Source organism: Phyllostomus hastatus, unplaced genomic scaffold (genome assembly GCF_019186645.2).
Source record: "Phyllostomus hastatus isolate PE091 unplaced genomic scaffold, TTU_PhHast_1.1 phas_scaffold_345, whole genome shotgun sequence".
Taxonomy (NCBI): Eukaryota; Metazoa; Chordata; class Mammalia; order Chiroptera; family Phyllostomidae; genus Phyllostomus; species Phyllostomus hastatus.
This window is the reverse complement of record NW_025334024.1, coordinates 1240668-1380219: the sequence shown is the minus strand read 5'-3', so window position 1 is coordinate 1380219 and position 139552 is coordinate 1240668. Positions and strand designations below refer to the sequence as shown.

The window sequence follows — 139552 nt, the reverse complement described above, 5'->3', positions numbered from 1 at the left end:
CACCGGCTCCGGTTCAAAGGGACATGGGTTCGGACCCCGTGTCACCTGGCTACTCCTGCCCCCGCGTCCCCGGCCTGACTCCTACCCATGCCCTCGGTAGGGTCGGTAGGGTGTTCTGGCGGGGCCGAACGGACCGTCCGGCCTCGCTGCGCCGCGGCCCCGGCCCGGCTCCCGGACCTCGTTTGTCCGGCCCCGGGACGTGCAGTGCCACGAACGCCAAGACGCCAGGGGATCGGCGGGGTCGCGCGGGCTGGCCGGCCTTAACCCTGCCCAGTGCCATTTGCAGAGCTCGACCAGGTCCGAGGGGCACTTTGCAAAGTGCAGCCCGGATGCCCGATGCTGCGTGCCCGCCGAGGCCACCGAGCGGGAACGCCAGGGAGCAGGGTCCACCCAGCCGTACTGCGGGGATCGGGGAGGCAGGGTTGGGGATTCCGGGGGGTGCGCAGCCGTGGACTGACTCATTCATTGAGGAGTAGAGCAGTGGGTCTCTCAAGCCGGACCGCTGCCTCCTCCGGGCCGCCCCCGGGCATGCTGGCTGGCCCGCAGCACTCGGGCGGTGGCGGTGGCGGAGGCAGCGCACGGGGCGGGGTGGGGTCTTTCGGGCCCGCCCGGAGACTCCACGCCGCTGAGCCCCTGCAGGGAAGGCCACGCGGCGCCCCCACCCGGCCCGTGCCCCTGGCCGGCTCCCGCGTCCAGGGAGTCGGCTGGAAGGACCCGTGGGGACGCGGCGCCGCGCGGCGGCGGCCGGAAGGGAAGGCCGGCGGGGCTCGCAGGGACTTCCCGCGGCCACCCAGATCCTGACGCTGCACCTTCGGCCTGGGCAGCAAAGTGTGTGGGGCGAGGGGACAGGCTAGTGGGCACTGGGGAGGCGGTGGGGGCGCTTTGAGGCGAGTGGCCTCCTGCGCTCTGCTGGTGGCTGCACGGTTGACTGCTTATACTCGGTACAATGTAGGGACTGTGCCACGTGGTGCTGCGTTTAATCTTCAGATCATGAGCTAGGTGGTACCCATATTCCAGGTGAAGAAGCCCAGCGTCAGAGAGGTTAGGTAAGTGGGCCAGCGCTGCACAGCTGGTGAGCAGCGACAGCTGGTGTTCTCTGTCAGACAGACTCCAGTCCACATCTGCCTATTGGCTGAAAAATGTGTCTTGAACCTTCTCTATGTCCCACGCAGGCCCCACAAAGACCCCTGCCTTCCTGATAACAAACAAGATAAACAGGTAAAATGCCAGGATAGTATCAGACTGGGAGCTGGTGGGAAGCTAGGCAGTTACCACTTTGGGAAGCACAGCCCTGCCAGCCCCTAGGAGGGCTTGCCCTTCTGTGCCATGTGCCAGGCCTGGCCGGACCTGGAACCTCAGGGAAGAGTTTGCCAAGAGCTCACCTGTGAGTGGGAAGAGGGAGGGATGGGAAGGCTGGGTGTCTTGAGGGGAAACCGTGGCTCCTACAGTGTCTCACCCTGGGAAGAGTAAGTGGAGAGCACATGGCCTCCTCGCTGTGCCTGGACCTCAGGCCGGCTTCAGCCTCCGCAGTGAGGAAACCAGTCCCAGAATTTCAGGGTCAAAGAGAACTTAGAGGCCATGAACTTCAGCCCCTTCATCATGGCTTCAGTCTCCACCATACCCTGCCCAGGTTACTGATTCTGTTTGCATACCCCCAGCGATGGGGAATTCACTCCCCCTCACAGCAGACCATTCCATGATCCCACCCCTGGAACAAGCCAAAGGTTATGAGAAAGCTCTCTTCTGGTTGAGCAAAGAGCCTCCTACCTGTATTTTTGGTGAACCCTGGTTCTGTCATCATGGGCAGCACACAAGATGTCAGGTTAACTCACGCAGGGTTGCCTTGGGGGAATGTTAACAGAGCAATTAGGTCCCTTTAGGCCTAATCTTTTCAGGTCTTGCGCCTTTTCTGACTTGACCTTCCAAGTCAGGCACCGTCCTGCCTTCCTCCCTTGGAGAAGGCCGGTGGGTGTCTGGCCGTCTTCACGTTTGCTGAACACCAGGGTGGCCTGGAAGCAGAGACCTGCCCTCACCTCCTTCCCTCTAAAACCTTGCCACCACGGATGGTGCCAAAGACACTTGCGCTTCTTGACATTAGTTCACACCGTGGATTCCTCTGGAGCCCCGAGACTTCCAAGCCAAGCTCCACCCCCACTCCCTTCTGGTTTTGACTCTGAGAATTCAGTTACTGGTCTGCTTCCTCATCCAAAATGAAGGGCTGAGAGTGAGGGGAAGGTGAGGTACTCATTAGGAGTGCAGGCTTCAGAGTCAGCTGCTCAGGGGCTGTGTGCAAGGCACCAGCATCTCTGACCTCGATTCCCCAGTGAGGAGACTGAGGAGAACTCACAAGGATTGTGGGAAGGGCTGAGGGGCAGAGGGCTCCCAGCGCAGGCCTAGCACACTGTGAGCATGCAGCAAATGCTAGCTACTGTGGTTACTACCCACGGGCCTGGACAGATTCCCAGGGTCTGCAGAAAGTGTTTTCAAGATGCAATAAACTTAGGAGGGTACCGGCTACCAGCTAAAAGTCCAGGATTGAGTCATGCAGACGAGGCAGGTTGCAGCCCAGGTCCTGCTGGCCACTCCTTCTCCGGTCTTCCCCAGAGAGCTAGCAGCCCACCTTTCCTTTGGTTCATTCTAAAAGTGCATGATGGGGAAGAGACTTGGGAAAGAGTGTGACCATCCTGCTCTCCTGCCCACTGAAGGCAGAGCTAGAACTGGAGCCCTGCGTTCGAGGCTGGCCATGGTCCAACCCCGTTTTCTTTTCCCAAGACAGCTCTCATGGTCCATTCTCAGAACACTGGCTCCCCCACCCCCACCTCCAGCCCTGGACAACCAGTGTCCTGTCTTCCATCTCCACCAGCCGGCCTCCTCCTCGCCATGCCACGTGGTCCCACCCTTCCCATCAGAACGCCCCTTCCTCTGCTCTGCCCTCAGACCTTCCAGACCCCACCTTGGTGGTCTGTGTGTGTTCCTGATAGACTGTCCCCGCTGACAACACCCTGTCCAGAGCCTCATCCTGCTCGGCCAGGCACAACAGGCAGTCAGCACACACTGGCTGGAGGACACTCAGGATTCTGTCCCCAGCCTCGTTCTCTGGTGGAATTGGCGGATAACCCAGTGGGGGCCCAACTGAGCATGACGGAAGGTGGAGGGTAGGGGCAAGCTTCGTGGGATGGCCTTGCAGGTGCCTGGGGCCTGTTTCTTTAGTCTCTCCTTGCTGGTGTATCCTCACCATTCATTCACGTGGTGGCCACGGCTGGGGTGGCCGGGGGTGGCCGAGGCTGCCCTTGGGGACTGACTACAATCCTGTAATTCAGTCCCTCCATGAACTCAGCTAAGGACTGACCATTTCCCTGAGTGGAAGGAAAGATGGGCCTGTGTAGCTGGGCAGGTCACTCACTGCACTAGACTCCCCAGCCCCCACTCCGCCATCCAGGCCTTGGCCTGCTGGGGCTGCGAACACCCCGTGCTCCACACCCGAAGGCGCCGGAGCACGAGCGATGGCACCGCTTTAGACATGTGTGCTATGCATGGGCCACTGCCCTCGCTCCTGAGGACTTCACACGCAACCCTGTCACGTGTGCGCCCTGGAAGCTGCCCCGCCAGAGGCCCTGAATGCCAAAGCATCTGTCATTTCGGACTTGGGATTCCCTCCTCCCTCATCAGGTGCTGTCAAGCATCCAGGCCCCTCAGCATTTTCCTGGGTCCACGTCATTCCTGCAGATTCCCCCTTGGCCCGGGTGTGCCGAGACGACTGTGGAGAGGGGTGGGAAGCAGGGCAGCGGGCAGGCAGGGACCCACCCCAGCGGTGCCGGGGGACTCGGGGCCTGGCTGTGGTTAGCACTGCCAGTTCCTGCCTCCAGATGTTCTTCAAAGCCCTCGGGCTCCGCCCCCTCACACAGCCGCCTGCGGTTGCTGGTCCTGACTCCCAGCAACCAGAACGTGAGATCACCACTTCGTTGGCAGGAGTTTGGGGGCTATGACCCCGGCATCAAACTATAGGTTCCCTGCTCATTACTCATCCCCGCTCTTGTTGGGATTGAAGTGGTCTCTGAGAATTACATCCTTGTTTAAATAGAGCTGGCTTTGGGGAGGACAGTTCCAAATATAAGCTCCCTTTATGACCGTGGGGGGGAAGAGCCTGCAGACGAAGGTTAGAAGATGGGGCTTGTCTGGGGGCCTTTGGGGCTTACCATGTACCCCCTGACCGAGTTGTCCCAGGCCGCCTCCTCGCCCTGTCTTTCCTCTCACCCAGCACTTAAAGCAAGAGGGGGTCCACCACCGTCCGCTGAGGAGCTGGCAGAACAGCTTTCCTCTCCTCCCCCAGGGAGGATCCACACGCCCACGGCACTCCACCCTCCCTTGAGTGAAAAACACATGGGCTCAGGGCCTCCAAGTAGAGGCCATGTGGCCAGAACCAGGCAGTGACCAGCACCTCCCATCCACACACACACCTGGAGGCCTGGTTTCTTTACAGAGGGGGCCAGGTAGGCCTGCCTTTAAGATGCAGTGCCTAGCTACCTGTCCTGGGTCACCTCCCCTGGATCCCAGAGGAAGGAGGAAGGGAGGCTGTGTGCCCATGAACAAGTGAGCGAGTGAGTGAGTGGGCAGGTGAGCGCACCGGGTGAGTGCACCCACACACGGGAATGAAGTGGGGAGCCCGTGCATGGACCAGGCCCAGAGTAGCCTGCCCTTCCATGCTCGGGCCCTCCTTGTGGGCAGGCAGGCACTGGCAGGACAGGGGACATTCTGTCCCCTGGCTGCCTGCTAACAGCCTCTGTCCTGACTCTGGGCTGCTCGCAGGGCCAGCGCCCCAGCCAGCAGCCAAACAGAATCCACATTCATGAGCAGCCATTGAGTCTTTCCAACGGCCTGGGCACGGCCTCTGCCTGCAGAATGTGACCATTGCATTTTCTGAATTCCTGCAGGCTGCCGGGCCAAGGTGGCCATGTGTAAACAGGGCCTGCTCCTCTGAGCCCTCCTATGGCCAGCAGGGCACTGCCCTCTAGGGATGCTGCAGAATGAGGCTTCTCTGGGCTCCTTGCAAGGGACATGGGAGGTGGCTGATGTGACAGGGCCAGCGAGTGGTCAGTGTGGATTTACCAAGGCCATTGCCGGACGGGGTGGAGGAGCTAGGTACTGGTGCTGGGGATGGAAGCTGCGGTACTGGGTGCTGGGGGGCATCTGCGTCCTATATCAGCCCTACACAACAGGAACCTTTGGTTTACTTTTTAATAGAGTTCACACAGCACACAATTCACCCTTGAAAGTGTACAGTTCAGCGGTTTAGTGTATTCACATGGTTGTGCAACCATCGCCATCATCTAGTTCTAGAACATTCTCATTGACCCAAAAAGAAAGCCCGTGCCTATCAGCAGTCACTCTCAATCCCCCTCCCCCAGCCCCTGGCAACCACTAAGTTACTTTCTGTCTCTGTGGATTTGTCTTTTTAGGACATTTCATATGAATGAAATCACACAATATTTTTCTTTCTGTGACTGCCTTTCTTAATTTGTCGTAATGATTTCAAGTTTCATCCGTGTGGTAGCCTGTACTGGGGCTTCGTTCCTGCTTGAGGCCGAGTGATATTCCAGGATGTGGATGGACCCCGTTTTGCTTGTCTGTTCACGTGCCGATGGACATTTGAGTGACGCGGCTGTGAATGTTCGTGTGCAGGTTTTTGCGTGGAAGTGTGTTTTCATTTCTCTTGGGTAGACACCTGGAAATGGGGGTGCGGATCACGTGATCAGGCTAACCTTTGGAGGAGGTGCCAGAGTGTCTCCTATGGCAGCCATACCACTTCTTCTCATTCCCACCAGCATGTGGGGGGTGGGGGGCCTCTTCACCCCCTTTCCACAGACAGGAAACCAGCGCAGGGAGGCAGCGGTGCTGGCTTGGGGCTGCACAGCAAAGGTGGGGCCCAGGATTCAACCTCTGCCCAGGTGCCCCAAGCTCTGAGCATGCAGATGGGGAAATTGAGGCAAAAAGGGTGGCAGCCGTGGCTCCGAGGCCGTGTCTTTACAGTACAGTCCCATCCTGCAGGGGCTCCTGAAAGCATGGTGCCTGCCTTGGGCCCTCTCCGTGTCCCCTCCCTGCTGTCTTCCCTTGAGTGAAGAGGCAGGACCCTGCTACGTGGACACAAATTTATACTGCTCACCTTTTTCCCAGCCTCCCCACAAACCTGTCCTGTGGTTACTTCCTCAGTCTTAGAATGCACAGTCAGAGTACACTCCAGGCTGAGGAATAACAGAACCCAGAGAGGTTAAGACACTTGCCCAGAGTCGGCACAGATGGAAGAAGTCAGAGGAGTCAGTTTGTCTGACCCAACGTGGGGCCCACAAGCACCACACACCTTCTCCAACTCCAACAGGCAGGTGCGCACTCCCTGGGCTCTCCTGCACTGGCCCCTGCTGAGCAGTGTCTCTCTTGGACACAACCATACAGGAGAGAGGTGCTGGGGGTCCAGTGTCCCCCTGCACAGGTTGACTTCCTAAACCTTAGGCTCACTCAGAGTCAGAAGAGATGCTGTCGTCTCCAGGAAGGCCATGGCGCTGACATTGCCAGGTGGTGGGCACCCTCTGGCTTCATGCCTGCATCACAGAATCACTTACAGAGAGCAACCCGGGGGCCAGGCTCTGCTCCAGGCATCAGGGCCATTGCTAACTGGCCAACTGCTCTTCCATTGCAGAAGCTCGCAGTCTGGCTGGGGGCAGCCAGGGAGCAGGGTGGGGAAGCAGCAGCTTCCTATGTAGCAACTGTAAGAAAGAAGAAAAGGCTCACTCAGGTGCCAAAGGAAGGGCATCTGGGCAGGATCAGGGGAGGCTAGCCAGATGAGGCCACAGGGGACACAGAAGGTGTTCCTGGTGGGGATGGCTTATCCCCAGCGCTGATCCTAGAAAGGACAAGGAGGAGGCTAGGAGGTAGCCCAGGCCCAGTCAGCCCCTTCTCTGGGGAGAAAGGTTGAGGGGGAACAGCTGCCCCCATCACACAGCTATGAGCGTCAGAGTCAGGGCTTGAACTCTCGCTGGTTCTTACTGCAGACCCTTTTGTCCCGGGACCCCAAAGAAGAGCAGCTGAGGGGGAGACGGTGTCCTCGTGGGATTTGTGGCCAGGGTCTGCCATAGGCCGTAGGGTCACCACCCCCCACTCAACCTCCGAGGGCCGGTCTTCAGGGAAGGCACGCGGTGGGCAGGCGGCAGCGCGACCGCGAGTGCGGTGTCTCGCTCCCCCAGGAAGTGGGGCTGCTGTGGTCATTTTACAGATGAGGAAACTGAGACCCAGAGGTGGGGAGGAACTGCCATCAAGAGTCCAAGGCCCTGGGCATGGCCAAGAGGCAGGTCAGGCAATGAGTGGATGCTCACCAGGCCCACCTCCCAGCCCCAAGAACCCCTTTAAGGAACCGGAGGGCTGCAGGTGCCTATGCTGAGGGACCACCTTCCAGATCCAGAAGGCCAGAAACCAGAGCCTTCTCTTATCCCAGCATTTGGCAGAGTGCAGCCTTCAGAGCAGGGATGTGTGTGAGTGTGTGAGAATGTGCCTGTGTGAATGTGTGTGCACATGTATGTACATGTCTATAAATGTGTGTGCTCATGTCTGTGCTTGTGTGTGCATAGTGGGGAGTGGGGTACACCCACATGAGTGTGCCTGTGTGCCTGTGTGTGCACGACAGTGGTCGCACATGTGTGCTGTGTATGTGTGCACGCATGTGTGAGTGTGTGCGTGTATGTGGGTGTGTATGTCATTGTGGCTATGAGTATGTGCATTAATATAATATAATATAATATAGTATAATATAAAATGCAAGCCACAATTGCAAGGTATAGAGGTAATTTTAAATGTTCTAGTAACTACATTTTAAAACATTTAAAAAATGAAATTAATTTTATTTACTACAACATATCCAAAATATCATCATTCCAATGCGCAATCAATATAAAATCGGTGAGATAGTTTAGGTTCCTGAGGTCCCACGGGTGTTTTACACTTGGCACCAGTCTCAGCTCTGACCAGCCACGTGCACCTTCAACTGTGGAAACCTTGATACCTGCCCCTGGCATAGTCCCCCTCCTGTCCAAGCCCTCCTCGCCCTTTCACTGCTTCCTCCAGGAAGCCTCCCCAGACTGCTCTTCCTCCTCTAAGCCTTGGTTTCCAAAACTGGGCTGAATCAGAACTACTGGGGAAGGGCCTGGGATCTGCATCTTAACCAGCTCCCCTGCCAGAGTTGCCCACATTGAAGTTACAGACCCTGTTAAGCCCTCACCTTTGTATCACTAGATGCCACGGTCTAGGCATCCTGGACAGGAGCGGTCCCAAAGTGCGCCACTTCCTTGATGCCACTGATACCACACCATTGCACGTGGTATTTTTCTTTTGGGGGGATATTTGGAAAACTCCTATCCATCCTTCAAAACCCACCTCCAGCTTTGCCCTGCCTTTCCTCTGAGAAGGCTTCCTTCCCAAGGCAGCGTGAGTCCCCTCCCCCGCCTTGCTCCTTCCTATATCTGCCCCGGGCTCAATGGTCCCTGGAGTGCGGCACCTGATGGAGGCTGAGACTGCCCTCTGCTCTCTGAACTCCCAGAGCCCAGTGAGGCCTCAGCCCTGAGCGGCCTCCGAGCGTGGTTGTGGAATGAATCCGGGCCTGCGTGGGTGGGTCAGTCTCTCTGCAATCTCAGTAAACATCTGGCCACAGGGCCTGGCAGGAAGCTGACCTCGAGGGTACCGCTCGCCTGGCAGCCGTGCCCTGTCTATAAATACATTCTAAACACCGACCAGCCCACAAGCATTCCTGCTCCCCGCCTGCCCGAATGCCCTCCCAGCGGAAGAAAGGCAGCCGGCGGCCCTCGAGCCCGGCCGTGGCCGTCCCTCCCGGTGAGTGGGAGCGTGCCCACTCCAGGGTCAGCTCAGGGCCTGCCGAATCCGATTGTTATCTGAGCGTGCTTGCCGGCATGCCTAGCGCCCAAGCTGCATTTAGCTCTGGGAAAGGCTCCCCGTACCGGCAGCTTGCTTTTCTTGGATGTCTAGGCTGTGTTTATGCCGGGCCGGTGCCTGGGGAATAATTAAAGTCTTAGAGGCCCCGGAGGAGCCTGCCCGCTGCTGGGCGGTGGGTGCCTGGGTCTGCGAGCTCAGGCCTGAGGCCCCCTGGGACCACATTGCCCAGAGCCTGTTGAGTTAAAGATCAAAGCTGGACTCTTACCAAGGCGTGTGCGAGCTGAGCCCCGCCAGGACGGGAGACTCTGTCACGTCGGGCATGAGGAGGACTCAGGAGAGGGTCAGCCAGGCAGCTGTGGGGCTTTGTTATGGTATCTCACCTCCTCGAGCCTCAGTCTCCCCGCCTCACCCCACCTTTGTATCACTAGATGCCACGTATCACTATGCTTTGTATCACTAGATGCATCTAGTAACTAGATAGTTACTAGATGTAACTATCTAGTGAAGTTATCACTAGATAACTTCAATGTGGGCAACTCTGGCAGGGGAGCTGGTTAAGATGCAGATCCCAGGCCCTTCCCCAGTAGTTCTGATTCAGCCCAGTTTTGGAAACCAAGGCTTAGAGGAGGAAGAGCAGTCTGGGGAGGCTTCCTGGAGGAAGCAGTGAAAGGGCGAGGAGGGCTTGGACAGGAGGGGGACTATGCCAGGGGCAGGTATCAAGGTTTCCACAGTTGAAGGTGCACGTGGCTGGTCAGAGCTGAGACTGGTGCCAAGTGTAAAACACCCGTGGGACCTCAGGAACCTAAACTATCTCACCGATTTTATATTGATTGCGCATTGGAATGATGATATTTTGGATATGTTGTATTAAATAAAATTAATTTCATTTTTTAAATGTGCGCAAGCATCGTAAGTCCTGCCTCCTAGAATGGATCTGAAGACCTGTGTGCTCGGTAGTCAGCCTGAAAGAGCCCTGTCAGCCACGGGCCAGGCCTGGAGTCTGGCGGCTGGTATTCCAACAGGAGTGGACACCACTGCACCAGCCTTCTGGCAACCAGATCGCTCAGGCATAGGCCTTCCAGAAAGATCGTCAGGGCCGTGAAGTGTAGACCCGCAGTGGGGCTTCACAGAGAAAAGGCTCACTGTCCACACCAGTGCCATCCGGAGAGGTGGGGTGCAGGCCACAGGGGCGGTTTCAGACTTTCCAATGGCTGCATGGGGAAAGGAAGCAGGTGATACAAACTTTCATGATATATTTATTAACCCGGCATAGCCAAAACACTTTCATCTCAACGTGTGGTCTGCAGAAATTATCAGCAAGCCATTTCACATTCCTCAGGCACTCGGGGTGCAGGATGGGGCCGCACTGCAGCCCGGCTCCTGGGCATCGCTCTCTCAGCTCACGCTGCCGTCTCTGACTCCTCCACTGGCCCATGAGCTCCCCAAACCCCAAAGGCCAGGAGATATGCGGATGCTCCGTGAGTGAGGGACGGAGAGAGGCAGCTCCTGTAGGGACAGGAGCTCATGGACTCCAAACACTGTGGTCCTCACGTGCTCTCTGTCGGCAGGGTACTCTGTGGGTACCCATGCCTACCCCAGGGCACCTGCACCTTTCCACCTAACCAGCACCCCATCTCACCCATTTCCTCCCTGCTCCCCTAGTCAATACCTGAGCCCTAGCAGCCTCAGGTTTGCTTAGTGGCCCACCCCCCATGAGTGAATCAGCCCCTGGACCCCCTTACCTGGGGGCAAGCTCTGTAAGCAGGACCTCGGGAAGTTGTGGTAAGGAGGAGGTTTCTCTTATGACCATGGATAGCCAGTTAGGGAGCTCTGGAGACAGGAGACTATACAGGGATGAAATACTTACATACATGTTATTATATACATATATAGTGTGTTATATAATGCATACTTGTCATACGTAATTGCGCAGACTTTATATATAAAGTACATATTTGGCTTATTGGGTGCCATTCCTGGGTACTATGGACCAGGCGCTGTGCTAGGCCTTAGTCCAGTCTGTTTGGTTCCGACCCCACAGTGCCCCACTATCACATCGTACTTACCACTGAGGGCCTGAGGTTGTACCCCCATCAGGAAGAAGGGGCTGGACCTAGGTGTGCAAATCTGAGGCCTGTTTCCTTCACTTTTGGCCGCCCCAGAGCCCAGTGGCAGCCGTAGTCCACGTACAGTGCCCCCAGTGCCAGGAGACTGTCACGTGTTGGTCCCACTCTGTGGCCCCAGTGAGTGAAGAGCAGTCACTGCATTCAGACTGTGTCCCTCTAGACACCCGTCCAGGAGGCCACCACCTTGAGCTATCCCAGGTAAACCGCAGAGGTTCCACCCAATCTAGTCATCTCAGCACAGGCCAAGATCCCTCCACCCATGTGCTCACTCCGACAGGAGGCATATGGCCGGGTTGGGGCCCAAACAAGACAGAGCTATCCACAGGGCTACCCACCGTCCATTCACGCATTTTCCAGTTCTCACACCTCAACTCTGGGCCCTTTTTCCTTGTGATCCCACTTCTAGCTTGACCACTGAGCTGTATTTTATGTCTTCTTGGCCTGTGGACCTCTTGAATGCAAGTGGCGATAACCGAACTCCTATAACACAGAAGGGTACTTACTGGCCTGTGGGACTGAAAAGCCCATGGCCTGGCAGGCCTTGGGTGGAGGTGGGTCCTCAGAAGTGGGCCTCTTTCCATCTCTTGACATTGCCTTCTGCAGTCTTGACTTCTCTCTCAGGAGACCCTCCTGAAGCAGGCAAAGAGGGCCCCCTGGCTCAGGCCTTTGTCCCCACAAGAGCCCAGCAAACGTTCCTAGGGGAGCTCTTGATAGACCCCCGTCTTGCCAGTCCACCCCATCCGCATGGCCGGCACACATGGCTGGGCAGGTCTGGGTCACCTGGGGGTGAGACGAGCCCCACCAAGGTCCCACAGCCTGGTCATGCCCTTCTTTCCCTCGCTCCCGTTCTCTGGGGGCCCTTCCCAGCCACCAAGGAAGGTAAGAAGGAGGAGGGGGGAGACTGGGCTGGCAAATTTCAGGGATCCCAGAGGGTCAGGAGGACAAGGTTGTGTGTCTTCCCATGTTAGTAATGTTTGCTCCAACATATAAGTATGAATCCAAGTATTTGTACTTGGCATTACGTACATAGGTATTATGTATGTATGTGTGTGTGCAAGAGACAGGGAGAGGATAGAAAAAGATGGTAGGTAGACAGGTAAGTAGGTAGGATGATAGATAGATGATTGATAGATAGATAGATAGATAGATAGATAGATAGATAGATAGATAGATAGATAGAGTCCCCCTATAAGATTTCTTCTGGACATCTGAATCAAGGTGTTAGTGGCTATGCATGTTGGAACACCCTAGCCTAAGATGACCAGAGACCCCTTTCATCCCAGGCATGATGGCGTCTGGAAGGCTGAGAGTGACAGTCAGGCTAGGAGCTCGGTCCTAGCTCCTTAGCCCCCCATTGGGGCACAGTCCCCTGGTGTTAGGGCATCCAGACCCTTGGGCACAGTTCAGAGGCACCTCTGTCCCTACCCAGTCTCAAGGGAGATGGCATCGCTCCAGTCAGGCTGGCAAGGCAAGGCCTCAGTCAGCCCACTGGACAACACCGGGTCAGAGGAAATAAAACAAAAGCCTCAGAAAGCACTTACTATCAGCAAATGAAGAAAATGCTGGAGGAAGTGATAGCTCTCCTTCCTGGACAGAACCTTTGACCCCTGACCCCCCACCCGGCTGTGCAGCTAGAGGGGCCCCTGAAGTCTGGCTCCTCAGTGGCTGGTGTGGGGGCTGGGTCCCCCCTCACCTCCGGTCTGTCTGCTCAGGATGCGAATGCAAAAGCACAGTGATTCCTGGAAGAAGTCAGGTGGCCAGCATGAAGAGAGGCATGCGCTTTGAGGATGAATGTGGATTTGGATCATTTGCAGCAGCCAGAGCATCTGGGATGGGATTTGTGACCAGATGGTCAGATGGGATCCAAGTTTCTTCCCCGCAGAAAAACAGTTGTTCTCATAGGTCCAGGAACAGATGAAGATGAAATTACGATAGCAGTCATTTGTCAGCCCTACTGTGCTGAGAGCTGGACCTGCACCGTCTTGTTTAACCCTCCCACGTCCCTGGGTGCCAGCGGGGGAGTGTTCTATTTATCCCCACTTGACAGATAAGGAAACTAAAGCCAAGAGACACTGACTACTACAGCCTTCCACGGCTGTGTGCCAAACAGCCCTGACCAGGGGATTCAGCCAACCACGTTTATCGTTCTCGTGGTTCCACAGGTGGGCAGCGTTGCCTCCGCTCTCCCAGCAGGGCGCCCAGGAGGTGAGGGCCACACTCCAGGCTTCCCGTCGGCCTCAGGGTGGAACAAGCACACGGAGCCCCTGGCCGTGTGACACTGGGCAAGTCTCCACACCTTTCTGGACCTCAGCTTCTCAGTGAGGAGATGGGGATTTCATTTCTGTGCCAACCTCACAAATTAGCGTGCGAGTCAGCCTGGGTGGTGGAGGAATGCGTTGGGGTGAAGGGAAGCGGAAGTTGAGCTGCTCGTCCTCTGCACCTGCCTGCATGGCCACCGCTGGGGAGCACGGGGCCAGTGGCCTTCATGGTGGAAGGGGACTGGGGTGCCAGTGGAAGAGCCTGACATCTAGGGTCGGTGCACCCAAGTCCCATTTCTGCCCAACCTTTGAACTTCAGCATACGCATAACCCCGCCCAGCAAGTGAGCTGAGCAGATCTGCCTCAGAAACTGAGGCCAGCACCCCAGTTTCCTCCCGAGTCTGGCAGCTCAAAGACTCTGCTACAAATTCAGCCAGCAAGGATGGCAGCACCATATTCCAGGTGGGGAAACTGAGGCCCACCTGCTGGCAGGCCGGCCCAGGCTCAGGCCTTTCAGGATGGCTTCTGCTGCCCCCAGGAGCATTTCCACCTGGCCTGGCGAGGCAAGAAGGAGCTCAGTTGCACCGCTGCTGGGGCTCCTGGAAGTGCTTTGCTTATGCCTGCTTTCCAGGACCTCCCAGTCCGGCAGCCTCCCGAGGTCCAGGACCAGCCTCTCCAGACACGTCCTCCTCTCAGCTGTGAAAACAGCAGCAGCAAAGGGAGAGCTCGGGGCTGGCTTGGTTGTGGGTCAGCTGGTGGCCGCAGCATCAGGGCCCCGGTCAGAGACTGAGTGAGCTGGGACACGCCCCAGCTTCACCTGTGCTTCTTGGCACCTCAGTGGCCAGGCAGAGTTGACCCTGCTCATGGGGCAGTGTGGGTTTCTTTAAGGACCCCAGCGCGGTAACTGCTGAGGCCAGAGCTGGGCCGACCCAGAGAAGGGAACCAAGACGGCAAGCCAGTGTCTTCCCCTGGGCGTGTAGACACACCCACCCAGTGGGGAGGATGGTCGCAGCCTGGGCCACAGCCCACGTCGCTGCTGGCTCTCCCAGCCCAGCCCCCCACCAGCTCTTTAGCCCATGAGGCCTTGGGACCCTCCACAGGCTCAAGGCAGAATGCGGACCCAGACCTCAGATGGCTGCATAACGTCCCTGCCTGCATATTACCCCAGAGCTAACCAGGAGCGAGCCCAGGGGAGCTTTGGGGCTTATCCCCTCTCTCAGCCTTGGGACAGAGCTGTGGCGCTCAGGCCACCCAGATGCAATCATGTCAGATCCACTGGCAGGGCAGGGGGTGAGGAGGTAGGAAATGGTCAGATGGTGAGGCAGTTGCTTACTCCAAGGTATCGAGCAGCGGTGAGCTTGGGCCTAGAGTATAGCACTCAGGGCCCCAGGACCCAATTCTAGTCCGAGGGACAAGTGGATGGATGGATGAATGGATGGATGGATGGATGGATGGTGGATGGAGGTGAATGGAGTAGATGGACGGATGGTAAATGATGAGTGGATGAATGACTGCATTTGCCAGGCATTGTGTGAAGCAGTAAACACAAGGGTGAATCTGCCAAACAATGGCCTGTCCTCCAGGAGCTTCCCAACCAACACAGACGGCAATTAACCCAGGTGAATGGGTGGCTCAAAGCCCCCCAGTGCCAGGGGAGGACACTGCACTACAGCAGGGTTATCATCTCACAGGAGCATGATTGGCGGGTTTGGGGGGGGGGCGCAGTTGTCAAGGAGAAGGCAGTCTGGGATGCTGGAGTGAGAAGAGGATGCTGTGTGGCATGTCACATCCCAGTGGAGCCCTGGTTCCCCCTCTCTGAACAGGAACGTGCCCTAGCCCCTCGCTGCAGCTCTGACGCCCCCACAGTCAGCCTGGGCTCACACCTGGGCCCCAGACCCTCCCCTCCATTATTGCTTTCCCTGAGCCTTCATGGGATGGGCTTTCTCCGCAGGGAGCTGGGGGCACAGAGAGGGGGTGGGTCCCTCCTGCTGCCTCCAGGCATCATTCTCCTGTCCCTGGGCCTTTGTCCAAGGGCGGAGGATCACCTCCCATTCATTCATCTCCCCCTGCATTTTCCTGGTGGGAAACAAGCTGGACAGGACTGTGGAGGGCTGACCTGGGGCACATGGCCAGTTAAGCTGGCCCAGGTCTGCCAATTCCCTCATGCGACCCACCCTGAGGGAACGGAAAGGCCACATAAAAAGGTCAGCTCTCCCTAGGAAGAGAAAACCATAAATGCAACACCAGTTGCACATACCAGAGTTCAAATATGTGGGAAATACATATAGACCAGTATGCGCTTGACTTTTACAAGGTCCAGACCCCGAGGAGCAGGGCGGGGGAATGGATGGAATGAGGAGCCTGCGAGCCGACCCCTGAGGCAGAGTCACAGGGAGGGTGGGCTGGGGCGGGGTGTGGCCAGCACCACCCCCACCCCCACCCCCAGAGCAGCCTTCCCTCCCAGTCTCCTTTGGTGTCAACCTCTACCGGCTTTTTTTATCTCCTCGGTCAGGATTCCTTTCTATTTTGCAATTTTTATACACTTATAACTTAAATTACCTTACTCTCAGAATGGTCCAGTTTGGACAGCAGGCACATTCTGTGATCTGCCTAGAGGCCAAGAAGAGGCCCCCCACTAGCCACACCTCTTGGGGCAACACTGAGGGACTCCCTAGACATCCCTCCCCCCAGAACTGACCGTGCAGATGGGGCCTGAGTGCTGTCCACAGCCCCAGGGTTCCTCTGCAGTCCTGGGGTCCTGAGCAACAGTTGGAATTTGTGTGGTGGTCGTTGTTTTAGAGGGTCACTGTCCTTGTGTTTTTATGGTGGGGTTTTTCACACATGCACAGAAGTAGTGAGAAGGGCACCCAAACTCATGCCTGTCACCCAGCTGCAAGGGTTACGAACACCAGGTAATCTGCCTCCGTCTGTCCCTGCCCCCATGCTTATTCTTCCTGTGATCTTTAAAGCAAACCCCCGATGCCATGTCATGTAGCCTGTAAAGACGTCAAGGAAAGCAGCCGGCCCTTCAAAGGCACGACAAACTGGCAATCAGCAGGGTGTTTTGAGTAGTGTATTAACAAGTTGCCAGTGTGAATGAGTTGTTTGCCTTTTTAATAGAAACTAGAACCAATTCAGGCCCTCTTGGCAGGGCAAGGAAGGGGCGAGGCCCAGGAAGCTGTGGGTCTCCTGGGGTGTGGACATGGTCCGTGCCAGGTCTCTTGGGAAGAGCCGGAGGCTCTTCCTGCTTAGAGTTGTTTAGAAATCTCTGCTTTAGGATAGGTGCTTTGAGGCCCAGGACAGGCACACAGTGCATGCTAGTACACAAACAGGTATGTCCTTGGGGGCCTCATCCCATCTGAGCTGGCAGAGAAGAGGGGGGGAGCTTCAGGAAGGATGCACAGACCACTGAGAAAGGCAAGTTCAGGTGGCTATGCAAGGAGAAGGGTAATGAACGGGTCATGGGGCACATTGGGCCCCTCAGGACAGCCAGAGGCCAAGACAAGGAGAAGCCAACACCCAAGGGGTCCCCTGCGAGCCCCATGTGAGGCTGTATTTGACCAGGATGCTTTCTAGCCACATCAGAACAGAACTCAACTCAAAATAGGATAAGCAAAAACGAGACTCTATTGGCTCCTATAACTGGGATATGCAGGGAAGGCTTCAGGCACAGCTGGATCCAGATACTCAAACAGTGGCATCTGAACCTAGCCTAATAGAATAGGGAGGGTCCATTCTGCCAGACCACACGGACAGAGGAGAGGGGAGGGTTGTTCCCCAGAGGAAACTCAAGGTGCTATTGCCAGAAATAGGAGAATGGGTGCTGGGCAAGCAAGGAACAGATTTCACACAGAGGGAACATTTGCAGATGCAAAGGAGGACCAGGGAATAGAACAAGAAGATTCAAGCCCTGAACCCTGGGGAGCAGCCACATGCAGGATAGGGACTGCAACTGGGATCATATCCACCTGGCAAGTGTGACTGGTCGGCCATGGCTGTTTTTAAAATCATAGAAGTCCACAAGGGTATCTAAGCTACGGTTAGAAATCCAAAAGAAGCAACCACAGTGGGCCAAGACGCCACCAGGAAGTGGGTGGGACCAAGTAGCTGCTACCTCCTCGGATGGGGTGTGAATCTCCCATTGGACTCAGTCCCCACCACCTTCTATTGCCCATCCCCAGCTCCCTTGTCTCACTGTGTTGTTACCCAGCCCCTTGGGGCATTTGCCTCTGGACCTTGGGGCCTGGGAGGTACTGTGGCTGGGAGAGGCTGAAAAGGGGGCCACCGATCCCCAGTGAGGTGACACAAACAAGGCTTTGCTAAACTTAGCTGTGGTGGAGCAGATGGCACAGTGGGACCTGCAGCCCCCATAGGTGCTCAGAGGCCTCAGGAAATGCAAGCAAGGTTTGGAGTCTCCAGGGAGTCAAGGCTGCCCTTCCCAGCTGCCACAGTGAGGCCACAATGTCCCTCGTGGTCGCAGTCCACCCAGCCAAGCCCCGTGCCGCCTGCCTGGCAGCTGGGGCCAAAAGTGCTCCCCAGCCCTTGGGCCCAGAAGCAGAAAAGCCCCTGCAATTTAGTAACCCAGGATGGTTTCTGCATTTTCCCACCTGCCCACTCCCCCAAAAAGACCCACGCACATTGAAGTGAGGCTGACCTGTTTTGGGGACAACTTTGAAGGAAATGAATTAAGACCAGAGGAGATGCTAAAAGCTGGAAGTTGGCAAGAGCCAGGGACAACTTGCTAAGGACTCAGGAGCAACCGGAGCCCACAAGATGGGACCAGCACAGAGACTGCGCGTCCATGGGGCCCCGAGCTGACTCTGGGAACAGGGCAGGAGGGTGTGATGCAGGCACTGTGGAGGTGGGGGCCGGTAACCTGGGGGCTCCGTGGGTCACCAGCTCTGGCCCCAGAGGGGCCCTTGCCCTTCCTGATCTCAGTTTACCTAGCAATGAGAGGGCGCCCTGCAGGGCCCCCCAGTGGGCCATCCCTGCCTGCCCTCCCCCAGAGGGATCCTGCAGGCGGGGGCGGCAGCACCTGGCGCTCAGCAGGGGAGAGCAAGGTCCTGCAGGAGATCCTGTTCTTTGACCGTTGTCTTTATAAAAGCAACTCCTGCTCTGTGTCAGGAACTCAGACAGGGATGTTAAAAAGTAAGAAGGCCAGCTTCCCCCGTTCCAGGCCCCCTTCGGAAATCTCCAGGGTCCTCTCCATCTGTGCACAGATGGCTCTGCTCGCTTTCTGCAGAGCCGATCCCACCACCATCGCGCACGCTCTGTTTTAAGGTGATACAGGGGGCCTCAGGCCGGGGGCTGTCCCATGCTGAGCAAACAAATGCTATCGACGGGATTTCAGGTTGCCAAGTTACTTTGCTTTTATTTCCTACAATCTTTTTCTTAATTAAAAATTAGTATCAACATTATTTTTTTACTTTTTAAAAATTATATTTTATTGATTATGCTATTATAATTGTACTGATTTCCCCCCTCTGCCCCATCCCCCCCTCCACCCAGCATCCTCCCACTCCCTCAGGCAACGCCCCCACCATTGTTCGTGTCCACGGGTCATGCGTGTAAATTCTTTGGCTTCTCCATTTCCTATGCTGTACTTTACATCCCCATGGCTATTCTGTAACTACCTATCTGTACTTCTTAATCCCCTCACCTCTTCACCCATTCCCCCACACCCCCCTCCCATCTGACAACCTTCAAAATGCTCTCTGTATCCATGATTCTGTCTTGTTTTGCCTGGTTTGTTTTCTAGATTTGATTGTTGATAGATATGTATTTTTTTGCTATTTTATTGTTCATAGTTTTGATCTTTCTCTTAAAGAAGTCCCTTTAACATTTCATATAATAATGGTTTGGTGATGATGAACTGCTTTAGTTTTTTCTTGTCTGAGAAGCTCTTTATCTGCCCTTCTATTCTAAATGATAGCTTTTCTGGGTAGAGCAATCTTGGCTGTAGGTCCCTGCATTTCATGACTTTGAATATTTCTTGCCAATCCCTTCTAGCCTGCAAAGTTTCTTTTGAGAAATCAGCTGACAGTCTTATGGGAACTCCCCTGTGTGTAACTACCTGCTTTTCTCTTGCTGCTATTAAGATTCTACCTTTATCTTTAACTTTTGGCATTTTAATTATGATGTGTCTTGGAGTGGACCTCTTTACACCCATCTTATTTGGGACTCTCTGTGCTTCCTGGACTTGTATGTCTATTTCCATCACCAAATTAGGGAAGTTTTCTTTCATTATTTTTTCAAATAGATTTTCAATTTCTTGCTTTCTCTTCTGGCATCCTTATGATGTGAATGTTGGACCTCTTGGAGTTGTCCCAGAGGCTGCTTACACTATCCTCATTTTTTTGGATTCTTTTCTCTTCTTGTTCTAATTGGTATTTTGTTTTGTTTTATTTTGTTTTGCTTCCTTTTGTTCCAAATCATTGATATGATTCTCAGCTTCATCTACTCTACTGCTATTTCCTTATACATTGTTCCTTGTTTCAGTTAGTGCATCCTTCATTTCTGACTGGGTCTTTTTTATGCTTTTGAGGTCCTCACTAAGTTCCTTGGGCATCCTTAAGTGTTTTGACCTCTGCATCTGATAGATTGCTTATCTCCATTTCATTTAGGTCTTTTTCTGGAGTTTTGATCTGTTCTTTCATTTGGGCCACGTTTCTTTGCCTTTTTGTTTTGGCAGCCTCCCTGTAAACACATTATTTTAGAAACCGAGAGACGAGCGGGATGTGCCTGCAGCGTTGTGGAATCTGTTGGTTAGCCCCCTCCGCACCCCAGACTAGCCCAGGGGACAGCACTTTGTGTTTGCTCCCCAGACTCCACTGGGACCACGGCCGAGCCAGGGAGCCCAAGCTCAAGTGGCCTTCCCTGAGCAGGGCCAGCAACTTGGAGCTCGAAGGGGCTTGGGTGGGCCAGGCAGAAGCATCTGGCACAGAGCTATCTTGGGCCTTGTTGTAGCTCTGTCTCCACTCCCACCTGATCTATCAAGATGCGGGAACCACATCTTGAGGAGGTGCAGGCTGTGGCATCCCGTAGACTCAGCTCTGGAGTAGAGGTCAGCACAAGGTCATGGTCCCCCAGCTCAGGGTCACTCAGGTTATAGTCATCCCAGATCAGGGTTACCCCCATGTTGGGGTCATCCCATGTCAGAATCAACCTAGGTCAGCGTTACCCCCAAAGTCACCTGTCTGCAGAAAAAGGTGCGCCACCACATTCCTCCCTAGCTGACTCAAGAGCTTCCCCAAACTAGGTTTCTAGTGATTCCCCCTAGCAGGATGAGAAGCCACCAGAAGTCTGGGATGGCAGGACCACATATTGTCAGTGTCCATGCCCGTGGCCTCCAGGGCCACCCCACTTGGTTTGGGGAAGGGTCTGGGCCAAGTGAGTCAAAGCCACATCACCCTTCCCAGGCTCCTGGCGGCTCAGAGAGCTTGGCTTGGCATGAGGTCAGACACAGGCAGCAGCGTGGGCCAGGGCTCCCTGCCCTAAGATGGGCAAATGGAAGATGAGCCCTGGCCTCCTCTCAGCACCCACCTCCTACACTCACTTGTTACATGATGACCTTCAAGTCGTGTACTTTACTGAGTCTCTGGTTCCTCACCTCAAGCACAAATGGTAGGGATTCACAGCAATCGTGCATTTACCATGTACCAGGCATGCAACACCTGCATCTCTTTTCATCTCACCACTATGCTGTGAGGTAGGGATTGGTTAGAAGAATCCCAGAAAAACTATGTGACCCATGTGTGTGTCACTGTGGTCAGATAATGGGAGAGATGAATTTGCTATGCATTGTTCCCTTTTTGCTTTGGTAGCCAGGAAGCTCAAAGCTCTATTTGGAACTCTTGCGAGGTTTTTGGCTTTTAGTATCTCTCTTAACCATCTTGTGGCATAGACGTCATTTTCTCTAAGCCACATTTAGCCCTTTTTTAGAGCAGAAGGCAGATACTTTGTAAAGAAACAAAGTTAGGAGGAGGGGAATTAAAGATGGAGGAATGACAAGGAGGGGCTGTCACCGTGAGGCCAAGGCGAGGAGACAGCTCTCATAAGAAGTTAGGGTCAAAGACTCCATGGGATTCAGAATGGCTTTTCCAGCCCCCTTATAAATCCAGCCAACAAGTACTTATTGAACATCAGCTGTAGGCACAGCACTGAATTGTTATATCTTTGACCTTCTGGAATCTTCTCTCTCCTCTCTCTCTCTTTCAGGCTCACTTCTGGCTCCAAGTGGTTGGCTCACACAGGCTTCGCACCCTCACCCCCATCCCCAGCCCTGTGTCCTGCAGACCGTTGTTGACGCGAGGCTGGCTCCTCTCTCTTTACCTCTGCCTCAAAGGCCAGAGGGAGGGGACTCCCTGTACCCAGCACCCCACATGCCATCAAAGATAAACATGATCACAATGCCTTTTTCAGTCTCTGGCAAAGTATCCCTCTTTTCTTTTCTTCCTATTTTTTCTCCAACTGATGAAAGAAAAACACCCGGAGGGCCAGGGAGGGAGTGGTTTTCTCCAGGGTCTCAGCCAAAGCTGCTCTCTGAAGCCAGCCGAGCCAGGGCTTGTCCAGGATGAGTATCGGCGTTATTCAGGCTCTACCCCATAGGGACCAGGCAGCCCCTGCTCCCAGGCAACCCGTCCCTGCAGCGGGCCCCTCTGCGGGCAGACAGGGAACTAAGCTGGGCCTTCGAGGACCACAGTGTGGCTCATGTGGCCAGAGACCCCCAGAGGGTGGCTGGAGTTGAGGGCTCCTGCCCATGCAGGTTCTCCTCCAGGGTACCCTGGACTCAGGTCACCGCTCTGGGAAAGGAAATCCCAGAATTTGCCATGACTCGGTTTCCTCACCTGCAAAGCAGGGACGATGTCAGGGCCTCAGGGGACACCATGGAGCCAGCCATGAAGTGGCAGGATGCAGCTCTATGCCTCCTCCCATGATGCTGGCAAACAAGGGCGGTGATAAAAATGCAGGGGGTGCAGGTGCTAGAGGAAGTCGATTCTGGATGTGCTTGAAGGTAGAGCCAAGGGGAATGCTGATGGATTGGACTGGATGGGGGGCAGAGGAGAGGAGCAGGCGTGACTCCATGCCTTGTGGTCGGAACAAGTTGGAGAAGAGTGGACCGTTCAAGGAGGAGTAGACCAGAGGTCAAAGCCATGCTCCCTCTGGAGGCTCTAGAGTAGGAGCCTTTCTGCCTCTTCTGGCTCCTGGGGGCCCCAGACACCCCTGGGCTTATAGCGGCATCACTCCATCTCTGCCTCTGTCGTCATGTAGCTTCTCCCAGAGTCTGTATCTTATAAGGACACTCTAATTGGATGAAGGCCACACTAACCTAGCCTGACCTCATCTTGACTGGATTACATCGGCAACGACCCTGTTTCCAAACAAGGTCACATCCACAGGTTCTAGGGGTTAGGACTTGAACATATCTTTTGGGGGGACACAGTTTGACCCACAGCACCCTCATCCCCTGTCCTCCGCACTGCCTCAGCAAAGACACATTCGGGGGGAGGAGGAGTCACAGACAAGGAAACAGAAACTTGAGGGTGAATCACCGCTGTTAAGACTTCAAGGAGGCAACGTCCGAGCTAAGGCGTACAGACGAGAAGTAGCCAAACTCGGGAAGGTCTAGGAAGAACATTGCAGGCGGAGGGGAAAGCGAGTGACAAGGCCCTGAGGCGTGCGTGAGCCTGACCCTAGGAAGCACCCGGGAGGCAGGCCCCGGCGGTGCAGTGGCTCGTAGGCCGGGGTAGGACTCGATCCCAGTACCACAGAGGCCTTTACGTAGGAAACACAGTCTCGTTTGTGTTTGGACGCCAGAAAGCTGCTGCTACAGGGAGGACAAGGTACAGGGAGCCACCAGGGAAGCCAAGACAGGGCACTGCAGTAGTCTGGGCAGGAGACGCTGGTGGCTCAGCCTGGCCAGAGAGGGGCCCCAGCGGTGCAGCAGGACGTAGGCTCCCAGAACCTGCAGCCTGTGGGCTGTGTGTTCATAGGCAGGTGTCTCGTCCTCTCCGAGCTCCTTTCCCTCATTAGCAGAGTATGGGTGAGCCTGCCCCCAACCTGAAGTCCCCCTTTTTGTCACACAGCTGGACAGGGCCATAATGTCATTCAGGGTCTGGGACCCCCTCTGTCTTCTAGCATTCTGGGGACATACCAAGGCCCTGCCACCACCCATCCCTCTCCCAGGAAGGGCTCCACCCCTACCAGGAGGGCCACTGGGCAGCGGGTTGGGAAAGAGCGAGGTCTGCATGCTTGTAGTGGGGAGCTGGGGTAACAGAACCACCACCAGCCTCGGCCACCAGGAAGAAAGCCCAGACGCTTCGGGAAGGCATGGGGAGATGTCACCCCTGTGTCAGGCACACCTGTGGCTCCTACCTCCCTTACAGCTCTGCTCCTGCCTCGCTAGAACCCAGTTCAGCCTCAGGCCAGAGAAAGGCCCAGGTGGGGGACCTGGCACAGCCCACCCTCCACAGGAACCCCTGATGGGGGACCCAGCACACCCCGCCCTCCACAGAAGCCGGCCAGGCTGTCTGTGCCAGGCCCGCACCACTCACCTCACCCTCCCACCTGCACGGCCCCCACGAGGCCCCAGGCTTAGCTGTAGCCTCCCCAGAGCTCGCCCTGTCGTTGTCCCTCTGCAGCCCACTGTGTGACCTAAGCACACAGCCTCACCTCTCTGAGCCCCGCTGCATAGGGAGCCCAGAAGGTCCTTTGCCAGTGAGGGATTTTCCCACTCACCGGGGTTCTGGAAATCCCGAGAACGTTCCAGGACACAGGGTCAACAGGTATGTGTTTGCATCCTGACTGCCCTGAACAGGCCCCTGGGTGTCAGCCCGGTGAAGTGCGGGCTGCCTTCGCCCACCCACAGTCCTGTCCCGGCATCTGGCAGGGAGCCCGGCCCGCCAGAGGCACTTGGTGGAAATTTGCCGAATGACTGGCTGAATGAATGGATGAGTGAGTGACAGGAGGGCCGCGGTGCGGCAGACGCCTAGGATGTGCACAGGCCCCAGAAAGTTCGCACGAGAACAACCTCGGGCTCAGTCTGGCCCCAGCGTCTTCACTTCACGCCGTAGTTATTTTATGTGGATTTTTTTTTTTGCACAATTCTTAAAAATAAGGAGATTTCACTTTAACACCTGGATTTCTGGCTTTTCCTGAAAACTCAGAGAGCCTGTCTCTGTGTTGGATTTCCTGGTGGCTGCAGTCAGCGGGGCTTACAGCAGCTGCCTGTCCGGCGGTGGGCCGGGGCCACAGTGAGCCTGTCAGAGGGACAGACGGGTCGCCAGGCTGACAGCAGTAGTGTGGCCCCCTGCTCCCCGCCTGAAAGAACCACACAGGGATCCAGCCCCACTGAGGCTCAGCCCCTGGCACAGGGGACACGGAGGCACGTAAAACTAACGGGGCCCTGGCCGGGTGGGTCAGCTGGTTGGAGCGCCATCCTCTACACCAAAAGGTTGCAGTTCGATTCCTGGTCAGGGCACGCACCTAGTAGGTCTGGAGTTCGCTCCCCAGTCAGGGCACGTACAGGAGACAACTGATAACTGATTGGTGTTTCTCACATCAATGTTTTCTCTCTCTCTCTCTCTCTCTCTCTCTCTCCCCTCCTTTCTCTTTCCCTAAAATCAGTGGGGTGAGGAGGGGGGAGGGAAACGAATTGGTCAAATAAATAGTCAAATATGGCATGTTTGAGAAGGCAGGGCCCAGAGATTGAGTCCAGCCAGGAAGAGCACAGGGCACGAGAGGCCTGGGAGGACAGGTGACAGGAGGCACTCATGAAGATGGAGGAGGGTGAGGCGGGAGACGGGGTCCTGTGTCTCCACACCACAGACCCACCCAGTGTCCCCTAAACTCGCCCTTTCTTTCCTCCACCACCTGCCCCCCAAAACCACCTGTGGCTTTGGCACTGGAGCCCCCACCCCCACCCACCAAAGGCCAGCAGGAGGGCCGCTCCTCACACGACACACCGGCAGCCCAGCCAGCGGAGCTGAGGGAGTAACTAGCAGGGAGATTGAAGGCCCAGACAGCAGTGGCTTTCAGGAAGGGCTGTCACCAGCCGCGAGTCCTGGCAGCCCTTTTGTTTCCCAGCGCGGACGTGTTTGCTGACTTCTTGTGAAAAGACAGCTCACCCGGAGGTGCAGGGCCTCCACTCTATCCCGAGACAAGTCAGTGCCCATCCTGTCCTCCTGCGGCCCCACTCCACCACACAGTGACTGCATGTCCAACCCACCCGGCCTCAGTTTCCTCTTCTGCACAGAGCTGATGTGTGCTGTGATGACAGGGGACGGGGGCAGGGGGCTCACTGCCTGGGCCCAGAGGCCAGGTCAAGGAGCAAGTCCTGCAGAGGGGCAACAGCTTTATGCAGGTGAGTGCTCCGTGCTGGGCTGCCTCCGATTCTGGTCCTGCCTCTTGGTGCTGTGGCCTTGGCCTTGATGTCCCCATCTGTAAAAGGGGTGATGGTGGCCTGAGGTTGGTAAAACCCACCTGCAGGCTGTGGGTGGAGCCATCCCAGGGTCCCTCAGTGCCAGAGATGGGGGCTCCCTGAGGGAAGGGCAGAACTGCAGCCCCCGGGTTGGCCCCCTGTAGTTGGTAACACCCCTACCCCTTAGGGCCCAGGTCCTTCAAGTCCCCCGGAATGTTGAAGAGTCTTGTCCCCAGGACCAGAATCCCCAACCTGTGTCTGGGCTGCTCTACCTGGCCTTCTGCCCCCAGCCCACGGGGCCTCTCAAGTCTGACGCCCTCACGGCTCCCGCTACCCACAGGCTACACCCAAGCAATGGGGACTGCCCCCTCCCCACAGGAGCACCTACTGTGTGTGCACCAGGAACTAGGGACGGATGTGGGCAAGGGAGGACACGGCCTGGCCCAGCGGACAGCCCGTCAGGAGACTGCACTCATTTCTTCCGCACGGAAGAGCCCGGAGTGCGCAGAACCCCTCCCCGTCCCAGCTACCGGCCAACCAGCACATCGCTAATCCTCTCATCCTTAAGAAGTGAAATTACAATCAGTTTTAATTGAAAAATGAGGCTGATAGGATTCTGAACCTGACGAGAGAATAATTAACTCGGGCCTCCAAGGAAGCTCATTAATCTTGTCACTCAGGAGAGACAGTGCATCCAGCCCCACCTTCCCCACTCGGCACCAGAAGGAAGCCTCGGGCGACCTCTAATCCGCCCCGTTTCTCCTGCTGAGGCCTTGCCTGGGGCGAGATGGGCTCTGTTTCCAAAAGCCAGAGCAGGCAGCCTCCTTCTCTGGAGGTCTCAGTGGTCTGGAGTTTGTCCTGCAGACACCACCCAGTTCGTCTACCAGCTCATAGCCTCAGTTTCCTCACCTGTAAAATGGGTCTGATGCGGCCACCACCATCCCCCATGGCTGGAAGGTGAGAAGACTGGCCTAAGGCAACTTGTCCTGAGGCCTGGGGTGGCCAGAGCCACACCCAGCCCAGCCGCCTGGCCCCAGAGAGGCCCGCAGAGCACGCTGGGAGGCCCGTCTGTCTCTGGGTCCCGCGGCTCCACTCCAAGGTCTCCCTGCCTCGCCCTCCTCTTGCCTGGATCCAATGGGTTCAATCTCTGCACAGACCAGTGCTTCTCACCCTCATTCATCAGGCGCACAGGTGGTGGGGTGACAGTGAGCAGGGTTCCGAGGCATGCTCAGGGCCCCAGCCCAGGGTTTCAGAACCAAGGGGTCTGAGTGGACCCCAGACTCTGCCTCCAGGGGCTGGTCCATGGCCTGCCCCGAGACCACTGACTCGTCTGCCGGTGGTGGGAGCAGACGGGACCCCAAGGTCATGACAAGGCACTTAGGACTTCATGTTGAAGAGTTAAAGTAGTGGAAAAGAACTTTGATTTTTATAATGAGCCCTTGCGTGTCAATGGTTGTCTCGGGGGAAAGACGGTGACAATCTTCCCCACAAAATCCAAATCACATGAAGCTTTGACCACCATTCGCCCTCCAGGGGCTTTCCCGGGGTGACCCAGAGCCCAGGGAGACCAGGCCCTCTGGGCAGGGGTGGGGGCTCACTGCAGAGAACTGAGGGCCCAGGCTTCCAGATGGACCATCTGCTCTGGCAGAGCCCAAAGCGGCCTCTAGTCTGCAGCCTTATTGAGCCAGGGGCGGTCCTGGGGCTTGAGGGCACCAGACCAAGGGCACCCCCGACCCTCCTGGCTTTCTCTTCCTGGTCCCTATGAGTCTCTCTCCCTCACCCGCTGTGTCCTTGGTGACAAGCGTGGGGGGCTCATCCAGCTGGCAGCCCCCGAGCAAGGGCAGGCCTGGGTGTTGCCAGTCCTCCTCCAGAACTGCTCCTCGCCATCAAGGGTGGTGTCTCCGTTCCCTCCGCTGGGAGGCCAGGAGCTGGACCCCCACCCAGCCCTCCACCCAGCCCTCCAGCTGCTGCTGGAGGCTGCTTCAGACACCACTGCGGTGCTGCCCTTGCCAGGACCTCGGAGCCAGAGGCACCGAGGGCCCCAGCTGGCCTTTAGGCAAGCCAGCACCCTCGTGGGGCCACTGCTGTCCCTCTGTGAAGTGAGCATGCCACTTGTTCGAATTCCAAGGCAGAGTTGCTCACCAGGTGAATCTAAAGAAAATGCCCTGCTCGCTCTGATTTCCAGAGTAGGTTCCCTGGAGCCCCAGAATGCTGCTAGAGCGGTCACCACTGTGTGTCGCAGCACCCGCTCTGCCTTCCGCAGCCTGCCTGGTCCATCCCGGACCATCAGCACTCCCTCGCCCCAGGCTGGGGCAGGAGCCTCCTCGGGCCACTGCATCCCAGCAGGATCCCTGTAAGCCAGACCTGGCAGGAGGCCCCTAATGGTCCCTTGTCCCTCTCAGCAGGGGAAAAGGACTCTCCCGAGAACAGGTCAGGGGGCAGCGGGAGTGTGCCGGGCTGAGCTTGGCAGAGTGTTGACATTTAGGGCATGAGACATGTTCCCAACACCGAGTGTCAGCCTTGCCATCGGATATTTCTGGACTCAGGTGCAACAGCAGAGAGATGGAAAGGCTGAGGGTACTGCCCCCAAACCCCCATGCCCACCTCCTCCAGGCAGCCCCTCCTGCCTGCTGGCCCGTGCACATGGAGCATCAAGAGAAGTTCTTTTGGAAACTGAGTCCAGAGGCAGAGTGTGAGGCTCCTCCACAGCCTCGGTGAAGGCGTGTGCATGTGTACGTGCTGTGTGTGCACTCATATGTGCTGAGAGGGGAACCCAGAGCTGCCCTGCACACCAGCTCTGTTGGCCCCCAAGATCTCCTCCGTTGGTCCCTCAGACCAGGAGCCCCAGGTCCAAGGGGAAGACCCCGGGGAGCCCCAGGAATGACAGTTCCGGGCAGCCTGCCTCTGTGAGGCTGGGCCCCAGGTTCCCCAATGCTCGTCTCATCCTGCTCTGTGATGTTGTGCACAGGTGGGTAGGGGTGCGCCACTTCACAGATGGGCACTGAGGACTGCAGGGCCTTCCTGAGGCCCCCGGGGAAGCTCGCAGCAAGACCAGCCAGACCTGGGCCCCCTGCAGCCTGTGTCGGCCCCCGGGCAGGAAGGGGCGGAGAGTGGGGCCTGAGCCCGTGTGGCCAGGTGCTGCCTGGGTGGGGAGGGGAGAATGCAGCAGTAAGCCGATAGCACCAGTGCAGGGACAGGACATTCCATGAGAGACTGACAAGCAAGCCTTGGAGGGACAGAAAGTGATCTTGAGCGGTTTCTAGGCTAGCTCTGTGGTCAGGGAGGGCCTCCTGGAGGAGGTGGCATTGACACTAGACCAGAAGAGGAGAGAAGGAGGCACATCCTGGGAGGGGAACAATGGGTGCAAGGACCTAAGGCAGGAGCATTCCTGGAGTGCAGCAACGCGGAGGGTGACAGAGGTTGAGTAGGTGCTGGGGAGGGTAGTGGGGAGGGCAGAGGGTGGCCGGGCAGGAGGATCCAGGCAGCACAGCATGCAGGCCCCTCAGGCATCTGGGTGCCTGAACCAGGAGCCTGGGGGCGAAGGCACAGGGCTCCTCGAAGCGCCTCTCTGCAATGCGCACACACAGCACTGAGGGCTGTGGTCGGGGTCCCTGGCGCCTTGACTTCCCCTCTTCCTTTCGAGTCTCCGATCTCGCTGCTTGGCCCTTCCCTGCTCAGCCTGTGCGGAACTGTGAGTTCATTCCTGTCTTGCAGGTGAGGGCACCAAGGACCCCTGGAGAGCCAGGTCCCTCCCCCCCTAGATAGCTGGTGCCCGGGAGGGTTCTAGACAGTGCCAGTCACTGCAGGCATCAGGACAGCCGCTGGCTGGGCTGGTGAGCAGACCGGGAATCCTGCCCTGCATTTCTAGCAGCCCTCATGCGGGGCCAGGCAGCACTTTTCAGATCCACATGGGCCATCGGGATGCCCCAGCCGAGGCCCCTGCTGTCCAGGAACAGAGGCTCAGGGAGAGGCTTCTGGGGCAGAGCAGGATGCGGGCAGCTGGCTCCACCTCCTCCCGCATCCACCCTGCCCCAGAACTGTTCCGCACTCCCAGCCGGCACCATTCTGTAAAACATCAGTCGGACCCTGCTGGGCCCTCCTGGAAGGGCCAGGGCTCCCACCACCACACTCAGAGCAAGGTCCTGCTCTTCAGCCGCGGCTGGAATGAAGGCATGCGGTGCCCTGGCAGGGCGGGCTTCGGGCTCCCTCTGGAAGGAGCTTGGGCAAGGCCCTGGCCAGCCCTCGGGCTCCGAAGGAGGAACTGGCCACCTCCTGAAGAGCTGGCACCTCCAGTCTGGGAAATGAAGAGCTGCCATCAGCAGCATTGTCCTGCGCCCCAAAGTCTGTCCTTGGGACACAGAAGGACGGAGAGAGTGGCCGGTGCCGTGCCAGCCTGCGGGGGCACCAGGCCCTGCCTTCAAGCACACATCCCGCCACCATCACCCCCTCCCGGCGCCTCCCTGTCATTTTCGAAGACATCATTTTCTCCCCACGTGCTCCTCTTATCTCCCTTCTGTTAAAGGATCTCAAATATGCACCCGATAAGGCGGGACAAGCGCCCGCTTCCCGGCCCCTTCCAACAGAGCCTCCACTTTCCCCCAAAGTAATTAAGATAAATGCAGCTGATAATTTGCACCGTATTCTTAAACATACCCTCAGGCCATATCTCAGATATAATTTTACCTGCAGAGGTTTATCTGCGTGCTTGGGTAACAGATAGTTTTTAAGCAAAGCGGCCGCGTTTGAAGGAAAAGGAAAGGAGGGTATTTGTGAAATAAATGTCAGAAGGAGCCACACGACAGCTCCTTTGAGCAAGGACAGCTGACTGGGAGCCCCAGGGGCTGTTCTGGGTCACTCCACTATGCGTGGCTGCCCCAGGTCGCAGAGCGTGTCTGGGTGCTTAGCCGGCTGAGAAAGAGCCTGGCATGGGTGGGGGGCACCACAAGAGCGGCACCCGCTGGGCAAGACGTTGTCACAGGGGAATGGGCACAGCTGTGCTCCTCTCACTTCTCCCAGTCATGTTTGTCGCGGATGATCTGGGAACAGAGGCCTCTACCCAACACAGCTAGCACGCAAGGGACATGGCTTCGCCCACCACACCCCATGGGAGCAGCCTGGCCACAAAAGGGGCCAGAGCAAGCCTCAGGCCAGCCTTGCACAGGCTCAGGGAGGCCAGGTGGGAAGTGCAGCAGGGATCAATAATAAGAGAGGCTGGGCGAGACCCAGGCTGGCCAGGGGCCTCCTGGAGGCCTGGGGGTAACCTGCTGGGGCGGCAGGGTCTACTCGCCACGTGCCCTTGGACAGGCCGGTGTCAGCTATGAGCCTGCCTCAGTGTTCCCAGCTGTACCCAGGCCAGGCTAGAGCCCCCCCGCCCTTCCTAGCCAACTCCGCCCCAATGGCACGTATGCCTTGCCTCCTGTTTGGTATCTAGGAAAGGGAGCAGGGCCTTGGGGTTGAGTGTGGACATGAGCCCACGCATGTCCACAGCATCCCTCTGTGGCCTCCCTTTACCTGCAGATAAAGCCCACACTGGCCCATCCCCTCTCCAGCACTGCATGCCCCCACCCAGCCTCCCAGGCAGGAGTCCCCACCCCCACGCACTCTGTGCTTGAGAGCCCCTTAACCAAGGCCCAGCCACCAACCGCTGAGGGCCCCATCCTCACAGAGGCCCTGAGCTCACCACCCTCCCCCAGAGCCCACTCCCTGTCTTCGCCCCATTTTCAATGCATAGCTGCTTTTTCTGCTCACACCCAAGCCATGCCTGCACCGGGCGCAGCTGCACCCCCCTTGGGGTGCATGACCTGGCAAGACATGCCCTCCTCCTCATGCCTTAGTCTCTCATCTGTGAATCTAGAGAGCGGTGCTGGCCTTGTGAGGTAGCCATGGAGACCAAGTAAGACATGAACACAGAGAGCATGACAAGTGTGTGGGTATTGTTGCCGTCATTGTCCTTAGCACACGCTGGCTCCCGGCGCTGACAGTTCTGTGGGCAGGGTGGACAATGAAGACAGAAAAGCAAATAGAGCCTGAACCTGCAGCCTGTTACCACCTCCCGTGCCTACCTGACCCCACCAGCTTCCCTCTGTGCTTGTCCTAGGCCCAGCGCTGAGCCCGCTGCTGGCCAATGAAGGCCACTGTGGGTGCTGAGGGGTGGTGTGGTCCTTGTCCAGGCCCCTCCTCTAAGGGGCTACCCCAGAGAAGTAGGCCACCTCACAGCCTCCTCTAACCCTAAGCACCTCAAAAAGCCGCACCTCCAAATAGACGGGGAGTTGGGGCTTCAACGCACAGATTTGGGGACACAGGTGTTCAGCCGTGACAGCCAGGATAGGGGACGAAAGAGCAGACACGGCTTCCTCCGCCATGATTGGGGGGGGCGGACAACACCTAGCTCTCTGGCAGAGTGGGACTCGGGAAGGCCCCGTGTCTGCCCTTTAAGAAGGTACAGTCCAGCCTTGACGAGAGAAGCAGGAGATTTAAACTCACTCCACATCCCGGCAGGTGGGCGGCGTGGGGGGCTGAGGAGGCCACGGGGCAAAGAGTGGACCTTGGGTACAGGCTGGAGGCCACGAGCAGCCACATCCCTGGTCTTGGAAAATGGACATGGACGGGCTTGAGGAGTCCTCAGGTTCAACCCCTCGCTTGTAGATGGGGCCAGGAGGCCCAGGGTCACACGTGGAGCTCTGGCCAGACAGTGCCATGCTGGGCACACAGCTGCCCCAGGCCACCGGGGTGTCGGAAGACAGTCCTGCCCTGAGAGCTTATGAGGTCAGTGGTAACTGCTGGGTGAAGCGCTGCCTCCTGAACAAATACCTCTCAGGTGGACTCAACACACAGCAGGGGAGACTTCTTGGAAGAGGTGGGCTGGAGAGAATGCAGAAAAGCTATGACCACGTTCAGAGCAAAACGTCACTGAGGGCTTGTTGCAGCTGGTCTGGGTGAATGCTTTGGGTGCACTGTCCCTTTTAATCTTCCTCAACAACCCTTTGGGGTCACCCCCATTTGGCCAGTAAGGAAACTGCTCAGAGAGACTCGAACTGGCCCTGGCCCCACAGCCTAGCAGAGCCGAAGCCAGGATGCGAGCCCAGCCCCGCTGAGCCTGCGCCGCTCCCTGTGGGTGGGCAAGAATCAGAAGACTGCAGAGGAGGGAGGAGGCGCCCTAGGTAGGGGGAGCTGCTGAGGCACAGGTCCCAAGACGGACTGGGGAAGGAGGGCTGGAACGAACCGATGGAGGTAGGGAGGAAGGGAGAAGGGAGCCCAGCTCTAGCACAGAGACCGCAGCCGAAACCAGGAAAGTTGAAAGAGGAGGTGAAGAAAGAGGGTCAGGAGCAGAAGCCAGACACTGTGCAAGGGGCTGGGGGCCACGGGGAGGGACAGAGGCTGCAGGGGCCCAGGCCTGCAGCAGGACTGCCCTCACCAGGAGCGGCCGCCAATACCCCGGGCCGGAGCCAGCCAGCACCGCTGCGGTCTTGAGTTACCTGGAGCTGTGGGACCAGGCCTGTTAGGGTAGGAGCCAGGTAGTGTTTCTGAGGGAAAGGGGATGCCTGCACTCCTGGGGTTCCCTGGGGCAGCCCCGGATCTGGGGGATTGGATCTCCCGACTTCAAAGGGGCCCCAGGCTACTGAAACCCACACCAGTGCTCACTGAGGGGCTCTGCCAAGAGCCCGGGAGGGTGTGGGAACCCGAGCCCTAGGGCGCACACGGCCCCACGCCTGCCCCACGGTCTGAGCACTGCGCCTGGCCCTCAAACCCTTGGAGGGGCCGCTGACGTCAAGAGACCTGGGTGCTGCAGGCAGACGACGGGCCCGCTGCCCTGGGGCTGAGGAAGGAGGATGATGAGGGGCCGAGCTTCGTCCACAGTCCTGGCGTGTGGAGGCAGGGCACCCTGGGGACGGGAAGGGGCCGCTGAGGCAGGACCGAGGTGTAGAGCTGCCCTGCCTGGCGTGGGGCGGGCCTGCCCCACCCCCTCAGTGCTCCACTGTGTGCTGCGTGACCTGGACAAGCGCGCCGCTTCTCCGAGCCTCGGTTTCCTCATCCGTAGTTGTCTGTTGACTTTTCCCCTAAGACCCATGCGCCAGAGGCCGCCAATCGGTCACTCCCCGCTGTACACCCGTGCCTAGTGCCGCATCTGCCACGACGTGCAGACTGGGGCGGGAGTGAATGAGTGGATGAATGAATGAGAAGATACAGCAAAAACTCTTCCCCTGGGTCACCAGTGACCTCCTGGGTCCCGCCCCCTCGCCAGGCCTCAGCTGCCATCTCCCCCGGGAAAGGGCTCACTGTGATGCCAGGACACACGTGAAAGCCTGGGGTTCTCTATTTGGTCAGGAGGACTGCAAGTCGGTGTGACCCCTCAGGGCTGTGCTAAGAGATCAGCTGTCTGTTGCTGTGTAACAAGTAACAGCTTAAAACAATACCGTTACTGTCTGCAGTTTCTGTGGGTCAGGACTTGGGCACGGTCTCGGTCTGGCTCAGGGCCTCTTGAGAAGCTGCAGCTGGAATGTCAGCAGGGGCCATGGTCTCATCTGAAGGCTCAACTGGGGCTGGAGGAGCCGCTCCCGAGGTGGCTCGTCGCACAGCTGTGGGCAGGAGGCCTCGGTCCCTCCCCATGTGGACCCTCCACGGGGCTGCTTGTGTGTCCACTCAGCACGCTCGCCTGAGTGAGCCGTCAGACGGGGAGCAAGGCGGACGCCGCTGTGCCCGCCGTTATGACCTGATCTCTAAAGTCCAACACCCTCATTCCCGCCACATTTTGTTTGTAAGCAAGTCACCAGGTGCAGCCCACATCTGATAAGAAGGAACTGGGCCCCACCTTTCCAAGAAAGGAGGATTAAAAATTTTGTGGCCATATGTTAAAGCCACCCCAGGGATTAACTTGACAATATCTCTTCCAATCACAAATGCACTTGCCCTTGGACCCCGTCATCACTGTTCTTAGAGTTTACCCTGTGAGGCCCAATGTAAGACGACCCAGTGTCGGCCGGGAGGGGTCTAGATACCCTAATAGCTGCCCATCTATCCTGCAGAATATTCTGTAGCTGTCTGTGGTAGAGAGGTGGACGGAGGGACAGGAATCTATGCAGTACTGCAGAATTACCTGCAAGATGCGTTGGTAAATGCAAAAAAGGTCTGGAAGCGCGAGTGCTGTAGACTCTCTTTTGTTGAAGAAGGTGGGATGGGATTTGCGGTGTTTACATCAAGAAACTCTGGAAGGAAACACAAGAAGTTCCCGAGTGTTTACACAGCAGGAAGGGGCGAGAGGGCCAACCGGCCAGGGCACAGGGTGAGACTTCTCACCGCAGACCTTTGAACACCGTGTCAAGTTTGGGAGCCACACGCATGTGTAGTCTGTGCATAAGAATGTAACGAAAAGAAATATAAAATAATCAATAAACCTGGGGCAAAGGCAGCCAGCTGACCCCCCGTGCTGCTGGGCTCCCGGGCCAGGCTCAGCTGCCTGCCCACCTCCCGAGCTCACCGTCTCTCCTGGCCGGTTTCCTGGCCCCCGGGAGCCCCTGGCTCTGCATGGCGTTTGGGTGGGGGCTCGCCTGGGAGTCGCTCCCTCTGCCTGGCACCACATGGATTCTGACATGATTTCCATTTTCCTTGCAGCCAAGAAGTCCTCATTCCTCAGGAGGCTGTGCGGCGACCCAGCTGAGGGCCGGACTCCCCAGGTATGTAGAAGGGGACCACCGGTCACCACCCGGCCAGAGATGCCCTCGACCCAGCCTTCCCACCCACCCCACCGGGGCCGGTGGTAATGGGGATGCCAGCTGCCTCCCCCGGAGATCGACCCCCTGAGCCATCTGCCTGGGACGCACGTGTGGCTCCTAGCCGGGCCCTGAACCAGGTGGGAGGACTGTCCAGGGCAGCAGTGGCAGCTTGCCGCTTCAAGTTCTCCAGGGACCAGCAACTCAGGCCTCCTCAGATCTGAGGGGAGCCTGGGACAAAGCTGTTTTCAAACCAACCACAAATTAGCCACTTCTTCCCATTTTCTCACCCCACCCAGCCTTCCCCCACAGCCCCCTTCCCGCAGTCTCCTCCCTCCATCTCCTCGGTGCCAATGAGCAAATCAGGGCGAGAGGGTGACAGGCCTCGACAGTCAGGGAGGTGCTGGCCCCACCACACTCTCTGCTGGATGCTGTATGAAGAGGTTACACACTGGTCCCCCTTTGCCGCACTCTGTGAGACAGGTCCCAGTGTTATTTCCAGATCACGGCAGAGACGCCGAGGCCGACTGAGGCTCGGAGACGTGCCTGGGGCTGTGCAGCCGACATTGGCGGGGGGACCAAAACCAGAAGCCCCCTCCGAGGCTTCTTAGAGCCTGGGCCTGCGGGGCTCACTGTCTAACGACTACCCTGGCCTCACCCGCCACCCCCTGACAAGCTCTGGAAGCCGTGGGGAGGCCCGGGCCCCGGGGCTTCTGGCCCTCTGTCATGTCCCAGTAGCAGCCTGTTCAGGGACAGCTGAAGCCTCTGCCAGGCCAGAGGCCCTCGGCACCTCCACGTGCCTGACCCCACAGACTGTACTCCCTGTTGCAGTTGGAGCCCTGGGCCTGATCTGCAGGTCGGCCTGGGTCCTGCCTCCTTAAGCTGCCTGAGAAGTTCAGACGGGAGGGCCTTCAGGCCAGACCCCCTCCTACTCCTAGGGAGGGCCAGACACCAACCACCAGCTGGTTCAGGGCCGGCTCTTGTCCCGACTTCTGCTGGATCACCACCCTGCAGCTGGGTAAAGGGCATTCCCTGTGGGGTGTCCCTGGAGCCAGTGACAAAGGGGCCCCCCAGGAGACTCCCTGGCCTGGGTCAGTGTGCATGCAAAGGCAGGCCACCTTGCCCAACCTGCTGGCTGCAACCTGGATGCTGGCTCACTTGGGGCCCCACTCGCCCACCCTGCGAGGGCCTCACTATCCTTCAGGAACTGGCCCAGCTCCCCATAGTTCCTTCCTGGGGCACAGAACTCTTTCTCCTAGTTTTTCCAAGCAGCCCTGCACCAGTGTGTGCTCACAGTTCTCTCCCTGGCATGCCCTCTCCGTCCAGGTGGCCAGAACGGAGGCCACCTCCTCTAGAAAGCCTCTGCTGGTGCCAGCCATGCAGAAGCCCCCTCCTCGGCCTTCCAGGCCCTAAGTTCAGTTCCACCTAGCATGCAGTAGGTACTCAATAATTGCCATTCCCTGCCACCCCCCGCCCATGCCCAGCCTCTGTGGCCCTATAGGAGCTCTGAGCCAGGGTCAAGGCTCCAGAGCTGCAGTCTATCTCAGCCCGTGAACGCTGGGCACCAGGCGGATGTCCGGAAGTACTCTTGTGAATGCAAATGCGTGAGCAAGGGGCCGGTCCCAGTGACTGGCCTTCCCGCCAAGAGAAGCCAGTTCTGGCTGCTGGAACCAAATGGGCCCTTTGAGATAACTGGGGCTCCCCTTGGCTGATGGGGGAGGGAGCCCAGAGATGGACAGTGAGCGCCCCGCCAGCAGCCAGGCAGTCAGCCCACCCCCTGGCCACTGCTTGTGACCTCAGTCCTCAAAAGGCAGCAAGGCGGGCTTCTGGGCCTCTGCTCTGGCAGTCTCTGCTCAGAAGGAGCCTGAGTCCCTGCTGCTCCCAGCTGGTGGCTGAATGGAGCCTTGTGGCCCTGCCTGCCAGCAGTGGGGCGAGCTGGAACAGCCCTTCCTCAGGGACAAACAGAATCTTAGGAATGTGGTCTACTGCCTTGAACCCCGATGGGGAGCTTCCTAGGCAGAGCGTTGGGCTACTGAGAAGCTACAGGTGGCTCTGAGAGCAGGTGAGGCCATGGGGTCAGAGGCTTCTGCCCCTAAGCCCACTCAGGGTGGCCCAGGTGGCCCCACTTGAGGTACGGCTGCAGCCTCGAGGCCTCCAGCAGTGCCCCTGGAGAAACAAGGCCAGGACCCCAGGTACGGGGCAGGGGCACTGAGCCTGAAGGGGTCACAGGGAGGTAGTGCCCCTGCGTGTCAGGCACCGTGCCTGATCACAGGAATGTTGACCTTTAGGATGACCTCGTGAGGGTGGCACTGCTACCGACCCTCTTTCAAGGGCATGGAAACTGGCCTTTCCTCAATCTGGAGTGCCCACTGCACGCCACACACCAGGCTGTGGGGACGAGGCAGGCCCCCTGGCTTGGGGGCCCCAGGCTCGGCCAGAAGCAGGAATAGTCGGAAAACCACAGAAACCGCAGATGATCCACAGGGGACCTATCACATCACAGTGTGGACACGGCGACTCTTGTCACCTCACAACAGCCCCATCGGGGGCCTCCTGGGACCCCCACTTCCCAGGCTCAGGGAGACTGAGGGAGCAGTCTCGGGCCCAACAGCAGGCCGGTGCAGCGGGGGGCTGGCGCCTCACAGGCCCTGCCCTCGCTGTTGCAGGGGGCTTCCTGAGGGGTCAGGTGCCCAGGCCATGTGTGGTTTGGCTGGAGAAGGTCTGTCCTGGGGACCCCAGTGCCCTCCACCAGCTTTGAGGCCATGGGCAAGTTACTCACCTCCCCAGAGCTCTAACAGTTCTGGCCTCCAGAGCCACCATGAGAACAGAAGTGATTGATGGAAAGTGCTCAGCCCCTGGCCCTCAGCCAAATGCTCAGGAGGCGCTCACGCTGCTGTTACTGCTATCAGCCATTCATTCAACAACCTTCACCCACGAGACCTTGCCCCAAGGTCTCCCAGTATGGAGATGGGAAGAGGAGGGGAGGGCTGGCCCCAGGCAGTGGGGCCCAGAGGAAGGGGTGAGACCTCTGCTTAGGAGGGGAGGGGCACCCAGGCTGCTGGGATAGGGGAGGGTCCACGGGGCTGACGGGGGGTCAGGGGGACAGGGTGTCAACCTCTGCTGGCCAGTGCTGGAACCATCCCCACTCAGGAGAGACAGAGATGTCTGTACCCCAAGTCAGGAAGAACACCTTTCCTCAGTGGGTATGATCCCTGGGCAGGTCTCCAAACACAGCGAGGGAGCCCCAGCAGTGCCTGGTGCTACCTAGAGAGTCAGACACAGACCCTACCCTGGGGAGTGGCCAGTGGGTCCCCAGAGCGAGCGGCTTGAGGCTGTCCTGTGCCCACCAGCTGCAAGACCGTCACAGGACCCAGTGTGAGCCTCAGGCCAGACTCAGGCATGCACAGTCTCATCCCTTATTTCCCAGCTCAGCTTCTGATACGAGGTCCCTCCTCTGTCCTACCTGGGCTGCCCCCTGACCCCATCTGGGCTGTAGCTCCGGCCACGCAGACAGCCAGCAGGTGCTCATTGTCCCCACCACGGGGCCTCTGCACGCCCGGGGCCTTTCACTCACAGCCTGGCCAAAGCCAACAGGGCTGCTTCGAGATGGCCCGGGGTCTTCTGAGACCCTCAGGCCCCAAACAGCACACTCTTTCTTTCTCCTTCTCTCCCTTTCCCCTCAACCCCATGCTCAGTCTGGCAGGAACGCTTTTTCTCCTCTTGCCTCGAGAAGTGCCATCGGAGCTGAGTTCCTCTCTCTGAAGGTCAGGGCTTGTGTGCCAGCTGCTTCCACTCCCAGCCCGTCACAGCTTCCATGTAGGCCAGGGAGCCTCCATCGCTCCCTACTCATTGCTTCCGTCTTTTCCCTCCAGGCCCCACCCAGGACCATGAGAGCAGGCTTCTCCAGGGCCCCCCGAGGGGCGAGGACAGCCCCCCGGCCCACTCCCCACAGACCTCCTCGGACCACCACATCCTCCTAGCGCCCGGACAGAGGGGCCATGCCTGGGGAGCAGCCCCGCGGAGCACCAGCCCCAACCATGACCGGAGGCCTACAGTCCTGCCAAACAACCAGCGGCATGGCCAGTGGCACAGCCACACAACCCCCCTGCGAGGACGGCACCCCAGCCAGCAGGACCGCCAAGGCCACACGGGAGGCGAGCAGTGGGGTGCAGGCCATGGAACCCCCGGATACCCAGCCTGGGCAGGCTAGGGAGGTGGAGCCCAAGGCCCCCCTCCTGAGACCCCAGCCTCTAAGCAGCCCCCCCAGAAAAGGTGGCAGCCCCCGGACCCCACTAGAAAGGAGCCACACACAGGCTCCCACGCGGCATGCAGGCAGGGCGGACGGCAGCCCCCAGCAGCTCTACACTCTGAGCATTTCAGGCTCAAGGGCCAGACCTGCCCTGGACGAGACCCCGGAGGGGCCACAGCATGAAGCCCCCGGGCCCCCAGAGGCAGAGGCCCCTCCTGCCCCAGAAGAGCTCAGCTTCCAAAGGTGCTTCCAGGAGACCCCCTCCAGCTTTACCTCCACCAGTTATACCTCACCAAGTGCCACCCAGGGGCCCCCACCCCTTAGGGCCCCCCAGAGCAGTGGTGCCAGCCCCTGCAGGCTGGCCTCCTACTCAGAACTCCAGGCCAGTGGGGCCGATGCCTGGCTTCCCACTGCCGAGAACAACTTACCAGGTGCTAGTTTTCGGGTCCTCCCTGCGAAGCCGGAGCCCTTTCCTGAAAGCGGCAGCCCCAGGGTGGACTCTTTCCAGTTCCCCTTCCCCACGCTGCACGGGGCCAGCCCAAAGCCCTTCCCCAAGGACACGGCAAGGCCTGAATACCCAGATAGGGCGCTGGTGTTTGCCTTCCACCAGCCTCGGGGGGAGTGGCAGGAGGAGGCTGTGGGCACAGGCTCGACCTACCCCCTGCCCACCCAGCCTGCTCCTCCGCCCCCGCCCTGCTACCCCAGCCAGCCCAGAGGCCTTGACCCGCCCAGTGACCTCGGCCGTGCTCTCCCCCCATCTGGTGCTGCTCTCCCAGCCCCCAGCCCCTTCTCAGAGAGCACGGCCACTTTCCCAGACAGTTTGCACAAGAGCTTGACCAAAGCCCTCTCTGAGAGACCACCTTCAGCCCACAATGGGCTGGGGAGCCCCAGGGGACCCCCAAACTCTCTGCCCCGGGGGCACGTTCCCGGGCAGGCATATGGAAGCCCGGGAGCCAGTGGGGTGGGCACCAGTCCTGGGTCTCTGGACACAGAGTTGGCCACCCCTGGGCCCCCACCCACCAGACTGCCCCAGCTGTGGGATCCCACCACAGCCTCTTACCCCGCACCTCCCCCGGGCCCCCTGGCCGCTACGAGGAGTGCTTTCTTTGAAGGCCAGCCAAGCCCAGGCCAGCAGCTTGGCCTCCCCCAGAACCCCCCGCTGCCCTGGCCCCAGATGCTCCCAGCCACTGGACCCAGACCCCATGAAGTGGAGATGCTGAGCCAGCTGCCTTTTCCCTCAGGCACCCCTGAGTGGCAGGGGGGAAGCCATGTAGCCCTGGTCGCTGCCAGCAAGACACCTGGGCTGGGGGAGAAGCTGGCAGTTCTGAGAAACAGCCCGGGCCAGCATGGCGGCGGCTCCCCACGGCTCTTCACCTACAACGGGCTGCAGGACCCTGGGCCCCAGCCCCTATTCTTTGGTGTAGCCCAGCCCCAGGTCTCCCCCCGAGGGACCTCTGGCCTGCCCCAACCGAGGCTGGTGGCAGCCTCTCCCAGTGAGTCCCCACTGCCCTCACCTGCTACCAATACAGCCGGAAGCAGCACCTGCTCGTCGCTGTCACCACTGTCCAGCAGCCCAGCCAACCCCAGCTCAGAGGAGAGCCAGCTCCCTGGCCCACTAGGGCCTTCTGCCTTCTTCCACACCCCAAGTCATTCCCAGGAGAAGAGCAGCCCCTTCCCGTCCCCGGAGCCCTCACACACCCTCCCCATCCACTACCAGCCAGAGCCAGTCAAGACCTTCCCTTTCCTCACAGAGGGGCTGGGGGCCGAGGGCACCTTCAAATGCCTGGAGGAGGCCCCATTCCCTAGTGTGGCCCCCGAGGTGGGCAGCAGGGGCCTGGAGGGCTTCCCCCCGGAGCCACCCCCCTACTCCGCCCACCACTTCCCCCTCAGCAGTGCCAGCCTGGACCAGCTGGACGTGCTGCTCACTTGTAAGCAGTGCGACCGCAACTACAGCAGCCTAGCCACCTTTCTGGAGCACCGGCAGTTCTGCAGTGCGCTCCTGGCCAGGACCAAGGACAGCCACCCGCAGCCCTCAGAGCTCCCCACAGCCCCCACTGTCCCCTCTGTGCTGGCTGCTCCCAAAGCAGCGGCCAGCGGGAACCCAAGCCTGCTCAGCCACACCAAGACAGTCCCCTACCTGCTAGGGGCAGACGGCCGGGTAGATGGCAAAGACGACCCCCTGAGGACAAGTTTCCTGTCCGGCCTGACCACTGCCCCCTTCCCACTCTCTGCTGTGGACCTGGACCTGGAGGATGATGCCAAGCTGGACAGCCTCATCACTGAGACGCTCAACGGCCTGGAATACCAGTCAGACAACCCGGAGATTGACAGCAGCTTCATTGACGTCTTTGCCGACGAAGAACCTTCAGGCTCCAGAGGTCTCAGTGTTGGGCTCACCCCGAAGACAAGGGTGGGGGCCACACCAGAGAACAAAGCTCAGCTCCTGCTCCCAGCTTTGGAGCCCCAGGCTCCCCGCCCTGGGGACGGAGGCCACTCAGCTTGCAATAGGCCTAAAACCCGGTCCCTGAGCCTGGTGAATACAGTAGCAGATGGGGCCAGCCTGGGCAGCCAGCAGAAGAGAGGGAAGCAGTTTAAGTTTTTCCAGGGAGAGCTGGATACATCCAATACTGCCAAGAGGTCAGGCAGGGGCACCAGAGCCACCTGCCTGAGGCCCAGGAGAAGGCGTAACAGGGCTGAGCCAGCCCCACCTTGCCCCCGGGACCTCAGGACACAAGCCCCCAAGGGCCACACAGATCCCTGTGGTAGAGCCCTCCCAGCAGAGACCAGGAGCTCCAAGCGCCTCCGACTGTCCCCGGGGAAAGAGTCCAGGAGGAGGAAGGCACAGGGCGGCACCTGGAGCAAGGAGCTCATCCACAAGATTGTGCAACAAAAGAATCAGCTGCACAAGCTGCAGGCGCAGCGTGGCCAGGGCAGGTGCTTCTCCCCAGAGACAGACAGTCCCGCACCCAGCACCCTGGACGGCAGGCTCCGGGAATATGACTACGCCTCAGAGTCTGAGGAGGAGGACCACTCGCAGCCACGGGGCTCCCGCGTCAGAGGCCAGCCCCTCCATGGCTGCCGGCAGTGGCGCCGAGGTGAGAAGAGAAAGGAGGTAGACTTGACCCCGAGTTCCAGAGAAGATCGAGAGCAGCAGAAACCCAGGAAGGTCGTGAGGAAGGAAACCACGAAGTCGGGCATGCCTCGCCCAGGCCCGGGTGAGAACCCCGCGGCCCAGGGCCCACTGCAACGCCCTAAGACTGGACAGGGTCCTGAGGAGAGAGACCCCGAGAGTCTCCTGCAGATTCCCACCAGTGCCAAGACCCCAGAGGAAAGCCATTCACCGCTGGACTTCCATCAGGATTTTCCACCTGTCACCACAAAGCTTCTCAGAGATGTTTCCAGCTCTCCTCCATCCACCTGTGTGGGAGGAAGTCCCTGTTCCCCAGCCCCAGAGCGGCCACAGCCAGGCAGAGAGGACACCATGGTGCCCCACAGGAGCTCGTCAGCACCAGGTGCAGGCAGTCTGCTGAATGAGCGCGGGTGCACGGAACCCACCATCTCTCATGATGAAGAGGACCCCCCGGCCTACCTGCCGGGAGAATCGCTGGTGCCCATCACTAACACCAGCACTGCCCACCCCGCAGCCAGCGTCCTGTTTTTAAAGAGCCCTGAGCTTGAGTGTGACTCAGCTCTTTTTCACAGAGACTCCATGGTTCCAGCTGACAAAAAGGGGCTGCAGCCCTACAGCAGCCCCCACAGCGAGTTGCTCCTTGGACCCAAAAACCTGGCTGGCTGTTTCGGTGAAGACTTGTACTCCAAGCCCTTAGCTCTGGACACTCCTCCAGCCAGCAGCATGCACCTGTGCCAGGATGGTGTGGGCGCCAGTTCCCTCAAGTCAAAACCTCCCGGGAACCCGCCGTACGCAGTCAACACAGACCCCGACAAAGCCGAGTCCCCACTGACTGCGGAGTCCACGCCCCTTCTCTCGGGGTTGCCCGCGGGGGACTTTGACTCCCCTATCTACAGCAGCCTGTCTGGAAATGGGGGTGCACACTCGCCACCCACATGCATTGACCCTCCCCTGAGGAGACCCCAGCTGGACCCACCGTACCCCTCATTTCTGCCTGAGAAGGACTGGTCCCTATTGGAGGAAGTTTCTCCGGTGCTATGCAGCCATCTGGGCCCTTTCCCTCCGCTCTCAGGGGAAAAGGCATTCAGCAAGAAGAGTCCTCGCGAGCAGACGGTGGCTGCCAACCCGCTCCCTTTGCCTTGCAAGGTTAACGAATGTAGCATGGCTTTTATGGGCAACTTGTCTGAAGATGAATTGGAGATCAAAAGATTGGTCACTGAATTAGAAAGTCAGCTAGAAAGTAAAGGCGAGCACGGGGTCCCTGGGGAGCTGCACAGAGCTCAGAACACAGGCAGAGTTCCCTCGGGCACCAGCGCCCCCCTGCCCCCACACCAAGCTGCTGCTCCTAAAAAGGACTCGCTCTCCGCAGCTGACCCCACTGGTCTTGGGGAACTGAGCCCACACCAGAAAGGAGCAGAATCAGCCATGGCCACCATGGAGGGGACCCTGGAGAGCCCGCAGGAGGAGTGGCCCTCATTTCACCCCAGAAAAGCAGCCACTCCCCCTGGTACCCACAAAGACCAGGTTTCTGGGGTTCCTTTCAGCCCCACTGGGGCTAGCCTCAGTTTCCAGCCAGTGCAGGACACCAGAGTCTCCAGGATGGGGCTCCCCAAGGCTGAAGAGGGCCGCGGGGTCTGCCCAGAAACCTGTCTCCCGGACCCTGGAGAGCCACTCAGGTCCCTGTCAGACAGGGGACATTTAGCAAAGTGTAGTCCAAACCGTGAGCCTTTACTTCCTAAAAATAACAGGGCCACTAGACTCCATCACAACGAAGATATCCTGCTGCTTCTTCCCTGCACTCGGACAGGGCTGTCCCCGGGACCCTGCAGGGCACAGGGGCCCTGCCAAGATGCTGCCGAGCTGGAAGCACTCAACAGCCCTGCTGCCCGTCCGGCGCCTGACTTGGCATTTCGGGGTGCTGGAGTTCTGCATCTTGGTGCTACTCCACCTTCTGGTTCCAGTCACAGTGAGGTCCTCAAGGGACATTCTGTAAGCGGCACAGATGGGCCAAAAGGAGCAGATCCCCTCAACCCTGTAGCAGGGGGGCCTGGCTCTGAGGGTAACGAGGAGTTTGTACCAGCAGGAGCCTCTGCAAGTCCTGCTTGCTTGCCCAACACCAGTCCCAGCAGGAGGCCCCAGGATCCCTCTGGAAGCCCAATACGTCAGCTCCAGCTCCTGGTGGCCAGAGCAGCTGAGAGCGAAGATGCTGCCCAGGGCTTGCAGGGGTCCCCACTTGCCGATGCCCAGAGCCCTCAGCAGAGCAACCCCTTAAATGTGGAAGGGGACAGAGTGGAATGTGGGGACATGGCCCAGGGCCCTGCCAAGGGCTCGGAGTGGGGTGTGCAGATAACAACCATCCCTGCAATGGCCAGATGTCAGCTGGGGCCAGAGAGAGATGACCACCTGGGCTCACTCAACCAGGCTGAGAAGCTCAAAGGCCAAAACAAAGCCAGCCAACTTCAACCAGATAACTGGGGGAGCCCAGGGGAAGTAGATGACCTAGCCGCAGTCAATGTCGATCCTGAAGCCACACAGGACATCCTGGCCGGGGCTGCAGACCAGCTGCGGGGGGCAGTTCGGGGAATCAGGACAAACTTGGGCCTTCAGGATGAAGCCCAGTCCACACTCAGCCCCACCTCCTCGGAATCGGAATGTTTGGTCCCGTCCTTGGCAGCAACATATGCCCAGAATGGGCCTGAGGACTGGATTCAGGAGGTGGCAGGTCCAAGCCCTAAGAAGCACCTGCTACTCCCTGAGGAGAGCCCTGAGCTCCCCACGAGGGGCCTGGCTGGCTGTGCCCCCTTGCCCACTCCCGCAGCCATCCCTGCTCCTTGCAACCTTGAGCTCGTGCTCCAGGAGGACCCTCCCACGGTGCCTTTGGGCAAGCTGAGGGGGCTGCTCCCAGCGTCTCCATCCTGCAGGGATCCTGCCAGCACAAAGCACCTGCCAGCCTATTCCTCTGGCTGCACAGCTCTGGAAAGGGCTGAGAATACCCCAGATCCCACAGATTCTAGGGCCGAGGGGTCTCTGGCAACCCCCTCACCTTTGAGGACAAGCCCCTGTGACCTCAAGAAAAGCCAGGCTTGCTGCTCTCCCCTAGGGGAACAAAGCTCCCCGGAAGACCCTCCCCTGGGCCAGCCAGGCTTCAGCAATGTTTTCACTCCCACCCATGTGGGGGACCACCCTGAAGGCCGCAAGTCAAGACCACTGGGGGGTTCCAGAAAACAGAGTCTGAGGGGATCTCCTGCCTGTGATGCCACTCCTCCCCCAGCGAGGGCCATGTCCACAAGAGTGACCATCAAGGCTGCTTCCCTACCTGGCATTCCCACCATAGATGGCACGGAGGCAGTCAGAGGCCCCAGGACTGAGTGGCCAGATCCCCACTGCAGGGGCGTCACGCCCAACACCAGCCCAGACAGGACACCCGAGGGTCCCTCCTCAGAACACCCAGGAAACAGAGATGGCCAGAGCACCGCTATTGTGCCCACTGACCCTCCCACCCAGAGGACAGCTGGGCCAGAGCCCCATGCCTGCCTGGAAGGTGGGGTGGCGGCCAGTCCCCAGGGCCAAGAGGACCTTAGGACACCTGGGGCTGGGCGCCCTGGCATTACAAAGGCCTCAGGAGCTGGCACCAGAGGTCCAAGCGTCACCTGCCCTTATGAAGAGCTCCTCCAGGACAGAGCCACCTCTCTGAGCAATACAGCCAGCAAGTTCAGACCCAGCTCCCCCCAGAGCCTCAGCAGTGTCTCCCACCAGATGCCCCAGGGGGACCTTCCATGTTCCCAGGACCACAAACAGAAGCCTTGTGGCTTCAAAAAGAGACCCATGTCTACGGAGGACAACCTCTGGAAGGACCAAGGCCCCAGCCGGCAGCCTGTGACCTGTGAGGTCTGCTCAGCCACCTTCCGGTCCAGGCCAGGCCTAAGTCGCCATAAAGCCAGGAAGCACAAGCTGCACGGGGGAGCCACCTCCCAGCCAAGCCCTCCAGCCCCACCTGCTCCTCCACCTGGGGAGCCTGCAGCCCAGATGAGCCGCCCACCTGGGAAGAAAAGCCGCAGGGCTCTTGGGAAGGAGAAACCAAGGCACAGGCTGAGCAGCCCCAGCCACACTACCGAGTCACCCCCGGTCCAGGGCTCCGGGGCTCCTGAGGATGTCCCAGGCCCCGAGATGTCCAAGGGGCTCAAGCAGGGGCTTGGCATTCTGAGAACACCAGGCCGTGCCCCCAGCCAGGAACCACCCGCCCTGGGTGCAGTCAGGCGAGGAGTGGGCTCGAGGCCTGCAGAGCCCAGGGAGTGGGACCTGCTGCCGAAGGATGCGCCCTGCCCCAAACAGGCAGAGAGAGGAGGAGGCCAGAGGCAGCGCAGACAGTCCATGAATGTCCCCAGTGAGTCAGAGAGGAAATCAAATAAGACGAGAAAGCCAAGAGCAAGAAAGTTCGAGGAGGAGAGCGGTCCTCAAGCCTCTCCTGATGTGATTTCAGATAGAAGCCGCTGGAATCCATCACCCACGATTGTCAGTTACCCACCCGCTCTGAGCTGCAGCCTCTCACAGGAGGCAGAGCAGGAGACCGAGGTCACGCAGTCGCCTCTCCCCATGGCCACAGAGCTGCAGGAGACACCCACGCAGAAGTCACCTGGGAATTGGGTGACCCCTCCAGGAAGGAAGGAGGGGGTGACTCCTGGGAAAGGGCCAGAGGGTCAGAAGGCAGCCTTGACAAGGGGGGGCTGGGGGCCCAGAGAGACCAGGATTTGGGGTGTCTGCAGAGATCTGTCAAGGGCAGCTGGGAGTGCACCTGCAGGGGACAGCAGGGTGGCTGACTGCAGGTCAGGGCAGGCTGACTGGGAAGGGCACAGGCCCCCCAGGGGACTGCCAAGCCCTCCAGAGACTAGTGGTTCTGAAGCAGGAGGCACCATCAGCAGCTGCCTCCAGGGCCCCCAGCACAACCCAGAAAACAGGGTCCAGGAGCCTGAAGACATCACTCCTGAAGCCCCTAGCCCAGGTCTTGGGGACCCTTTGAGCTTGTTTGATGACGAAGCCTCCTTTTCCCAGCTCTTCCCTCTTGGCAACCGCTTCACTCGGAAGAAGAACCCCCGAGTCTACGGGAAGCGCTGCAAAAAGCCAAAGCCTCCACCATTGCCGGAACCCAGAGGGGAGTTCCAAAGCAGCGCTGCTCTGCCCTCTGCCCACGTGCCTACGGATCTCAGTGACTCAGGTTCCCTCTGCTTGGCCCTCGAGGACCCGTGGAGTGACGAGGCCACAGGCCTGCCTGAGTCCTTCCTCCTGGATGGCTTCCTCAGCAGCAAGGTGCCTGGCATTGACCCCTGGGCCCCTGGACCCAGCCTGTGGTCCCTTGAGCCTGACCCAGAAGCAGACTGTGCTGAGCAGGAACCCTCCTGCAGTGCCGAGGACCACCCGTTGGAGAATATTCCCGAGCTGCACATGGTCCCCGCAGCTTGGCGAGACCTGGAGCTGCGGGCCTCCGCCGAGGAGACTGCCTCTTCTCTCGGAGACATGAGCCCTGAGCCCCCCAACCTGGAGCGAGAACACTACGACCACGGGCTCCCGGGCAATGCCGTGGAGGTTGAGAGACTCAGCACCAAACTTGAGATGCAAGATCTGTGCTTTCTGGGAACCTGCGAAGACCCTATGGTTCTCCCCAGTGTGAGCTTCTTAGACTTCAAGGCCACAGCAAATGCCCAGGGGCCACAGAGCAAAAGAACAGAGGAGGTGGCAGGGGCCAGAAGGGCCCCAGGCAGAGACCAGAATGCCAAGGCCAGGAGGGCGCCCTACAAGTGCAGGGTGTGCTTCCAGCGTTTTCACGGCCTGGGTGAGCTGGACCTGCACAAGCTGGCCCACAGCCCCTCCCCACCCCCCACCTGCTACATGTGTGTGGAGCGCAGGTTCGGCTCTCGGGAGCTGCTGCGGGAACACCTGCAGGAGAAGCACATGCAGGGCCGGGCGGGGCTGTGGGCCTGCGGCATGTGTCTGAGGGAGGTGGCCGACGTCTGGATGTACAACGAGCATCTGCGGGAACATGCCCTACAGTTTGCCCGAAAGGGGCCAGCACGGAGGTCCCTGGGGGACCCACCTGGATGCTGGGAGGAGGACAGCACTGTCACACGCTTCCTGAGCAGCATAATGGGGCAGGCATCCAAACCCCACAGGGGCAAGTGCTCAGTTGGCCAGGCAGATGGGGGCCCCACAGAGAAGGGGAGGGCAAAACCCAAGTTTCGTACCAACAACTCAAACCAGGATGGCACTTTAATGCCAGAAAGCCATTTAGCCAACAACAACCCGCCAGCCTGCACAAATCCCACTCTACCCAGCAGGTCTGCCACTCTCCCTGGCTCTACCAAGATGTGCCCTAGCCCATCCCCTGAACCCCGCTCCAACCGAGAGCCCCTACTCCACACCATCCCAATGCACCAGGACTGCAAGGACCCCTCCAGAGACTGCCACCACTGCGGCAAGCGGTTCCCCAAGCCTTTCAAGCTGCAGCGCCACCTGGCGGTGCATAGCCCACAGCGCGTCTTCCTGTGCCCCCAGTGCCCAAGGGTCTATCCTGAGCCCAGTGAGCTGCGTGTGCACCTGGCCAGGGAGCATGGTGTGAGGGAGGAGCTGGAGCTGCAGCACACCCCACTGTACGCCTGTGAGCTCTGTGCCAACGTCACGCACATCAGCAAGAGGTCCTTCATCTGCAGCTCCTGCAACTATACGTTTGCCAAGAAGGAGCAGTTTGACCGACACATGGACAAACACCTGAGGAGGGGGCAGCAGCCCTTCACTTTCCGCAGGGTGCGGAGGCCAGGTGCCCCTGGGCAGAAGACCCAGGGGGGCTCACTGCCTAGCAAACAGCGAAGAGTGGCCACGCCCAGCAGCACCCCTGGGCCCGTCGTGGACAGGCCTCTGTCTCTGGGCAGCAGCCCCACCCTGAACAAGGCGTCCCTCCCAGCCCTGCTCCAGCTCTGCTCGGAGGCGGCTCCCAACAGCACCAAGGAGCAGCCTGGAACCCCGGAGAGGTCCACGGATCCTGTGGAACACCTGGCCAGGAGTGACAATCTGCCCTCTGACCCCCAGGAGCTCCTCCCATCTCTGTCTCCTTTCCCAGCAGCCTCAGCTGATGGCAAACATGGCCACAAGCCAGACCAAGCCCTGGACAGCCCCACAGATGAGGCTTCCCCAGGCAGTCCTAGGCCTCTTCTCCAGCAGGCTCTCCCTTTGGAGGGGTCCCTGCCCCGGCCAGGGGCCAGAGGCCAAGCCATAGAGGAACAGAGGGCTGTTGGCCCATTCTCAGGGAAAGGCAGGACCCCGAGTGTCCCCGGCAAATGTGACCCTGACCAGTGCCCAGAAGCCACCTCCCTGCTCTGGAGGGACAGGCAGGTGTCCACATGCCACATGACACCTGAGGGTGTAGAGGAGGTCAAAGGAGTCCGCTCCCACAAGGGTGCTGCCACCAAGCACGGGAGCTGTCGGAGTTCGTCAAAGGACAGGCCAGCTCTGGCTGTCCCTAGCAAAGCACCCAAGTTCCCAGTGAAACCGAAGAAAGCCATGGCCAGCCCAACACCTGGGGAGCCAGCCCGTGGCACTGAGGACAGGCAGAAGCCCAGCGCCCTCAAAGTCAAGCCAGGTCCCAGTTCCCAGGGCGATGGAGGCCCACAGCACGGCAGCAAGACAGCAGGTGGCAGCCGGCCTCAGCCAGCCAGTGGGCAACTCCAGAGTGAGACGGCCACCACCCCAGCCAAGCCCAACTGCCCCAGCCAGAGTTCTGCCATGGACAAGCCCCCAACTCGAGCCCTGGCCAAGGGCTACCCCAAGGCACCAAGGGAAGCTGGTGACCAGGGGCCCCAAGGGATCCTGGTCCCCAGCGAGGACAGGGAGGGCAAGGAGAAGAAGAGAAAGGGCCGGACTCTGGGACCAAGCAGGAGTGACGGTATGGGGAGCTTGGGGAGAGCCCTTTTAGTCCCTGACAAACCCCCCCGGGCTCCCCGAAAACAGGCTACTCCCAGCCGTGTGCTCCCTGCCAAGCCCAGGCCCAGTAGCCAGAGCAGCTCTACGGTGTCCCAGCCCTCAGAGCAGCAGAAAGCAGAGCCCAGCCACACACACCGGGACTTCAGACGCAGCAAGGATGGGTCGGGCAAGGCCTTCTCCCAGGTGAGACCCCTGCACAGGACCCCCAAGAGGGGAAGACCTGTCCACGGTGCTGAACGTGCCAACTCCCGAGCGTGCTGGACAGCTGAATCCCAGAACGACCTCCTCAGCCAGCTCTTTGGACAGAGACTAACCAGCTTCAAGATCCCTTTAAAAAAGGACCCTTCTGAGTAATTTACAGGAGTGAGAGAGCCCATGGGAGAAGGGCTGGGGGACGAACCCAGTGAGTGAGGGACTCCCATCTACACTGGCAAGCATTAGTCCTCCGACAGAGCCAGATTGATGGCCCCGTCGTCATCCACCTGACTTACCATGCAAATGCTCAGACTCTGGTGTCAGAGCTGAGACTCTGATGCTTCAAGCAGGCCTGGGGCTGACAGACAGCAACCCCTTTCCACCTGGAAAGTGAGGATAAGGGACAGGTCAGCTGCGGGCTCTTTGAGACCACACAGCTGTTTTTCCAGTACCAAGAACTTGAAGTAAGGGCAGCTCACACCTTGTACCCTATGTGCCCCCTCCTTTGAAGGTTTTAACAGGGCTCAACCCCGTGTCATCTAGCAGGGAACTAAGTTGAGGCAGCCGCGGTCGTACCGCAGCAAGCCCCTCTTAGTCTTGTTGCTGCTGTTGCTGCAATTCCAAAGTGGCCTTCCAAACCAAATGGGGAGTGCAAGGCTCTCCAGCTAGAAGGGCGGTCTGTGAGCTGCCTTGCCCCCAGAGCACAACAGGCCATCTCTGACCATATGGTCATGACAGCCACTATCCATGCCTCTGACAGAAGCGCTGGTCTCCAGTGCGCCTTGACCCCTGAGAACCGGGTTCCCATTTGGACAGGGAGAAAACTGACCAGCCGGCTCCCACCAGTCCTTCCTCCCCATCCCGAAGTCCCCACACACACACACACTCCCTCCCCGGCCTCTGTGGTTGCCTCTCGAGAGCCTTCCTCCTACACGGAGCTCTTGGCTGCAAGTATCAGCAATTTAGCTCTGAAGTTTCTGGTGCTATTTTCATGTTGTAATGTGAATACAGGCTTCCTTGATTCATTTTACCTGGGAGACGGGAGAGGAGCAGGGTGCGGAGACACGATGGGGGCTGCACAGAAGGCCCACAGGTCCCAGCCACCCCGAGAAGTCTTTCACTGGCTCCCCCGCCAGCAGGTTCCAGCCCCAGGGTTGCAGTCAGAGCAACTGGCTGGGACACTCAGGGCCGGGTGTGGCGCTGCTGGCATCTCATGCACTGACGTGACCCGGGAGTTGGTACGCGTGTCCTTTTTCACAGAATCGTGTCTTTGAAGAGGGTAGGCGTGTGGGAGAGGCTCCCTTCTGTTCTTAGGTGTCTGAGGTTCATGGTTTGTTTCCTTCTTTTTTTTTCATTTTTACTTCGGGTGCAATGTGCATGTCAAAAGCTTTTATTTTGGTATTTTGAAAGACACAAATCAGGCCCAGATCTCCTTTCCGGACGGTGTTGTACGCCACTCAGAATGCCTCTCCAGTGCTGACAAGTAAAACACAGGGGGACTCTGAGGCTGTACTGGACACATCACAGCAAACGCATCCTGTCAAATATATTCCCACTATTTTCACAGAATGCCTCTGCCGTGTGGCCTCTGTCCTCCAACCAGCCCTGCCCTGCCTGCCCGCCAGGGCCCGGAGCCTGGCGCATAAAGTGTCGGCTTCGGGTGCCACTTTTGTCCCGTCACCAGAGCTATCTGGCCCTGTGAAGCACCCCCAGCAGCAAAGTGGTCCCTCCACCCCCTCCAGGATTAACGGGGTGCAGATGATGCCACAGGGCAGCCACACTTTGTTTCGAGATCTTTACAGCGCTGGTCTGGGGTTCGTGGGGAGCAGAGTGGGAGAGATGGGGAATCATTCATGCAGCTCAGTGTAGGGGACACAGGAAGGCAGCAGAGGCGGTATGAGGGGTGAAACCAGGAGACCCTCCCCCACTACAGGCTCTGAACCCCAAGTTCACCATGTCCTGAAGGTCCCTTCAAAGACTCCAGTGCCCGGGATAAGCTTCTGGAGGGCAGGTGAGGCTGTCCAGAGGCAGGCACCCGTCTGGTCCTACCCCCGGCGGTTATTTGGGCCCGAACCTGAAGGCAGCTGCTCAGAGCAGGCCCCTGACACCACGTGCGAGGGAGGGAAGGAGAGCCTGGCCAAGCTCTTTCCACGGGGAAAGGGATCCCATGTGTGCAACTGTATCTGGTGTCTCATCACTGCTGGCCAAGCCCACAGGGCCCCTGCCCCACCTACACCCCCTGCCTGCCCAGCTCACCTTCACCCTGCCAGACCCGTCCCGTGCAGTTCCCTCCATCAGGAACGCCCTTCCCAGTCCTCTCCCTCAGTCCTAACCCTTCCTGCTGGCGTGCTCCCAGCCCCAGGCAGGCAGCCATGAGGGACTCGGGGGCACGGGGGGCTGGCCATCCATTTCCCATTTACACACCTCTTCTGCACCGGGAGTGAACCGGATGCAGCTCGCACCTTTAGAGGCCTTCCAGCAAATTCTGTCAGGGATGGGGCCTTTGCTCTGGCTAGGGTGGGGGTCTCCAGAGCAGGGCCCCAGGCAGAGTTGGAGATCCATCAGGTATGGGAAGGGCCCTGAGTACCATGCAAAAGAGAGAGGGGGTGGGTGAGTTTGAGCCACGTTTGAGAAAGGCTGTCTGGGGACTTGGCATGGAGACCCATGGAGCCCAGCAGGCCCGCAAGACTGGGTGCTCCCATTCCTGGGTGGCCCTGTTTAGCCTTCCATACCTCACAGGGCCTGGGGCCAGCAGCTTCCACATCACTTAGGAACAAGGTAGATGTTCCAGGCTGTGGCCCAGGTTGTGGTGAGATGCCCTGGGGCGGACCACCACTCTGTGATGTCACATGCCCCTGGGGTGCTGGCGCTCACAACATCTGGGGACCCACCATGGCTGCAGTCTGCCCTAGGACTGGCGTGAGCAAGTCAGCCCACTCCTGTGGCCATAGCCCGTCCTGCTCCCCGAGCCCCCCAACATGGACATGCCTGGCTGGCCAGCAGGTGGCAGCATTCACCCAGCTAGGCTGGGAACCTGAGCCCCGTGGCTACACTCCAGGCCTGGAGTCACCCACGGCTTTCACACGCAAACATGACAGACACATGCCACTCCACCCTCCCCCACTCCCCACCCCTTCTGCCTCACCAACAGGCTCAGAAACCCTGCTTACCGTACATTCACGTGCACTCCTCCACAGCCTTACACACGCCAACATGGCACGCAGTCCTGTACACAGGCAAACACGGGACTTGCCCAGACACAGAGACTTGAGTGCCTGTGGGTACATCCAGGGGGCCTGGTCCCTGAGAGGTCCCCAGACAAGCATCCCAAAGGGCCTGTCTGAGCCGTGGAGTGGGCTGGACAAAATGGGAGAAGGTTTAGGCAAGAGCAGGGCCTGTGCTCCCTGGGAACCCAAGGAAGTGGCCAGCCACCCTGCAGCCGAGAAAATGGGGTGCAGCCCCTCACTCACCTCTGTGCACCCTCAGTCAGACTTGCTTCTTCCATGGCTCACCAGCTAAGAAACCCCAGGGTCCCTCCAACAGCCAGCAGAAGATCACGTAAATGGCTGCACTATTCAGGCACATAAATGGCTGCACCATAATAGGTCCCAAAGCCTGGCCCCAAGGACTTCTTCGCCCCACCAGCCCACGGACAAGCAGGAGATAAGATGGTGCCTGGGACCAAGTGAGGTGAGGCGGTTCAGGTGGAGGGGACAGGCTGACAGAGTGGGAGAGCAGAAGCATCCTGGACTTGAGTGGCCAGGTCAGCAGAGGGAGAGCAGCCAGTGGTGGACTGGCAGGCCAGTGTCCATCCCCCCACACCTCAGCAAGGGGGAGCTTTGCTGGGCACACCCACCTGGAGAACCGGCTGGAGAATGTTGCTTAGAGTGGGCTTCCCTCAACTCCTAGGTCCACGAACACCTTAGAGAGTCCAATCTCCCCAGAAAGCGCGCAGATGGCCAGGTCCACACAGTGGAAAGAATCCAGTGGGAAGGACCTGACAGAGCTGGCCTCGGAGAAGCAGCCAGCCACCATGGAAGGGGAAATCCTTGGCGCTCTGGGTTGGCCAAGGTCAGGGTTCTCTGAAGGATGCTCCATGAGGAGATCTGTGTGTCCTGCCCATGTCACCTGTGAATACACTGCATGCGGGCTCTGAAAACGCAGCCCTGAGGCCTCATGACTCCCGTTTCTCTGCCTGGCCAGTGGATGGGCAGCATGGTTCTTGCAGAAGCCTGCCCTCAGGGCCCGAGGTCCTGCCGCTGTGGGGACGGTGGCCCCAAGCAGCCTCGCTGAGCCCCTTGAGGCCATGTCTCTTTCCCACCCACTCTGGGCCTGGATGCCCAAGGCCATGGCCCCTTTCCCACAGGGCGCCGTCTACCCCACTGACTGGCTGATGTGGCCTTGTGGGCTGTACCTCAAGGCCATAGGCCTCCTCCCCAGAGCCCCCAGAAGGAAAGGAGACAGGACTGGGCCTCCTGAGGGCTGGGCTGGGGTTTAGCTGGCCATGAACAGACTGCACCTAGGCCTGCCTTGCCAAGAGACCCACAGATCCATGTCTGGGGCCTAGGAGGGAGGGCGAACCATAGATACTGAGGATGGTCAGGCTCTGGACTGGGAGGCAGACCTCAGGCTCCTCACCAACCTCAGCACCTCAATTTTCCCACTGCTTAAATGGGTGCAAAGATCACTGAAGACCCACCAGCCATGGCACTCGAAGATGCCCTTAGGCCTCAGTGGTGCAGCTGGCTGGTGCGTCTCATGGCTCTGCACCCTAGCGTGCACTTGGCTCCTCCTTCAGGTACAGACCTCCTTCAGGTACAGGTACTCAGATGATACTTCCTCTCCATAGCCTCCCTAACCACCTTGCCTAAAGTGGCAACTGCACCCCCAGGGCCCCCACAGACCCCCACCCTGTTTTATGCCACACTTGACCTTCTAGTGTGCCCCAGGGCCCACTCCTTAGCTGTGGCTGTTGTCCTCCTGCTGCTGGGCTCTCAGTGACATGTTGTGTGTGTTCACGGTTTTACCCTTAGTGCCTAGAGTAGGAGCTCAAAACAAGTTTGTAGGTGGAAGAAGGAAGGAAGGGACCAGGGAGGAGGGAAGGGAGCCAGGCCAAGGGGTGGGAACAGAGGAGGAGGGGGGGAGGGAGTTGAGAAGGAGGAAAAGGGGAGAAAGAAAGAAAGTCTTCCTGTGGGTAAGTGTGCATTTCCTATCTAGTGATATGACCACGTGACCCCAGCTCTCAGAGTTGGGAAATGTCCAGCTAATACTTCCTTCCAGATAATACTTGCTCCCAGCACCACCTTACCACAAGGGGTCAATGGGCCACACTTGGGCAGCTGCATGAAAATGTGTCTCTAGCTAACACCCAAGGACCTAGGGCAGTCTCCAGGCAACACCCTTCATGTCCCAGGATATCCGAGAGTGTGACTTGTTAGAGACACTGGCTTTATAGAGGAGCACCAGGCCCAGGGTGGGGTTTATCTGGCATGGTCTCAGGCCGACTCTCTCTACTGTCCCCCACATGGAATTCCCAGCTGCAGGCAGAACTGCCTGCGCCCAGTCTCCAAGGCGAGAGCCACCCATTCACGGTGGGGGTGGCCGAGGCTGCAGCCCACCCACCTGCTCCCACCTGCCTGGGGTGGCCGAGGCAGCAGCTAGCTGTCTCTGGGCCAGCTTCTGCTCTGCCCGTTTCACAGGCAGCCTCCTGATTCCTCACTTAATTTATTTTGACATCCTCACTGCCTTTTGACCTCCTTACGGAGTCATGTGGTGCTTAAAACTCATTATCCTCCATTGAAACAGGAAGTTAATTAAACCCTTCACAGAGCCAGTGCTGATGAATGTCAGGATGGGCCCCTGACACAGCTGCCCAGAGACTCCAGAGCCTTGGGCTGACCGGCAGGAGGAAGTGGGGGGTGGGGTGGGTAGTGAGGCCTGGCCCAGGCAGGGGCCTTGGTACGGACTGGGCCCCTTCCCTCCAACACAGCAACCGGTGGTCATTCTGGAGCAGAGGGTGTGGATTTCCTGGGGAGAATCCAGCTCCACCATTTACCTGCTGTATGGCCCTGGGCAAGTCACTTCACTTCTCTGAGCCTCAGTTGACTCATCTGGCAAATGAAAACCCTTACAGTCCTTCAGAGAGCCATTATAGCAGACAGCGCATCAACCTGCATTAGTGCTCGGCACCGGGCCTGGCACTGAGGAGCCCTCCATGACATTACTCTCGCAGCTGCCAGTGTAAGACGACAGCACGGAGGGCTGCAGAAGAGGCCTCTCCAGTCGCCGCAAGCTGGAGTGGAGGCCCAGCCTGCAGGGCACCTGGACCCAGACACAAGGAGGTTCAGAAAAAAGTGTAAGAGCAGGGTAGAGGTTATCGCAGGCAGCAGGGGCAGGAGTGGTTTGCGGGGACTGGCAGGGTGGGGGCGGCAAGGGTTAGGGCAGTGGGTAAGGGAGGCTTGGAACAAAACGGGGTGGTGGCAGCATCTCAGGAGGCATTCTGGAGCTCTAGGGAGGTGAAGTCACAAACACAGGAGAGACAGTGAAACAGAAAGAGGGCTTGGTGGGCACGGTACCCCGAGGCCTTTCCGGCAGCCTGGCCTCAGGGCCTGCTCCGCCCATGGCCAGTCTGCTGCCCACACTCGGCCCTGCCCACCTTTGTACCCACTCTTCCCTCACCTGAGAACGCTCTTCTCCCGTCACTCTTTCTTGAATGCCCTCTTCATTCTTCAATGGCCAGCTTCATTTTCTAGAACATTCTGTGGCTCACTTGGTCATAGCTCAACAATCAGTGCAGAGTCTGACATTGGGGACCTGCCACAATTACCTCCCTCCCCCAGCCACAATTACCTCCCTCCCCCAGCCACAGCAACTTCCCAGGCCTGGGCCACCCTCCAGGGGCAGGGTATGCCCACAGACTGCCAGCCCACATGTCAGAGGGCAGAGGTAGACCAGACATGAGCCCAGAACCACAATGGCACCGAGGCTAGAGGAGCCCTGAGGGGTCAGGGGCTGCCCACACTTACCAGTGAGGAAACCGAGGACCAGGTTGCTCAGATCCCGCCCTCTAAAGTGACAGCAACAGGATTCCGAGCCAGTTATCCAGACTCCCAGGCCAGGGTTAAGAGCACGGGCTCTGGAGTCAGCCTGCCTGGGGCTGCAGGAAGCTCTGCTATGCCTGAGCTGGAGGACCACTCTGAGCCTTGGTATCTTCATCACCACCACAGCCTTGAACACTGTGTCCCAGGCCCAGCTCTGCCACTGTCTGCCTGGGTGACCCTGATGGGTGTAACCAGCAAGGGGTTGCACAAGGACCCAATGAGAGAATATGAACCAGCCCAAAGGAAGGGCTTAGAAAATCCTGGTGATACAACAACGACATCGCCCCTAGACTGGGCATCCAGGACAGAGCCATGCTCAGGAGCCTTTCCTAGGCCCAGACACCCGTGGAGCCTCCTGGGAGGCCTCCAGAAAGCCTGCTATTAGCCTTGGAATCCAGTGAGCATGAAACAACCAGACCATGGTCAGGGCTGCCCAGCTCCAGGCAAAGCCCCTCCCAGCTCCACAGCAAGCATTGACAGCTCCCTTTCAGACTGAATGCCGTTCTGTTTACTCCACTAATGACTTTCGGGTGTGAATGCTGGCACTCCTCACAGGCACACAGGGATAGGTGAAAATTAGAGTTCACAACGGGCAGTCCATGCGGGATGGAGATGGCCAGGGAAGACACACTCAGCAACCCCACACCCTGTTCCTCCTCTCCCACCTGATTAGGAATTCCTGCAAAGTCCCACTCAGATGTCACCTCCTCCAGGCAGCCTTCCTTGACTTCCCCAGCCAGAGGCAGGCACTCCTACTCTGGACTAACCCAGGCCTTCCTTTCAACATTGCTTGTTCCTCTTTCCTCAGTTCACCTTTATCAACAGACCTCCTCTGAGGGCTAGTAGTATATTCAGGTCCCGTGGCATCACCATTGATCACCAACAATACAGTTTCTTCTTCTGTATAACAGGGATAAAAACAACCCCTCAGAGCAGATTGGGGGGCAAAGCATAGAAGGAAAGTGCTCCAGAAGCTGCTCTCACCTGGGTCCAGGGTTGTTACGGCACTTCATGGGCCTGTGGGAAGATGGCTTCTTCCCACACTCTGCTGCTGTCACTGCCCCAGAAATCCTCAACTTTTGAACAAGGGGCCCCCACATTTTCATTTTACACTGGGCCCCAAAAATGATGTAGCCAGTCCTGGTCAGCAGGTTCTGTTTCTGACCTGCCTCTGCTCCTAAATCCATGGGTGATTTGGATGTGTTTCTCCTCTTGGGTCCTGTTTATGGGCAAAGAAGTGGCCAAAGTGATGCTTATTTTCTCATCCTGCACCTTAGACAGATATCAATAATAGGTCATGGATCTCTCTCCTACTGATCCTCAGAATCCTCCTTAACACAGATATTTCAGCAGCGCCAACTTTGAGGTTCATGGAGCCCCAGACATAGCTCATGGCCTCCAGTAATCCCTCTGATTCCCAAGTCCCCAACTTTGGGAGGGCAGTAAGCTCAGTGGGAAGCACAGACAGGTGAAGTGCCTCATTCTGTCAACAAACACTGTGGGAGCCTTGTGCTGAGTGAACCAGCCAGTGTATCCCCTCAGTGAGCAAGGCTCCATGCTCCTCAGTGAGCGGATACAGCATGAGGCAGCTGTTGGAAGGCCTACCCGGGTAGGGAGCTGGGTGACCCTGGGCCGGTCTCTTGGCCTCCCAGCCTTAGTGTTCCTGTCTGCCCAGTGGCAGTGGGTGGTCCCAGGGTGGACCTCTGCCTCCTGCCCTGCCTGCCACTCTACTTCCCAGAGACCACCTGAGAGTAGTGGCAGGGCAGGAGAGAGTGCCCAGGCTCTGGGGATAACACTTCTTCTTATCCATGGATTGGGGACAAAGGTTACAGGGGTCAGAATGAGGTGGGGGTGGGGGGTCTTGCAGGCAGACAGCTCTGCACTCAGCCAGCCTCTGCATGTGACAGTGATGATGATTATCTTCCATCAGATGGGTGGGACTCTGCAAAAATCCTACCTGGTAGCCCTGGGGCCCTAACATCTCCCTATTTTGTGTGTGTGAATATAGGGTAAAGGAGGCAGGCACCAAATTCAAGCCAAGAATATTAAAATAAAAGAATATAACTGTGCTCTGGCTGGTGTGGCTCAGTAGATTGAGCACCGCCCTGCAAAACAAAGGGTCGCTGGTTCAGTTCCCAATCAGGGCACATGCCTGGGTGGCAGGCCAGGTCCCCAGTGGGGGGCGAGGGAGAGGCAACCACACATTGATGTTTCTCTCCCTCTCTTTCTCCCTTCCTCTCTTTCTAAAAATCAATAAATAAAATCTTTTTTATTTTAAGAATACAATTGTGCTCCCTCCCGGACGACCCTAATGCTGTGACTTTGAGCAAGACTCACTAGAAATGCGGGGCCTCTGGGGTCCCGTGAACATATCTCAAAGGACAGGGAGGGTCGCCTCCATTTCCAAGACTGGAACAGACAGTACTGACCCTGGGACCCTCACTCCCTTCAGACTGCCCAGGCGGCGAGGGGTGCGCGGGTTCGCTCAGCCCGCTGAAGGGCCTGCTTCCTGGGCTCCAGAAGGAGCACCCGATGGAGTAGAGGCTCCGAGGGGTGATGCCCGTTGGCTGCTTGGAAGAGGGTGCAGGACAGGCCCCTAGCTTCCGCACCTTCCCACATTCCCTGCCAGATCTCAGCACAAGGGAGGAGAACCCGAGGTCCCCTCTCTCCATTCGGGGGGTCTCGTCCAACTCGGTGGCGGATCCCGGGATGCTGCTTCCACCAAAGATTTGGACGGAAGCCCTCACTGGCCAGAGCTGGCTCCCAAATCGGGCCCAAGAGAAACGTGAGGTGTCAAGGCATTGAGTTTCCTGACCCTTCACCTGCCGCTTCCCGAGTGCAAGGGAAAGGCGACTGTGCCCAATTCTTCGGAACAGGACCGAGAATCTGGGGGCGGGGTAAGAGTAGGGGGCGGAGCCCTGGGGAGCCAGGGCGGAGCGAGGGAGGAGCCAGGCCGCTGGGGCGGGGGTGAGGCGGGGCCTCAGCATCCAGGGGCCCAATCTGATTCAGTCAGGCTTGGGGCAGGTCTAGAGCCGGGAGGCAGGGCTAGCGCCGAGGGGCCGGTCCAGAGAGGCCTGGAGGAGGGCCGGATGCAGTGCCGCGGTCCCGGCGAGATAGAATAAGGTCCCAGAAAGGCCTGGAGACAAAGCTACAGAACCGAAGGAGGAGTCGAGGCCAGAGGTCTATCCAGGGCCGTGGGCGGGGCCTCGGGGCGAAGACCGCGCAGTGAAGGCGGGGCCACGACACCAGGGGCGGACCGGGGCGCTGAGCGAGGGGCGGGGCCAGCTCAAAGCAGGCGGGGGCGGGCACTCTGTTCCATGGGCGGGGCCAGGGCGGCAGGCGGGTTTGGAGGCGCGGCGCCCTTGACGAGCAGGTCCCGCCCCTGCCGGCCCGCCCTCCCCGAGCTCCAGGGTCCAAGCCGCCCGGTTCGCCGCGCGCTGCCCGCAGGTTCCATTGAGAAAAGCTGAGCGGCGGCGGCGGCGGCGGCGTCTGCGCGGGAGCCGAGGACTGGCAGCAGCCCGCCGCCCGCCGCCTCCGGCGGTCCGCGCGCTTGCAGCGCAGGGCCGAGCCTCCGGCCTCCGAAGCGGCTCCGGACGGTCCGCTGCTGCTTGGGGGTGCGGGCCGGGGCGCCGTGGAGACCAAGGACCGGGGGCATGAGCCGTCCCGCGGTTCCGCCGCGCCCCCGCCGCCCGCCGCCGCCTGCCAGGGGCTAGAGGCGGCCGCCGGGAGGGCACGCGGCGCCGGAGACATGTCCAGAAGGAAACAGAGCAATCCCCGGCAGATCAAGCGTGAGTCAAACTTTGCTCGCCCGTCCGCCGTCCCCGACCCCAGCCGTCCCTCGCCGGCCCCCCGCCCGCCTCCCACCCCCCGCCCGCCCCGCTCTGCCCGCGGCGCCGCCGACCTTCACCCCGCGCCGCGTCCCCCGCGCTCTGTGCCAAGCGCGCCGTAATCTAATCTCCTCGGCGGGCTGGGCCCCTGCGTCTGGGCTCGGCACCGGGGGTCCGACCCGGAGAGGTGTCCTCCCAAAGGGCCGGGAGCGGGGTGTCTTGGGCGCGCCCACCTCGCGACCGACCCCTCCCCTACATCCCCAAGATGGTGCGGCGATAAGGCGGCCCCGATCTGGGCTCAGATAAAGTTTAAAATATTCCATTCTGCAAGTCCCATCCTGATAAGATCGCTCTGTCGGGACGGGCTGAAATTGTGATCTTATCTCGAACGGTTGACTCTCCCAGGCTTTGTATGTAGAGGGAGAAAGAGACCTGGGAGGAAGAGGGGACACCGGCGGCCTCGTGGAAATGCGCGGCCGAGTGGTGAGGAGCGGCTCATGCCCGAAGACCCTTGCTAGCCAAGGAGCCACGTGGCTTGCAGGGGGTGGGGGTGGCGGTGGCGTGCAGCTACGGCAGCCCGAACACTTGGCTCCAGCTACTCAGACCCCAGCTACTCTCGCCGGGGTCTCAAATTGGAGACTTCCCTGCTGGGAGACAGTCTCCTGAAGGTCCGACTCGGCCAAGGCCGCACCAGCAGCAGAAGGTGCGCTGGGATGCCTGCGGGCACAACCCCGCACCCCAAATCAGAGAGGGGGCTCCTGGGGACTCGCCCCGGGCTAGGGTCGCCTCTGTGTGTGTCCAAGTTTCTCGCCCATCCAGCCTGCGGGCCACTCCTCGGGGGGTCTGGGTGGCCACTGAGTCCACACTGCCGAAGCCCCTGCGATAAGAGCGCCCCGCATTCTTGAGAGCCACGCAACTTCGGGAGGAGCAACGGGTCGAGCGCATAGGAAGCGCGGCTCCATGCCCCAGACCCATAACTTAATACTGCGGTGTCCAGGGCAGAGGCAGGGACTTCCTCCGGGGGTCGCATCACCCAGGCTAGAAGGGCAGGTAGTCGGGGCCAGCCCACTGCCCAGCCCCAGGCACTGAGGGGCCACTTCTGTCCACATGACCACTGCCACCAGGACCGTAGGTGCGAACTCCTGGGAGAGTGTCTACTTCTGAGGTCCTGGGGAGGGGGGAACACAGGCATGAATCCTGGTTCCCGTAATCCGTAATCCGACGCCCTCCATGTGCAAGCCGGACTTATTTTCAGAAAGTCGCCTTCTATCAAGTCAACCCAAGTATTAGGTAAAACCACCCACAGGTCCCGATCTGCGCGCGTTCTCTGGTTTCTTTTTCCCCTCCTCCCCTGTGCGCCACTGTTCGGTCTGTTCTCGTGTGTGCGTATGTGTGTGTGTGTTTCAGCGTGATGAGAAATGCAGATAGCGCGGGCAGGGAGATCGCAGGTTGGGAACCGATCGCCAGCATAGATAAGGCCTAGAGCGGGGCGAGCGCCGGGGCCCAATTGGGTCGGCAGAGCGGGGCGAGTTGGGAACCGAGACTGCAGCACGCGCACGGGGAGACCCTAATGCCCACCCTCTGCGTTCCCAAGACCAGGGCAGAGGAGGGGGCAGGGCCTAGGAGGCGGGGCCGGGCACTCTCCCTGCTGCCTGCGGCCCCGGGCGCCTCCTCCCAATGGCAGATCTTGGCGCGTTAAGATGCGAGCGCTGATTGTCACCAAGCGGCGGCGCCCGCCCGCCTGCCCTCTGCCCGCGGCTGTGCGTGCGGCCGTCGCAGCTGTGCGTCCGCCGCGCCAGCCTCACCTGCAACCAGGCCGCGAAACGGACGGCAGTAGGTAGAGCTCTTGGGGCGGCCGCCACCCTCCCCCGCCCCAAAGCCGGGGCGCAGCTGCCCGCGCCTCTGTGCGCCTTTTGTTCCGCGCAGAGATAGATGTGCCGCGCTGATAAGGCGAGTAACCGATGGCGGCGGCGATAGGCGCTTCCATTTATTAACTTCAAACGTGGGAGCGGGGGAGGGCGAGGCGGGAGCGCGGCCTTGGCCGGCCAGATGGTTGCGATGATAGGCCCGGCTGCGCTGGCGGGGAGCGCTGGGCGAAGCGCGGCCCGGGACCCCTGGTTCCCCCGGCCCGCTGAGCTTTCCTCCCGCCCGGGTCGATGTGAGCTCTGATAAACTCCGGGGCCAGTCGGCCGGATGGCGATCGCCAAGAACGATAAGAGTCCTTATCTATGGCCACCAGGCCCTGCTGGTTCAAGGCAACAACAGCGCGGGGGCGTCTGGCTGGGGCGAGTGGGGGCCTCGGACGTGGGCGGGGCCGGGGGAGTGGGCTTCCGCGCCAGGGTTGGTCTGCCTGGGCGAGTTTTCATCCCAAACACACTTAATTGCCAAGAAGTTGATCCTCCCCCTGCGGGTGGTACAGTCCGTCAAAATGAAAGAAAAGTGACTCTGTGCTGGCCGGGATGGGGGAGGGCAGGGGAGGACACCCCGCCCCTAATTTCTATTAGATGGTGTGAGACAAGCAGAGGTGGGGTTGGCACCTACGACAGGAGAGATGGTGCTTTTCCTCTTGAATCATGTTGGGGTTGGTGTCGTTTTCTGGCAAGTATGAGGTGGAACCTGCTTGGAGTTTGCTTGGGGAAAAAATCGAGGTGGTTTCCATTGCCCAGGCTGGGTTTTAGAGGGACCCGGGGAGCTGGTTTCTTTTTGAGCAGGTCCTCCAAATCAGGAGAGAAGGTCTGTGGATTTGCCTTGGTTCACTCAGAATGTCTTATGGAGCACTTGCTGTATGCAAGCACTGGGTCACACTTCAGCAGGAGATGGAAGGGGTGAGGCCTGGGACTCCTGAAAGTCAAGACACACAGGATACAGGGTAGAGAGCAGATGGGGCACATCAGGTAGTCAAGGACACTTTTGGGAACAGGAAGGACTTCCAGAGAGGTCAGGAAGAGGCTCGCTATGGGGGTGCCCCAGGGACAATGGACAGGCCTCAGTTTCCAACTCTGAAAAATGGGATAATAATTCCTGGCTGTTGTGGGGCAGATGGAGGGCTGGGAGTCACATGATGCTAGGGAAGGGGCAGCCTATGTGAGGAGGCAAGAATGAGGTCAAAGGGAGTGTGGGGCTGGGCCTCAGTTTCTGTTTCTGAAAAATGGGGACAGGAGAGAACCCTCAAGTCAGACTAGGGCTATCCAGGGGCTACAGAGTCCCTTTACAGTGAGAGGGCCCTTGGGGACCGTGGATCCCAGATACCAAGCACTGGGAAACTGAGGCCAGCCAGGGAAGGATTTTCCAGAAGAAACTGAGGCCCGCCTGACCCGACAGTCCCCACCAGTCCAGGCCCTGACAGCTGCTCCAGCTCCATCTCAGATAATGGTGTTTTTCACACATTCTCAGAGTTTGATTAAACAAATTATTGGTGGTCACAGGATGACTAATTTACTCCGAGCTTCAAAGTCACCTGCCTGCTCTCCCCAGCAGCCTGACACCCACCCGTGGGACTGGCTGTGCCTTCTGGCAAGAGCCAGTTCCGGAGAGCCTGGGTCAGGCCCTGAGAAGAGATGAAGCGGTCTGTGCGCGCGCTCACGGGCGCAAGCGCAGCTGTCTGCGCAGAGCCCGGCACGCTTTCTTTCCCGCTGTCAGAGGCACCTGGCGTCTGCCTTGCTCCCAGGGGCCACCCTGAAATGCCCCGCACCGCACTGTGATGGCAGAGAAGCTGGGAAAGAGGGGGCTGTGGCATCCTGGCTGCCTCTGACTTGAGCCGTCGTGGACAGGTTACTTGACCTGTCACAGCCTCTGAAAAACAAGTGTGACAGGCACCTACGTTCAGCCTTTAGCCAGCTTTGGACCCCTTCTCAGAGCCCTGGGGGAATGAGGGTTGAGCACAGTGAGCAAAGGGAACAGAGGGCTTGCAGACCCGGAGGGATCTGCTCACAGCCCTGCCCCTGAGCCTGGCGTGCTCCGCTGTCCGGCCCCTCGCCCCCCACGGCGGGGCTTCACCCCGCTCCAGACGGTTCTCGGTGTTCCTGCATTCCTAGGCCCCAGGGAAGACAGTCAGTCATTTGATAGTAATAATAATATTAGTAGTAAGCAATACTTACTGAGCTTAAGCACATCTTAATTCTTGTTGTCATTTATATGTAAAGAAACTAAAGCACAAAGAGGTTAAGTTTCTCTCCCAAGAAAGTGGCAGAGGCAGAGTTGGAAGGGAGGCAGCCTGGCCCCTCACTCTGAACCAGTATGTCCACGAACACCGTGCTGCTTTCCTGAAGCCCTCTCCCCTCTGCTGCCTCTGGGCTTCTCCAGGCCTCGGTCTCCACAGCTGTGGAATGGGCTTCTGGGAGCAGAGGTGCTCTGGGGTCTTTCCCAGTCCTGCCCTTGCTGAGTCTCCCATGGCCTCCTTCCTGAGACATTCCCGCACAGTAGTGGTCCCCGGGGAGACTTCACCCAGCCCCACCCGGGGGCCTGAGCCTGGCCTAGTCCTGGCCGCCCAGCCGGCCCCTCCCCGGAGGTCACCGGGAGCCCGGCATGGCACCAGCACCGCCAGCGATTTAAATGGGTCAGTTGGGGAAGAAAGGAGGAGGGAATGCGATGCCATTAATTGTACCCCTTATCTCCTGTTTCTATGCCAACCAGACGTTCCTGGGGCTTGACGGGCTCGTGAATAATACTCCCGGCCAGCCTATCTGCCATCGACAGGCCTCCTCCTGGAGGCAGCTGTTGCCTCGCCGATTGGTATCACCTACCCCATAGACCCAGGCCTGGGCCCTCACGGAGGCTGGCTGGGCCACACTCGGGCACCTGGCTGGGCTCCTGCCCACCCAGCCACCATGTCCCTGGCTGGGTCTTCCTGGAGCTGCCCTTGGCTGCTGTCCCCATTTCACAGAGGGGGAAGCTGAGGCCACAGCCACATGTGTGCTCTCTGGACCTAGTCTGCTGCTCCCTACTCAGACAGGAGTGGCCAGGGGCGATGGGGGTTCTACCTGAAGAGGGAGCCAGCCTCCATGTCCCCTGGCCCTCTGTGGGCCTCAGTGCCCTTGGCTATGTCAGATGGGGGCAGGTGGCCCCACTGGTAAGAGCTGGGCTTCCTTCAGTCTGTACTGTGTGTGGCCCTGTGAGAAGGGGTGAGCCTGCACTTGTGGGGGAGCTCAAGGCTGAGCCGCTCGCCCGGGCTGGGCGCAACCCGAGACGCAGCAGCACTCTTTCTCTGGCATCTTTCCATCCCTTCCAGCCTCAGTGCCTTTGCACAGTTGCTCAGGTCTGTCTGTTCAGAGCTCCTCACGGGCAGGTCACCCCTCACCTCCACATGCACCTTCCTGCAGCGACCTCATTAGTCCGTGTGATGGCCCACTCCCTGTGAGGGGGGGCGGGGTCTGTCCTGTCCTCACACAGAGGGCCTTCCAGAGCTGTCATGTAAATTATCTAATGGATACATGGCGTGAAATGGACATGGACTAGATCCTAGCTGAGTCGCTTACCGTCCATGGGACTAGGGACAGTGTCCACCCCAGGTGAACCTTGTTTTCCCCATCTACAAAATGGGAGTGAGGTCATTGCTGGCCTCTGAGCGCAGCTGTGAGGATCAAAGAGAAATACTCCGTCACCCGAAACAGCTGCCAGAGCCGTCTGCCCCCTGCCCTACTGCCTCCTCCCCCTCCTTCCCCTCCCCCTCCCCCTCCTCCTCTACAGTATCTCTGTGGTCAGTTGGGTCAGATCTGTAATTTCCAGCTCATGTGAGATGGAGAAATCCTTTTTCCCAAACGCTCTCCCAGAGAGTAAAATACATGCAGAACCCTACTCGGGAATTGTCCCCACCCCCTCTGTGACCCTGTGGCCCACAGAGCTCACTGTGCCACCCCTCTTCCTGGCTAGCCTTCTGTCCTGCGCATTCCCACCATGACCTGCCAAACGAGTAACCAAGCTGTGCAACCTTGGCACATTGCTTGCCGTCCCTGGGGTGGGATCTCCTCTTTGTCGGAGGAGAGGGGAACCGGAGAGGCTGTACTGGGGAGTGGTCAGTGACACTCCCGCCTCCCCCACCACCTCCGAACCTCCCTACCTGAGCTCCGAGTGGGTCTGGACCAAGCCGTCCTGGAGGTGAGTGGCCGCAGAGCCAGGCCACCAGGTGAGAGTCTCCTGTGTCCCTGCGCCCATTTCACAGACGAAACAGGAGCTGGAGGCCTAGAGAGGAAGGTAGGCACGCCCAGTGTCCCCAGCCAACAGTTGGCAGGGTCAGAAGAGCAGTGGGCCCCGGACAGCGGGTCCTGGAGGAGCGGGGTCTGTGCAGGGAGGCAGACTCGGTGGGTGCTCGCAGGGTAGAGAGCAGCATCGCCGTTGCTCTCCGTCTGCCTCGGCTTGCCCATTGGTTCAGTGGGCACATCCAAGTTTAATGACCTGCTTTTCAGAGAGGACATGAAGGTCACAGAAGGTCGGGACTAGCATCCTGCCTTGGGGTAGGAGGGGAAAATGGACATGGTCAAGCTCTGAACTCCTTCAGAGCTTGCCTGAGATTCTCAGCCCACAGCCCTTCCCAGCTGAGCACCTTGGCGACTGTCTCCTTCACTCCCAGTCCTGGTTCTCATATGTGTGGGATACGTGTAACCCATGGCTGCACCGTGGCTGTGCTGAGAGCTGAACACGGCCAGGCCACAGCAGTGTCAATGAAGAGCCGCACTTGGAACATACCTGAGGTCCAAGACCAGTGGGACCCGGGCTTTGTGCTGCTGAGTGGTGTGTTGCTCGCACCACCCCAGCTGTCCATGGGACCGCCAGGAGGACTGAGGACAGAAACCCTTCTCCGGGGGGCCCAGGGTTCCATGCCCACCCTATTTTCCGCTTTGGGGAGCCAGGCTCTGAGTTCCAGCCCTGGGCCACCTGCTGAGGGCTCTGGGCAGCAGGCCGGCCCTTGCCTCCGGAGTGAGGGGGCCACTGCAGTGGGGGCCACCTTTCAGCCTTGAGTCCTGGCCTCACTGTGACCCTGGGGGCAAGTGGCTTCTCTCATGCCTCAGTTTCCACTTCTGTAGGAAGAACTTAACTAGAGCAGACTCCTCCTGGGGCTTTCGCATGGGGCCCAGGAAACCCCAGGTGCACACTGTCAAGTGCTGCCCTGGGGCCGTGCCCTCGGTGGACACTGGGGCCCAAGAACTGCGGGCTGTGTTACTGATGTTTTGCCAGATACCCAGGGGCCCATCACTCAACACAGAGCCCTGCCTTTTGCCTTCCTCCTCTTCGGGTGTTTGTTTTTGAAAAAGGAGGAACTCATGGGCAGGGTGCCCTGGCTAGACCACACCCTGGGCTGGGCCAGCCCTACACCCAAGCCCTCTCAGTCCTTTTCTACACAGGGATCTTACCTGCTGTTATGATCATCAGCATTATTGATTGACCCATTTTATAGGTGAGAAAACTGAGGCCCTAGGAGACTGTGACATGTGACGCAGGAGCTGGGTCTGTGACCCAGAGGTGGGCAGAGGTTTATCTGGGCAGTGCCTGCTCAGCCCCCCCAGGCCATCTGCCCCAGTGTCCTGTATTCTCCTGAGGCCTCTCCAGTCCCTCTCCTCCCCACCCCTTCTCCTTCCTCGCAGCCCCATGTTTGGGAGAAGGCAGGGGCGCTGCTGGGGCAGGAATGTGTGAGCTGACCTTGGGCTGGAGTCTGGTGAGGCAGATAAGCATGCCCTCCGCTTGGCCTCCTGTTCCTCCATCTTGCCTCCCCTGGGCCGAAAGGCTATGGACACTCAGAGCTTTGGTTCCCCCACCTGTAGAAGAGGTGATGGGGTGCTGGTGAGCAGCTGCCCTGAGCCTAGTCTGCTCAGAGTGCAGCTCAGAAGCTCCTGGTTCCTCCCGTCCAGGAGCTGGAAGGAGGACAAAGCCCCAGGCAGCCAGCCAGCCAGCATCTCAGAGCACCTACCTGCTGAGCACTTTGCAGGCATCCCCTCTTGCTGATCTCCCAAAGCCCGCTCAGGTTGGGGTTCTCAAGCTATTTTGCACACAAAGAAATGGAGGATCAGAGAGTGTGGGTGGCTGCACCAGGGTCACACAGCACATTCGTGATGTGGAGACAGGATGGACGGGGTGGTCTGTGTGAGTCCTGCCCCAGCGTCCAGGCTGGTTGCACCCCACCCCCAGAACTGGCAGGTGTGTTGCTTCCTGGGAAGGAGGGAAGACCACATGGGCATCTCTGGACGTGTGTGCCACTGCCATGGACAGGTAGAATCCTGGGGTCAAGGCTTTTGGACTCTGCAGGTATGCAGGTTACCTCGCCTTCCTGAGCCTGTCTCTACCTCTGCAAGATGGGGATGCTGGACTGAGCTCCGAGGGTGCCTGGGCCTCGCGCAAGTCATTGAGCCTCTATGAGCCTCAGTTTCCCCCTGTAAAATGGAACAGACCTCTCTGGACACGTCAGTGAAACAGATGAGACTTGACATAGGAGGTACGGCCTGGGACAGCTAGTGTGTCATCTGCGTCGTCCGAGGACAGCGGGGCACCGCTCCCCTCCAGTCTCCCTCGGGCTGCTTCCTTTCCGTTCTTCTTGAGGTCTTCAAGCCCTCTGGCTTTCCCAATCTGCCCATCATAATCTTCTGCCTCAATTTCCTTTTTCTCCATCAAGCCCCTACCCTGCAAGTCAGACACAGGGAACAGGAAGGGGAAGGGCCAGCCCCAGGGCCAGGTGGTCTTGGCCTCTTCCTGCAGGGGGGTTTCAGGGGAAGAGCTGCCAGAGGGCCCACCAGTAGAGACAGGATGTTGTAGGCAATGGTGGGTCCGTCCTGGGTATTGCTGGATTCTCAGCTCCCGGGCAAGGATCGGGGGTCTGGGGCTGCCCCCTCAGCCGGTCTTTGGGCTGCTCTGACAGTAGGCACTGGGCCACTCAAGAAAGGAAGGCCAAGGCAGAGTTACAGATAGCCAGAGGGCCTCACGTGGCCTCCCCCATCCGCCCCCAGCTTATCTAGGGCCCCCAAGCTCATTCTCAGTCACCTCAGGCTCGTTGGTCATTGGTCATTACGGCAAGCATTAACTGAGCATTTCTTAAGACTCTGCTCTGTGCCCAGGACTTACAGCCATGAGCTCACATCCTCCCCGCTAGCAACCTTCAAGAGAAATTCAGTGATTAGCACAGAAGGGAAACTGAGGCTCAGAGAGTTTGAATGTCAGACCTAAGGCTGCAATAAGCTCCTGGGGAAAGGAGGGAGAAGATGCCTTTGGTGGTTTCCAGGGTAAAGCTCTGTGGTCCCTCCTGGGCTTGGCCATGTCCAGGTTCAAGTTCAGGAAACTGAGGCCTTCCTGTGGTTCTGGGCAGCATCCAGCTTGGGTCTCCGTGCTCTTTCTCATTGGCTGCATGACCTTGGTTGAGTCCCTTCCCCTCTCTGGGCCAAGATGGCTGCCTCCCAGCCTTCTGGGTACAGGAGAGAAACCAGAGCTGCCGCTGTCCGACAGGGGCTGCAGATAGGAGGGGCCCTACGGTCAGACCCCTGCACCATTCCTTAGCTGCCCCCTGTGTGGGAGCATGCAGTCGCCAGGGGCTTGGGATGTGTGCATTTTGGGATTCCTTCCTCTGAACAGACAGAGGTATTCTGTTTATGGGCCCTGGGCCCACCCACCAGGGTGTCCCATGTCCGCAGGTAGGTGGCCCTCAGTATTTGAGGGGCACACTGAGCATATATATCCCAGGTTCCCCAGGCCTCCCAGGGATTGTGGGGTTTCAGCAGAACCCTAGGTCAGGGTCTGCAAGGCAGAGCCCATCCTACTGATATTTCTTGCTGCTGCAGCTTAATGTTAGAAAAGGCCCCAGGCAAGGGACATGGAACCTTGCAGGTCTCAAGGTAGGAGAGCAGGCTGTTGACACCCCAGCCCCACCTGCTGTGTCCCCACACCACCGGCCATCTTTCCTCTTCATGGGCCTGGCACAGCTCAGGAAAGCCCGGGACCACCCAGCCCCCACTGGGACCCTGAGGTGGCCTCCTACCTCGGTTTTGCCTCCTATTCGATATACCCACACCTGGCTCCACCAAAACCAAGCATTTTAACAGATAACAGGGAGCACCGCTATGCTCCTATGGTGGCCTTGAGGGTCACCAGGCACCCAGGCCCCTGGGGGCCCCAGCCAGGCCAGCAGTCTCTCTCTCCCTCCCGGCTTTGCCTGCTGAAGCCCAGCCTGCCCCGAACTGTCTCCCAGTCCGGGCCTCTGGCAGGCGCAGGTTTCAGCTCCTGTGATAACTCGGAAAGTTGAACTGGCCCCATTACTGCGCTGAGATGGTTGGCGAGATACTGCCTTGATAATGGGGGAGATTCGGCCTCTCCGTGGCCAATAGCCCAGCCTCTCCACCCATTAACATTCCCCACCAGCGACCCGCTCCTGCGCCTATCTCCTCCATTTCCACTCCTCCCGCAGATAAGAATGGAAATTCTGACTTCATAGCTCACTGATTAAAGTGTCTGGATTTCTTGATAATACACAGATAAATTATGTTTTTGAAAAAGAAGGTAGGGAGGAGGGCAGGGAGGATGGGGGCCCTGGAGGGGAGCCCTTGGCTGTCTCTCCGGCCTTTCCTGGCCCCCAGGCAGGCAGTGCAGGTTTTGGTACAAAGACAGCCTCCAGCTCCTAGGCTGGGGAGGCAGAGCAGACCTCCCTCAGAAGAGGAATCACATTGGAGTCAACCCAGCTGCCTGGGCTCTAACTCCCAGGTAAACAGCTTTGGGTCTCAGTTTCCTCATCTGTCAAATGGGTACGGGCTTGTGGAGAGGATACAGTGCCCCCAAGGGCAGGACATTTGCCTCTTCAGGTCTCTGCTGTCTCTGGTCACCTAGAACAGTGCCTGGTTATACAGCAGGTGCTTAGTAAATGTTGAGGGCCCCATTTGCCAGCTGGGGAAGGGGAAGGCACCTAGCTATCTCCCTGCCTCGTCCCCAGCCATCCTGCCTTCTGAGGCTGCGGCCAGCTCGGCTGCCACGAGCGACAGCAGCACCCAAACAGGGCTGAGGTGCCATCTCTGCGTCTGTCTGGATAAAGCCGCCTCCTTCAGCTGATCCGAGATCCGGTGCTGATGGTGCGATTAGCAACGATTAGGGCTGGCGTGTGGCTAATCCTCCCAGTGAGGGACAGGTGAGGCAGCTCTGGTAGGGTTGGCGCCGAGGAGGGATTCCCAGCCCTGGCTGTTTGGAAGGGGAGACTGAGGCCCTGTTGGCCTCAACATGCCAGCCGGGGGCAGTGGCCAGGCAAAGCCCGCCTCCTGTAGTTCAAAGGGCCTTCCAGAGGGGCTGTGGAGGCTCCCAGAGGGCACAGGGCAGCTGGCCATTTCCCCACTTTCTGCACTGATTTTTTTAAGTGACTCTTGAGAAATGAGATCCTCTGTGAGCCCAGAGGCAAGAGGCCTGAGTGGACAGTCAGTGACATTTCTGGATGGCTCTGGGACTTCCCAGTTATAAAAATCCTAATGGTGGCCATTGTTAGATACTCGGTGCTTGCTGTATGCCAGGCCAGGCCTGGACTTGACCTATGTGGGGTTTTCTTTTTCTTTTTCTCTTTTTTTAAGATTTTATTATTTATTTGTTTGTTTGTTTTTAGAGGAAGGGGAAGGAAGGAGAAAGAGAGGGAGAGAAACATTGATATGCAAGAGATATCTGTTGCCTCTTGTGTGCCCCCAACCAGGGACCTGGCCCACAACCCAGGCACATGCCCTGCCTAGGAATCGAACCAGCAACCTTTCGATTCACAGGCTAGCACTCAACCCACTGAGCCACACCAGCCAGGTCCAACACAGGGCTGACGTGTGTTATCCTGTAGAGTACTCCCAGCAGCCCTGGAAGGACACCTCTGACATCATTTCTCCTCAAAGGATTCAGGCTCAGGGAGGTTAAGTAACTTACCCAAGGTCACACAGCACAGGAGAGAGCGACAGAGGCTCTGGGTCACACAGCCCTGTCCAGGAGCAGTTAGACGATAGCTGCCTCTGCATTGGCTCCTTTGATGAAAAAGTTGGCTTCTTTCTGTCTCTGGGTTTTGATTCCTTTTAGTATTCTAAGGGAAGTCAGCTATTTCCCATAAAATGAGTACATATGCAGGGGAAGGGGACAAGTGAAGGGTAGGGTGACTGGAGTTTGATTCCTGCCCCCTGGGCGGGTGGCCTGGGCAAGTGACTTATGTCAACTGACCTTAAGTCACCTAAAAATGGCATAATTGCAATTCTAGCCTCCTTGGCCTTTGAGGAATGAGGAATGAGACAGGAGAGAAATGGGGAAAGCATCAGGGATTCGGGATCTCTAGGAGACGTGTGCAGGATGGGGCAAAAGTAGGTTGCCAGTGGAGAACATGAATCATGAAGTTTACCAAGCAGGGGTTGCTGGGGCTGTCAGCTGCATGTGCTCCCTGACCCACCAGCATTCTTCCTGGACTGTTTTTGGCAAACAGCTCATTTGCAGAAGTCCAGGGCCCTGTTCTATCCCTCAGAGATGCCGGTGGTTCTAGAACATTTGTCTTACAGTTCTGGGAGTCCACTTCTTAGAGAACCCTCCACTTTCACCAGAGCCAGAGGGAACACAGAGGGAGTGTAGGGTCCAGTGTGTCTCCTCTCTGTGGCTCACAGGCACTGCCCTGTGCTGAGCCTCAGTTTCAACATCTGTAAGATGGGGCAGAAAATGTTAAGACCCGCCCTGCAGGCCTTGGGCTGGGAGTCAGAGGCCGGCTCTGGCTGTCTGCCCCGAGGGATCCCTGTTCCTAGGCACCTGTGGCCTCATACAGCTTCTCCAGAGAGGAGCTCAGCACTCAGCTCCAGACCACCAACTTCAAGGCTCAGGTTCAAATCCTGGCCCCACGCATGTCCCCATCTCCTCTCTGAGCCTCTCTGCCCTCCTCCATGAAATGGGGAGTCATTCCCACTCAGGGCCCTCTCGTGAGCTGATGAGAGGGATCCAGGGTATTGACTCTGTGAGGGCAGATGTGCCTGCTGCTGTGATCCCCATGGTGACAGCCATCCCAGGACCCCCACCCCTTCCAGCTGGGAGCCCTGGGCCATGGTGCTGGGTGTGCTGGACACAGTGGGAGGGAGCCTGAGAGAGGGAGGCCTCACCCCTTGGTTCCTCTGCTTGGGGGCTAGGGTGGGAGTTTAGTGCACCCTACCCCTCCCCAACAAGAAAGAAAGAAAAGGAAAGAGAAAGAAAAGGGAACTGCGATAAAGAGGGCGATAGGCCGGCGTGGTAGAGGAGTCCTATCGCTGCTTCTATCTGCCTGCCGCTCGGAGCTGCTCTGTCGTTCCCCTTATCTCGCCCACCAAAATGCCGGGAACAAAAGCACCAGCGCTCTCAAACACGCACCAGGGAGCCCACCACCCTGCCCCTCGCGGAGCCCGAGAAAGTAAGGCCACTAGATCTAAGGGGGAAGGAAGCAGGGGCTGGGGGCCGTTCAGGTTCTCTTAAAATCATCTTCATCATCATTTTGCAAAAGAAGCCAAAAATAGACCTCCCTGAGACAAAGCAGCTGAATTAAGAAGTTCCCCTCTACAGGGCCTCCCTGGAGGGAAGGACCTAGCCTTCGGGTGGGGTGGGCCAGGCCAGGACTTCGGGCAAGGTTCTAGTTGTGCTGCTACCTCCTGGCTGTGTGAGCTGGAGTTAGTATCTTTCCCCCTCTGAGTTCCTTATTTGGGGGGTGGAGGGTTGGTGGAGTCTGAGGAGTTAGGGAAACTTTGGAGGAAAAAGAAGGGCCTGCACTGTAACCAGTCTTTCCCACACAGCAAGCTCCCCTATGCGTCCCAGATTTGGGCCTGGGACAGGCCAGTCACCCAAGGCCCAGCACCCCCAAAACCTGTCCCTCAGAACCTGGTCTCTCCCCCAGAGCCCAGTCCCTCAGGGACCAGGTCCCCAGCCTGGCATCCCAGAGTCTGTCATTCCCAGAGCCAGTGCCCCACCCCAGCCTGGCTGCCCCTAGAGCCAGCACTACCCCCATTGCCTAGCCCCCCAGAATCTGGCACTTCCAGAACCCAGCCCCTCAGATCCCAGCCCAGTCCCCCATCAACTTCCCCCCAAAGCCCAGCCCAGCCCCTCAGAGTCCAGGCCCCTCAACCTGGCACTGCTTGAGTCCATGGCCCCTTGCCTGATGCCCCAACCCAGGCCCCCCAGAGCCCAGCACCCTGACCTAGTCTCCCAATCCCACCTACCCCACAACTCCCCCCCCCCCCCCCCGCAGGTACCCCCTGAGCCCAGGAACCCAGGTCCTAACCTGTGTGCTGGCAGCCAATGGGAACAGGGCATGCAAATGAGCATGTGTGACCCAGGAATTGGCCGATCACACCAGGGCGGGGCCTCCTCCAGTGTCCCAGTCCAGACCTAGCCGTGCTGGTGGAGATCCCCCCCTTTCTCAGCTCTGGAGGCCTGGAAGCAGGGGGATGGGAAGGCTGGCCTTTACATGACCTCCTGCTGACCCTCAGAGCCCAGGCGCCCACAGCCTGAATTAGGGGGCCAGGATTTGTGTGTTCCTGAGATCAGCGCTGACAACTCGGACTCTCAGATGGGAACACCAAGTTCAAAAGCAGGGTGGGGACCTCTCAGTGCTGGCCAGCCTCCCCTCCTGCTCCCTGTGTCTGGGTACCTCCAGACCCTGTGCGTGCTGTCCCCCGACTTTCTGCCCTTCCTAGCTATGGTGTTTATCAGGACTTTGCCCTGCCGGGCTCTGTAGCACCGACTTCGTGAATGACAGTTCCAACCTGCTTGCCAGACCTGCTTCCCCCTCTGTGAACAGGAGGGTCTGGCCCCTGCCTCCCGGGTAGTTTCTGTGCCCTGCAGTAAGCCCTATCGTTCCCTGGGCCTCCATTATACCCCATCCACACAACAAGAATGAGATTCTCTGGGAGTTCCCTACTCTTCCTGTGACTGCGGTGTATTCTGGAAACTAGAGGCATATTTCTAGATTTCCCATTTTCAGAAATGTACGTGAGAGGAGACCATGTCTGTAGGAAGCGATCAGCAACTTTGGGAGGTTCTCATTGGGTTCACAGTTGCTTTGCACCCCCACGGGACATCTTGCCAGCAAGATGGGACCCAGGTAGCCCCTGCCAGAGGCTCCCCCAGCTCCCACGGCACCAGCAGGGCTCCGTGACCAAAAAGCAGCCACAGGCGTAGGCGTTTTTCAAAACTGCGTAAGTGGAAAATAGCAGCGGGGTGAGGAGAGAACGCGTTTGGGCTGAGATCTAAGGGGAGGAAACGGGGAGGGGGCCATCGAGCCAGAACCAGACTGCCGCTGTGTGTCCTCAGCTGAGCCCCTCACCTCTCTGGGCCTTCGTCCCCTACCCCGTAAGATGGGGTGATGGTGCCTTTCAGGGTGGGGGGTGGGGGTCAGAGGGACTCAGTACACAAGAGTGGAAGGACAGTTTTTTGGGGGGTGGCAGCTTCCCCTTGGAAGGGTCTCCTATCACCTGCCTGGAACTCGCTTTGAGAGGAGACCCCATTCTACCAGTAGCTTTGTTTCCCCCGGGACAGTACAGGGCATACAGTAGGTGCTCAATAAATTATACTTCAATTAATGTCTACATTTATCCCCACCCTGTCTGTCTCCTCCCAGGAGAGCAAAGCAAACTGGAAGAAAAAGTTACTGCCTGCAAGGGAACATGTCGTGGGCAGAACCCTAAATTATGGGAGCTGGGGTCCTACCCAGTGGACAGCGAGGTCCCCATCCCCAAGGCATGATGGGGACTCATTCCTTCAGGGGCTGGCTGCCTGGAAACTGACACATACAGGCTGACTTCCAACTTGCACTGAGCACCTACTGTGGGGAGGGGGCGGCTAGACCAGGGATCCCGTGACCTTCACAGGCAGGGCCTCAGTCACCACCCTTATGGAGCCCCAGGCTGGTGGGAGATAGAGAAGAAAGTAGTCCTCAGCAGTGGAGGGGTCCCCTGTAGCTGGGGGCCTGGCAGTCGGGGAAGGTGAGGTGGCCACACTGAAGCACAGACATTGGCATGGTGGCATGTGTGGGGAAGCACATTCCAGGTGGAAGGAAGCACAGAGGCGCAGCTCTGAGAGGGGAATGGGGTGATCACGCTGGGAGAAGTGCCAGCCCCTGCTGTGTGCTGACCAGCGCCGTCCAGGCCCAGTTCAGGTGCCAGCACTGCCTCAGTATGCCACCTTGCCTCCAGGACAGCACCTGGCTCTTGGGGCCAGGGTGTGAGCAGGGGCCAGCGGGCTGTGCGTGCAGTTCTTCCTTCTCACGTCCCAGACTTGTCCTCCCCACCTACTCTGTCCTGGCCCGATGATCTCTGGGAATTCAGATGCCAGCCAGTGTTTGACAAGCCAGAGGGTTTGGCTCAGACTTGTAATGTCCATGCCCCACGGTAACCATCATCACCATGGCTCTCATTCATCCTGTCCGAGTCAAGGTTGCTGGTTCTGGACACAAATCCCAGACCTCCACTGGCTGGGTGCCCTGGGGCCAGTCATGGAAACCCCTGAGCCTCAGATGGCTCCCTCCGAGGTTGTGAGGAACTCACTAGGGGCTATACGGACCATGCTTCTCACAGGCCTGGGGCTCACTCCAGTCTCACTGGGTATTTCTGGGCTGCAGGGCTCATAGCTGGGCTGCAGGAAACCCCAGACCCTTCATCGAGAGCCTCGCAGGGCGAAACGGCAGCAGAGCTTCACCCAGGGCCATGTGTGGGACCAGCCAGCTGGTCTGGCCTGCTTCCTGGACTTGCCACAGCCCTCCGGCATCCTCACCCCACCCGTGGTTGCAGAACCAGACCCCAGCAAGCCCTGGCCTCAGTCTCCACATCTGGCAAATGGCCCAAGGCAGTGTCCCTGGAGAGGGCTGAGCACAGGGACCTGTGTCTCCAAATCCCTGAGGAAAGGAGCAGATGCTTAACGGAGGACCTGCTTTGTGCTCCTTGGCACTGGGTGGCAGATTTTTTTTAATCGTAGTAAAATACACATAAAATTTATTGTCATTGTAACAATTTCAAATGTGTGATTCAGTGGCATTAAATACAGTCACAAGTTTGTACAACCATCACCACTATCTACTTCCAGAAAGTTTCCGTCATCCCAACAGAAACTCTGTCCTTGTCGAACACTAAGTGCCCACCCCTCCCCCACAGCCTCTGCTCCACTCTCTGCCTATGAATTTAAGGCTGATGTTTTAACTCCCAGTTTTGGGTTGCGGTAACAGGCTCAGGGGACAGGGGCCCTGCCCTGTGGGGTGTGAGCCCAGGTATCCCCCACCCCAGCTTCCTAGATGCTGGCCCTTGGCCCCATGGGGAGGTGGGGTATTCTGGGCCAAGAGGTACAGTTTCAGGCCCTACAGAGCCACCAACTCATCATGGGAATGGGAAAGTACCTCAGTTTCCCCATCTGTACAGTGGGAGCAGAGTAGATTTGCTGCTTGGGACCTGGCCAAACCCAACAGGGGAAAAGGCCAGCCCAGAGGACCGGCCTCTTCCTTCCTCCCTGCACACCGTCCCCAGGGCACAAGTCTGGGTGCCAGTCTTCCCGGTTCGGTTCGGGTGTGCTCCTCACAAGGAGCATTGGGGCAGCCTGCAGGATGTGGGGGCAGGACTCCATGACCTGGAAGGGGAAGCAAATGGAGTCCTGAACCCAGGCCTCCCTGGGGCCAGAGCTCCCACTCTTCCTGGGGCCACGGCTCCTCGGTAAAGTGGTTGAGGACAGGCCCTTCTCGGGATGTCAGTAGTGCGGACCTGGTGCGGTGGTGCCTGAGGGCCAGGTGCTTCCAAGCAAGAGAGGAGAAACCTGGAGCTGAGGAGGGGCCACCAGCTGCCGGTTCCCCATGGGGTCTCCTGCCCCCACCAGATGGCAGGGCCCGTCACACCGGAGCCCCGGCCCCTTCCAGGAGGCAGTCTGCCTCCATCCATCCAACTTGGGGGCTCCCCGGTGACGGCTCCATTAGCCGCAGCCCCACTCCCATCTATCAGCCTTATCGGCTCATCTGGAGAAGGAATCTCTTTGGAACCGATGGCACTCCATTTTCTCAGGCACTATGTCCCTGTCTCCTCCCCAGGCTGCCTGCTGCTCTCCACTCTATGCCATGGCCTTGGCCGCCTCTGCCATGCACCCTGGCCTTGACCACCACTGTCACCCCGTGCCAGGGCCTCTCCCCTCCACCTCCCCACCAGTCACACTCCAGGGTCTTTGCCACACGGCCCCAAGCGTGTTCTCCGTGGCCCATGAGTGGCCTGGCTCAGGCCACGTGGTCTGCACCTCCTCCCCCGGGAGTATTAGTAATCGGTCCTTGGAGTGAAACAATCTCATGTAATCTATCAGCAGCTATCGGGCCCATCGGAGGGTGGGGAGTGGCCAGGCCCAGAGATGGCGCCAACCTCCAGCGTTGATAAAGTTTCCGAGCTGAGCGGAGATGAATGTTGAGTAAGTGCAGGCCGCACGATAGGATGTGGACTTGGCAGGCCCGAGGCTCTGGCTGAAACCAATCTCTCCCCTATCAGCCAGGCTGGGCTTTCTCAGGCCCCGCACTTTCTTCCCAGCTCCTCTGCCTCCCCTGTTTCTGCCCTGCCCTGCCTGGACCCTGCCCCTAGGGACAGGGGTGGGGGACCTGCCCACTGGCCCTGGCCGGAGAAAGGGGACAGGCTGGGGGCAGGGGAGGATCCTGATTGAGGCCAAGCACATGGCACCCAGCTAGGGGCTGCCCGGAGGCGGTGGCTGTCCATAACTGCTGGCCTCCCTTCAGCCCAGTGCCCACAGTCTTTGCTTAGCCTCCCAGGTGCTGAGAATAAACCCTGGCCAGCTGCCTGGTGCTCTAGCCCCTCTGTCTCTCCGCTCCACCATCCTCGGCTGCAGAGCCAGAACCCACCAGCTCTGTCCCGCTTCCACGGGTTTGCACGGACAGTTCCCTCCGCCTGGCGCGGGCTTCCCTATTCACAGTCAGAGCTGAGATATCGCCCCCTTCTCTGAGAACCCCTCGCTGGCCACCTCCACCCCCACCTGCTGTACCATCTTAGCTCTTCCTAATATCAGAGATGCATGTCTACCACTACTCTAATGTTCACACATCACCCACATGCGCACACGCACCCCGTCTGGACCTGTTCGCCCAGGTCGAACTGGCAGGTGGCAGGTGCTCAGGAACCTGGTAGAAGGGGTTATAGTACTCTTGGGAACAACCCGCATCAGGGGAGTCTACACCTCCTGCGAAGCCCCTTCCCATCCGCTCCCTATAGCAGCGCTACGAGGTTAGTGTGGCAGCGCCCGTTTGCCAGATGTGCAAACCAAGGCCTGGGCAGACTCCCCAGGCTCAGAGCCATATGCCCCAGAGCCTGGCGCAGCCTCGGTTCTGCCTTGCCCTGACTAGCTGTGGTGGGTAGATAACCCAAAGCTCAAGATGAGGACTGGTATAGTGCTCTCTGCCTCAGTTTCCTATCTGGGCAAAGGAACCAACACCAGGCTGGTGTTGAGGAGGGTCCTGGCAGAGCTTTGTAAACTGCTGAGGGCTATGTACTTGTGTCCCAGGGATCTGGGCCAGAGGGGCCACAGCTCCTGTGTGGGGAGGGGGGGGCCTTAGTGCCTGTCACTGCATACCCCTGGGAGGCAGGTGGATGTCCCCACAGAGCACAGAGGGGCATTCTGGCCCAGGCCACATGGCAGGTAGCTGGTGGAGCCTGGGCCCAGGCCTCAGGAACGGACTGCTGGCAGCTGGGGGAGGAGTGGCATGTAGATGGCCACTCCTGCCACTTGGCAGTGACAAGGCGATCACGGAATGGACTCGGGAAAGAACTTGAGAGATAGGGAGGGTTTCTCCAGGCCTTGGTCCGTCTGTGGCACAGGGCCAGGAAGGGAAACTGAGGCCAGGTGAGGGGAGACCAGGTGACAAAGCCACAGACCTGGGAGTCCTCAGACCTGGGTCTCCTGCCACCACCCCCATAAACGGAGACGATGGGTGGGAGCGTGCAGGAAACACCAGGCACAGGGAAGGGGAGCAGGCGGCCGCCGGTCCACTCTTCTAGCTGTGAGGCCTTGGGCCAGTTTCTTTAACCTCCTTTTGCCTCGGTTTTCCCATTTGTAAAGTGGGGATAACACTAAATAGAGGAGTCAGGGATCAAAAGTGCTGCGTGATTCAGTCCTTAGAACTGGGCCTGCTGCAGAGGCTGCTTCGACCCTCCTGCTGCCACCACTGTCCTTGCTGCTGCTGGTGCTCACTCCTGCCCAGCGGGGGCCGACTGGGAAGTGCCCTGGCACTGCACGTGGTCCCTCCTGCTTTGTGAGGCCTCCAGAGGCACATGCATGCAGGGAGCGGCCAGGCTTACCCTAGGCCCCCCACTGGGCATGACCCTGGGCGCTGGGGCAGTTAAGCCCCCTGCGTTCCGCCTGTCGGTTAGGGACTGACCGCAGGAGGAAGTGGTGGTGGCTGAGGGACGGGATATGGATGCAGGACCCCCCCACTGGGTGTCAGTGCCCTATCTCCCCAAATCTCCCTCCCAGGCAGGAAGGCCTGGCTTCCACAAGTGGGGGTGGGGGGGAGGTGGCACACTCTTCATTCAGGACTCAGCCCCTGATCATCCATCCACACACGGGCTCAGGCCCCAAGGCTCACCTCTGGGGCTGACTGACACCCCTGAGGCCCCTTCACTCCCCTGCCCCAGTCCTGTTCTGTGGGGGCCCAGCAGGCCCCCCGCCACACCCAGCTCTGAGCCAGGTCATCTGCGAGCAGCCGTTTCCCTCCCCACGTCCATCACACAGTCACCAGTGTGCATTAAGCACCTACTATGTGCCAGGCACTGTTCCAGAGCAGGGCACTGGCCCAGGCTGTGGGCCATGGTAAGGGAGCCGTGGGGGTGCTGAGCAGAGGAGGGTGGGTCAAGGCGCAGAGGGTTCCATGCGCATCACCAGTAGGCCTCGGTGCAATGGGAGATCGCGTGTAGACAACCACCCACCACAGAGCGCGACCTTAGAATCTGTGCAACAGACCCCGGAGGAAGGAGATGGGAAGCTGACCACTGGGTGACCAGGGAGGGTGAGGCCTTAGGAGGAGGGGGCAGCCGCAGGGTGAGCGCCACAAGGTGAGGGGGCCAAAGGCCTTGGACGGGGTCCTCCTGCCCTAGAAGCCGCCCAGGTAGAGAGTGGGCCTCATTTCCTGGGCTGGGGCTATTCTTGGTTACAGCGGCCCCCAGGCATAATGGAGACACGGGGACAAGATATCCGCATGAGCATGGCTACTGGCCTTTACCTGCGCCCCGCCCGCCATCTGCTGAGGAGGAGGCCTGTTTTTTCCTCGGCACCCTGGCCTTCCTCCACACCCTTCCAGTGAGGCCTGACATCGCCAGCCCAGCTGCCAGGCCTGTAGGGAGTAGAACGTGGGTGCCAGGAGAAGGGACCTGAGGGAAGGGAGAGGGAGGTTGGGACAAAGAACATTCGAGTGCAGGAAGGGAAGGCAGAGGCCCAAGGACCTGGCTCGTGGCTGGGTGTAGGGCCCCGAGTGAGAGGCGCCGGCTGGCTGGGAGCGTGGGAGAGTTGACAGGGAGAGATGCTAGTCCCTTTGCGTGAGACTGAGTCACAGGGGGCCCCGGGTTTTATTTGGGCACATGTGACTGTCCCTCCCATCTTTCAATAAACATGCCTTAAAAGGATGAATTTTTATTGTATGTGAATTATATCTCCCTAGGATCTTTTTAATTGGTTGGAAGCTGGAGTCGGCCCCAGCGGCTCTCGTCCATTAGAGCACGGTTCTGTGTTCCCAGAGAGCGTGGGCTCCTGCCTGGCACCTCCGGGCCCTGCAAGTTTGTGCTTGACACTGAGGGCATCTCTTTGCCCTTGGATGGCCCAGGGTGTGTTGTGATGGCAGCCAGCCACCCTCCTCCAGCCTGGCTAACTTGGGACAGTCACACTCACCAGCACCTCCGGGCTCAGCCTGGAGGCCTGCTGAGCCGGGCAGCTCACAGCCCGACACTACGCACAGCAGCTGGGATGGGGACACCAAGACCTAAGAGGCGCCAAGGTCTAGGACTCAGATGTCTGCACCTCTGGAAGAGTAGCGAGTTCCCAATGCAGGACACTTCCAGTCAGCATCTGGCTGACCTTGGTGGAGAAGCAGAGTCAAGCTGCTCGGTCCGCATGTCTTCTCAGCCCCAGGCCCACTTGTGCAGTTGGGGCAGGGCGGGCGCAGGATCAGCACGGGAGAGCGTCTGGTCCCAGGTCCCCAGAACAGAGAGGTTCAGACACTCATTCTGCCCCTGGAGGAGCAGGCTGCCCGCTCGAATAAGCCACGATTATCTTGCCAACATCCTCTTTGCGGTCGCCCTAGCTGTCATCGGGACTGATCCTGGGTTGATGACAGCCACTGGCAGGCCACAGCAGGGGCCCCTCCCAGTTCACACCTCTTTAGACTCCGGGGACCCCTCTGCACCCCTCTGGGACCCTCTTCCTCGCTGCCATCCATGCAATCCTTGAACCCTGGGCATGCCCATGAGGGCTACTGGGCTGGTACCTTCCCTGAAACTGGCTACAGGTGGGTCACCCTTCCTCCTCCCTCTGGGCACTGGGGACCGGAGGGAGCATCAGCTGACTGGCTGCCCCCACTCCACCCTCCCCAGGGAATTGCACGAATGACTTGCAAATAAACGGGAAGCTCCGTGGACACCCAGACTGTGGGAGGAAGAGTTTGCTGAGGGGTGAGAAGGCTGTAACCTGGCAGAGACGGGGTGAGAGAGTATCTTGGCAGAAGGACAGCATGGGCTGAGGAGGCCCTGGGGCTGGAAGGCCAGGGAAGTGGAAGAGGTTTGGTTGATCCTGGGGGCAGGGAAGAGCTAGGGCCCAAGAGGGGCACCTGCCAATGGCCAAGCCCCTGTGCCGGCAGTGGTGCATAGAGAAGCGGTCCACTTCAGGCTACTTTCAGGGGACAAGAGATGGACTCACTGAGATCGCCAGGCTCCTCATGACATCTATGCTGGCCCTCGGCATCCTGGTGGGACATGGGCATGAGAGGACCTGCCGGGAGCAGCAGTCAGTGCTAGGGCCTGCCTGGGTGTCCAGGAGGCCCCCCGAGCTCCACCTTCCTCCTGTGGGTGTCTGTACCCCTCCAGGGAGCCCTGCCGCTCTGCTGCTGTGAGCTCTTAGGAGACAGCAGCCCAGAAATCTGCCTTTGTTCATGTTAGAGGAGCTGTTGAAGAAATTCTGGTTAAGTGGACGTTTTTCCCAGGCCTTGTAACTACTTCCTAGAATCTACCCTCTGTGCCTACCCACGAGGGCCCCTTTCCTATCAGAAGCGCTACTGAGCATGCCCCTGCCCCTGTGGGTAGCACAAGCCAACCTCATGAGTCCCCTGACTGCCTGAGGCCTGTCCACTGGGGGCCCTGGCCATGCCCTGCCTTCACCAGAGCCCCATATGCTGGGCTCCTGCCTGCTCTGGGCTTGGTCCTGACTCTGACCTGGCCCTCCCTATCCAGCACTTCCCTCTTCTAACCTGTGTCTCTCCATCCACCTGGGCCTGAAAATCAGCTCGCCTCCTGTCAGAGTATGCATTGAGTACAAGGTACTTAGTCATGAGGGGCTTCGGCAGTGAGTGAAGGCTGCAGGGTGCAGGCTGCAGCTAACAGGCAGGTGCTGGGCCACCAGCTGCCCCTGCACTATGTGCCTTAGGTTCCGTGTCTGTCACACACAAGCTGGGTCCAAGACCTCCAATCTGACAAGGGGTTTAAGAGCATCCCGTCGTGCTTGACAGGACCCAGGGGAGGGGGAGCTTCACCAGAGGTCATGCTGCCTCCTGCCTAGAGGTCAAGCTTCAGACCCAACTATCTACTGGGCCCCAAAATGACCAGGTCCCTGTCACCCTGAGCTCCCACAGCACAGCTCCCTCGGGGAGAACAGAGCTGTCCCCACTGCCTCTTTGTCCCCGCCATGGCCTGAACTGCCCGCTGCCCAGTGGTGGGAAAGTCTGAATCTGTTGCTATTTTCTCTCTGTTATCAGGGCCTTATCTGGCCACTGGGCCACCCAGAGGCCAGGGTCTCACTCCTGGCAGCACTGAGCCCCCTCCCTCCCCCGGCTGTCCAGGGCCAGTAAGACAGGAGGCCAGGCCTTCTGCCAGTCTTGGGGAGAGGTCCTCCTCTCCTACCTGCACTCCCCTCCCCAGGCCCCAGCACCTCAGCACCCCTAGCCCTGTCACCCCCATCCTCACTCCTGGAGGGCCAGGGGGCACTTCCATGGAGAGTTGAAATAACAACACTTGTAATAATACCCACGAGTCTGTGCCCAGCCCCCTCGGGCACCTCCTTGCCTGAACCCTGACCATAGCCCATGACAGAAGGCTGCTTCTCCCAGGCTTTCAGTGAGGAAACTGGACTCAGGGAGGCAGGGCCCGCACACGGTTGCCGGCCTCAACGTCCTCCTGTTCCTTCTGCCTGCCATGCTTTGTCCTAGCCCTCTTTGCAGGCAACCTCCTTTTGTCCCCTTCCAGGTCTCCACTCATTTGTTGCCTCATCCAGGAAGGCTGCCCTGACCGGCACCCTCTCCTTTGTGCCAGTGGCCGCACTTGCATTTTTCATGTTTCTTTCATGGGGTTGCATCTTAGTTGCTGCAGGGTCTCCTGTGTCTGTGGGCTCAGTAAAGCTTGGATGAGTGAATGAATAAGGGGTGAAAAACTGAGCTCGTGCGTGGGTGAGTGAGTGAGTGAGTGAGTAAAAGAACAATGGTTGAGAAAGAGCCATCGGAGCCCGGCTCCACCTGTACCCCGGGATCTCCCTGGTGCCCCTGTCCCAGCTCTGCACCTCCCTGGACAGGCCAGGATACTGGTGGGTGAGGAGCAGGGCACGTAACCTGCCAGTGTCCACCTGGCCCCCAGGCCAGTGGGCCTGCATTCAAAACCCCACCCTGACACAGGAGGGGACCCAGGCAGGTGCCAGAACCTGTTTCCGTCTCATGAGTTGGGACTGCAGAGGACCCCCCGGAGAGGCGTGAATGACCCATGCAATGGGCGGGCACAGGGGAAAGAGCCGCACCTATGGTCGAGCTGCAGTCCAGGTCAGGGCTCACCTGGATGTCACTCTGGTTCTTTCACGTTTCCAGGGGCCTGGCAGGGGATGGTCAGAGTTGCCCGCCTTCGACACAGGCACAGGCGTCAGGGATGGGGGCTCTGTCCGGTGCTTCCAGCCGTCTCCATCTGCTCCCACCTAGGAGGCCCACCTGAGGTCTGACGTCCCGGGGGGTTTTGTCCCCTCGGCTACCAGCTCTTGCTTTCTTCAAGGCAGTTATTCAAAAGACCCCCTCAGCTGCTTTGCCATCAAAGCCAGGAGGGGGTCGACAATCACTCCTGCTTCGGGAACTGGAAGGAGCTGGGATCATCGCACCGCACAGAGCCTGTCTCCATAATTCAGTTTTAAAGCATGAAAAAAGGGAGTTGATGAAATTCCACTATCAGCGCCAAGCCAATATGCAAAATATCTCACCCCCAATCAAATAGCTATTATGTTTTCATTTCCATTTCGGCATCCAGCTTAATGAGCAGGAGACAGATCGTCGCGCGTGGCGCCTGCTCACCATGATAACCGAGGGGCTGTGGGCAGCGGGGGCCATGCCCAGTACTGCCCTGGCCAGTGGTGACCTCTGTCATCCCCCACGGGCTCCCCCCGGACAGATGCTTCGCTTTGGGCATCGGCCTCTTGACCCCACCCGCTACGGGCCCAGCCTTGCCCTCCCTCCAGCTCACTTGCAGGCTGAGGAGGGGCATGGGGCCACACCTGGTGCAGAGACGAACCATGGCCTGGGCCACTGTCTGGAAGCGTGGAGAAGGCTCCTTCCCTACCTGCCCCCCACCACTGCTTTCTCACTCAGGCCCATGAACTGTTCAGTTCACTTTGCTGGGCCTCAGTTCACTCATCTGCAAAGAGGGCGTGACTTGCATTTCCACCTTGCGAGGCGCCTTGGCCCATCATGACCGTCATCAGCGCCCTGCCTGCCCAGACCACTCCATCCGCATCACCCTCCCACTGTCCTCTGCCCCCACTCCTCCCGCTGCGGTGGTATGATAAGCCCCTCCCCACACACACACCTTCCCCACCGCCCCTACAGCCCCGGCTACAGGAGCATGGGGGGCACAAAGGACATTTATAAAATGAGCACAGGGTGGTACTTAATCATAAGCGCATCCCCCCACCATTTCCCAGGCTCTGCCGCTGGTGCGTGGTAGTAGCCAACAGTGATGACAGTCATTGTTTGGGGCACACGTGCTGTGTGCCATCCCTGAGCTAAGCTTGGATACAGGTGTTGCCACATTTCATCCTATAAGGTGGGAGCTGTGTGGTTACTGAGCACAGAAAGGTAGAGTGACTTGTCTGAGGTCACACAGCAAGGTCACCTCCTGCCTGGCCCTGGGTTGGCCTGGCTCAGCTGTTGGGGTCTCTGGGCAGAGAGGGTCCCACAGGGGCCATCCGGGTTCTTTCCTAGCACAGGGCACCCAAGAAAGCACAGCATCACAGCAATCGCCGTGGCCAGCTGAGAAGCTTTCCCCCCCAAGCCCCATGTGGAACCGGGGTGGGCACCGGGCCGTAAGCGGGGGCCATGCGGCACACTCTCTGTGCACCGAGGCAGATGTGGGGCAGAATTTGCCACGCTGCATCCTGGTTGTGGGCTTGTAGCGATTTGCTGGTTGGCAGTTGTCTCCTGTATTATCAGAGCTGTTTTAATTGTGCTGGAACTGAATTAGTGGCATTAGAATAAATTGCCTCAGCCGGCAGCCTCTTTCTTCACGCTCATTGTCACGCCTTTGTTCTCCTGTAAATGGACCCAGCAGGAGCTCAGGGCCTCCCTGGGTGGCTGAGGCCCACCTGATGAGGCACCAAGAGTGGGGGCTATTGTCCCTGGGGTCCTGGCAGGTGTGGGGAGGGGAGTGGAAGCCCCACCCCAATGCTCTGGTCCCTGCATTCCCTGAAAGCAGGTGGCTTCATACCCATTCTCTAGAGTAGGTGATTGAGGCCCTGAAATCCACTGGCCCATTCAGCAGGAGGGGCTGCAGCTCCTGGGCAATCCCTCTACCTCTGAATGAGCCACAGAAGGCACCATGCTTCTGGAAAAGGGCCAACAAAGGGGGCTGACTTCAGGACTGTGTGCTGGCCAGTGATGGGCAGTGCCCACTGAGGGCTGACACCATGGGAGAGGGATCGGCGACTGATCCCTCCACTGCATCCAGTGCTTTCCTGCCCAGGTGAGAGCTGAGAGAGGTTACGGCAGGTCAGGCCTCCCACCTGTCCCAGGGGCACGAGTCCGACCGGTCTGGGATGTGCCCAGCCCAACACAGAGCCTGCCTGTGTGGGCACCTGGACGAGAGCACGGAGGCTTAGCCTAGGGCTGGTTCTGTGTGGTCCGAGTAATTACAGCTCTGAGGTGTCCTGAGGAGGCTGGAGAGGCAGGAGCCAGTTCCAGAGGGCTGCAGCTGGGAAATGACCCTGCTGTCCTGCGTGGACCCTCTGTTGGCCTCCAGGGGTAGGAGCCGCCTGCCTCCCACCCCCCCACCCACCCCTGCCTCTAGGCCGGCCCTACTCTCGCCTCAGTTTTGACTACCCCCTCCTCCTTCCTCTACCACACAGAGGCCTGTCCGGATTCTGGACCTTAGCATAAGCCACTTCCTCTGCCCTCTTCTCAGCCGTGAGCCTCGTGCCAACATCGACCCCTCTGGGACCTGCTGGTAGCATCTTGGCCTGTTGTTGCTCTCACTCGCCTCCCTCGCTCCCCACGCGTTTATAATTTTCTCCTGTTCCGGTTCGGGGCCTGTCTATTGTCTGACTATCTCCCTGCTGGTCTGGAAGTCCCCATGGAGCCCAGTGGTCCCAGCACCTCCACTTTCTAGAGCAGCGTCTGCCCTCAGATGTCTGCGGAAGTCAGGAGAGGCATCTGCCCCACCAGAGACAACTCAGTTTCCACTACGTACATAGTGGGCCGTCCCCCACCTGTGGTCAGAGAGGTGCGCTGAAATGCAAAGAGAACCAGCTTTGCACCTCCCTGCTCCGTGTAAATTGCTAGGTTTTGAAAGGAAGCCTGGGAACTCGGCACCACGTTTTGTCGTAGCCTCGTGGGTCTCCCTGGCCCTCTGCCCTGAGCCAGCTCCTGTGGCCCATGATGGATGCTGGCAGATGGCACAGTTGTTATGTGCTGCGCAGTCACTGAAGCATCAGCAGGACCCATTGGCCTCCACCAGCTAGCCACTCAACCCCTTCCACCCCTGGAAAACCCTGGCAAAGCTGGAGGGTAAGGCCTCGGGATGGAGGACACTAGCGATTCGGTGAGAAGCCCCCTGAAACTGGACATGTTTCTGTCCTTCTCTGTGTTTTTCTGGGGAGAAAGTACGGGATTTCATCAGATTCCCAGAGGGTTCAAGGCATATAGAAGGTCAGGAGCCACCGGCCACTGAGGTGTGAATACCAAACAAGTCTCCCGCTGCAGCTGCTTGCTTGCCCCCAGGGCCCGGGAGCTCAGTGGCCCTTGGGAAGGGGCCGTTCCCTTCTTCCCTGCTCAGGCCTTCCTGCCGGCGCCTTCTGCTCCTGTCAAAGCAAGCCCCCCTCTGCTCCTTCAGGCCCCTCTGACGTGGGAATTCACAGATGTTGCCATGTCTTCTAGACTTTTCTTCTTGCTCGTCGTCCTCAGCAGCAAGAGGGCCAGGATACTTCAGGCTCAGTTCCCTGGGCCCAGAAGCCCCCCCTCCAGCTCCATGGCTGGGGCTCATGAGTCAGGACCCTCCCCCATGCCACACCTGGGTGACGAGACGAGTGTCATCTCCCTGATGATGGTGGGAGGAGGCAGGGCAGATGGCTGCAGAGAGAGAACCTGGGGAGGTACAGTAAATCCTCACTCAACGTCACTTACAGGTTCTGTGACTCTAGGTGTGATGGAACCACGTTTCCCTCGGCTGAGGGACACCAAACCAGAGTTAGGTTGCCACAGCATCTCTTCAACGTTACAAGTAAATGATGTTATTCAAGAACCTGCTATTCATCCTTGATTTAAAAAAAAAAAACGCCTCCTGTGAACGAGGAGGCTATGCACGTGTGGGGGAAAGGGCGTGTAGGGAATCTGTACTTTCAATTTTGTTGAAAACCAAAAACTTCTCTAAAAAAAAAACAAATTTAAAAATGAAAAGAACCCATGATTGGGGCAGGGGGCAGTGCGCCCGGAACCTTCCTCAGGGCCCAGGCTGAGACACGGACAGAAGGGGCTCAGGTGGTTTGGGCGCCTGCTTACCAGTGTCCTCTCTGCCCACTGGCGCCACCTGTCTGACCTCGGAACAAGCAAACACTGCAACCCTGGCCTGCACTCAGGGGCCCTGGGGGGTCCAGCTGCGACACCCTCCCAGGGCTGGTCTGGGTCAGATCCCCTGGATTCTCACCTGTAAAGTGGGCTCCCTGGGGCTCCCCCTGTAAAAGCCTCTGGGGAGATTGGGATTAGGGGACCCCAAGCCTGTGGCACTCCAGCCCCAGAGGTAGACTGCAGATACCTGTGTGCCCACCTGAATCCCATTAGCTATTTACTAGCTAATCAGCTTCTCTGAGCGCCTTGTGTGCTAGCTGCTGGAGCCCACACTCACGAAGCTCTCAGACTTTGGAACCTGAGGGCGGGCTTCTCCCTGGAGGAGGGGTCCCAGGCAGGGGAAACAACTGTGCAAGGCCCAGGAGATGTTTGCCCACAGGGGCTGCAGATGTCCCCTCGGGCCCTGCAAGCCCCTGAAGTGCGCACCTGAGGGACATGGAAGGCCACAGTGGCCACATAACCTCCAGGGTCTCCCTGACTCACGAGAGTCCCCATAGCTGCCCCCATGGTCTGGAGCAGAGCAGAGGGCAGAGCCTGGGTCCATTGTCCCGGCAAGAGCGGTTCATTGGGCCAGCACAGGCTGTAGAGCAGGTGAGGTGGGGCAGGAAGGCCCGTGACCCCCAGGCGTTGGAATTGTCGCAGGGGCCAGGTTGATACGGGGTGAGGTTTTCACATCCAGTCTTGGGGGACCCAGAGGGAGTCCCCACACTGATGGCTGGTCTCTCATGGCCTCTGACCCCATGGGGTGGCCAGGGTACACCGTGAGGAGGCAGCACCTCATGATTCCCCTTGGGCTATGTGTGCAGGTTCCCTCGGAGACATGGAGGCGGGAGAAGAGGCTCAGGCCACAGGCATCAGCCTCCCAGAGCCGGAGGCAGCAGCGCCTGAGCCCAAGGCCAAGGCAGAGCGCAGTCCACCGAGCCCTTCTGTTCCAGGTGAGTTGGGCAGTGGGTGCAGCATACCGGGATCTGGCACCCGGAGCCACCCATACCCTTTCACATTCTCGCCTATGACTTCGAGGGAGCCAGTCCCTCTGGGTTTCCACACTTTTGAAGTAGCATTGAGCTTGGTATATCTGGGGGCCAACTGTGCCCGGTAGGGCCAGGAGAAACCTGGGTGACTCCCAGCAGGGGGCCTGATCACAGGGCTGGGGGCACTGGGGGAGAGGAGGCATGCACACCTGCAACAGGAGGGTCTTAGAAGCCTAGCCTCTTGTACAGATGGGGGAGGTCTAGTCCAGGGTTGGCTAGCAAGTCATATGGGCCACGGAGTGACCTTGGGAAAGCCATATCCCCTTCCAGCCTCAGTTTACCCTCTATGAAATTGGGCAGCAAGCCCTCACCTGGTTATGGAACCTCCTTCAGCACACGTGGTACTCAGCACACAGCAGGTACTTCTACTAGGGCCTGTCACCCCATTTGCTAGGTGCTTAGGGTCACACAGCCTGAGCACCTGAGCAGGGGTCTGACCCCCAGTCTAGAGTCACACTGATCCCCCTGTCTCTCCACCTGCTCCTCACCCCACCCCAGGCACCAGAATCTCTTCTCGGGCCCTCCTGGTGGCAGTCTCCCCAGCGGAGGTAGGATGAGTTTCTCCAGCTGAGAACAAGTCTTGGAGGGAGGCGCAGCCCTCCACTCAGGGGTGTACTGACCTAGCAGCAGGAGGCCTGCTCAGAACAGGTCCCCAGGGGGCCCTCAAGGCTGGGGCAGCCTGTTGGACTAGCTGTACCCCCAGACACCCCAAGAGATCCCCAGTAGAAGGGAGACCCCTCACCGAGGCAGAGGCACTGGGGGAGGTCAGCCTCCCCGCCCATTTTCTAGATGAAGAAACTGAGGACAGAAAGCTTGTGGCAGGAGGACAGGGGAGTGAGCCCCAGCTCCCTCTCTCCCACCTCCCTGGATTCCCCACCATGGCCGTGGCTGGCAGTTTTACTCCCGTTCTCATTCTGTGCCACAGTGCGTACCCTGGCTAAGTTACCCCAGGCCATGGTCTGATGGAGCAGACAGCCAGACTGGACCATTTGGGAAGGTGGTAAGTGGGTGGGCATGGAGAGAAGGAGAGATATGGGGTGGTGGGGCAGCACTGAACAGAGACCCAAAGGGCATGCAGAGCCACCCATGCTGCCAGTGCACAGGGAAGGGTATACTAGGTCGTGCAAAGGCCCTGAGGTGGGATGGAGAGTAGATGGCAGGAGAGCTATGCCGGGGAAGGGAGGCAGGCTGATACCCCGGACAGACCTTAGTCCCTGGCAGGGAGGTTCCTTCTCACTGTGGACGCCCCACCCCCAGCATTTCCCAGTCTCAGAGCCTCAGGGTCTCCCCCAGAATGACTACAGACCCAGGAGCCCAACAGGCCTCGTCCTCTGAGACCTGTTGGCCTTTGCACCCCTTTCCCAGCAGCAGGGCCTCTGGTGTCACCAGGGCTATGCTGCGAGAGGAGGCTGGGCTGACAAGAGTTGCACCCAGGGGCCAGGGTTCCCATCACCCTCAGCTCACCAGGGACCACCAGACCGTGTGAAAGGATCATGTACCTGGCCTCTGGTTCCTGCTCTGGTTCACTATTATCTCTGCCATCATCATCCTCCTCCTCATCATCATCATCTCATATTGCTTAGTGGAGCATCAGCCTCCCTCCACAAGCTGGTCCCCAGCCCATGCTCCTGCCCTTCCTGAGCCTCAGTTCCCCAATCTGTAACTGGACATGAGCCCCTCAGGGCGGCCGAGGGCCTGAAAGAGTGTGTGAGGAGCCCCTCGTCACCATCACCATCACCATCACTGTTAGATGCCGTGCACTAATGGGAAGGCCTTGCGGGGGCCTTGATCTGCCAAAGGGCGAGCGGCTCGTTACTGGTGGACTTCGACCCGGCGGCTTTCCTAGGGTGCCAGAGCCCCTTATCTGATCTGGGAACTGGGGCTGCTTGGGGGTGGGGTGGGGAAGGAGCTGGAAAAAACAGCCGGGGTTGCACCTGGCACAGGCCGCGGTGATAACGTGGTGATGGGCGAGATAAGGCAGCAGGAGCAATATCTGCCTCTCGGGCGGGCCCAGCACAGCTCCCTCTCAGTGGCTGGAGCTCAAATGCCAGCCACGTTGATTTATAGCCAAAAATAATAGGACTTTTATACTGTGTGATTGATTTATTTGATGTTAATCATGGCCCTTATCTTGGGTATTAATACTCTGCCGGCATGTGACGTCACCGAGGGGGGGGCTTTTATGGGAGCTCATCGATTGGGGGCTGAGGTGGTTATCAGGCTGGCAGGGAAGGCAAATATGCCCTTTGGGCTGGAATCGGATGCAGGGCCTGCTGGAGAGGCCCCCAGCTGCCCCGGAGGAGACCAGGAGGCGGAGCCCATGCTTATGCCTGGCCTGGGCGGGCCCCTGGCCTGGGCGTGCCTGGTAGGGCATCCTGCACTCTAATTATTAACAGCAGCTGGAATAGCAATTATTATTGCTACAATTAATGAGGGGGGGTGAGAGGTTTTAAAGGCCAAAGGGAAAACTGAGCTGTCTGATCCCCCCCATTTAAAATAATCCTGGGGGTGGGTGACCTTAGGCACACACCCGCCCACCTGGGCCTCAGTGTCCTTCCTGGCCACAGCATGGGGCAAGTGGCCAGGCAGCGTAGTGCCAGAGCTTGGCAGGGCCTGATGGTGTTCTCCTCTCTGCAGAAGCTAATCCTCCGCCCCCACCACCAACACCACACCCCACATCTCCTGGAGGCCCCAAGGAAACGGAGGGACAGGAGCCAGAGACGAGCATGGAGGAGGAAGCCAGCAGCTCCTGGAACGGGCCAGGTAACCATGTCTGTGGTCATGTCCAGCAGCATTGCCTGTCGGGGTGGTCCCAGGGCTCAGTCTTCTGGGAGTCCTGGGACCTGACCACTCTGACGGCTTGAGTGGGACAGGCCTGGCCTGCTGGTTGGAGAGGTTGGTGGCAACCATCAGGCCCGGGCCTGTACCTGTTCCAAAGTCCAGCCCGCCTGTGGGGCCAGTGGTATGGCTGGAGGCAAGCACCGAGCCTTGCTGATGCTCAGAGCTGAATCCCAGGCAGACAGAAGTGTCCTGAGGATCCCCGAGAGGCTGAATCTGGTCTGGCTGGGAAACAGGAGCAGGCAGTACAGGCAGGAAAAGGCATCCCAGGAGGCAGAAACAGCCAGGGCAAAGAGGGAGGTGGGTGCATGTGGAGGACCTTCCCAGCTGGGCTAGGGATTTAGAGCCATATAGGTGCTCAGGTTTTTACAGAGTAGCCCTCCCTGGCCCTGGCCCTGCCTCTGCGGTGGCTGCAGGCTCCTGGGAGGCAGAAGGTGGCTATGGACTGCCTGGCCCTGGACCACAGCAAGTATCTTTGAGGGTGCTCTTGGGCCGATAATCATAACCACCTCTAATTTGCAACTGGAATTCTGAATTTGGAGGTCCTGCCATATGTGTTCTCTCTGGGTCCCCCAACTCGGCTCATTTTGATGGGAAGGAAGAATGTCAGTTGCCTCTGTGGTTCCTCAGTTCGGGGACCCGGGAGGCATGCGAGAAGGTTCGCAGGACTGCATCTGCAGGCGCAGGCACAGCTGGCCGTTGAGGCCTGTTACGTGGGAGCTGGGGTGAAGGAGGGAGAGTGTGGTCCTTGGTGACTAGAAGGATGGAAAGGAGACAGTGTGCTCATGCCAGGCACATTTGTGGATGCAGCAAGCATTTATTGAGCCCCTGCTGTGTACCAGACACCTGTGAGCACGCTCCCTGGGAGGTGTGCGCGCAGACAGGTGTAATGATACAAGTGAGGCTCATGACCAGTGGAAAGAAGGTACGTGGTGAGGGCTTTGCCTTGCTGGGGTGTGGGGAAGTCTCCACCAGGGCAGAGGGGCACAGAGCGACCAAGGGGCCTGTCCGAGGTCGCCAGGTGGGAAGGGGCAGCACCAGGTGTGGACCCACTGCCTGGCTCCAGAGTCGGCCATGGGTGTGTGAGTGCCAGCGTAAGCCACCACCCTAGGCTGCACCTGTCTGAGTCCCCAGAGCACTGGGCCATTGTCCTCATTTCACACGCAGAGATGCAGAGGCCCCTGGAGACCAGAACCTGACCCAAGGGAGGGCTGGGGTACACCCAGGAGCTTCCTGTGCTATTTGCATCCTTGAGGGCCGAGGGGCTCCCTATCAGTTCCCACAGATATGAAGTGGGCAGCGATGGGCCGATAAGCGGCCACTGGCCAACCGCCATGGCAGCCACCCCCTATCAGACCCCAAGCAGGCCACACTTATCACCCGGCCGGGGAAGCCAAAGAGGCCCAGTGGGCTCTTATCTTGCAGGGGCCGCCTGTGCCAGCAATGGGGCAGCAGGGCTTCGTCAGGGCCCAGCTGGGTTGGTGTCCCCAAGGGCACTGCCCAGCGGTGACCGCCTGGAGGTTAGGGGTGCAGCCAGTGCCTGGCCACCTGCACCTGCAAGTCCTGTTGCTCCTTGCACATGCAGGGCTCTCTTTCATACTCTGTTTCTCTGAACCCCCTCCCTGTCGTGTGTGAGCATCTCTCTCTCTCTGTTTCTTGATCCCCAGCCTAAAGCAAGCCCCCGGACCTCAAATATGGGGGAAAATGCAGCCGCTACCCTCAACAGCAGCAAGCTTGTGGGCATCAGCCACCTGTCCCCTCTGGGGTGGGGTTGGCAGCTTAGACCACAGTGCACCCTACACCGTCTGGCTTTGGGCAAGTGACTGGGCCCAAGCCTTGGTTTCCTACCTGGCCTGCATGAGGGTGGGAGCTGGTCACCTCACAGAGCGCAGGCCTCGGCACCCGTGCTGCAGCCCCTGCTGGCTGCCATCTGCAGGTTGGGACCCAGGGCCCCTCTCTGCAGCTGCATGGCGGGGGCACTGTCATTGCTCTGCTTCCAGTGGTCAGGACTCTGAGCAGACTGCCAGAAGGACCCCCGGGAGGCAGCCCATGGCACTGGGCAGAAGGGAGGCCTCCCACCCCTCTCCTCCCAGGAGGACCTCCACACACACTGCAAATACCAGTGAGGTCCCCCTCCCCATCCTGTCATCCGCAGACCCATTGCACCCTGCCCTTGTTTCTTCCTACCACTGGCAGATACCTGGGACTCCAGAGCACCAAAGTCAGGCTGAGGAGGAGTTCAGGGTGTTTGTTTTCATTTTCTAAAGTTACGAGCTGTATCAGCGGCTGGCAGCTTGCTTCAAGTGGGACCCCCAGACTGTCTGAGAGCAGCAGCACCAACCTCGAGTCAGCCTGCCCAGCCTGGGTCTACACTTTGCGGAGTGACTATGGGCAGGTCGCTTGTCCCTCCGGGCCTCAGTTTCCTCATGAGTCCAAGAGAGCTAAGGGGAGTGCCAGCCGCTCAAGGGGGCTGTGAGGGGAGAGCCTTGCCTGTCACAGAGCCAGCACCAGGCCTCCGCGTCAGGTTCGGGCTGTCATCCATGCCTGGCAGTGTCTCAGGCTCAATGGGAGGAGCCACGGTCCGAGACAACCAGAACTCTGCTCTTGGGCCAGCCGAGCTGTGTGGCTGAGGAGCTGGGAGCAGCGCCTTTCGCTCCCCTGCCGGTGGCGGTCACCTCGGCCCCGCAGGTGCCACACCCACCTCTCACCCAGATGCCTGGCTACCCTGGAGCCAGATCTCCTGTAGATCAGAGCCCAGGGTCCCAGCTGGGTTTGAGGCCCAGCTCTGCAGTGACACCACAGTGTGGCCTCTGCATTGTCACCTCCTCCTCTGAACCACCAGGGATGGGAGGGGGCTGGAGCAGAGGCACCCTGAATGAGTGCTGGAGGAAGGCTGGTTGTGCCAGTGATGTTCACCCTCATGGAGCTCAGGCAATACCAGCGTGCACTGTGGGGTGTGTGGGAAATACAGGGTTCTAGAAAGTGACCCGGGGTCCCAGCAGGGCAGGCAGCGCTGAGAGCATGTGGGAGGGGAGGGTACCAGGCCGAGGGCACAGCCCATGCAAAGGCTCAGAGGTGGGATCAGGGCCCAGCAAGGAGGCCCTAGGGCCTGAGGGGAAGAAGCATCAGGGAGGGGTCAGGTGGGTGGGACCTGGTCCCAAGGGAGAGGGGTGGAAGTGGGATCTGAGCAGAGGAGGGTCCCTCTCTGCCATGGGAAAGTGGACGAGTAGACAGGGCAGAGCAGGGGACTCACCCCGTCCTCTGTGGGAAGGGGGTCACAGCCCGCAGTGGGGAGGGCACCCCCAGGGCTGCAGAAGGGGACGTTGACCTGGAGCTGTCCTGGCCTGAGCCTTCAGCCCAGTTCAAAGGGAAAGGGGGCAGGCAGCAGGAAGAGGGAGAACTCAGTAGTTTTATCTTTGAAATGACCTTGTTTGCTGGAGAGGCTGGCTGTTTAAAATTCTGATATGCAAATGGTGCCAGCTATAATCTATAATCCCCAACGCCTGTCTGGGAGGGCGGCTGCCCCTGCCTTTGCTCTGCTAAACTCCCTGCTCCTCAGGGGTTGGCTCCTCCCCCCTCGTGTCCCACCCCCACTCCGTGTCCTGTCCCCACACCTCCCACCACCCTCCTCTCCTTCCCCAACTCCACTAAACACCCAGAAGCAGCAGGTCAGACAGACAAGAGGCCCCTTTAGTGCTGAGAGCACCAAGGGTCCCATCTGACGGAGTGAGGGTCCTGGGCCTTCCGCCCACCTCATGGCCCTGTCCAAGGGGGATGGAGGGAGTGGCTGCTGTGTGTGGGGCTGCACCCAGCTTTGGGCCCCCAGGGGGTCCTCAGGTGTTGGACCCCTCCCCCCGAGAGCCTTCCAGGGCCTCTTCCACTGAACAGCTCCTCAGCCAGTAGAGGCGGGGTGACCCCTGCTTCACTCCTCTGACATCCCTCCCGCCCCACCCCCACCCTCTGTTCCCAGCACAGGGTCTCTAATCAGGAGAGTCTCTGTCCAGCTCTCTGTCCACCTGTCCGGGAGGCGGCATGGTCCAGATGCCCCAGATGCTGAGCTGCTCACCATGGGTGCCATACTCACTGGGGAGCGGGAGGGAAGCCAGGAGGCCTACAGGGCTCCCCACCTGCCCCGGGGGCACAGAGGGGCTGTGAGGGCAGCCTGAGCTTCACAGGCCCAGGAGGGAAGGAGGCGGCCAGGGGCACATTGAGTGCTCAGGGTGGTGGGTCCCTATGGCCTGGCTCTGTAATGAGGGCCTGGGGAGCAGGGACTCCTTCACCTGTACATATCTCAGGGCCTGGAAGACCTTCCTGGTGAGCACTGGTTACAAAATAAAGCCAACTGGGCAGAGCCTTGGGAGGGTGGGGACCACGTGAGGAGGTGGGGGCCGTGGGCGAGAGGCCATGGGCAGGGGGCTTTATCCTGAGGATGCAGGGTGGGCAGGAGGCCCGTCCACAAGTCCACAGACTGGCACTGGGCAGGAAGAGTCTGAACTGGAACAGAAAGGGATGGGGGTACAGAGCTGGGGACCACCTGCCAGCCACCTTTCACCCAACACTTAGCAGCAACCCGTGCCCCATCCCAGACTAGGTAGCAGCTGAAACACTTGTGGGTCAAACAGTCCCCACAAGGGGCCACAGTCTGTCACCACCACCTCCACATCTCCAACTCCAGGGATACGTTGGTTCTGCTCCCCCAGAAGCCAGGGCCTCTAGTGGGGGAGTGACCCGGAGTTCCCAAGAGCTGAGACTGAGGTGGACTCCCCTCTCTGGGACAGCCCAGTTTCAGGAGAGAGGGGCATGGGGTGGGGATGGGGACCAATGCCCACCAAGAGAAGGACTGTGGAGCATGGCATGACCTGGTGAGAACCTCGTTTGCTCATGCTTTCTGTAGATCGTGGTTTTCTGTAATTCTTGAGGTGACTATTATCTCCCCGAATCCTGCCAGCTGTCCTGTGAGGGAGCTACTAGTTGATCCTCACTGTATAATTAGGGAAACTGAGGCCTGGCAAGATGAAGTGACATGGCCAAGGCCACCCACCCCCCATGGTACACAGAACTGGGATCGGAGAAGGCTCGGCCTGTTAGGTGGGAGGCGTCTCTGGGCTTCCTTTGCGTGCCCGCCCTTCCCTCTCCGCCTCCACGCCTCGCTCCTGGCCCGGCCGTGTGATCAGGGCTCCAGGAGCGACACCCCTCTCCCCATCAATGTCTCAGGGCCTAGAGCTTTTTCCCGGTGACCTCTGTTTACAGAATAAACCCAGTTGCCCAAACAGTGGTGTCGCCTCCTCTGTCCCAAGCTCCATCCCCAGCCCTGGAGGGAGTGATGGGTAGTCTGGCTGTGTTCCCACAGCACTGCAGGTCAGAGAGGGAACAGCCAGGTGGTCAGAGCCAGGTCAGCACCGTACCCCTAGCCCCTCCCCCATCCCCACGCTGAGCCCTAAAGGGAAGGTTGGCATCGGGGCGAGGCTGCCCGAGCACAGAGCCGGCAATGCACAAAGGCCCCGAGGCTTGGAGTGCAGGTGTGGCTCGGGCACTGGAGGCTAGAGCGGGGTTGGAGAGAGGCAGGATGGGGTGGGCATGGGTCAGGGTTTCAGCTCAATGCCGTGGACTTGGGGGGACACCTCCATCTTCTTGGCTATAAAATGAAGGGTTTTAAGCAGGGTATGTATGTGGTCAGCAGCCACATGGCAAATAGGTTGGGAGCGAAGCGGCTGCTGAAAGGGGCTGGAGGAGGCGTCTGTCGGCCATTTCCTACTCGGGGGCTGAAGCCTGGTTCCCCCATCCCCAGGGTCCCCGGGGAGCCTGCTGCAGCTGGGAACCCTCGCCCCGGAGTGTGAGCAAGGGCGTAGGGCTCACTATCTGGGCCGTGCTTGGCTGACTAATCTTGCTGCCTGGAGTTTCTATGCGAACCTCACGGTTTGTTATCGGGCAGTGGGCGGGCAGGACGGCCCGTCCTGATGGACAGCCTGGGAGATGGGCTGATACTGCCCAGCCACAAGTCCCCTCCCGCCAGCTCGGCATGTGTGGGTGGGAAAAATCATTTCAGCTATTTTGCTTTATCACCACGCCTGGCATTGCAGCCCGATAGGCCTATTTGTCTTAGATAAACAGATAGGGGAGGACCACAGGAGGGGGTGATGGCTGATGTCAGAGGTCAACCTGGAGTCAGCTCTAGAGACCAGACCCAGTGGCCGGGTCAGGAGCCATCTTTTTCTGGGTTTCCCAGGGACGGGGGTCCACACCAGGTGCCCCAGTGGGCTCTACACCATCCCGACTTCCCCATGTTATAGCTGAGCAAACCGAGACTCAGGAAAATGAAGCAGAACCCTGAGGAGGGGTCTCTGTGCCCCCACAGTGGGCCATCCTTTTTTCCCAGGTGTTTTCCTGGGCACCTGCCGGGGTCCGGGCACAGCGCAGGTGCCAACAGAAGCAGACTCGGTCCTGTCCTCATGGAAGTGTGTTGTGGGGGTGACACAGTCCATAGAACCAGAGGAGCATGGGTCTGCAGCCCAGGCATGGGCAACAGAAGGGAAGACTGTCGTTTATTCACTCAGTAAACACATGTGTCTTAAGTTCCTGCTTGGTACCAACAGAGTCCCGGCACCCAAGGAGCTGATGTTCTAGTCAGGGAGACAAAGACTAAATAATAAGGAAGTGAAAGTGATGTGTTCAAGGCAGGGAGGCTCTGGAATAAGAGAAAGAAGGAGGAGCAACTCTAAACTGGGTGGCCAGGGAGGCCTCCCTGAGCCCATGCCTGAGCAAAGACCCGGAGTGAGGGGAACCAGCTGCTGTCTGGGGACAGTGTACCAGGCAGAGGGCGCAGGGCAGGCACGAGCCCTGACCGGAGTGTTTGGGTTGGATCTGGAGTGAGTGCAGAGCCTGAGGGCCCCCTCTGTAGTGGCTGTCTTAGAAACAGAGTTCAGAGGTCACAGGCTTTGGCCAGCACGGGCTGAGGGTGGCTGGCTGGCTGGTGGATAACTCGGCTGCCCACCGCCCCTGGGCCCCAAGCTCTTTCCATGACCCCTCAGCAGAGCACTGGCCCCCGGTAGGATAGGGACCCTTCCTACCCTTGAACCTTTAGCCTGTGTCCACCACCAGAGCTCAGGACTGCCCACCTCTCTGAGCAAGGCCCTGTGAGCAGACCCCGGGACAGGGCTGAGGTGGGGCTAAGAGCCCATGGCCTCTCCTGGGTGGCTGTCCTGGCCCATATGGATGCTGCCTCCTGCACTGCCCCAGGGGCCCGGTACCCAGCCACACGCAAGGCTTTCCAGCACCCCAGAAAAGCCTTGTGCAAAGGGACTTCTGCAATAAGACCACCCATGCCCTCTCTAACTGGGAGGGAAACTGAGGCACAGAGCTGGCCCCCTCAGCCCTGGGAAGCCCCTCACTGTGTTCAGTAGTTCCTCCTCAGCCTGGAGGAGCTGACCACCCAGCACCCACGTCAGCCCTGGCAGGGCAGCTGCCCCTTGCCTGGTTCTGACTTCAACCTCAGCCCCCACCAAAGATACCTGGGCCTTGGGGTCACAGGTTGGGGGTGGTCGGAATATGTGGGAGGAGCAGGCTGTCAATGAGCGGCTCTTTGTAAGACTCTACCAGTGTCCCACCCAACTACTCCATAGGGGCCTAGCCCATTGGCTCGCTCACTCACACTTTTATTTATTGAGTGTCTCCTGTGTGCCGGCCCCTGTTGTAGACACTGGGGGTATGGTGTGAGCAAAGCAGACCAGCTGCTGCCCCCCAGAGCCTCAGCCCACAGCACAGAGAGCCATCCTCGCGGGGCGCAGGCCAAGCAGGAATGCAGACGGGAATGGAGGTGTGGGCAGGGGGCTGAGGCGGGGCCACCGCTCATCCTCGTGGGTTCGCACATGGAGCTCAGTGGATCCCACGCAGTCGGCCCCACAGAGCACACTGTGTGGAAACCCTGCGTGCAGGCGGCCCACTGGGGAAACAAGGACTGAGCAGGAGGAGGTGAGGGCTTTTGGCTGAGCTGGTGGCTGTGCTGGGAATGGACTGGAGGGCTTCGGGGTAAACTTGGGAGACCCGTGAAAAAACTGAGCCTGAAACTTGGCATCAGATGCTGGACTCCCTGTTTACAGATATGGAAACTGAGGCCCAGAAGCTGAGGCCCAGCTGCCCCAGTGCCACCACTGGAAGACTGAGAGTTGAGCCCGCAGTTCACCTACCGGGGTGTGGCCCCAGCCCCCCTCTCCTGGCCCCAAGGGATTCTCAAGGGCTCCCAGGGCCTCTCCTCAGAGGGTGTGGACACTGTGCAGGCAGAGGGTGAGCGGGCAGCAGATCGCCCTTCGAGGAGCATGGCTGGGGCCCCGTTCCTTGGCTGTCCCAGCGTCTGGGGGGTCCGGGCCTGGCTGCCTGCCCACGCTGCCCGCTGACCTCACTGGCCTTCCGGGAGCGCCTATCTGTGGCCAGGGCAGCCTATCTTGGCTGCGGGTGCTAATCAAGCCTGGCTTCCTCCTCCGCCCTCCCGCCGGCTTCCTGCCTCAGCCAGCCCACCCCGCCAGTCGTCTGCGTGTCTAAGCATCAGCCTCTGCCTGCCCTGACCCTCCCAAACATCAGTGTAGTAGTGCATGTCCACCTGCCCCCACCTGGGGAGCCCCCGGAGCCTTGGCTACTCCTTCCAGAAGTTTCCTTCCCTGTCCTCTCTCCTGGACCCGAACTCACACCCACCACAGCCGGGCTGTGTTGCCTGGGGTGCATCAGCTTAGTCCTCTGAGCCTCCTAGGAAAACAGTCCCCCGTGCACACAGAGGACCCCATGGGGACAGTGGGGTAGCCACTGCTGCCACGACTACCACTGTTCCTCTGTCAGTGCCGGTGCTCATGCTGGGAGGGTCGCTCCTCCCGGCACCAGCGCTCCTGCTGTCACTCATCCCAGCGCTGTTGCTGTTGTTGTGACTAATACTGTCACTCACTGCTGCTGTTGCTAGCACTAACCCTGGTGCTCACGTTAGCGCTCTCACTGGCACAAGCACTGTCCCTGTCACCAGTACTGTTACTGTCCCACTACCCCCTTGCTGTGGGGGCACACTGGTACCAGGGCAGACCTGGCATCCAGCTGTCGCCTCTCTCGCTGGGGGCCTTGGGTCCCTCTCAGCCTTCTCTGGGCTCAAGCTGCTCCTCTGTGGGAGGGGGACAGGATGTTCAGGGGTCTGGCCATGCCAGGAGGGCTGGGACAGGCCCCGGCAGTACAGGGCCGCAGGCAGGCGGCGCGTGCAATGTGGCGGCTCTAAGCACGCTCCGGGCTGTGCCGTGCCTGGGGCTGCGGTCCCCAGGGCATGGTGTTGGGCTCTCCCTGGGGTCACGCAGCCTCAGCTGGGGTGTGTCAGGGTCACCATCAGGCAGTTCCCTCCCCTGTACCAGCTGGCTCTCGTTGCCCAGGAATGAGAGAGAGGCAACCCACTGTCAGTCATAGGCAGCACTGCCCTCGAGCCAGACATTGCTTGTCATGGGATCTCCCTCAGCCCAGGGTGGGGGCAAGGGGGTTCTTTGATCACACCTACTTGCCAGATGACAAAACTGAGGCTGGGTGACCTGCACTGGCTCTCTCTGACCCAGGATGGGCACCAGGCCCCCACTGACCCCACAGGCCCAGCCGGCCACGTGCCCTCCTCGCCATGCGGTTTAACACTTTGTTCTCAGGGAGCCCCTCCCCCTGCCGGGTGAGCTGGGCTCCTTATTTATTTATTTATTATTCCTCTATCTCTGTGCGTAACTTTTGATTTCCTCACCGCGCTTTTCCATTACGGCAGTGCTGGACGTGGCCGATAAGATCGGTCCCCGGAGATGGGACAAAGGGGCCGCCATCGGCTCGAGGGCTGGTCATATCCTGCCCGAAAGGGCCGCGCGGGGCCTGAAATGAGGCACGATGCTATCTCGGGGGCTTATTATGTGTTGTGGTGAGGAGGGGGGCCCTGCCTGCCTCAGCCCCTGCCCCCTCCCCTCCAGAACCTGCCCTTGCCTCTCCAGACGGACCCCTGTGTCCCACGCATCCCCAGCCCCATCCCTCACAGGATCCCCAAGCGCCCTCAGCAGTGAGCTCCTGCAAGGGCTTTGGCCCCAGGCTCCCATCTGGGCCATGCCTGTGCCTCTGGGCCTCCTGGGCTGTTCTCCAGCTTCCCTGAGCCTCGGTGCTCGTGGCTGTCACCAAGACTCCCCCTGCTGCCTGGAGCTGCTGGGTGTAGTGGGCTCCAGGGACCTACCCCCTTCTCCAAAAGAAGCATTCACACACCCGGTGCCCAGGCCGGATCCCGCACAGCCCTGTGATGCTCTTGCCTTGACTTAGCAGTTCAGCTTCTCAGAATTTATCCCAGAAAAATAATCTTAGCGTGGACAGGTGCAGGGTGGCAAGGATAGCCATCACACTGCATTGAAGATAGCAAACCATTTATATTCGTTTATTTATTTATTTTTGCTGGCCTGCAGAATTTCTACAAGAAGAGAGAGAAATTATTCTAAAAGTAGCGAATTCTGCGCAGATGTCCCCACTGCTCCTGCTCCCCATGTGTCCCCGCACACATGGTGGGTCAGACATGCCCAGGGTCAAAGGCCATGGGCAGAAACAGCAGACCTGGGGCCGACATGGGCAGTCCCACCACCACCCACCCGCTTCCTGGGCCCCTGAGCTTTGCTGGTCCTGCCAATTCTACGTGTTCCACTCCAGGCCCGGGGGACCTTGCTGGGTCGCAGAGGGGACATGCAGTCGTCTTGACAGACCAGAGATGGAGCAGAGGTGGGAGCGAGCACCATGCCCCCAGACAGGGACCCGAGGTGGAGCCTGGCCACGGACTCAGCTAGATGGGCAGCAGGGCGCTCCGTTCAGGGCCCAGCAGGGAGCCCCTGGAGTCCCTGAGCAGAGGCTCAGCTGTGTCTGGGGCGGGGGCCAGCCCGAGTCTGCTGCATGCAGGGCAAGGCTCTCTGTACTCCAGTCCTCACCTCTCTCCACAGCCCCGCCCTTCCCCAGTCATTGTCCTCCCCGCCACCTCCTCAGGGGCATGAAGCAGGAGCCCCCCAGTCTCCTCATCTGTGAAAGAGAATACCAGTCCCTATGGCATGGGGAGGTTGGAGGATTGAGTTGATCTGTACCGTGGAAGCAGGTGTTGTCTGGTTTTGCATAGTGCGTTTTGAACACGCCCGGCTTTCACAAGAGAGGGCTTTAACAATTCCCGGGACCAGCCTCCTGCTGGGTTGTCCCTCGGGCTGTGGGGCTGTGGGGCTGTGGGGCTGTGGGCAAGCCAGGGCCCTCCATACAGGCCTCAGCCTCCCTGCCCCTGTGTAAACGCCTCCATTGTGGGCAGAGCAGATGGGAGGTGCTTGGTGCTCGTAAAGGGTGAGCAGGTGCCTTTTCTGGGGAGATCTTCATAATCCCTAAGGGGCTCGCCCTGCATAGGTAGTGGCAGTATTATAATATTTTCAGGTGTATTGGTTTGGTGTCCACTGCTGCCCCACAGCGGGACAAGGCTGGGGGCTGTACCTGGTGCCTCGGCAGTGGCAGTGGGTCCTCCCTTCACCCTTTAACCACCCAGCCTCTGCCTGGACCCTCGCTCAACCCCGCTCCACCTGCCCATTTACAGAAGAGAGTCAGGGCCCTGTGCGGACCATGTCCCAGCCTGGTTCAGGGAACAGGGCAGGATGGCCGGTCTGGGGGCTGAGTGGTGGTGAGCCGGAGGCTAGATGAGAAGGAAGGGCCCCCTCGGTGGTATTGGCCCCTGGAAAAACAGGGGACAGGGGCCAGGACGCCCAGGCTGATAGGGGCCAGATAAGCTATTTGCACAGGACGTATTTTCTTTGCCTTATCACACATCCTGCTTCCAGCCCGCCTACAGGATGAGGCAGGGCCGGGAGAGTCAGGGACCCTGACCCCAGTGCTCAGGCCTCAGGGTCTCCCAGGATCAAAGTACCAGGGCCCAGGACCTGAAGGGGCTCCCTCTCCCCACTTCACAGGTGGGAAGACTGAGGCCCAGAGACCAGCATGGCTAGCTTTTTAAGAAGGCAGCTAGCCCATGAGTCCTGGAGCTTTAAGGCACCCAGGAAGCTGTGACTCTCCAGCTCCGTAAGGCCGAGAGGAGGCTCCATCCAGGGTGGGGAGCAGGGAGGGGACTGTTGGAAAACTCAGCGAGGTCAGGGCAGTGTCCTGAGCCCAGCATACTGCCCCTGCGGATTCTCAGGCCCACCCCCCACCCCACGGCTGCTCCTGCCAGTCAAGCCGGGGCTCCTGGCCGTGCCTGGGGAAGTCAATATCTGGGGCACATGCCACCCTAAGGAGCCCCACCTTGGGGGTTCAGAGCCCCACCTTGGGGGTGATCAGAGCTCTAGATCGTCCCCCACCACAACCTTCCCCAAGACTCTAAGCTACCCACAAGGCCTCAGAAAGGGCACGTCTTGGGCCTGAGCGTGGCACCCCTACGACCCCTGCTGCTCAAGGCCTTGTCCCATCTGAGCCCTGCAGACCTCCTAACCCTAGGGCCACCGCTCACCAGGACAGGTCTCCGGGCCCCATAGCGGCGAAGGGCCCCACAGGCCTCAGGCCAGGGAGGCAGGCCCCACCCTGTTCTCCGGGCTATTCCCAGGCGGTCCCAGCTCCACCATTAGCTGGGGCCAGGGTTCAGCCCGATAAAGATGGGCTGTTGTTCTGTATCAAAAAATCAATAATGCCCAGTGATGTTCCAGTGATAGGGAGAGAAGTTCACAGGCACCAGCTGGCAGACAGGGTGGGGGCAGGGCTGGGGGCTCCAGTGCCTGAGGCTACCCCCACCCCCGGCTGTTCATCCCTCACCTGGCTGGCAGGCAGGCCGATCCACAGTGAACTCTAGTCCCGGCAGTCCCCCTCCATGCCCACCACCTCTTTGTGGGTGGGCGGCCTGAAGGCCACCCCTGTGAGGAGGCCCGCAGTGGCTAGGCCCCTCCCCAGGGTCAGGAGGGGAGGTGGCTGGGAGGTGAGAACAGACGCAGAGGGGAGGCTGGCATGGGGCCCCTCTCATGCCCAACAGGACCAGCTGCCCCATCTCCCAGACCTATGCTCGCTGATTGGACTGGAGCACCCAGTTCTAGTGCCAACTCCTACCACCGTCCTCCAGACACAGGTACTTGCTGGGTGCCCAGCTCTATCGGGGCCATCAGAACACAGCCCTTGGCAGCCCCAGCCCAAGGGGCTAACATTCTGGTGGAGAGACAGACTTCATAAAATACAAGTGTCAGCTCCACAGTGCTAGGGGCTGGTGGCCAAGGGCATCGACACTGCTGTATGCATGAGGTCACTCAGGCACACAGAGGCCATGGAGTGCACCCCAAGGCCCTGTCCCTGTGGCGGTCACCGCGCCTGCACCCATAGGCCCACACTGGAGCCAGCAACATGCCAGCCCCCTCTGCCGTTGGCTCCCAGTAATGTCGCCTGCCAGCTCTGCCTGGTCTCAGCCCACCCCGTGTTGTGCAGCTGCTGTACAGAGCTTGACAGGAGAGGGGAGGTTCAGGAGAGGGCACTTTGCCCAGGGGGTGGGCAGTCAGCCCATGTTCGGTGGAAAGAACGCTTTAGGCTTGTGCATGGGCTGGGCAAGCCACCCTAGTTCTCCAGGCAGGTGTGCCCCTGCCACGGGAGGAGGTCAACACTCATGTTGCCCCCAGCAACCAGCCACTGGGAGCACAGGGTCTGTGGGACACCTCTTAAGAAGGCTCTGACCTGGAATGAGAGGGAAATGCCCTCTCCAGGGGGGACTCAGGCTCTGTGCACCGTCCTAGCCTGAGCTCCGGGCTGGCTGGTGCTAGCAGAGGCTGGACACCTGTAACCATGCCCAGAGGCCAGCAGGAGCCATACTGGGCAGAGGGCACCAGGGTAAGGACAGAGAGGCCAGAGACGTCCCCGGACGGTGGTGGGACCAGGACACCCAGGAGGCCCTGTGCAGGGGGTTGGGAGTTTTCCAAGAATTTTCCCTGACTTTCCCCACCAGTGAAATGGATCCCAGGCTTGGTTACAGTCACACCCACATCTCCAGCACTGGGCACTCAATATCATAAAATAACGCAGAAGTGATATGGTGGAAGTGTGGCTAGAATAGGGGCAGGGGGTGGGGCACCACCCAGGGAGTGGCCGCTGTCCGAGGGGCAGCAGCTGGCGTGGGCTTGCACAGGTCCTGGCCTTCAGGAACCCAAGCCGGGCTCCGCCACAGCATCCACTATCTCCCTCTCAGATTGTACGTGAAACCTTATTTTTAAATCACAACAGCAGGTCCCCGTTTTTATTCATGTCCTCAGCTCCCAGCTCCCAGACCATCTGGCATTGCTGTGGGGGTCTGAGCCCTCTGATGGGGCCCAGGCAGAGGCGGGTGGAAATCCTCACTGGGGCCATGAGCCACTGATCTGCTGAGGCTCTGGTGGCTTTGCTTCCAAGGCTCCTCACTCCTGTCACCGCTGCCTCCCTCCAGAGCAGCACATGCCAGGTTATTCTATTCCTTCCACCGTGGCCGCAGCAACTTCCACGGGGCCAGGGTCCTGCAGCGGGGCCTGGAAGACAGCCTCAGGGCTGGGGTGCAGCCTGTGCATGCCGCCTGGGCATCAGAATCGTTTACTCCCCTTGTCGGCACAGTATGTCCCACCTGTGAAATGGGACCAGGACCGTGCTGTGGCCGGGAGTGTGCCAGCCATGCGCGGGGCCAGGTTCGCTGAGAGAGCGGGCACGCGGCCTAGGTTAGGGTCATGTGTTTGGGGTCAGAGGGGCCTGAGCTTGATTGGCTCTCTGTGCCACTTGCTGGGCATGTGACCTGGGACAACTCCTCAACCTTCCCGAGCCTTGCTTTCCTGGACTGGCAGAGAGCCTGGGAAAGCGACCATACTGTTTTTTCCCCAAAGCTTTTTAAGCCATGTCCTCTCAACACTGAGTCCCCATAATTCACAGATGAGAGCTAAAGGCTTGAGATGGGGCAACATCTGTCCAAAGGTATGGGTGGCCACTAGTGACGGAGCCACAGCTAAATTTAAACTCTGCTCCTCTTTGTTTCCTGGCGTGACATTCAGGTGTGGCTTGATCCAGGGGACATACCCAGCGCTGACTGGTGCCCTCTACCCCTGGGTCTCCAGGTCCTGAGGCCCCGGGTTATGTTGGCATGACTGTCTTTTTCATGCCCTGGAGGGTACAAGAAGGTCGGCACCAAGCCTGTGAGCAGTGCGGCTGGGAGTCTTGCTACTGCCACACCCCGGGGAAAGCAGCCCAGATGGGAAAAGCTGCACAGCTCCCACAGACAGGCAAGCCTGGGGGACAACTGGCAGCAAGGGTGGGCCTCCTGGGAACAAACAGCAGGCTGTCCTCAGTCCACTGTGACCTTGCCAGTTCACCCAGACACAGCCCCACAGCCGTCCTCATGCCGTAGGACAATAGCGTGACATTTCCACACAGGAACCCTGAGCCAGGCGTCCCCTGCTCTGGGCCTTGTTGCCCCATCTTTAAATGGAAGCAAGAATGGGGCCCACAGAACAAGACCAACCTCTTTAATGGGCTTTCAGTGTAGTAGTCTGTCCCCTCGGCCACCAGTCCTGTTCTGTGTTTTGAGTCCCAAAGACCATGCCAAGGACTTTGGGGGCTTTAATCACATCCCCCACAATCTTCAAGCCATCTCCCCCAAACTACCTCAAATAAATGTCACTAAATTAAAAAAAAAAAAGAAAAAGAACAGGGGACCAAAGGGTGGGGCTGAGCAGGTGGGGATGTTCCAAGAAGCTGGTGGGAACTTGCCTTCCCCCAGCCATTTCTGCCCAGGCCTCGATCTGACCCCTCCGGCCAGATCACAGGAGGGTCCCACGTGAGCCAGGCCATCACAGCATCCACATGGAATAACCGCCCCCTCCCCAGGCTCTCACAGAGCAGAAGAGAGGCTGACCAACCATGGGCCCCGGGCTTTCTCATGGCCTCGGGTGGCGCCACCCCATCTAGAATGCTCCACTCACAGCTCACAACCACCATCCAGGAGCTGGCCTTCTGTGCCTACCTGCGACCCCTGTTTGTATGTCCACAGGACCAGGCTCCGCCCACCCCCCATGGGTGGCTCCCAAGTCCCCCAGCACACCGGGGCCGGGGCGCCCAGGCAGGCAGGTAGTGGTGACTGCAGCTGTGTTCCACCGCCACGGCAGCCACCGTGGACTCGGAGGCGAGGACTGGTGGTTGTGCGGCACCATACCAGAGCCATCAGGCAGCACCGTCCCGCTGAGAGCAGTCACTGGTGTCATCGCTTTTAGAGATGGGGCATAGCCCAGAGGGGCTGAGAGCCTGGCCGAGGTCATGCAGAGACTGCACTTCGCCCAGCTGGACCCCCGGGGCCTGCTTGCGGGCCGTGCTTCTGTGAGTGCTTATTGAGCACTTACTGTGTGCAGGCCCTGTCCTTCATGTACCATATTTATTGTCTTTTCCCCTTGCAATGACCTGAGAGACAGGTGCTCTTACATCCCGTTTCACACAAGCGGAAACAGAAGCGAGGGAAATGACCTGTCCAGCCAGGAGATGTCAGTGGTAAGATACAAACACAGGTTCCAGAGCCAAGGTCAATTGCCAAAGCTGCAGAGAAGACAGACCCTGGATGGTGGTGGCCACCTGGGTCGGGAGGAGGAGCCACTCAGCCTCCTCCTCCCTTTGTCCTTGTTTCTGTCCTTTTAGGGCTTCAGCTGCCATCCAGCTCATGGCTTTGCCAGTCAGGAGGGCCGAGTTGAGGACTGGAAAAGGGCTGGACTTTATTTATAGAGCAGGTGACCTCAGCCAAGTCACATCACCCTCAGTAAAAGGGGCACAGTCCCCATTGCTCCAGATCATTCATGGCAGGGTCCAGTGAGGTGCATCTGCCGTGGGAGGGGCCGAGCAGGTGTGTGAGCAAACGGGTCTGGAGAACGTTGTTGCAGGAGAGCTTGTACCAGCGAATAGAGGGGCCAGCCATGATCTGCTGTGTGACCTTAACAGCCGCTTGCCCTCTCTGGGCCTGGTTTCTACACTGGTATAGGACGTGTTAGAAATACACTCTCTCGGGGCCCACACAGTCTCCAAGCCAGCTCCACTGTGGGCTCAAACCCAGGAACACTTTTAAAGCCCTACCAAGGGGAAGGGGGTGCTGCTCGTCCTGGGATTTTCCTCCTCTCTCTCCCTCCCTCTCTCCCTCTTGCTCCTTTTTCCCTCTCTTTTCTATGACTTTTATCAAAGGCAAACAGTATGATCCCTGAGATAGGGCCACTCCCCACAAAGCCAGGGCCAGCTGGCCCACAGGAGCCACAGGGCGGGGCTGGGTGGGAGTGATGAGGCTGATTAGATAAGTGGGTGCTGGCAGTGACCCCAGGGTGAGCACCCACATGCTGATCCCATAGCCCACCATTGAGGGCAGGGACTGCCCAGTGGCTGGACTCTGCTCTGGAGGCCGTCAGCCATTAGCATAAAGGAAGGGCCACTCCAGCAAATGTACAGAGCTGCCCCAGGTCAGAGTTGCAAGCCAGCCTGCTGAGGCCATTGCTTCCGGGGGACACTGAGGCCCAGGAAGCCAGGCACAGTGGGCTCCGGAGCCAAATGGTCCAGGTTGGAGCCCTGGGTCTTCTGTCAGAAAGGAGCCCAGGCCTGGCTGGTCTGGGCGGGTGCCCACTGTGCAGCCCTTAGGGAATTGCTCCAGCTCTCTGGGCCCCCTCTGTGGGATGAAGCAGGAGGAGTGGAACCCTCCCCGGCCTGTTTAGGTTGCTGAGGGAGGACACCACACGCTCCAGGGCGGGGCAGAGCTGGAGCCAAAGCTGAGGGCGGCAGCTGCTCAGGACGGCCCTGGGCCGGACCTAAGGAGGAAAGCAGTGCTGGCCACATCTGCCCACACTTGGGCCTCTACTTGAACGACTGCCAACCCAGCAGGTAAACTGAGGCTCGGTGAGGGGCGAGCGGAGGCAGGCCCTGGCCCTGGCCCGCTGACCCCAGACCCCAATTCTTTCACCAGCCGCCCCTCCGCCAAGCGCCCAGGAGTGGGTCTAGCCAGCCCGGGTGGCAACACTCAGCCCTGCCTCCCTTCACCATCCCCGTGGGATGCCATTGAGGGTTCTGAGACCTAAATAGACGTGTAAATCATATAAATACGCAAAAACTGAGTTTTTTCATCTGGTTGCTCGCAGATGCTCGGGGGTGAAATTGAATCCCATGCTGAGTGTTTGCTCTGGAAATAACGCGTGTGAGGTTGTTTGCCGGAATAAATTAGTTTTTCTCCCGATGCTGTGCCTATAGTGATGGGCTGACCCCCATGGGGGTGGGGGGTCCACCCAGGCATCAGGGCCTGTCCCACCCCCAGAGGGGGCCATCTGCAAATGGAGAAACTGGGGACAGCAGGAAGTCAGCCATGGGACAGAAGAGCTCAGAGCTGGCCCGCAGCACCCACCCCCACCCCACCTCCTCCTCAGCAGCCTCTCTATCCTCTGTCTTCTCCGTCACCTTCTGCCTCCACCCAGAAAAGGGTGTTGAGGCCCTGACCATGACCTCCCACCTACTTACTGTGTACCTTGGGCTGGTTGCTTAACCTCTCTGACCCTCAGTCTCCCACTCTGTACACTGGGGAATAAGTGCAGTTTGGCCAGGAGGAATCTCTGTAAATTGGGTCAGGCCCTTGGCTAAGGCTCAATGAATGGCCAGAAACCATGTGAAGATTGCGACTTCTTGGGGTAAATGGCATTGCCCTCATTCTCCAGCTCAGGAGCTAGGGACCAGGGTAGATAGAGAAGAGTTGGCCAGTACCTGGCTGGAGCTGGGGAAGAGGAAACAAGAGATATGGGTCACAGGAGGCTTCTGGGGAGGAGGACACCTCCACCTGGAAGCCTACCCTGACTGGCCCACCATCAGAGATGTTTCCCTCTGCGTTTCCTCGAGGGCAGACGCTGTGCCTCCTTTGTTCTTTCCCGAGTGCCCACATGGGCGAACACTGAGCCATGGGTCCAGGTTTCAGTCCCACCTTCAGCCTGAGCGCGTGGTGTGGCGTGGGTGCTCCTGGGCCTCTCTGGGCCCCAGGTTTCCTGTCAGTGTGGCTGGGAAGTGGCCATCTGCACAGCTGCTGCTGAGCGGGTCCTCCGGCTCTTACAGAGGCTGTTTAAAAATAACTGCATCTTCCTGCCTGTCACTCTCCCTGTCAGCCGTCACCCCTGGCTCAGCGTCTCCCACCTCTTAGCCCCTTGCCCTTGCTTATGTCTGCCTTCATTCATTCTTGGCCTTGAACTGAACCTTCATGAGATACCCAGTCTGCCAGAAGCAAGTGGTCCCCCCCACTTTTCTAATGCAGTTTTACTTGTGGTTGGAAGGGGGTCTCTGCGAGGTACTAACTGCTCTTTAACGCCTTCTTGATCCTCTTCTGGCCCCGGGAGGATTTGGGCAGGAACAGGGACCTGGAAATAGGTCATCCGAGCAGACAGGGGTTGAACATCACCAGGGCTACCACGGACAGTTGCACGGGTTGGAGACTGCAGGGGGGCACTAGGCGAGCTGGAGCTCACATCCAGCCGTGTTCCCCTCACGGGCCCAGCACCTGCCATCCACACACAGGGGGCGCCTCAAACGGCTTTCCCTTGACCCAGAAGGTGGATTGTCTTAGTGACCATTGCCATTTCCCAGCCACCCCACCTTTCCGGGGTCTTCACCAGCCCCCAGCAAGCCCAGAGTGGTGGGTTCTGTCCCCAGCCATGCAGAACAGTCGCCTTTATCAGGAGCCAGGACTGTCTGGCAAAGCGTGATACCCAGGAGATGGAGCGGCTGCCGTGGGGAACACCAGCCATGCTGTTATCTGGGAGGCTGGGCCTGCCAGCCGTGGGGCTCCGATTAGGAAGCACGGTCGTTTGCCTGTGGGTGCATGCGTGGGCAGGTAGGGGGCAAGCCAGAGCCAGGGCTCCGGGAAGGGGACCATGAGCCCCCAAAGGTATGACACGCAGGGCAGACTGGGATGCCGGGGGCTGCCCCACTCTTTCTGTTGCTCGTGGGGTCACCTGGGCCAGCTGCCTCCCTCCACCTCCATGCCCCTGAGGCCCAGCCCACACATGGAAAGACTGAGTTGAATTCCGAGCTCCTCCTCCCACAGGAAGGTGGGCACCAGCCTGAGATGGAAAGTGTTGTCTCCTCGTAGGGACTCCATGACCGACAAGGCCAGGAATGACTCCTACACAAACATTCTGCACACGGAAAAGAAAATATGTGAAGACGGAGGGCGCCACGGCCACTGTGCCTGCCCTGTCTGTGGCCCCAGCAGCAGAACTAGTGCCCAGAGGAGCAAATGGGCAACCCAGTTAAGAGGCCCAAGTGCAGGCCAACCCGTGTGACTTAGTGAGTTTCTCATTGTCGAGGTAGGGTGAGCCATTGCGTTAGGATTCTGGATGCTTCCCCCTTGATCCTACTGCCCTGAGTGGGCAATCCACAGGCTCAGTCCTTGGTGGGCTCCCTGCCAGCCTCAGCAGCAGCACATGGGCCCATCAGGTGGCTGGACAGACAAACACATGGACAGACAAATGAGTGCCCGGCGAGCTCATCTCTAGATAGCCTCTTCATCGCCCGTCTCTCGCTCACACACACCTACCCCTGAGGGATGGCCAGGTGGAGGACCACAGACCCAAATACACCTAGGACACAAGGGGCCAGGACCCTCGGTCAGCATCCGGAGCCAGGTGGCCTAGGGTCAGGTCCTGGCATCCCACAGCCAGCTGTGTGTCCAGTCAGGGCCTCGGTTTCTTCATCCGTACAGGGGGGCTTAAGGAGGCCAGCTTCATAGGGCCGCCTGGGCAGAATTGGGTGACCGCATGTGGCTGGGCCACACTCCTGCCCCTTGGCACCAATTTCTGAGGGCCTGAGAAGGGTGTGGCCCATGGGCTGGGACCCAGGCATCCTCGGGGGCTGGCAGAGGACTCAGACCCTTGTGGGCAGGCCACAGAGCAACAGAGCTGGCCACTGCCCCCCTCTCTGCGGGGCTGATAAAGGGGCGCCGGCCTCCTCGGCCTCGCCCTGGTCTCCTGCCATCTTATCTGCCCTGGGGAAGACAAGGACCCAGTTAGAACGTTTTAGCTGGGCCTCCTGGCATATTTACACGTTATCTCTGCCATTAGGCCGGCAGTTATCTGATAATCGGGCCCATTAAGGCCACAGCCTGCCCAATCGGGGCTCCAGGAAGTGGGGCCGCCACAGAAGCGCTTGCTCAGGGACCTGGCCAGGCCACATGAGGCCTCCGTGGGCCCAGGCGGCCTGGGTGGCACCTGAGGCATAAGGTGGCCTGGCCTTCCTGAGCAGAGGTTGCGTGGCCTAGGGAGGTGCTGCCATCTGAGGACAGAGCTGCCACTCTCCCCTCATCCAAAGACAATGCTGAGGTGGGGGAGGAGAGGTAAGATGCAGGTGTGATTCCTCCAGGGCAGCCCTGACAAATGTGTATGACCTCGATGCCTTAGAACAACAGAAACGCATCCTCTCAGTGTTCTGGAGCCATAAGTCCCAAATTCAGGTGTCCACAGGGCTGCGCTCCCTCCGGAGGTTCCAGGGGAGGGCCGCTCCCACCTCTCCCAACTCTGGGGGCCCCAGGTGCAGCTTCCTCCTGGCCGCACCACTGCACCTCTGCCTCTGTCTTCACACAGCCTTTTCCTGGGGTCTCTCCTCTCTGCGTCTCTTCTTACAAGAACCTTGGTCATTGGGCTTAGGGCCCACTGGGTGACCCACGATGGTCTCACCTGGAGACCCTAACTTGATAACATCAGCAAGGACCCTTTTTCCAAATAAGGGCATAGTCCTAGGTTCTGGGTAGACATATGTCTTGGGGGCCACCCTTCAGCCCAGCACACAAGGTCATGTGGATCGTGTAGCATGCTTTGGCTGAACCCGGGAGCCTGACTGTAGACCCTGCCCAAGCCCAAGGCCCTGCCTGTGAGGGTGACCGTCACTGGGGCTCACCGCTGAGGCCCGTCTGTGTAAGCAGAGCAGAATGCTGGCTCTGCAGCGGATGCCACTATTCCAGCCATGCCACCGAGTCATGGCCAAGGCCGCATAAGCTGGCAGAACCCATGGCACAGGGAGTCTCAGCCCCCTGGTGCCTTCTACCCTCAGCTAGGAGACAGGCCCTTACAGGGTCCATGGCTGGCCCAAGACCTGAGGGAGAGTCAGGGTCCAGTCCTTCCAGAGACGGAGCAGAGGTCCTGAAGGCCATGTGGGGTCAACAGCATCCTGGGGTCCCCAATGATCTTTGGAGAGTAAATGGAGTTGAGCTCCAACAACCCAGGTGGAGATTCTGGCCTTGCTGAGGGCCTTGTGAGGAGGGCTCGCTCTGCACCTTAGCTGCCCCTCCGAGCACTGTGCTAAGCATGCTGGGTGGGGAGCTCATTCAATCCTCGCACCACCCAGGGAAGTAGGAAGTATCGGGGATCCAGTGTAGAAAGCAAGGCTTATATAGGTGTAGAAAGCAAGGCTCAGCATTTCCACAGCTGCCTTCACAGGCCTGCTGTGCAGATTCAGGGACTCGCCCCTGGGAAGGGGCTGGGAGGACGGTGCCGAGGGATGGGGATGGGTCTCGTCAACATCTTCGTCCTCTGCTCCACCCATCCCAGCACAGGCAGCAGGGGTGACCTGGCTCCATGCATGCATCCTGGGCACAAGCAACTTTGCCAGTGCTACTCTGGGCTGCGTAAGGGTCACAGATGTCCCTGACATGGCAGCTGTGGTCCCTGGGCCATGTGTGTTACTGGCACAGTGGCCAGGGTTCCCAGACCACACATGTCCCTGATAGCGCAGCTATGGGCCCCAAGCTATGCACCTGCCTGCTCAAATCCAGCTGCAGGCACCCCTCAGTGTCCTATCTCTGCAGCCCTTGGTCTTTGGGAAAGACCCGCCGGAGGGTCTGGCCTGGCCCCCAGAGCTGGGCACCAGCTACCACCCCTGTACCTCAGGCCCAGGCCCACAGGGCAGCACTGCCTCCGTGGCCCTGCAGCCGCCTGACTGCTCCTGGGGGTGGGGGCTGCAGAGGTAGGCTAGACCTGCGCAGGCAGCAGGGCTGGGTGGTCACCATGGTGGACGCTCCTCACACCCCTGATGTCTCTCCCCGCAGACGAGCTGGAGGAAGTCCTGCAGGATGGGCAGAGGTGTGTGCGGGCCCGACGCAGCCTTGCTGAGGGCCTGTCCTGGGGCCCATTCCAAGGAAGCATCCAGAGCAGAGCTTCATCCCCCAGGCAGGCAGAACCGGTAAGGAGCCCCAACCACCGCTAGCCCACCCACCGGTTGCAGGGTTGTGGCCAGGGCAGCCTCCCACCCAGGGCACAGGCCCCTTTGACCCTCCCAAGCCAGGTCGGGGGTAGACTCCAGCTCAGGAGCCCCCACCACTACATGTGAAACACATAAGAAGATGTGGGTATTGGGGCCAGGTGGGGACTGGGGCAGGGAGGGTTAACTGCCTGGGAGCACAAGGAGGGTTTCCTGGAGGAGGTGATGCAAGGCTTGTGGGACCTTGGGTGACACAGGGAGGACTTCCTGAGTAGGGCTTTTTTAAAGATTTTATTGATTTGTTTTTTTAAAGAGAGAGAAAGGGAGGGAGAAAGAAAGGGAGAGAAACATCAATCAGTTGCCTCTCATACATACCCAACCAAGGACCAAACCTGCAGCGCAGGCATGTGCCCTGGCCAGGAATCGAACCAGTGACCTTTTGCTTTGCGATACAATGCCCAACCAACTCAGGACTGGAGGAGGGTGTTTTAAGCAGGCCCTTAACAGAGGAGTAGATGTTGGCGAGGCAGAGAAGAAGAGCTTTCGAGGGGAGGAAGCAACAGGGAGCCCAAGTGTGGGGCTGGACCCTGTGTGCATCTGAGGAGGACGTCAGGAACGCCCCACCCCCCAGCACTTTATGGACAGGGCCCCCGGTGGGAAACTAGGTGGGCTTCTGGGCACTTAGGGACAGCTGCAGCAGAGGGGGAGAGATCCGTTCTGACTTTGTCCCTGTGGGTCCTTCTGAGGACCAGGAGAGGGCACGTGTGTGAGCAGCGCCTCTTCGGCACGTGCTCCTCTCCCTCTCCGACTAAGAAGCCCCACCTGGGCGGCAACACCTCCAGGTCATCGTTGTCTTGGTGTTACTTCTAAACTACCCCCTCCTATGTATGGCAGGTCGGTCTGGCATCCTCTTGCAGGGAGTACAAAGTCTCTTTATAAAATACATTTCAATTAAGAAAGGGCATCAATTATGAGTAAGTATGGGACAGCAGGTGGGCAGCATATAGTATCACGGTAACTGGGAGGGGCCTGTGAATGATGAGTGTTCAGGAAACACCGCCGTGTCCTGATGGCCCTTGCCTGGGAGGCCAGGTGGTACGTCAGACTGGTCCTCTCAAGCCCAGGCTCAGGTGCTGCAACTGTGCAGCCATAGCAATGGCCTAGGTCCTTTTTGATTCCCGATGTGGCATTCAAGTATGGCTTGATCCAAGGTACATACTAGCAGGTGGGTGCCCTGCAGTGCTGGGTCTCCTGGTCCTAAGACCCCAGGTGTCAGCCTCCAATCAGCCTGCATGTAATCATCAAGCAGTGGTGGGTTTGTTGAGTGGGTTTCTCCCCTACCCCCACCCCCTCCAGCACCTAGAGGTTAAATGCTGCCCTGCAAGCTCTAACCACCTCCAACCTGGCAGTTAGAGCCCCCATTTCTCAGCTGTGGGAACCAGGGCCCCAGGAACTCAGCCTGCAGTAGTGTGGAGGGCCAGTAGGGCTACAGGCAGAATCCCCAGCTGCAGACCCTTGGACCAGCATTTATAGCCCTACCCACTGCTGTGGACCATAAAACCTGGGCTGTGGGTCACACAGCCCAGAATCTCTGCGTCAGAATCTCTGGGCTTGTGTCTGGGCCTCAGGAGATTGGAGAAGCTCCCAGGGTCCAAATATGCAAGCCTGCTGAGGCCCCCCTGGGCTGCCCACAATGGCGGTCACAGCTGAGTAGCCAGGCACAGAGAGGCAGGCACTTGCCCAGGTCACCCAATGAGTCAGTGGGAGGCTGGCACAGGACCAAGGGCACCCACCTTTGTGGCACAGGGTCCGGATCCCAGGGCCTCCTACCTCATAGCTGTTCTGCTGTGTGCTCCCAGACAGGCCTCTAACCTCTCTGAGCTTCTGTTTCCTCATAGTTTGGGACCTTGGAGGGGGGCATAGGAAGCCCTGAAGGGTCAGTCCTTGAGGACTGAGCCTGCAGAATCCCAGCCTCTGCTCAGAGGAGCTGCAGCTTGTCTGCGAAGTGGAGAAGCCAGCAGCATGCCTGCCTCCCAGGGCAGCTGGGCAGGGCCAAAGAGAGATGACCCATGAGTCGTGCTTACCACAGGGCAGGGCTCGGCAGGCGCTGGGGCCAGCAGGCCTGCAGCTGGGATGATCTTCTTGTCCTGTGGCCCCAAGCTGGGAGGAAATAGTGGAAGCTCCAGGATGGGTTTTGGCTTTGTGGAAGGAGCCTGATTTTGGCTCCACTGTGGGATGGAGACTGTGTTGTGTTAGAGCAGTCTCTGGAGGCAGTGAGCTTCCTGTCACTGGAGGCATTCAAGTAGCAGTTGACTCTTCCAAGGGTAGGCTGTCAGGAGGCAGTTAGAAGGAGGAATGGATGGGCTGAGAGCTCTGGAGCCCTGGTCTCCGAACTCTCCAAGTGTCAAGAAAACCTGTGAGCAGTGACAGGACGAAGGCAGGGTGGCTGAGGGGTGGGGTCTGCATGTCTCTCCTCTGCTCCCTCCTGGGGATAATCGGCCCCTTCCAAGATGTACACGTGTGTGCTCATGCTTACACACGGCCCCTCATTCCCTCATCCCTCCCACCCTACGAGGCAGAAACTGCCGCCCCGTCCTACGGACGAGGAAACTGAGGTTAAGTGACTTTGCAAAGCCATCCAGATCAAGTAGCAGAGGGAGAATTGTCTGCCCAGCCCCAAAGACTCCTGAAGGCTCCCTAAGGACAGGGCTGAGGGACCGGAGACACCGGCACCAGCCCAGCCCCCCCCCCACACCCACCCCCTCCCCCTGCCATGGGGGTTTGTCCTCCTCGGGCCTGGGGCACAGGTCAGCCTGGGGAGACTTGGCACGAGGCTGGAAACGCTCTCCAGGCGGAGAGATAATGCCGAGGGGAGCGAGGGAGCGAGCACCGGAGGAGCCAACAACCTTTGAGGCTCTTGCGGAGGAGCCTGGGGAGGAAGGAGCCTCGCCTGCTCTTCCCTGCAGCTTTATCTCCTGCAGAATTAAATCCTTGATTAACCCTTATCTCCCCAGCAGGCGCTATCTCTGCCTTGGCGCCGAGTGTCCAGACGCACCGTACAAGATGATTGATTTCTTAAAGATACGCACACTTTTCTGATACTTCATTTATTGTCTAAATATTTTTGCTAAGATTTCAGCGGGCCTCTTATCGAGCTCAGCTGATGGGTCCCAGTTCTCTCCCGCAAGCACCTCCTGCCCCAGATCGTCCTATCAGCCGCCAGGCGGCTTTCGCTCTTTGCGAAGGAGGAGGGGGCAGGAGTAGGGGCACCCAATGGGGTGTGGTGACCCGTTCCTGCTGGTGGTAGGGGGAGCTTCTTGCAGGCTGAGGAAAGGACAGGGTGGCTGGACGCTGAGGGTGGGAGCTTCAGGAAGGACACAGAGGGCACAGAGCCCAGCGGTGGTTGAGAGATGGATCTGGCCCCAACCTGCTGTGTTAACTCGGGGGGGTCCCTCCCTGATCCAGTAGCAGCTTCCACTGTTGGAAACAGGGCTTGGAGGCCCAGCCACAAAAAAGGTGTTCAGGGTGGATTGTGGATGGAGGATGGATGGATAGATGGATGGATAGATGGATGGGTGGATGAGTAGATGGACAAATGGGTTGATGAATGGATGGATGGATGGATGGATGGATGGACAGATGGACAAACAAAGGAACAAGCTTTCACCCTCAGCTTGGCCCACACTGGCTTGGCCCGTCTTTCTGTCCATTTGTACGCCCAGGACTCACCCACTTTAGCCCTAAAGTCATTGTGACATCAGTGAGATTGGTAGGGACCCCGTGGCTGCCAAGCAGGGCAACAGGTTAAGTGGGGAAAGGCCCTGCCTAAGAGATTGAAACAAAACCCCCTGGGATCTGACCTCCCATGTGGCCCCAGGTGAGTCTTTGTCCAGCAATCAGTGTAGAGGGTCAGCCTCCCTGGTCCTTCACCTGGAGATGGAGGCAGGGCTGCTCTCCGTGCAGGAAGCCTTGAAGGCTGGCATCGGGGGTCACTGCCACAGCAGAGACAAACCTCACAGTAGGGCCAGCACTGGCCAGGAGCCTTTTGGGGGGCGAGAGGAACTGAGGCGGGATGCCCAGGTACACTCCCAATGATGCCTCTCTTTCCTTCTTTGATTCTCATTTACATTTGTTTGTAATAGAGAAGAGTACTCCCACCCCGCCCGTCACTGCACTGCTTTCCCCGGGACTTCTGGGACTCCCAGCCCAGGTGTGGGGTGCTGCGAGTTCTTCACCCAAGTGGGGGTGCACTGCAAGCCGCCCTGCATCTTGCTTTGCTCACCTACTGACACGTTTCTGAGTATTTCAGGGCAGCCTCTTCCCCACAGCGCCAGGTGCCACTGGCTGCAGCTGTCCAGCCTCCACGTTCCTACCTGGAAAGTGAGAGTGACACGGGACATGTTGTGGAGTCACGCCAACAGCACATGGTTGCTACCCACTATGGTCCGGGCTCAGCCCGGCAGCACTGGAGCCGGCCTGCCGGCTGTGCCTCCCCACGCCCCTGCCCAGCACTGCCTCCTTCCTTAACAGCCCCGTGGGCCGTCCTTGCCCCTGGTGCTCCCAGGGGCCTCTTCCAACCATCCCGACCTGACGTCCTCTGTCCAGCGGACCCAGCAGCCCCGTGGGACCTCGCAGGAAGCGCCCTGAGGCTCTGCTCCCCTCCCCCTTCCGCATCAGTGTCGGGCAGCCTGGCCTGGACCCTGGGGTACCAACAGGTCACCAGGACCATGGTGGTTGTTCCCCAGTAGGCCCTGGGCTAGAGATTCGCCCTGATGCTGTTGACTCACCTTGGTCTTGAGGCAGCTGTTCCATCTAACCCTATGGTACAGATGGGGACATTAAGGCTCAGAGAGGATGCCAGAATATAGGTTTCCTCTGGCTGCTGTAACAAAGTGCTGCAACCTGGTGTCTGAAGCAGAATTCCTTCCCTCCCAGTTCAGAGGCCAGGTGTGCGCAGGGCTGGTTTCTCCTGGGGTCTCCGAAGGAGAGTGCGTTCCAGGCCTCTCCCCAGCTTCTGGTGGCTGCTGGTGATCCTGGGGGTCCCTGGCTCAGAGATGCATTAGTCCTACCTCTGCCTTCTCTCCTCTCCTTGCCGTTGGATTTAGGACACACCTGGCTAATCCAGGACGGTTCCATCTGGGCTACCCTTAATTTAATCACATCTGCAAAGACCCTTTTCCCAGACAAGGTCACACTCAGGCTCCCGGTGGACATCCTTGGAGGCCACATTCAGCCCGCTCCACAGAGCTAGCAATTGGCAGGGCCAGGGCCAGGCCGGGCGGGCCCCTGGCCCTCTGTGGGACAGCCCCTGAGGGTGCCCAGTCCTGGCCTTGGCTGGAGTGCCAGCGCAGGAAACAGAACAGTGTGGGTGTCCTTCTGGGGACACGCCACAGACAGCAGACCTGCTGCTGGCCTTCCTGGGTCCCTGGCACGCTTCCTCTCCATGCGTCAGTTTCCCTGTCGGCATGAAGGGGCTGTAGCTACAGGGCCAACCCAGACTGGCCTCCTGGAGACACAGGAGGAGGACCCAGCTAGTGTCAGCACTCAGGACCTCCCCCACCACACCAGAAAGACCCATGCTGGGGGCTGGGAGAGATCACCTCTCCTCAGCTCTGGCCACCCCTCCCCTGGGGCCAGGGCACAGGCCCACCCTAAGGACCGGCTCCCTGCCTGAGCCCTAGGGCCACCCTGAGGAAAAGAGCTGGGGGCCACAGGGTCCTTCCCCACGCCATCTCTTCCTCCCTGTTGCTCCCTCCCCTATTATTGTCTCCCCACCCCCACCGTGTCCCCTTTCCACTGGTGCCCACAGAGTGCCCCACTCACCCCTCCAGGCCTCGCCCCGCTGCCTGGGCTATGGCCGCCCACACCCAGCCCCTGCCCCGTCCAGGCCTCGGCACAGCTCAGACTCGTTCCTGCTTCTCCAGCACTTTCCCTGCAGCCTCCAAAGCATGTTTCTTGCTGGCCTCCCACTCCATCATCCACGCCGGGACATCAGGGACTGCATGTTCTGTTCACGGCATCCCTGCACCCGGCACAAAGCACGTCCTCTGGGACTGGTTTTGAATGAGTGAGTGAGTGAATGGATGGGATGCAGTGATTCAGTGGAGATCATGCATACCCGGGTTCCAGTCCTGCGCACACAAGGCCACGTCCTGTGGTCTTGGACGCCATTCACCTCTGTGGGCCTCAGTTTCCTCTCCTGTGAAATGGGTTTTCACAGGGTCTGGGGAGATAAAAGGGGCCTGAGAAGCGAAAGGCCATTGCCTCTGGCAAGGTGAGCGTAGTGGTGAGGGTAGGGGGAGATGGGCGGGGCTTCGCAGGGTGGGCTGCAGAACAGAGGTTGGGGGGCCCAGTCAGAGCCCATCTGGGCCTGCCCCAGACCTGCCCTCCCACAAACCTGCCTGTAGTGACCTGGGGGAGGCCCTGTGGCCCTGCTGACCTTCTGCAGGGCCATCTGCTCCCTGTGCCAGGCCACCCTCCCCCAGAATGGGGCCCCCACCTCCCCTTCCATGCGGCTTCATGAGAAGCACCGCGAGGTTTGGGAACAGCCTCAGATAAAGTTGTCACAGCGGATGCGGCGGAGATAGGGTTTCCGATGGTTATCAGCGGGCAGAGAATCCAGACACTGACCTCTTTGTTGGGAAACAAGGAGCATTCTCAGATGCACCCAGAGAATTTAAAGTGGCCACCCGTTATCCTGGGGCTGGGTGGGGCCGGCCTGGAGCCAGGAGGGAGGGACCGGGACAACCCTGAGGGGCTGTAGGCAGGTCAGGCAGGGCTTCTCGCTTTCTCCTGACCAGGCCTGGCCAGCGAGCTGGACCCAGACTGGGCACCGAGTCGGGGGGCACCCAAGGAGGGAGAGCAGCTGGTGGCACACATGACTGCTAGCTTGGGCAGAAGGGCCAGGGCAAGGTTGGGGGTTATGAGTAGCCCCTCCCAAGTTCGCACCCCACTGCCCATGGGCAGGGCAGACCAGGAAGGGGGGCTTGCCTTGGCCCAGTGCCTTCACTGCAAGAGAAAAGGGCCTCTGTTCCCTGGGCTGCTTGGAATTGGGGGAAAGCAGCAGGGGAAAAAGGAAAAGAGTAACATGGGGCAACCCCGTGGTGTGCCAGCCCCTGCACAGCAGAGGCAGAGATTGAAATCTGCTTCTCGTGGATGTCCTTAGCCCCCGAGGCTCGACATGCCCCTGGGGGCAGAGGAGTGGCCTCCAGGCTGCAGCCAGCAGACGTGGGGGTGCTGGCCTAGGGCTGGCTGGGGGGCAGGGGAGGGGCAGGCATGGCAAGGCCTAGCTACACTCCCCAGGAGCCAGAGTGTGGTGGCCCCTGCACCCCCAGAGTCCAAGTGCAGGCACGTGCTGCCGTTCGGATGGCTGTGCCCCACCCTTTTCCAGCTTTCCCCATCTAAGGGCAACGGAGAGCCCACACCGATGTTAAGGGCTGAGGGAATATGGGCTGAAAGTCAGTCATAAAGCCCCAGCTCTCCTGACCCATTTCCTCCTGGAAATCAGGTCTGGGGTGTAGCACAAGGCCCCCTAGGGCCCCCATATCTCCTCCTTCCTCACCTGCCCCCAGACAGGGCTGTCACCCAGCCCAGCCAGGGAACACCAAGCAGAGGTGCTCAGTACCCGTCAAGACACAGAGATGGGCTGCTCCAGGCAAAAGGCACAGAGCTGGCCAGGGACATGGCGCCACTGCCTTCCGTCGGCTTAGTGTGCACATGGAAAATTAGGGGTTCTGCAGCATCAGCAAAGCTGAGAGCAGGGGTTTTTATCATGCTGCGAACACGCACTCCTGAGAATGATAAGCATTAAACCGACCGGGAGGCTGTCAGTCTCAGTTTGAGGGTTTAGAAATATTGGGACGAATAATTAGATTTCATATCGTTACTGCAGCACCCATCGGAGGATCAGGCAGATTAATTTTTTTCACCCTTCTCTGCTCATTAATATTCATTAGAGACTCAGGAGGCCCAGCCTCTGCCTTGCTGCTAGCCCCGTTGGTTCACCCACCCCTGCACCAGCCATCCCCCACCAGTTCCACTTTGCCCCAGGCCTGACCCACCCCTGTGGCCTCAGGAGGCCTCCCAGCCAGCAGGGAACCCCCCAGCTGGCACCCAGCCCCCACCCCCTGCTCTGCAATGTTACAATCACCAGGTGTCTACTAAAAGCAGAGACCGTCTGCCCCAAAGTGGGCTCCTTGGTGGAGATGCCCACAGTTGACATTTACCAACCACTGGCCCATGGACACCAGCCTCCTGGGCCCAAAGGCACAGCCCCTGCCTAGTGTGTCCTGGTGACCAAAGGGAATGCAAAAGCAAGGGTGTTGCTAGCGGGGGCTTGTCAAGTGCTGCTCGCACACCACACAGGCACTGTTCACAGGAGGGCTTCACACGGACTGCTTCTTCCCAGGGTCCTAGGAGAAACTGAGTCACAGAGCCAAAGATGAGATGTGCCCTGCAAGCATGTGGCAGGATGAGAATGGGTCCAGACTCCGACCAGGAAGGGCATCGTCACCTGTTTGCAGAGAGATGCCAAGGCCCAGGGAGGGCTGCGTGCTAGTGGGGCAGGTGGGGCTCTCCCTGACCCACTGACCAGCTGTACTGTGCTCACCTGTTTCATGACTGAGCCACACAGCTGCTTCAGTGACCAGGGTGCCCCGACGTAATTGGGAGTGTTACCAGGAGTGGCCAGCACACTGGCCTGATCCCCAAGTCTGCCACAGGATGGGGACAAGATGCAGAGGTGGTCAAAGGGGCTGCTGAGGGTGTCACAGTGGTGGAGGTCAAGCGTGGACATGACCCCGATGCCCAGCTCTGGAGCCCCTGTTGTCCTCACAGCCAAAGCCCAGGAGAGTGTCTTAGGCTCCAACCCGGCGGGGAGATGCCTGGAACCTGTCAGAGGACACCCCATACCCCACACCCCATCCCCGGCCCTAGCTGTCCCACGTGGCGGCATCCCCTCCAACTGCCATATGCACCCTGTGGGCGCACAAAACCACCCCCATATAGGTGGTAGTATTTCCTGGTGAGAGCAAGTGACACTGGTTCTTCAGTAAAAGGTCCTGATGTCCCACATTTCTACGTAAAAAGCATTTATTTGCATAAAACACAACACCCAAATGATGCACGCCATACCTTTCCATGTGGGACTCAGTTGCTGAGCTTAGGGACCTCCAGGCAGAGGAGCCCAGAACCAGGGTCCAGGGATGGGGCTGAGGCCCAAAGGGCAGCGGTGGTCACCTCAACCTTGGGCAAAAAGGGCCACGGTTCTGCCCTGCCCACCAGTCAGCCATGGATCTGTACCACAACCCCGAGTACAACCAGCAGCTGGGCCAGAGTGGGGCTGCAGGCAGCCCGTCCCTAGGCAGCCACCTCCAGGCACCAGAGCGCACTGGGCCAGAGGGCGAGTGTTTCCTCCGCTCTGCAGGGCTCCGGAAACTGGGCCACCCCCAGTGAGGGCCTGACCAGAGCACGCTTTCCTTCCGGTGCTGTGAAGGCTGGCTCCCAGGCCCGGCTGCCCCTCCCCTGCCTCCCGCCCTCCCCATGCCTCAGTTTCCTCACCTGTCAGGTGGGAGAACACTGCCTGCTCTCCAGGTTGGCCTAAAGCCAGGGGGGCAAGGGGCTCATCTCCGGGAGCCACAAGAAAGGGACCAGGTGCCAAGCCAGCCTCAGCATGGGGACACTGCCTGGGGACCTCGGTGAGCTGCTGGGCCCAGGCAGGTGTCCTTTAAATGTCTACCACCTTCTAGTCCCCAGTCGGTCTGAGCAAAAGTGGGCCTGCCCTGCCCTGCAATGGGGGAGGGGAGCCCCACTGTCTGGGAGGACATGGAAGGCCCCCTTGTCAGGACAGGCCATCTCCTTAGGACCAATCTCGGCCTTGGCCCACAGAGGCTCTGGCGACCCACATGGGAGGAACCCATGCCCCCATGGGCACCCTAGGAACTCACCGTAGCACCCAGAGGCCTGCTAAGGTGGTGGGACAGTAAGGAGAGAACACGGGTCTGGATGGGAGTCCCCTCTCTGCTACGGGCTGGCTGCATGACCTTGGGTTATGTTGCATGATCTCTCTGGGTCTCAGTTCCTAAGAGAACCCAGCACTTGACAAGGAGCAGGCCCACAGCCTGCCACCCACCAGGTGGTCTCCCTGTAGGGGCCCCCAGATGGGCTTTCCCCCTGCTGTGTCCTTGCTGACCCCTCCTTTCTGACCCCCCAGAGTCCCACCCTGATGCTGCTACTGGAGGATGAGGCCTGCTGGCTGAGGACACTGCCCCGGGCCCCGACAGAGGCCCAGGCCAATGTGGAGATCCACAGGAAGGGTTGGTATCTGGCACTTCCCTCTCAGCCTTCCGGAAGGTGGAGGTCCTTTGGCTCTCCCAGGGCTGGCTCTTAAAGGGAAACTAGCCTGTTTTGAACCAGGCCAAGGGATTGGTCACCACACTACTAGCACCCAATTAATGCCCATCTGGGGGTGGGCACTTGTCTGGCCTGGGATGGGGGAGCAGGGTCTCAGGAAGCCAGGACCGCTGTCAAGGTCCCTGGGATACCACCAGTGCAGTGGAGGAGCCTGGGCTGGGGCCTATACATGCTGACCCACTCTTGCCTCTCTGCCCCTTTTGGAAAAGGGGTCCAGGAGGGAGGACCTGGGTGGGTCAGAGGAAGAGCAAGATGGGGGTCCTTGCCCCCCTCACCTCAATTCAGAGTTCAGGCCACTCAGATACATTGGCTTTCGTCTCCATCGCCATGGCTCCACCTGCCCTGGATGGTCTTATTCCTAAAGAAAGTGCAGCATGGCCTTTCCAGTGTGTGAGTGTCAAGATGGTGTGGAAACCCCCTCCCCCAGTACAAATAAGGGGAGGATGTGGAGACAGACACGTGACAACTTCTACAGACAAGCAGGGCCCTTTCCCACGTAGCCGCCCAGGAGGGCTGTGGGCCTACTGACCACAGGAAACCCACCCCACTCCCCTGCAGGGGAGCTCTGCTTCGCCGAAACATCCTGGGAGGCCTCACTCTCACCACCACCTGAGCACACGGCACCTTTGGCTGAACACCCCAGTGGAGGCAAAGCTCCATCCTGAGGGTGGCTCTGGTGTCCAGACAGAGCCAAAGGCCATTGGCGACAGCAGCCTTGTGACCAGCTCCTCAGCCTGGCCCCTTCCCACCTGGAGGTTGCCAGGGCTTGGCCGTGGGACAGACAGGCGCTGGACTTAGCATGTGAGGACCTGGGCTTTCCATTCTGCCCTGCCAGCCCCATGCACCTTGGTCCAATGCTTCATCCTGTGTACCTGTCTTCCCACCCACAGGGAGGTGAGAACCCCAGCCCCCTCCCCTCACCATCAAGGGGCACTCTAAGGACCCAGGAAGCAGCTGGAGGGCTGGGTATTGGCAGCAATTAGTCATCCATGAGACTATACACCAAGCCAGGGTGTAGGCCAGTTAGCGCTGCCTGGCTCACCCTTCCTTCTAGTCTGGTCAGCAGGGCTCCAGCCCCCTGTGTTTGCCCACGCAGGACCAGGGTCCTTGCAGCTAGTGAAATGGCCTTGTGCTGAACACTGGAGGTGGAACACTTGCATAGCTCACTGGGGTCCTGTTGGCCAAGACTGCCCCCTGCAGGCCACACTGGGAAAAGTGCGCCAGCAGAGTTGAATGGAGCAGACGGGCAGGTCCAGTGGCTACCACGTCCTGCCCAGGCACTCTGCCCTGTCCCACGTGCCATCCCTTTCCTGGAAAACAGGGCAGCTCTGCTTGCCACCCTTGGGGCCCTCCAACTCGATGGGCTCAGGGCAAGAAAACCTAAGGCTTGGGCAGGCCACCACCCAGTTATCCTAGAGAGGCAGGACCACTTGTGGAAACCAACCAGCCACAGCTGTAAATCAGGCATGACCCCTCCCTGACCGTGGCCTTGGCTCCACGCCCCACCTCTGGCTTCAAAACTCAGGGCTAAGAAGAGGCCTTCAGGAGGCTATGTGGGGAGTCTGCAGAGCTGGTGTGGTGGGCCTGGGGCTGCTGGCCCTCCCATCAAGGTGTCCTTACCCTTTACAGATGAAGCCCTCTGGTGCAGGCTCACCAAGCCAGTGCCAGCAGGGGGACTGCTGAGCACACTCCTTGTAGCAGAGCCCCACAGCACCCCCAGCCACCCTGTGAAGAAGGAGCCAGTGGAGCCTGACTGCCCGGCCCTCTCTCATACTGACATCCAGCTCCTGCCCCAGCAAGCTGGCATGGCATCCATCCTGGCCACAGCAGTCATCAACAGTGAGTACCACCCCCGTGCCCCGCCTTTGGCAGGGCCTGCCCAGTCCCCAGGCACAGGGCTGCGGGTAGTGCTCAGTGCTCGAGAGCACAAAGACCTGTGGCCACTGGGATCTGAGCAGAGAAGGAAATGGGCCGCAGTGGGCAGGCACACAGAGCTTGAAAGTAGGGCCCCAGGAAGGGGGTTTGGGGTGGGGCTCCAGGCTACTGCTAGAGCACGAGACATGGTTGGCTGAGGGATGGTGAGGGGGCAACCCTGAGTGGGCGGCAGGGAGGCATGGCAGCAGCGCGTGCCGAGCGTGGGCAGGGAGGCAGCAAGGTCCCCAGGACTCAGGTCTTGCACTGGGAAAGGTGCAGCAAGCAAGCACACACCGGAGCCCATGCCTCTCCCTTTGGGACAGAGCAGGTTTCTTTGTCTCTCAGCCCCTGCCAACATGTGGACCACCCCCGGCCCTGCCCACTAAACGCTGGGACTGCCCCCACTTCTCAGCACACACTAAGCCTCAGAGTTATGACAGTGAAATAGGATCCACTCTTTCCACAAATACTCGTTTAACACCCACACTGAACCAAGCAGTGGAGGCACCAAGGCCACAAGGTGGGGTGCTGGCCCACTGCGAGAGTGGCGGCAGCAGCTACAGGGGAGGGTGCATCCGGGAAGGAAAGCAATGGCGTGGTCAGGCAGTGGCGGAGCTCCTTTTATTGAGGTGCTCGGGAAAGCTGCTCAGATGAGAACACTCAGGTTTGGACCTGCACGCCAGGAAAGAGCAGCTGAGTGGTCGGTCACCCGCCGAGGCCCGGGAGGTGGTCACTGCGACTGGAACCTGGCAGTGCGGCAGGCATGCGGGCAACCAGTCTCTGAGGGGGGTTCTAGGCAAGAACCAATTTCTTCTCAGGGCAATGAGGCCTCACTAGAGTCTTTAAGCAGCAAAGTTTGGCTTTAAAATCACCCTGGCTGCTGGGTGGCAACTGTGAGGTTGCAAAACTGTAAGTCACAGGTGATGATGGCTTGATGTAAGTGGGTGCAGCTGAGACAGAGCCAGAGGTGACACTGAAGCCCGCAGGGACAGGCCGGCTACAGTTGGGCTGGGTGAGGAGGCAGCAGCAAGCAACACGCCAAGCGCTTCGGTGTGGCCATCCAGGTCGATGTTAGTCAGCACCGTTGTTGGTGGGGGGTCAGAGGAGAGCCCTTCTGAGCATCCTGACCCAAAGGCAGACGGGGAACCCGAGCTGGAGCTCAGGGTAGTCAGAGCTCCACAAGCCCTGGGGCAGCGTGAGAGCCCCAGGAAGAGACAGGGCCTTCAGACACTAGCGTGGGATGGGGGGAAGTCTGCCAAGGACTCTGGTGTTTAATTCTTGACACTGCACCACCCTTGGCCTGTTTTCCTTGCCTGTGAAGTTGGGGTCATGGTAATACTGGCCTCGAGGTGTCTGTGCAGGTTTCCTGAGCTGCACCCACCCCGGACTTGACCCGTGGTCAGCCCACCTGCGGTCAGCCCTGGGTCGCAGTGGCCAGGGCTTGAATGGACCTCCGAGGCTCTGGCCCCTCTCTTGACACCATGGGCAGCAGCACAGTCCTCAGCACTGACTTTGCAAATATAAAAACAAACCCATCGGTGGCCTCAGGTCCCCAACCCAGCTCAAGGTCTCAGTCTATAGAGAACAGAGCTGCCTTGAGACCCCAAGTGAAAGGGAACTTGAAAACCAGAGAAAACACAGTAGGAAGGAAACAGGGCCAGAAAAACTGTAGGTACAGGGTCCAAGGGGTGGTCACCGCAGCCAGACAGACAAAGGCAGTTCCTTCGGAGAAGTGGGAAAAGCAGGAAACCTGGCGGCCTCCTGGGTGGAGGAGCAGCACCTGCACAGCAACTAGGGACCCGGGACACACATCGGAGAAGCCAAGATGAGAAACACACCCTAACCTGCAGAAATAGAAACCAGATGATGAGGAACCCAGGGCCCCTCATTCTACCTCTAAGGTACAACAAGCCCTGCCCTGGCCACCTTTGGCCAAGGGGCAGCTGGCCGCAGAATAGCAGCAGACACACAGAGCAGTCCTTTAAATTCTGCTCAACACACACAACCAGAGAACAGTGGAGCATCCATCAGAGAAATCCTCCCCCATGGGCAAAATCAGCCCTGCGATCCAAACTCCAGAACCTGACAAATTAGAGGCAGCTTACTTGGGGTAAAGTTAGTGGATCCATTAATGTGATCATTCAGTCAGTAACTGATGTGGAACCACCCAGATATATAGGGGATGACAAGGAAACAAGGAGGACTCCTCTTCCTTGCATCTCCTGGCCTCGCCTCCTTCCCACCCTCACCCCAGAAGCCACTCAGAGCAATGTTCAACTCTCAACCTCGTGCCCAGGTGCTTGGGGATTTTGATGCATCTGGTCCCTACGCACCTGGCCACTCACACACCTGTTGATGTGCACACGCCTGTTTCATCCTCCACCAGCACCCAGGTCGTCCCTTCATAGCCCCCCTGCCAGCACACATTCACCTGCACACACTCGCCACCTCCTTCCCCTGTATGTGACCACTGCCACCAAATAACTGACATAACCACATGCTCCACCAGAGTCCCACTCCTGCAGGTGTCCACTAAAGTGTCCATGCGCCTCCCGTGAGCACCCCATGAGGCCATGGCATCTCCTTATGGGCTCACTGTTGGAAGGCAGCATGGAGAGCATCCTGGGCAGTACCCAGAGCCCCTGTCCACATGGCCCCACAGCATCCTGGAAATCCATAGAGAGGGCACCCTGGGCTGTAAAAAAAACAGATAAGAGCAGCAGTGATGGGGAGGGAAAGCCAAGTCACAAACTTCACTGCCCAAAGCAGAAGGACGCAGGAGACAGCCAGGGCAGAGTCCTCACTTTGCAGAGAATACACCGCCTCACCCTGGGTTGCAGGCAGCCCCCCTCTGCTTCTGGACTGTCCCCTTAGGTGTCACCCACCTCTTGCCCCACAGAAGATGTCTTCCCCTGCAAGGACTGTGGCATCTGGTACCGCAGTGAGCGGAACCTGCAAGCTCATCTCCTGTATTACTGCGCCAGCCGCCAGAATGCCAGCTCCCCTGCCTCAGCCACCACCGATGAGAAGACCAAGGAGCCGTACCCCAACGAGCGTATCTGCCCCTTCCCCCAGTGCCGAAAAAGCTGCCCCAGTGCCAGCTCCCTGGAGATCCACATGCGCAGCCACAGTGGTGAGGCTCCACGCCCCCCCAGGACCCCAGCCTGCTTCACGATAGCGCATGCGTGCCCACTACGCCCAGGCAACAGATAGGCCTGTGTGGTCTTCCCACCATACCACATAGCCTCCCAAAGCTCCTGGGGCACAAAGCCCATGTACGGCTGCCTGAATGGTCAGCTCGGGGCTGGGCCCAGGCCGGGGTCCTGGGAGGCTTGAAGAGCCCTCCACGCATGGCCCGTATCACGGCCCCTCACTGGGCCCTGTGTTCCAGGCGAGCGCCCCTTCGTGTGCCTCATCTGCCTGTCGGCCTTCACCACCAAGGCCAACTGCGAGCGGCACCTCAAGGTGCACACAGACACACTCAGCGGTAAGCGGGCTGGGAAGGGAGCAGGGCCAGGTCAGGGGGTGTTCGTGGAGCGCCCCCAGTTCCGGGGCCCTGACACCACAGCCCATCTGCAGGTGTCTGCCACAGTTGTGGCTTCATCTCCACCACAAGGGACATCCTCTACAGCCACCTGGTGACCAGCCACATGGTCTGCCAGCCAGGCTCCAAGGCTGAGATCTACTCGCCAGGAGCTGGGCACCCCTCAGCCAAGCTCCCCCCAGGTGAGTCCCAGGGGGCCCCTCTGAGGACAGGGGAGGGGTCTGGTCTATGAGACAGCCAGGGGGATCAATTTGGCCTTGGCCCTCCACCATCTCTACCCAGCCCAGCTCTCCCTTCCCACCCTGCCCCCTCCTCAGGTCTGGCCCAGGCTGGTCCTGCTCCAGCCCTGAAGTGTGGCCCTTGGGGTCTTCCTGCAGACAGTCTGGCCGGCTTCCAGCAGCACACGGCCCTGCATGGCCCCCTGGCCTCCTCTGACCTGGGCCTGGGGTCCACCCCATCACCAGGAGTGGACAGGAAAGCCCTGGCCGAGGCCACCAATGGAGAGGCCAGAGCGGTCCCCCAGAACGGGGGCAGCGGTGAGCCCCCAGCGGCGCCCAGGAGCATCAAGGTGGAGGCGGCCGAGGAGCCCGAGGTTGAGCCAGGGCCCCCAGCCCCTGCATCACGGACGCCCTCCCCGCCCAGCCCCGCGCCCGCCGGGGTCAAGGCTGAGTTGCCCAGCCCCACGCCCGGCTCCAGCCCTGGCCCCGGTGGACTGTTCCTGCCACAGTTCCCCGCTGCGCCCCCCGCCTCGGAGATTCTGGCCAAGATGTCCGAGCTGGTGCACAGCCGGCTGCAGGTGGGGGTGGGTGCGGGGGCGCCGGCAGGCCTACTCTCAGGGGCCCCCAAGGGTGCTACATGCTTCGAGTGTGATATCACCTTCAACAACGTCAGCAACTTCTACGTGCACAAGCGCCTCTACTGCTCCGGCCGCCGCGCGCCCGACGACGCACCCCCGGCTCGCAGGCCCAAGGGGCCCCCTACCCCTGCTCGCGCACTCCCTGCCCCGCCACCTGCCGAACCCGACGCGCCAAGCTCTTCGCCAGGACCCGGAGCGCGCGAGGACCAGGCGGGGGACGTAACCACGCCCGAGGCTGAGACGGGCGGCCGGGGCAGTGAGGGCAGCCTGAGCCCGGGCAGCGGGGCGGACGAGGAAGACGACCCCCGTCGGACGCTGTGCGAAGCCTGCAACATCCGCTTTAGCCGCCACGAGACCTACACGGTGCACAAGCGCTACTACTGCGCTTCGCGCCATGACCCACCGCCACGCCGGCCGGCTCCCGCTGCACCCCCAGGAACCCCCGGGCTCCCCAGCATCCCTGTGCCAGCACCGCCACCCGTGCGCACGCGCAGGCGCCGTAAGCTGTACGAGCTGCAGGCGGTCAGTCCCGCCCCCGCAGCGCCGGGCCCCGCCCCACCAGCGCTAGCTCTCGGCCCCGAGCCTCCAGCATCACTGTCTCCGCGGCCCGGAAGCGGAAACGGGCTGGATCAGTCCGAGGGCCCCATCGATCTGAGCAAAAAGCCGCGGCGTCAGACCTCTGCCGGTCCTTTGCCCAGCCCCACGCCAGTGCTGCCGGCCCTGGCAGACTACCACGAATGCACAGCCTGCCGCGTGAGCTTCCACAGTCTCGAGGCCTACCTAGCGCACAAGAAGTTCTCCTGCCCCGCTGCACCGCGCCGCCCCCGCGCCCCGGAGGACCCCGCCGTCGTGTGCCCCTATTGCCCCCCGAATGGCCTGGTTCGTGGGGACCTCGTCGAGCACTTGCGCCTGGCGCACGGCCTGCTGTTGGGCAAACCCCTAACCGGTCCCAGCGCAGAGGCCCGGACGCCCTCGCCCGCCGCCCCCCGTGATGGCCTTAACGGCCAGGAGCCATCCACTGGCCCTCCTGACAGCAGTCCCCTGCCCGGCCCGCCCACAGCCCCATCAACCCCTCCTTCCCACTCGGACAAGGGCGTCCAGACCCCCAGTAAGGGGACGCCGGCCCCCCTGCCCAACGGCAACCACAGGTATTGCCGCTTGTGCAACATCAAGTTCAGCAGCCTGTCCACTTTCATTGCCCACAAGAAGTATTACTGTTCCTCGCATGCCGCCGAGCACGTGAAGTGACCGGAGGCCACACTACAGACGGGAGACCGCTTCACACGCCCCGCTGCTCTCCAGGAGCCAGGACCTACCAGCCTAATGCTCATAAAGACACAATCACCCCCAGGAACCCGGCTGTTGGTGACTCTGGCTCCTAGGAAACGCACCAAGCACAGGCCTCAGCAGAGGAGGCTGCTGATGGCAGCGCCCACCTGGACCCTTGGCACTTAATAAAGAAGTTCAGTTTGATGAGTAGACTGGTGGAGCAGCCTAGTTCTCTGAGCAAAGGGCCCTGCAGGGTGGGGGCACATGCTTGCCAGCATCTTGGGCAATCCATGCGCCAAGCACTTAGAGGCCACCGCTGCCACCTCCAGCATACATACAGACCACTGCAGTCTGGAGTGACCAGGTCCCCAGCTGTGTCACGCAGTTAGTGGCCCTAAGAGGTGGGCCGAGCCCCAGGTTCATCTGATGCCACCACACACAGAGCTGCCCTGCCAGCTGCTCCGTACCCACTTGAAGCACAGGGGGAACAGGTACTGCCCTTCTAGGCCCACTGTTGCTGCCCCTGAATCCAACCAGAAGCTGTGGTTTGGCCACCAGATAACAAAACAGAGGGCTTAATCCTACCCAGCAGACAGTCTTCCCACCCCACTTGGTTCTGGGGCCTGGGTGTCACCCATCCAGTCACAGGCCACCAAGGTTCCGGGGATGGGAGCATCTTGGGAAGGATGAAGCCCTGTTGTTGCCACGGCTGGTGGAAGAGGAGGGGCAGTTAACAGACACCAAGGAAGAAGGTGCACAAGGGAGAGGGTACCAAGGCCCACAGTGGCCCCTGGGACCAGAGGGGACAAATCCTGAACTGGGTGTAGTGTGGCACCTATAGTGGCTGCAGTGGGGGTGAGGGACAGGAGCACTGCGCCCCCAGTCTGTTCTACTGGTGCTGCGAGGGGTGCTCATGCCACGGCTGGACTGGACGATGCCAGGCCAAACCCTAGCAAGGAGGCTAGCTGCGATCCTGCCATTTGGCAGCTGGGTGACTGAGCACCCTCCAGCCTGGTGTCCCTGCTTGAAAACGCACCATCAGTCCTTTCAAACTTTGCTTGAAGTAGCAAACACTGTTTCACTCAGCAGCTCCGACTTTGACCTTTGTCTGACTTGAGAGGTGCTTCCTGCCACCACCTAGACTCAGTCTCTATGACATCATCCACAGGCAAGAACTTTCTCTGAGCTAGTCCCGAGTACCAGGGCTTGGTCAGACAAGGTCACTTGGCCAAAGCCTCTGGACAGTCAGGGTTCCCAACGCCCTCAGGGAAGGGTTGGGAGAGTGTCCCATGGGAGCCAAGCTCCCTTTCTTGTAGATGCCTGTCCTCCAAAAGACCAACCTGGCCTCTGCCCTCCTGGAGTGGGGTGGGGGGATTGCACAGACCCTCCACCCTGCTCCTTGTTCGCAATGTTACGCATGAATTTGCATGGAGAGTTCAGGAAGCTCTGCCTCCGAGCCAGACCACTGAATGAAAGGCACTCTGAAGTCCTCACACTGTTCTTTAAAAAAATTAAACCTAACAGTGAGTTTTACTGTGTATAAATTTTGCAATAATTTTTTTTAAAGAAAGATGCTGGCGGAGATCAGGGATATGGCTTCTTGTGAGGAACAGACACTCAAAGGGGGGAAATGCAGCACAGACTCACAGATAAGGGAGACCAGCATGCACATCCTCCCCAAGCCTCAAGAGCCACCCCCACCCCCACACAAAGGGACAAGTGAATCAAGGGGGCAGATGTGAGTGGAGGACCGTGCTGTCCAGAAAAGAGCCTCAGTTCCCACGCCTGTAACTGTGTGCAGGGCTGCGCTTGATGGTCCTGCGGCCTCTTCTGAGAGCTCAGTTCAGCAGACAGAGCTGGCCCTGACCCCTGCTCCAGGCCTGAACTGCTGGCCCTGTCACCGGAGAGGTTCTGGGCCCAGTGGCCGACTGCCCTCACCCTGGCCTGGGGAGGTTCCCGGGGTGGCTCGGCTGGAGTCTCCAGGGCAGCACCACACAACTCGTTAAGGGTCCTACACGTGGGTCCTGGGTCCTCCCACTGCTCCCCGCCTCCAAGGTAGTGCTGAGCACCCTACTGCACCCAACCACAGTCCAGAGCCCATGTCCACTGCCTCCTTCCACAGATCCGGGTTTCCCACACCCTACAGATTCCTTCACTGCGGCCACTGTCCCAGCTACAGCCCAGGGACGGCACCCAGGCCTCCTTCCCACTCCTCTCCAGGAAACCCAAAGCTTCTGCCTCCCAACCACGCCCTCACCCCCCTGGCCTGCTGCTTCTCTAAAGGAAGAGAGTTCACCTCTCGCAGAGCCGCACAACCCCCCACTCCCCAGTCTCCCCAATGTGCATATGGATTCCCACACTCCTAAATCTCTCTAGCACGGCCATGCCTCTTGTAAGCGCCAGATCTGTCTTCCTGCTGCACTGGATGTCACCCCGATGTCCCTCAAGGGCCCTGAGTGTCCGAGACTGCCCCAGCAACCTGCGTCTTCTCCCTGCCTCTGTGCAGAGGTTGCTATCCACCCTGATAGAGCACCACACCTCACTGTCACAGCAACTCTTGATTTTGCCAAACCTGATGCTCCCACCATCTAGCCTCCAGATCTGCGACTTCCCCTGAATTCTCTCTCTCTCTGTCTCTCTCTCTCTCTTTAAGATTTTATTTCTTTATCTTTACAGAGGAGAAGGGAGGGAGAAAGAGAGGGAGAGAAACATCAATGTGTGGTTGCCTCTCATGCACCTCCCACTGCAGACCCAGCCTGTAACCCAGGGCATGTGCCTCGACTGGTAATCGAACCGGCAACCCTTTGATTCACAGGCTGGCACTCAATCCATTGAGCCACACCAGCCAGGGCTGGATTCTCTCTTAATCACCACTTTCAAACCTATCAGGCAGTCTGCTTGGCCCTGCCTCTCAAGACTACTGCTGCTTCGCCTGTGCCCTTAGCCACACCAGATCCAATGGACTGGCCACCAGCCCTGGCCACCACTGCTCTCTTCCCAGCTCTGACCAGGCCCTACTCAAGCCTTCAGGGGTTCCTGCCACACAGAGGGGGCCTCCAGGCCCTCTTCACCACACCATGCCCTGTGGTCCTGTCCACCCTGCTCGTGGGAGTACTTCAGCCCGGTCTGCTCCTCAGAAGGGCTGCCTTTCCTGTCACGCTGCTGTCAGTCTAAGGATCATCCCTGACCTGCCTCACTCAGCACCCTGTTTATTTCCCCCATGGCAGTAGCACTCTGGAAATCTGGTTTTCTTTTGCTACCCCTTTGCCCCTCCCCAAGGGTATCATCTGCCTTGACTACTGCCTGCTGGGCACCTGGCCTGTGGCCTTACACCAGGGAGGGACATGCAGTCACT

General features: G+C 59.3%; 2 protein-coding genes across 4 annotated transcripts; both read left to right on the top strand.

Moving 5' to 3' along the window:
• The first annotated feature begins 39438 nt into the window (after positions 1-39438).
• Positions 39439-51141, top strand: ZNF469 (zinc finger protein 469). Its single transcript, XM_045819111.1, has one exon. The coding sequence runs from the start codon at positions 39439-39441 to the stop codon at positions 51139-51141; it is 11703 nt and encodes a 3900-aa protein (XP_045675067.1).
• Positions 51142-61491: 10350 nt separating this feature from the next.
• ZFPM1 (zinc finger protein, FOG family member 1) lies at positions 61492-136409 on the top strand. Of its 3 annotated transcripts, none has more exons than XM_045819156.1 (10): positions 61492-61870; positions 91934-92062; positions 94796-94921; positions 118053-118186; positions 128415-128517; positions 130244-130453; positions 133431-133661; positions 133920-134015; positions 134108-134254; positions 134390-136409. In XM_045819156.1, exons 1-10 carry the CDS (start codon positions 61831-61833, stop codon positions 136174-136176), a joined length of 3003 nt encoding a protein of 1000 aa, XP_045675112.1. In that variant the 5' UTR covers positions 61492-61830; the 3' UTR covers positions 136177-136409. The 3 variants fall into 3 exon arrangements, with proteins under 3 accessions (XP_045675112.1, XP_045675113.1, XP_045675111.1); XM_045819157.1 differs by having other exon boundaries at positions 133428-133661; positions 134450-136409; XM_045819155.1 differs by having other exon boundaries at positions 133428-133661.
• The last annotated feature ends 3143 nt before the right edge of the window (positions 136410-139552 follow it).

Bases quoted from the DNA above. Each gene is read 5' to 3' on its own strand.
- ZNF469 (XM_045819111.1), top strand. From the start codon at position 39,439: ATGCCTGGGGAGCAGCCCCGCGGAGCACCAGCCCCAACCATGACCGGA.
- ZFPM1 (XM_045819155.1), top strand. From the start codon at position 61,831: ATGTCCAGAAGGAAACAGAGCAATCCCCGGCAGATCAAGC. The intron at 128,518-130,243 runs GTTGGTATCTGG...TACCCTTTACAG, and splicing joins TGTGGAGATCCACAGGAAGG to ATGAAGCCCTCTGGTGCAGG. The intron at 130,454-133,427 runs GTGAGTACCACC...CTTGCCCCACAG, and splicing joins GGCCACAGCAGTCATCAACA to AAGATGTCTTCCCCTGCAAG.